Source organism: Primulina tabacum, chromosome 10 (genome assembly GCF_025594145.1).
Source record: "Primulina tabacum isolate GXHZ01 chromosome 10, ASM2559414v2, whole genome shotgun sequence".
Taxonomy (NCBI): Eukaryota; Viridiplantae; Streptophyta; class Magnoliopsida; order Lamiales; family Gesneriaceae; genus Primulina; species Primulina tabacum.
The window spans coordinates 31,749,547-31,893,725 of NC_134559.1; the positions used below are offsets into that span (position 1 = coordinate 31,749,547).

The 144,179-nt window shown below is 37.2% G+C and overlaps 4 protein-coding genes across 4 annotated transcripts; all 4 read left to right on the plus strand.

Annotated features, from left to right (window-relative positions):
* The first annotated feature begins 15,275 nt into the window (after positions 1-15,275).
* On the plus strand, positions 15,276-100,102 carry LOC142505032 (uncharacterized). Its single transcript, XM_075617857.1, has 7 exons — positions 15,276-15,429; positions 15,647-15,728; positions 15,938-16,100; positions 16,710-16,905; positions 29,685-30,382; positions 99,974-100,034; positions 100,098-100,102. Exons 1-7 carry the CDS (start codon positions 15,276-15,278, stop codon positions 100,100-100,102), a joined length of 1,359 nt encoding a protein of 452 aa, XP_075473972.1.
* An 11-nt stretch (positions 100,103-100,113) lies between these two features.
* On the plus strand, positions 100,114-102,378 carry LOC142505034 (uncharacterized). Its single transcript, XM_075617858.1, has 3 exons — positions 100,114-100,473; positions 100,594-101,545; positions 102,266-102,378. Exons 1-3 carry the CDS (start codon positions 100,114-100,116, stop codon positions 102,376-102,378), a joined length of 1,425 nt encoding a protein of 474 aa, XP_075473973.1.
* Positions 102,379-138,246: 35,868 nt separating this feature from the next.
* Positions 138,247-138,772, plus strand: LOC142505035 (uncharacterized). Its single transcript, XM_075617859.1, has 2 exons — positions 138,247-138,478; positions 138,558-138,772. The coding sequence occupies exons 1-2, from the start codon at positions 138,247-138,249 to the stop codon at positions 138,770-138,772; spliced, it is 447 nt and encodes a 148-aa protein (XP_075473974.1).
* A 516-nt stretch (positions 138,773-139,288) lies between these two features.
* On the plus strand, positions 139,289-139,861 carry LOC142505036 (uncharacterized). Its single transcript, XM_075617860.1, has one exon. The coding sequence runs from the start codon at positions 139,289-139,291 to the stop codon at positions 139,859-139,861; it is 573 nt and encodes a 190-aa protein (XP_075473975.1).
* Positions 139,862-144,179: the final 4,318 nt, after the last annotated feature.

Below are 144,179 nucleotides of genomic sequence, written 5' to 3' on the forward strand. Positions count from 1 at the left end.
GAGACAGCAGCACCATTGAGAATGAATATGAACTCAGAGGTTGACTTCGAGTCATCGATATCGCTTTGGAAGCTAGAGTCGGTATAGCCTTCTAATTTCAGTTCTCCACTCCCATAGACCAAGAACAACATATTGGTCCTTCTCAAATACTTGAGGATGTCTTTCACAGCTTTCCAGTGTGGAAGACCAGGGTTCGATTGATAACTACTCACTACACTTAGTGCGAAAGACACGTCAGGACGTGTAGATATAATCCCATACATGATGCTACCAAATGCATATGCATACGGAATGCGTGTCATCGCCACTAGCTCTGCATCAGTCTTGGGAGACATAGACTTGGATAGGGACACGGCATGACACATTGGTAGATATCCTCTCTTAGACTCATCCATCGAGAACCGCTTCACGATGGTACCAATGTAAGTGGACTGGGTGAGATCAAGCAATATTCTTGATCTATCTCTATATATCTGTATTCCCAATACAAAAGATGCTTCACCCAAGTCCTGCATCAATAACTTACTCGCTAACCATATTTTAGTTGATTTCAACATTCCTACATCATTTCCAATGAGTAGAATGTCATCAACATAAAGCACCAGGAATGTCACAGCACTTCCACTAACCTTCTTATACACACAGGGTTCCTCAGGATTCTTAGTAAAACCAAACTCTTTGATTGTACTATTGAATCTAAGGTTCCAACTCCTAAATGCCTGTTTTAGACAATAAATAGATATCTGAAGTTTGCATACCATATGCTCACTTCCGGTAGATGTAAACCCTTAAGGTTGAGACATGTAAATATCTTCCTTAATATCCCATTAGTAAAGGCTGTCTTGACATCCATCTGCCATATCTCATAGTCATACCATGCCGTTATGGCTAGCGATATCCTTATAGACTTAAACATTGCAACTGGAGAAAAATTTTCCTCAAAGTCAACTTCTTGTCTTTGAGTATATCCTTTTGCCACCAATCGCGCCTTAAAGGTCAATACCTTCCCATCCGCCCCAAGTTTTCTCTTGTAAATCCATTTACACCCTATGAGAACAATTCCCTCAGGTGGATCCACGAGATTCCACACTTGGTTCGAATGCATGGAATACATCTCAGATTACATAGCTTCAAGCCACTTGGATGAATCGGCATCAGATAACGCTTCCTTGAAGGTCCTTGGATCACATCCATGTTTAGGCTCATCATGGCCCTCTTCAAGAAGCAGACCATACTTCATAGGTGGTCTCGAGACTCTCTCGGATCTTCTAGGAGCTTGTATCTTCTCTCTTGGCTCTTCGGGTGTGGGTTCTTCAATTGTGGGTGTTTCTCGAACCTCTTCGAGTTCTATCATCTCCCCTTTTCTATCCAATAGAAATTTTTTTTCCAAAAAGGTTGCATTCCTAGAAACAAACACTTTTGTTTCTTTGAAATGATAGAAATAATATCCAACTGAATTCCTTGGATATCCCACAAAGTAACATAAAATGGATCGACTATCCAATTTATCTCCCACTACCTGCTTCACATAAGAAGGGCATCCCCATATTCTAAGATAAGAATATTTGGGAGGATTACCCATCCATATCTCATATGGCGTCTTATCAACTGCCTTTGAATTGATATTGTTCAACAACAGTGCCGCTGTATCAAGCGCATATCCCCAAAAGGATGGCGGCAACTCCGTGAACCCCATCATAGACCGAATCATGTCCATCAAAGTCCGGTTACAACGCTCCGAAACACCATTCAACTGTGGTGTAGCAGGCGGAGTCCACTGCGAGAGAATCCCATTCTCCCTCAGATACTCTTGGAACTGGGCACTCAAGTACTCACCATCTCGATCCGATCGAAGTGACTTGATGCTTCATCCCAACTGTTTCTCTACATCACTTCTGAATTCTTTGAACCTTTCAAAGGCTTAAGACTTGTATTTCATCACATACCCATACCTCGAAAAGTCATCGGTAAAGGTGATGAAGTAGGCATGCCCATGCTCAGTGGTGATGCTATGCGGACCGCACACATCGGTATGGATCAAATCCAATAACCCTTTGGCTCGCTCCACATGGCCCTTAAATGGAAATTGGGTCATCTTTCCTTTCAGACAGGATTTACAAGTTGTGAGAGAATTAATATCTGACATATCAAACATGCCCACTCCCACTAGCTTGTTCATCCTTATTAGGAAAATATGTCCTAATCGAGCATGCCATAATTGTGCTGAATTTAGAGTATCTTGTTTTCGCTTGTTTGTTGTTGTTATTACTTGGACATTGTTTAGTGGAATATCTTTCAATTTTAAGGTGTTGAGATCGTTTTCAAGTTCTCCAGTACCAATCAAACATTCATTCTTGTAAATGTTGCAAATACCTTTGCTAAATAAACAAGAATATCCATCTTTATCAAGCATAGAAATGGAAACAATGTTTTTAACCAAGTCAGGTACAAACAAAACATATCTTAAAATTAACTTAAAATAATTGTTTAATAATAAGCAAACTTCTCCTACGGCCTTTGCAGCAACTCTTGCTCCATTGCACATCCTCAAGAAGGTTTCACCTTCCCTAAGTCTCCTACTTCTTCCCATCACCTGCAAATCATTACAGAGATATGAGCCACAGCCGGTATCCAATACCCAAGAAGTAGAGTTAATTGAAATGTTTACTTCAATATAGAACATACCGTTTCCAGAACTCTTCTGGGCAAGATATTCTCTACAGTTACGCCTCCAATGTCCAGGCTTCTTGCAGTGATGACAGATGTCAACAGTCTTGTCAGCTTTAACTGGTGTAGCTGCCACAGCGGGACTCGGAGTTTGCCTCTTCAAGGGCACATTCTTGGGACATTGGAAAGAACGCTTCTTTCCTTTCCAGGTGGACCAGTCTTCGTACCTGATGAAGAGCCCACATAAAGAACCGACTTATCTTTCTTGATGGTGGAATCAAAAGTAACAAGCATGTTCACCAACTCCTAAAGGGTCGGCTCCAACTTGTTCATATTGAAATTCAGCACAAAAGGATCAAACGAGCTAGGCAGTGACAAGAGCAACATGTCGGTGGTCAACTCCGATGGCAACGTAAGATCCATGCCAACGAGCTTGTCTACGAGCCCAATCAACTTCAGGCCATGCTCATGGACCGAGGCCCCATCTCGCATGCGCAAAGTGATCAGCTCCTTGACGGTAGCATTTCTAAGAGTTCGAGTCTGCTCACCAAAGAGCTCCTTGAGATCCAAATGAATGTCAGCAACACTCTTTGCATCCTCAAAACGCCACTGCAGCTCATCATTCATAGAAGCCTGCATATAACACCTGGCTTTCAAGTCATGGTCACACCATTCCTTGTAAGTCTGTAATTCCTCAGGAGTGCAGTCAGTCGTAACCTCAACAGGGGGCGACTCAGTCAGTGTATATGCTATCCTTTTCAAATTCAAGACAATTTTTAAGTTTCTTAGCCAGTTGAGGTAATTAGGTCCGGTTAATACGTGTTTGTCGAGTATTGCAGATAGCGGATTGCGAATCTAAGACATTGTCAAAAATTGTAATGAAAAGTAAAACAGATAAATGTTAATGACTATTTTAAAATATTTAGTAAGATAAAAAGTATGGACTTTTACTTTATAAATTTTCGCTCCCATTTTTTTGATATTTTTCACTACCCTCTGGTGAAAACGGGATACTCCTTTCCTCAATAGGTACGTAAGGTCCAATTAGCAAATTATGATCCCGAATAATATCAGCCAATCATAATTCCTAAAAGGTAGTTTCCAATTGCATCACTATGCAACCCTCTGCGTAAACTTTTGTCTCACGTTTGATTAGGACCCAATAATATGACGTCGTTCATCTTTACGTGTCAAGCCTTAACCATCGATGTTGAACCTTAATGGACGGTCGCCAGGAGTTCCATCAATAATATGAGCCGAAATCATGAGAGTTCCACGTAGTTCACATCATCATGTCAATGGATGTCACAGCTTTTCGGTGTCCAGGGCCCTCCCAATAATATGAGCGGAGCCCCGAACACGGGTAGCGTTCATCATGCACCCATTGTCGATGGAATACATGGAAATTATAAACAACTTTATAATTCCCCTTTTCGGACTTGATATTAATTTTGAATCTTATTAAAAATGAGAGTTTTTAATTTTGAAAGGTTTCATCATTAATTTTATTTAAAAGCTCGCCATGTTTGATCTTATGTTTGCCGGATTCATGCAACTTTGTTATTGATAGGATCAATTAACGTATCAAGAGTATTTAGAAGGGGGGGTTGAATAAACACTCACAATTAAAACTGATCTTTTTGAATTTTGAGTTCAGTTTGGTGACAAACTGATTCTCGGAATCTTGTTGGTCAATGACAATCAGTTAAACTAAAGTAGTTGCGGAAAGTAACTGACTTAAAGATAGAATACAAAAATAAAATACACAAGGATTGTTTCTGGATGTTCGGAGATTTCAATTACTCCTACATCACCCCTTGTATCTCAAGGATGATTTCCACTAAAAGACTTTGATCGAATACAAGATTTGTACTGACCCACTTCAGTTTGGACTTATTACAGCTAAAAGCTGAAACTCTTAGTATTACAAAATGTTCTCAGTGCATAACTGATCTTAGCACTATCGAATTTAACGATTATTACAAAGTGCTAGTGAGCTCAAATTGTAGCCTTGACTGCTACGAATAAATCAAATAAGAGTGAGCTAAGATTTTGGCAGAATAACAGCAAGCTTTGAATGGATGATCTTCTTATTCTTCAGCTGTTCTTCTGTCATATTTATAAGCTTCCCTTCCAACGGTAACTTGAGATATATTTGAATCTTTGTATCCGTTGATTGCCACTTCATTATTTCTTGGGCATTGTTTGCTTCATTTATTGTAATGCGGCATCTTAACTGCTTTAGCTGAAATGCGTTGTTCTAAGTTGTATTGATTGAAGTGTGGCATTTCATATTCAGTTGCAGTCTTCTATGTCTCTTTGTTGGTTGAATGTTCTTTCCCGAGACATGTTCAGTTGAAGGATGCTTAGCTTAAAGCCATACGGCTGAATGTATCAACTGATCGGTTTCCAACTGATCAGTTTTCTTTATTAGATCAGCTGATTTCAGTTGTTAAGTCCAGTTGCTGAATATAATCGCGCATATCAGTTTGTCAAACTCCAGAATTTAGAGTCTGGTTTTCAACAATTTTCCCCTTTATGGTGTTTGACAAAACTTAGCAAATAATAATAACTGAATACTGAACTTTATGTGGATAAAATAAGATCTGAATTTCTTGAACTGATAGAGGTCTTGATTCAATAACAGCTGAATCTAATAATCTGATTAACTTCTTTTTAACAAGATGGTTTCTTCTGCTGTTTCTCAAGATGCTTTTTGATTCTTCCCCTTTTTTGTCAAACAAATCCATCTTCTCAGATAATCTTCGAACGTCAGTGGAAAGAATTTTGACATCTGAGGAGATACTTGAGACAGCAGATTGTAAAAGAGTCTGCAGCAATTCCATTTTATTAGAAACAGAAGTTTACAATCGCTCAACTTGTTTGATGATAATGTCTTGAGTGATGGAGAGACTCTCAGCCAAACCTCTGTTATTTTTCATCTCAAACACAGTTCGGGCAAGAGACTCCATGTTTGCTTGAATGGCTTTCAGTTTTGCTGAATCAAATTCAATTGAAGAATCCAATTTGACAGTATGAGACAATTGTGTGGATTGAATTTTCTTGATTTCAGTAATCATCTGCTGCATATTGTTCTGCATATTCTAGATTTCTTCAAGGACAAGATCCATTTCTGTGGATTGAAGAGGAGTTGACTGATCAAATGTTCTTGGTTCATGTGAGATTTGATCAAAGACCACCATGGTCCTATAAGATAGAATCGTTTCAGAAACAGTCTGTGCTGGAACATCAGTTTCAGTTACTACTACTTGGACTGGATGAGATGAGGATTGATGTTGATCAGCAATTGGGATTTCCTGCTGAATAAGATCTTCAGTGAGAGGGTCATGAACTAATACATCTATTTGATAGTCCTCTGATATTCGTGCTGGTTCATCAGTTGGAAGTTTTTCAGAAGAAATTAACAATGCCTCCATATTTTCAGCAATCTGTTGATTTGGTGATTGAGTAGGCACCACTGTTTGCTCCTTTAGTTGAGAAACAGCAGGCTGAACTGGTGCTTCTGTTGAGATAGGAACTTCTTGAGTGATTTGATCAGTTGAGTGATCAACTTCTTCAGAAATGGGTTCACTAATAATAGATTCTGTCACCACTGCTTAAATAATTTCATCAATGTTGACAAAATTCAACTCGGCTTCAAAGTACAGCTGATGTTCCACAACAGATGGTTATGGCACATCCTGAACTGTTTCTTCAGTTGTAACAATAGTTTGTTCTGAGGATGGCTCTTTCTGCTGAGAGGAGGGTTCTTCTTCTTCTTCTTCAAAGGCTTCCTCAGGAAGAACTAACTCCTGATCCATTTCCCACACTTTTATCTGAGCTTGCAAGCTAGTAAGATCTGTATCTAGCTGAGTGATCACAGCTCGATCATCATAAGCAGTTGGATTGGTGGGAATGTAGTTTGCCTTCAATTTCTCAAGCAGTTGAGGTAGCTTCTTAGCTCGAATTTGGTCAAAAAAATAGGTTTTCCTCTCCAAAGCTTGAACAATTGTGGCAGCTTTGACCATCTTGAGGACAATTGCTTCCAGTTTGATAAACTTGTTCAGCTGGGATTTCTTTTTCAGCTGCTTAGCAAAAATATGAGTTCTGTAAGCGGTCCAGGCATCATAGGATTGAAGTTTTGATGCTGCAAAATTATTAACCTGTTCCCAAACAAGGTCAATATGAGTTTGAATGGGATTGGATGGCCTGGGCTCTTCAATCAATTTGCCCTTGCCTTTTTCAGTACCGAGGATGTGTGGAATTTCAAATCCAGTACGAGTAGTATCCACCAGTTCTATAATCTTTATACCTTTGGGTCTGGCAGGTGCTAGAACAGCAGGACCATTGATATGGATTAGAGTAGCTTTGATCCTAACTGTTTCCTTTGTTGCACCAGCTGAGATTTCTGGTGGGATGATCTTCAGAGGAACTGCTTCGATAGGCTGTTGGGCATCCGAAGATTTCAGTATTTCAGTAGGAATAGATTCTACTGTGGTTGGTAATTTTGTCCTTTGTGTTCTTGGTTTCTTGGCAACTTTTGGAGAGGGCGTCTTCTCGGAATCGGATTCACTGATAATCAGTTTTCTTTTAACTGTCTTCAGTTGAGCCAATGTCTTGGCCTGTTTAACTGATTTGGGAGCAGCCTATTATGTCTCAATCTCCTTCTTGATCTTCACGAACTGATCAGGAGAGATATATAATTTAGTCTTGGGTGGCAGAACATTCTTCCCATTGAAAATTTTGAATTTAGATAATCACTCCGAATCATCAGCCACCAACTCTTTGACTTTCATCAAATAGCTCAGCAGCACTGCAAATCCTTTGGATTGCTTGGTGGAGGAAAACATATTCTTCAAGATACTAAAAATAAGTTGCTTCCAGTTGAATTTTCTTCCAGCCATAATAACCGTAATAGCTTGAAACTTTTCCAAAGTCAGGGCAGGATACGATCCTGCCTTAGCCAATAGCCTTTTGGCTACGATATCAGCCAGCAACTGAACCTCATGCTTCAGTTCCTTCTTAGGATATGATTTTTCGTCCATCAGCAGAGAGTGCAGTTTGCATTTCTTCAATATCTGATGCTTTAACATCAGCAAGGTGTACCAGTCCATCAGAAGGTAATGAAAAGATTTCTCCGAAAGAATCTTCAGAAATGGTCACCAATTGACCATTAATAGTGGAAATGATGCTTCTATCAGAGTTGATATATCCATTTGAGTAGAGGTCCTTGAGTTCTTTTGGGTAAATCTCATGCGAGTATTGCCCCAAGAATATCCTCAGCCCAGCTGATTCAAGCTTTAGAAATACATTTTTCACATCGACTTCTTCGACTGATAAAGCTGATTCAAAGTTGATAGCCATAGCGTTCAATATATGAGCAGGGATCTGATTTGCCATTGCTGAGAGTAAGGAAACCTGAAATTTTGCGAAATACAAGCTCTGAATGTATGAGTTTGCTCTGAGAGATGATGTACGCGTAAGAAAGAAAACTGAATTGAAGCGGGGAATTATTTATATGTATGTGACCGTTTAAATTCTAGACACGTGTCAGTCCATCAAAATTTTGAAAAAAAACGTGTGTACGTGTGCTGTAAGCGTGTGTACAATTTAGACGGTTCAAATGCTTCCAGGTTTTTTAAAATAAAATTCATCATTAGATAGCAGACAGTCACGTCACTTGATTTGAAATATAATATGGTTAATTAGTTAACTTATATGAAAAGATTAGTGAAATACCCAACTGAAGGATCAGTTGTAAGACTGTGTCCTTTCAGTTGAGAGTTTACTAACATTTGCCTTCTCAGTTAACCTCTTGAAACCATTATTCCCCCTTAATCGGTGCATAGAATAATTAAAGTGACGATATAAAATAAATTGAAAGGTCAGAAAGATTATCGTTTGCTGAAACGTTGACAGCCCTTCAGCTTCCATGATTTTCGTCTATAAATAGAAGTAACACGGTTAGTTTCAGTCATATTGGTGAAGATATTCAAGACAAAAAGAATGGCAGATACGAGTAGCTCGAGTGCTTCGCCGTTTGCTCTGGAGACCAGGAAGGCTGTTATAGAAGATGATGTCTTCTATAAGAGTCTTCACTACTGGGAAAAGTTACAGAAGCTTGAGTTCTTGTATAATACTGGAGAGGCTAGCACTCCTGAACTGGTGGCAGAGTTGAAAAGAGTGCGAGAGCACTTGAACATAGCTGTGTGGGTAGACATATTTAAGGATGGTCATATCTATCAGCTAATGCTTCGAAAGGAACTGAAAATCCTTAAGCGCATAGCTGTTTCTCAGAGCTTTGTCAAGACATCTACCGCACCTTTATCCACTTGGTTGAAATTGTGGATAATTGTTGTAGATGAAAAATATGATGATGTAATCCGTGCAAACGTTTATGGTTGAATGAATTATTTATATGAGCTTAATTTTTTTTTTCTCTTTCCTGCAAATGATAAATTTCATCAGTTGTTATATATGAATTGCGAACTTAAACAGATGAACTGATGAAAGAATAACTTATATAAGTTGACTATGAACTGAAATCAGTTAAGCATTAAGTAATAAATGACAAACTGATATCAGTTGATAATGAACAACTGATAAATAAGAAACCTTGGTAAATGAGAAAAACGCTTTGGTTTACTTGAGACTCTTTGGTTTCTTCAACATTTAATGTCATCTGTCTATAAATAAGACGAGAGAGATAAAATGTGAGACAATATCAGTTCAATATGTCGGATTCAAGTAATTCTGATGCATGCAGCAGTACGCATATTCAAGTTACTGAACAATTAAGTCCTTATTTAGAAGAGTTGATGAAAACGATGGAGGAATATGTCTTGACGAAAGTGATGTCAACATGGTTCAAAATTCATGATTTGCAGAGGATAAGTATTAGTGGTGCTGCTCCTTCTTGTGCTCAAGCAGCAACAGCAAGAAAATACATTGATCGTTTTGAAGTCAGGCATGCTACAGACCTGGTTGATGACAATGTTCTGTTACAAGCAACGCTATGGAAGGAATGGCATGTGATTGAGAAGATTTCTACAACTGAATCATTTTCAAGAATCCGAATTTATGAGTTGAAAATTGGATTACAGAATGGCAAGATTCAGTTGGTTCTAAGTTATCTTCTGTAAGATGGAATCGATTTTATTCTTAATAAAGTATCATTTTCAATTTGTTGTTGTGTTCTTATTTTCTGCAAATAATTTTATTAGTAAAACATCATCAATAATAATTTTAAGACAAGTCAATTAAACCAAAATATTGCGAAAGTTTGAAAACATAGTCTCGGGTAATGGTTTGGTGAAGATGACACCTGCTTGTTGCTCAGTTGAAATGAAATATACTCCAGTCTAATGTCCTTCTTCAAAGCATGATCTCAAATGAAGTGGTGCCTGACATCTATATGATTGGTCCTTGAGTGAAGAACTGGATTATAGGTGATGGCAATTGTGCTCGTATTGTCACAAAATATGGGCGATTCATTTGTAATTACTCCATAATCTCTCAGTTGTTGCTGGATCCAGATCAGTTGTGCACAACAACTACCGGCAGCAAGGTATTCTGCTTCAGTTGTTGAGGTAGCTATGGATGTCTGATTTTTGTTGAACGAAGAGATCAGTCTGTCTTCTAGAAACTGACAAGATCCACTTGTACTTTTACGATCAAGCTTACATCCTGCATAATCTGCATTTGAATATCCAACTAAATTGAAAGTAGAGTCTTTAGAATACCATAACCCAACATTTTGTGTACCCTTAAGATATTTCAAAATTATTTTAGCAACTGAGAAATGTGATTGCTTAGGATTTGTTTGAAATCTAGCACACATATAGACAGCAAATACAATATCAGGACGACTGGCAGTTAGGTACAACAATGAAACTATTAAACCTCGATATAATGTCGCTTCAACTGATATTCCCCCTTGATCAGTGTCCAATTTTACTGATGAGCTCATGGGAGTATTTGCAGCTGAACATGATTCCATGCCAAATTTCTTCAGCAGATCCTTTGTATATTTAGTTTGACTGATGAATATACCAGTCTCCAGTTGCTTCACTTGCAGTCCAAGAAAGAACGTCAGTTCACCCATCATGCTCATTTCAAACTTATCATGCATTAGCTTAGCAAACTTTTCGCATAATTTGGGATTAGTTGACCCGAATATGATATCATCAACATAAATTTGAACTAATAAAATGTGATCATTCTTAGCAAATTTGAACAAGGTCTTATCAACTGATCCAACAAAAAAATCATGATCAGTTAGAAATTTTGAAAGAGTTTTGTACCAAGCTCTGGGAGCTTGTTTAAGACCATATAGGGCTTTGTTCAAATGATATACATGATCAGGAAAGTTGTGATTGACAAAACCTGGAGGTTGTTCAACATATACTTCCTCTTGCAACTGGCCATCTAGGAATGCACTTTTTACATCCATTTGGTAGACTTTGAAGTTCTTGAATGAAGCATAGGTAAGGAATATTCTGATTGCCTCCAGTCTTGCAACTAGTGCATATGTTTCATCGTAATCAATTCCTTCCTCTTGCCTATATCCTTGTGCTACGAGTCTTGCTTTATTGCGCACAACTGAACCATCCTCGTTCAGTTTATTTATGTATACCCATTTTGTACCTATAATAGTTTTTGAAATTGGTCTTGGAACTAAGTTCCAGACATTGTTATAAGTGAACTGATTTAGTTCTTCTTGCATTGCATTTACCCAGTTAGGATCAGCAAGAGCTTCATCAGTTTTCTTCGGTTCTAGTTGTGAAACAAAAGCTGAATAGATAAATAAATTTAGCATTTGATTGCGAGTTCTTACTGGATCAAATGGATTTCCTATTACCAGTTCAGGTGGATGTGATTTTCTCCATCTGTACTCAGTATTTGTTGTATCAGCAATTTTTTCATTTGGTAACTGAACCTAGTTTTCAGTCTCAGTTGGTGCTTCGTCAACTGGTATTTGAATGTTATCATTATGCTCTAACAACTGATCATCAGCAACGACTTCCTGCACATCTAATTGGTCCAGTACTTCTGGTTCAGGTGTTTGAAGTATGTTTTGATTGCCATGACTTTCATTTTTGTCATCATCTTCCAAACTGATATCTGTAAATCGATCAACTAGCTCAACTTGATCAGTTGGCTTATCAGTTAGTTCAGTTTCATCGAAATCAACATGAGAAGATTCTTCAACATTTAGGGTTTTCTTGTTGAAGACTCTATAAGCTATACTAACTGATGAGTATCCAAGAAATATTTCTTCTACAGATTTAGCATCAAACGTTTTAAATAATTTTTACCATTATCAAGAATAAAATATTTGCAGCCGAATATTTTGAAATAAGTAATTATACTTTTTCTTCCATGCCAGATCTCATATGGTGTTTTCATATGATTTTTATTAATCATTGATCTGTTCTGAGTGTAACACACAATGTTTACTGCCTCTGCCCAAAATCTTTGAGAAATACCAGAATCAGTAAGCATCGTTCTAGCAGCTTCTTTAAGGGTTCGATTTCTCCTCTCAGCTACACCATTTTGCTGAGGAGTTCTGGCTGCTGAAAGCTCGTGCTTAATTCCAGCATTTTCTAGGAAATTTGAAAGAGTTTGATTGATGAATTCAGTTCCTCGATCAGATTTGCTTTGATCAATTCCAACTGATTTTTCATTTAAAAGTCTTTTTAAGAGCTTTATTAGTTGCGAAGCATTATGGTCTTTAGACTTGAGAAAAATAACCCAAGTAAATCTTGAAAAATCATCTACAACTACCACGGTGTATTTCATTTCCCCTAAGCTCATGACTGGTATAGGACCAAAGAGATCCAAGTGCAACAGTTCTAAGCATCGGGATGAAGATTTACAGCCCTTGTTTTTAAAAGATGATCGTACTTGTTTACCATACTGACATGCTGAGCAAAGTTTTTCTTTTGAAAAGTCTATTTTGGGCAAACCAGTTACAAGTTCATGTTTACTCAGATAGGCAATGGTTTTAAAGTTTAAATGATTTAGTCTCTTATGCCACAACCAGTTTTTAGATGATTTGGAAGCAATAAAAAAAAACCGGTGCATAAGTTTGATCATTTCAACTGACTTAATATGTGTTTCCACAACGTTTGCCAGTTAGTATGATTTCATTAGTTGAAGTTTTGACTGAACATGAGTTTTTGTCAAATTGTACTGAGAATCCACTGTCGCATAACTGACTGATGCTAATCAAGTTATACTTCAGGTTTTCTTGATAAACATAAAAATTGTACATTAATTAAATGTTTTATAATATAAATATATAGTTTTTGTTTTATTGAATGTTTAAATATTATATGTTTTATAATAAATTGTATAAAATATAAGTTGTTGTGTAATTACAAGTTTTTACTATTTTTTAAAGGTTCGATAAAACAAAAATAAACTTGGCGTTGCAAATGGGATTAAGATGATTCTTGGACCTGTAGAAAGTTGATGTTAATATCTACAATATTGGTGTCAAGCATGAGATAAAAATCCTCTCACAATTGGGATCAAATTAAGCAACAAATAAAGTTACCAAAGGAGTAACAGTTTTACCATGCTCTAGTATTTTGACCATATCTCTCAAATTACTTGGTCAAATGATTTGAAAAAAATACCACAACTAGACAACTCAATTATCCACATGTTTCTTTTTTTGTGAAGAAGCAAATTCCAAGAAGAAGATTTTCAAAAGTGATGTGTAATATAATATAATATCTTGGAACACCAATGAAGACTTTTGTGTAAAAAAATAATATTTTATTTGTGGTTGTCTCCCCAAATTTGGCTATAAATAGGGGTGCATTGTAATGTATTGAGATATCCCTCATTCTATGAACAAACCTTTGAGTTCATAATATTTCTCTCTATATTTTTCTTTTATTTCTTCATTTAAATATAATTAGCATGTTAATTTCATATTCAAAGTTTTACACTTTGAATAATGAATAGCTAACTTCCTAAAGTTGAGATGAAAAGGTGAAACTCTTGGCATGATAATAAGGTTACTAAAAGGTAAGAATCTATGTTTTATATTATTTAATCATTATTTATTGTTTATGTTATATTTATTTCTTTAAGCATTTTTATACCTTACTTATAAGTGGGAGTTTTGATTTATTGTTGCTATATGTTACATTAAATTCTTGGAACCATTTAAATGTTAGTTTGGTGTTACCAACCATTTAAAGTGGATGCCTTGATTTATTATATATGAATATATTATAATATTAAATTCTTGGAGCCATTTAAATGTTTGTTTGGTTTTACCAACCATTTTAAGTGGGAACCTTGATTTACTATATATAAATATATCATAATATTAATTTCTTGGTACCATTTAAATGTTAGTTTGGTTTTACCAACCATTTAAAGTTGGAACCTTGATTCAGTGTTTACAAATTTATATAGCACAATAAATACCTGACCACATTTATAAGTTTTGGTATATATTATATACTTATAAGATAATAATATATAACATAATATAAATATGATTATTTAATATATTAGAACCATTTTATTAAGTGGATTTCAATAATGTTCGTTAATGTTAACTTTATTAAAATACCAAGAGTGGATCCTTTAATCTCAACTACTTAAATTAAAATTTGAACAATTAAAATTTACCCATTAAAGATTCAAATAATTAAAATTAAAAAGAAACAAAAACAAAAACAAAACAAAAAGATATTGTAGTGGACATGTAATTACCTTAGCTTCCCTGTGGATACGATATTCGGACTCACCGAATTATACTACTTGTGGACAACCTACTCTTGGGAGTGCAACAATCAAAGTCGCAACAAGTTTTTGGCACCATTGCCGGGGAAGTATAGTTTAATTTCAAGTCTATTTAATTTTATTTATAGTTTATTTATTTGAATTTTTATTGCTTTTTTGTGTTTTTATTCTTTTGCATTTGCATTTGCATGAGCATTTGGTCACGTACACTTAGTGGTCGACTCATTCGAAATAACCCTTTATTTTTACAAAACATGGCGGAAGAACTCATCCAAGAAAATGAAGATGAAATTCAATCTCAACATGATCATGATAGACGAAGAACACTTAGAGATCACATGAATCCTACACGTACTAGTGCACCTTCATGTCTAGTTTTTCCCCCTGATGCATCTCATTTCAATTTTAAGCCTGGTATTATCCAACTTTTACCCAATTTTCATGGCTTAGATTCTGAAAATCCATACATGTATTTACGAGAGTTTGAAGAAGTGTGCAACACATATAATGATCTAAATTGTAGCATGAACACCATTCGACTTAAGCTTTTGCCTTTTTCTTTAAAAGATAAAGCTAAAACTTGGCTACAAAATCTTAGATCGGGATCCATTCGAACTTGGGATGAATTGCAACAACAATTTTTGAAAAAGTTTTTTCCATCTCATAGAACAAATTCTTTCAAAAGGCGAATCATCACTTTTACTCAAAAACAAGGAGAAACTTTTTATCAGTGTTGGGATAGATACAAAGAATTGCTTAATCTTTGTCCACATCATGGTTTTGAAATTTGGAGAGTTGTTTCTCAATTTTATGAAGGCTTAACACCTAAAGTTAGGCAAATGGTTGAATTAATGTGTAATGGAACATTTGAAGATAAAGATCCAAATGAGGCAATTGAGTATCTCGATTTATTAGCTGAAAATGCTCAAAATTGGGACACTATAGGTACAATCGAACCATCAAACAAGATTCAATCTCCTACATCTGGTGGAGGTATGTACACTCTCAAAGATGAACATGATCTTCAAGCTAGGTTTACCTCTTTGGCAAGAAAAGTTGAGGCACTTGAATTGAAAAAGAATGGTCAATTAAAATCTGTTCAAGAAATTGTGTGTCACATCTGTGATACAAGTGATCATTTTACAAAAGATTGTCCCACTTTGCCCTCTTTTAAAGAATGTCTCCATGAACAAGCCAATGTTTTGAACAATTTCAAAAGGCCAAATTTTGAACCATTTTCTCAAAATTACAATCCAGGTTGGCGAAATCATCCAAATTTTAGTTGGAGGAATGATAATGCTGCACAATTTTCACAACCACATTTCCAAAATCAACAAAATTTTCAAAATTATGCACCTTATGTTCCTCCACCTAAAAGAAATTTGGAAGATACATTGAATTATTTCATTGCAAAGCAAGAGTCTATCAATACTCAAACTGCTCAAACCATGACAGATTTGAAAGATACACTTGCTAAATTTGCATCTGCACTTAATGTTCATGAAAAAGGTAAATTTCCTTCACAACCTCTGCCTAATCCCAAGGATCATCATTCACAAACTGGAACTTCTGGAACTCGATCGATGGATCAGGTAAAATCTGTTATTACCCTTCGAAGTGGTAAGGTTGTGGAAAAATCCATTCTTGAACCTTGTGAAGATGATGATAAATCAAATCCAAAGGGTAAGGAAGTGGAACCCATAACTTGCGAAGAAGAGGTTCAACAGACAGTGTCACCACCATTCCCTCATGCATTGAAAAATACAAAAATATCAAATTTGAATTCTGATATATATGATATTTTTAAACAAGTAAAAGTTAATATTCCTTTATTAGATGCAATAAATCAGGTACCATCATATGCCAAATTTTTGAAAGACTTGTGCACTGTGAAAAGAAAATTGAATGTGAAAAAGAAAGCATTTTTAGCCGAACAAGTAGGTGCAATCATTAAAAATAATAATACTTTGAAATACAAAGACCCTGGTTGTCCTACTATTTCATGTATTATTGGAGAACGAAAGATTAAAAAAGCCTTGCTTGATCTTGGAGCTAGTGTGAATTTACTTCCATATTCAGTTTATCAAGAACTCAATCTAGGCGAGTTAAAATCAACTTCAGTAACACTTTTACTTGCCGATAGATCTGTTAAAGTGCCAAGAGGTATGATAGAAGACGTATTGGTCCAAGTTGATAACTTTGTATATCCTGTCGATTTCATAGTTTTAGATACACAACCGATCGAAGCTTGTAATGCAATTCCTGTAATTCTGGGTCGTCCATTTTTAGCAACTTCTAATGCCCTTATAAATTGCACGAATGGAATAATGAAGTTGTCATTTGGTAACATGACCTTGGAGCTCAATGTTTTTAATCTTTGTAAGCAACCACATGACAAAGGAGATGAAAGTGAAGATGAAAATCTTATTGAAACTCTTGTGGAAGAAAACATTCAAGAAGGGAGTATTCGTGATCAATTAGATATTTGTTCAATTGAAATTGTTAAAGAAAATATTGAAATTGATCTTGATGATTTTATCAGGTATCACTCGTTACCAGGATCAGAGAAAGAATTTGATGCAAAATATGAGAACAAAGACGAACCACCCATATTGGAGTTAAAACCCTTGCCAGAAGAATTGAAGTATGCATTTCTTGGAGAAGATGAAACATATCCGGTGGTAATTTCTTCCAAACTAGAAAGTGATCAAGAAGGTAAATTAGTTGATATGCTTAAAAGACATAAAAATGCAATTGGTTGGACACTAAAAGATCTCAAGGGCATTAATCCACTAATTTGCACACACAAAATTCATTTAGAAGAAAATGCTAAAACATCTCAACAACCACAAAGGAGATTAAATCCACACATGAAAGATGTTGTGAAAACTGAAGTTCTCAAACTACTTGATGTTGGGATTATCTACCCTATTTCTGATAGTAAGTGGGTAAGCCCAACACAAGTAGTTCCAAAAAAATCTGGCATCACAGTGATAAAAAATGAAAAAGGTGAATTGTTAACAAGTCGAGTCCCATCTAGTTGGCGGATGTGTATTGATTATACAAAATTAAATGACGCCACTAGAAAAGATCATTTTCCATTACCATTTTTGGATCAAATTTTAGAAAGAGTAGCAGGTCATCCATACTACTTTTTTCTTGATGGATATTCAGGTTATTATCAAATTCCCATTGCACTCGAAGATCAAGAAAAAACTACATTCACATGTCCTTTTGGAACATTTGCATTCAGAAGGATGCCATTTGGTTTATTCAATGCCCCAGCAACATTTCAAAGATGTATGCTAAGCATTTTTTGCGACATGGTTGAAAATTTTTTGGAAATTTTCAAGGATGATTTAACTGTCTTTGGGAATACATTTGATAATTGTCTTGAAAATTTGGAAAAATTTTTAAAAAGATGCGAGGAAAAAGGTCTTATTTTAAATTGGGAAAAATGTCATTACATGATTACTTCTGGAATTGTTTTGGGACATGCTGTAGAACCCGTAAATCAGTATACGTATAAGCCATGCATAATTCTAGATTTTTAAAATTTAATTGACTTCATTGCATGATTATTTTAAAGGCATTTCTTTAAAGTTAATTATTTTATTATTTCATGCAGTAGTTTGATTTTTCAGTTATTTCAGTGAGGCCGGACTGGAGTTGGAGCTTTGAGATAGAATCTAAGATTCGAGAAATATTTCCAGAAGTTAATTTAGCTAGCAAGTAAGTTCATTTAAGTTAAAAAGGATGTTTTGATGATTTAATTTAATTACTTGAGGTGATTAAGAAATAAGCTCATTTAAGTTACTTAATTAAGGGATTAATTCACTAAATTAATTAAGGATTAGTGAGGCTTTTAAGGGTTATAAATTTACTAGCTAGAAAACATTTTTTCCTTCCATTTATTATATGAATTTTCGGCCCCTTAGATGATTAAGCATTGATATGCCAACTCAACACCTTTGACCCTTTCTTTGTATTTAATTAGTAGGATAATTCTTTTATTTTTGGGAGCACCATTTAATTAATGATCAACCTTATCCTCACCTAGTCTAGATGGTAATTGATCGGTCACCTCACCCCAACATGCACCAACAAATCATTTGATATCAAACTAGAATTCAAAATTCAAAAGGTGAAGACTTGGTCTTGAGTTATCCCCTGTATCTTGCACCCACTTCCCTCACTCTCCTAACCATCATTCTCCCTCCCACATGACCAAAATTCAGAGCTTATAGAGTAGAAAAATCGTGACCCTCATAGCCTAGAACAAGAGTGAAAGTCGAGAGCAAGAAAAGAAAAGGAGAGAAGCGCTCCACCTCCTCCGCGCCGAGTCGTCGTATTCTTTTCGTTTTTATTTCAAACGAAAACTAAGGCATGTCTAGATTCTTTCAAACCTCAATCAAGTCCTATTATCAATTATTTTCATTGCATGATCATGATTTCTTTGGCCATAAACCGAAACACACCAAGAAATTTCAGAAAAATATAACATGCAGATTTTCGGTTTCCATGACAAGCTTCACGGGTTCTCTTGTTTTGACGTTTCAGGTGGATGGCTCGACTCCAGGCTCCCAAGGCGGCTCCTAGACATGTAATAGGATGCATTAGGACCATGTTGGTCCATTCATTCAGTCCCCATGCTTGCTGGAAAAACCGAAATCACAGCAAGCTCCCCATAGGTGCAGAGTTGTGTTCGAAAATTCAGTTTTGTTGTCCAAGGGTAAGGATCTGATCATGGCTGTCCTAGGGGCCTATAGCCCTGGTTGGATCACTCCCCTAGCATGTATAAGACGTGACTAAGTCGCCCTTTTGGTGGCTTGGTCCATGGCTCATCGGTTTTTACATAAAACATCAAGAACAGCCCCCTCCCCTCTCGGCCCTTTCGGTTTTGACAGCACATGTACTTCGAGTTGGTTGGTTTGGTGTGGATCTTGGTTGGCCTATGGTCCTTAGCCACGGTTCATACCATGCCCCTAGATGTCTAGATCGTGCCATGGTCAATCAAATGGCCACTGGAACGACACGAGACAGCAATCAAAACAAAACACTACACACGCACGCATGAGGGCCCTCGGTAAGAACTTTAGGGTGGTTTCTGGAATGAGGTGAATTGTGGCTTGCCTAGGGCCCTTAGCCATGGTTCAAATCATTCCTTGGGACGTTGTGGAGAGGCTTTGGTCGGTGGTTCAAGCCCCAATGGCCAAAAGTCTCGCAAACGACGCGATGCAAGCAAGGTTGCAGCTGCTGGAAATTTACAGCAAGTTGCTGTGTCGGTTCGGAAGCTCGTTTGAGTTCTTGGTTGGCTTTTAGCCTGTGGCCTTGGACTGGACAGTGCCTCATTGAGTTAGGAAGGTCATGTTTTTGACCGTTTGTGATTCGGATCATTTTTGAGGTCGTACGAGAATTTACGGTGCGATGTGCCAAATTGACTCTCGAAAGAGCGTTTCTTGTTTTGGCCTCCATTTCACCTAGATTTCGACCCTCATCATTTTAGGAGCATTAGTTCATAATTTTAAGCGTATTTTAATCATGACTATACGTCGGTTCAGTGTTGGTTTGGGTTGCTTCGGAGTCATGATTAAATACGAAGTCGGTAGACGTAATTGTCGCATTTTCAAACGTAAATTGCATGGTTGGTCAAGTTTAAGCTATTGCATATTTTTCATGACAGTTAGGTTGCAGCGAGCCAGGGGACGATCCAATCCAATCCAGTTGGTAAAATTACAGGATTTTTCATTATGCCAGTTAATTATATTACGTGCATGAAAAATAGAAAATACTTATTTTTGAGATTTATGCGATATGGCTTGTGGTCAATTCACTATTATGGGAGCATTATTTTATACGGTCACCAGTTACCGATCAGTTCAGTTTGGTACCACCCGGTCGCCAGTGACCGGCCAGCTCAGTTCAGTTTTATACTCCCCGGTAGCCAGTTACCGATCAGTTCAGTTCAGTGCAGAGGCCACAGGCGTAGACCATAGTCTCGACAGAAAATTTTTACCAGTTATTTCAGTACAGGGCTCCAAGGAGCAAACATTTTTACTATGATTTCAGTTCAGTTATGCACGTATTATAATTGCTCAGTACAAGTTATTTTCAGTATGCCTCATGACATGATATTTTATCCCATGCACATTTTACTTCAGTATTTACTCGTTACCTACGATATTTGCATGCTGAGTCTTTAGGCTCACTAGACTTGATTGTTGTAGGTACTGATGAGGCCAGGGCCGAGGGCGGGGACCAGTGAGCCAGCTTGGGTCGGCAGTAGTGGCACCCGAGGACCTCAGTTTCACTTGCCATTTTTTTATGCTCAGACATTTTATCAGCTGTTGAATATTTTTAAATTGTTATTTTCGGCAAACTTTATTTTCTTCCGCTGCTATATTTTTTTTAAAACATTGAACTTGATTCATCAGTTGATTTTATTGTTGAGGCACTCCATTTATTATAAAAGAATAATTTTTAATTTTCCGCAAATTTTCAAGCAAGGATTTTCGGGCCTCGACAGTTGGTATCAGAGCGGTGGTTCTGTATAGGGTTACACTACTACTGACCACGAGAAGCTCACAAAGCAACGCCTTCGGTCTGTAAGTTTTACAGTTCAGCATTTTATTTAAAGCATGAATTATTTTTTCAGCATGCTTCCATGAAATAATTTCGACCGGATTTTCAGCATTTCAGTGTTCATTTAAAATAAATTATGGAATTATGCATGTTAGTTACGTATGAGTTATGTTGGAACAGTATGCCCCCTAGACGTCAAGTAGGACGCCCGAGAGGTAGTGGCGAGCACCGTCGCGTGGACGATGACGATCAGAGACAAGAGAGGCAGACACCTCCTCCTCCTCCACCTCCACCACCGCCCCCACCTGACATGAGTGCCCAGATGCTAGCTGGGATGACGCAGTTCTTCGCACAGTTTGCGGGGAACAATGCTGTGGTGACTAGGCCGACAGGGCCAGAGGCTGTTTACGAGCGATTCATGAAGATGCGTCCAAAGGAGTTTTCTGGGACGTCTGACCCCATGATTGCCGAGGGATGGATCAAATCCCTCGAGGTTATCTTCGAGTTCATGGAGCTGGGAGACGCAGACCGAGTCCGTTGTGCCACCTATCTGTTCAGTGGAGATGCCCGCTTATGGTGGGAAGGAGCGTCAGTAGCCCTGACCTTGGCTACACTGTGATGGACACGCTTCACGGAGGTTTTCTACTCCAAATATTTTGCCGAGGAAGTGCGCACCAGGTTGACCACTGAGTTCATGAGCCTGAGACAAGGAGACATGACGGTTACGGAGTTCATCAGTAAGTTCGAGAGGGGCTGTCATTTTGTGCCCCTTATCGCGAATGATGCCAAAGCCAAGTTGATGCATTTCCTGGTGGGTCTACGGCCGATCTTGCGCCGGGATGTTAGGGTGTCTGACCCTGCTACTTATGAGATTGCTGTCTCCAAAGCCCTAGCCGCAGAGCAGGATCTGCGGGATATCGAGAGGGATCGCCAGGGCAAGCGCCCAGTCCAGGTACCACACCGCCCTCCTTCTCATCAGCATCAGCAGCAGAACAAGAGGTCTTTTCATGGACAGCCTAGAAACAGAGGCCAGCAGCAGCAGCAACAGCAGCGGGGACGCCCAGCCCCGAGGCCTTATGAGCTGCCAGTCTGTCCCAAGTGCTCACGCCGCCATCCTGGAGCATGTATGTCTGGCTCAGGAAAGTGTTTTAAGTGTGGCAGTCCAGACCACATGTTGCTGCAGTGCCCTCAGAGGAATCTGCCAACCCAAGGCAGAGTTTTTGCTCTCCATGCCGCGGAAACCAACCCGGAGACTATGTTGTTGACAGGTACCTTTAAACTTTAAGTTGTTATTTGAAATTCCGTGTTTTGGGAATAAGGATTAAGATTGAACTTAGAACTATGATAGGATTGCATGCTCTACTCAGTAGTATTTTGGAGATTTAAGTTAGAAGAACTTTGACCATTGCATGTCTATAAGTTTAGTTCTTGTAGCTACTGGATTCAACTTAGAGCTTCGCTCTTTCAGGGAGAATTTTTATATCTGGTTCCGCTACCAAGGCCTTGATAGATTCAGGGGCCACTCACTCGTTTATTTCGGAGGTCTTTGCAAACTTTCTCAAGATCCAGACCATTGGGCTAGATACAGCCTTCTCAGTAGTGTTGCCGTCAGGCGAGGAGATGGCAGCCACCAATGTTATCCGAGATATAGACCTTGAGCTACACGGTAATCTTGTTTATGCGGATCTGATCGTGTTACCGATGCCGGAATTTGACATTATCCTAGGGATGGACTGGCTATTGAGGAACAGAGTGTTGATAGACTTCCAGCGGAGATCTGTTCTTGTCCGACCGCCTGGAATGGAGCAGTTCTTATTTGAGCCGGACAGGTACTTTCCTTTACCGCGCATTATTCCTTATGTTCAGGCTAGGAAGCTCATGCATAGAGGGTGTCGGGCATTTCTAGCAACCTTTTTATCTGTCCCCGAGGAACCCAGCCAGTCAGCCTCAGATGTTCCGATTGTCAGAGATTTCTTAGACGTTTTTCCCGAAGACGTCTTTGGTATGCCACCCGAGAGAGAGGTGGAGTTTTCCATTGAGCTTATGCCAGGTACGGCTCCGATATCCAAAGCGCCGTACCGACTAGCACCGACAGAGATGGCAGAGCTTAAGAAGCAGATCCAGGAACTTCTCGACAAGGAGTTCATTCGCCCGAGCTTTTCTCCATGGGGCGCGCCAGTCTTATTTGTGAAAAAGAAGGATGGCTCTATGAGACTTTGTATTGACTATCGGGAGTTGAACAGGGTTATAGTGAAGAATAAATACCCACTTTCGAGGATTGAGGATCTGTTTGACCAGTTGCAGGGAGCTTCGATTTTCTCATAGATTGATCTGCGCTCTGGTTATCACCAGTTGAGGGTGAGAGATGCTGATGTTTCCAAGACTGCTTTTAGGACTCGTTATGGCCACTACGAGTTCCTTGTGATGCCGTTCGGACTGACGAATGCGCCAGCGATCTTCATGGATCTCATGAATCGCGTATTTCAGCCGTACCTCGATCAGTTTGTGATAGTGTTCATAGACGACATTTTCGTCTACTCCAAGAATCGGGAGGATCACAGCAGACATCTGACCACAGTGTTACAGACATTGCAGAAGCACAAATTATTCGCAAAGTTCAATAAATGCGAATTCTGGTTAGAGAAGGTGGCGTTCTTAGGCCACATTGTTTCCAGCAGTGGCATTGAGGTAGACCCAGTGAAAGTTGCAGCAGTCAGAGATTGGGTTGTGCCTCAGAATGCATCAGAGATCCGCAGTTTTCTTGGCTTAGCAGGATATTATCGGAAGTTCATTAAGGGATTCTCTTCGATTGCAGTTCCACTCACAGCACTGACCAAGAAAAATGTGAAATTTGTTTTGAGCGAGGAGTGTCAGAAGAGCTTCGATACTTTGAAGCAAGCTCTTACCTCAGCACCAGTTTTGGCCGTGCCGTCAGGGTCCGGTGAGTTTGTTCTGTATACCGATGCTTCGAAGCTCGGTCTTGGCGCAGTATTGATGCAGCATGGGAAGGTGATAGCTTATGCTTCTAGACAGTTGAAGACTCATGAGAAGAACTACCCTACCCATGATCTAGAGTTGGCCGCCGTAGTTTTTGCCTTGAAGATTTGGAGGCATTATCTGTATGGAGAGAAGTGCCAGATCTTTACCGACCACAAGAGCCTCAAGTATTTCTTTACGCAGAAGGAGCTGAACATGCGTCAGAGGCGTTGGTTGGAGCTTGTGAAAGACTATGATTGTGACATTAGCTACCACCCGGGTAAAGCTAATGTAGTTGCGGATGCATTGAGCAGAAAAGTCGCAGTGATGGCTCATTTGACGATTCAGAAACCTCTTCAGACTGAGATGCAGAGGTTTGATCTCGAGACTTATCCTCGAGGTTGAGTTCCTCGTCTATCTACCTTGACCATTTAGTCTTCCCTTATGGACCGTATTCGCAGTGGTCAGTCAGCAGATGAGCAATTGGCACAGTGGAAGAACAGAGATGAAGCCAAGGGTAGTGTCTTGTATTCAGTCAGTGATGGTATTGTGAGATACCGAGACAGGATATGGGTTCCTAGCAGTGATTCTATCCGAGCAGATATCTTATCAGAAGCCCATACGTCGCCGTACTCTATTCATCCAGGGAGTACGAAGATGTACAAGGATCTGCAGCTATTGTATTGGTGGCCTGGTATGGAGAAGGACATCAGACGTTTTGCTGTCCGAGTGTCTGACCTGCCAGTTAGTGAAGGCCGAGCATCAAAGACCAGTAGGTTTGCTCAAGCCTCTCCCTATTCCCGAGTGGAAGTGGGAGAATGTTACCATGGACTTTGTGACCGGATTGCCGAGGTCAGCCAGAGGATCGAATGCTATCTGGGTGATTGTAGATCGTCTTACCAAATTAGCGCACTTCTTGCCTGTTAAGACGACTTTCACCATGGTTCAGTATGCAGAGCTGTATATCCGAGAGATAGTCTGACTCCATGGTATTCCAGTTTCGATCATATCCAACAGAGATCCCAGATTTACTTCCTCATTTTGGAAGAGTTTGCATTCGACTTTGGGTACGAAGTTGCTGTTTAGCACAGCTTTCCATCCGCAGACAGATGGGCAGTCGGAGCGAGTTATTCCGATTTCGGAGGATCTTCTTCGCGCTTGCGTCATTGATTTCTCAGGGAGTTGGGAGTCGAACTTATCATTGGTTGAGTTCACCTATAACAACAGCTTCCAGTCGTCTATAGGTATGGCTCCGTATGAAGCACTGTATGGCCGCAAGTGCAGATCTCCTGTTCATTGGGATGAAGTAGGAGAGAGAGCAGAGTTGGGTCCAGAGATTGTTCAGCAGGCAGCAGATGTAGTAGTCAGGATCCGTGATAGGATGAGGACTGCTCAGAGCCGACAGAAGAGTTATGCCGACCAGCGGAGGAGAAATTTAGAGTTTGCAGTGGGCGATCATGTATTTGTGAAAGTGGCACCTATGAAGGGTGTCATGAGATTTGGGAAGAAAGGGAAGCTCAGTCCGAGATTCATTGGACCGTTTGAGATCCTCGACAGAGTTGGGATGCTAGCTCATCGTGTGGCTCTTCCGACGAATCTGGCCGGAGTACACAATGTCTTTCACGTCTCCATGCTGAGGAAGTACATGGCGAACCCTTCGCATGTGCTGAACTTTGAGCCGTTGCAACTTACTCCGAACCTGTCTTATGAGGAGAGACCAGTGCAGATCCTAGACCGGCAAGAGAAGAAACTTCGGAACAAGTTGGTTAAGCGAGTTAAAGTCAAATGGTTCAACCATTCAGTGGAGGAAGGGAGTCTGAGCCGGAGATGAGAGATCGATACCCCGAGTTATTCGGTGAGTTCTAATTTCGAGAACAAAATTTCTTTTAAGGGGGGAAGGATTGTAGAACCCGTAAATCAGTCTACGTATAAGCCATGCATAATTCTAGATTTTTAAAATTTAATTGACTTCATTGCATGATTATTTTAAAGGCATTTCTTTGAAGTTAATTATTTTATTATTTTATGCAGTAGTTTGATTTTTCAGTTATTTCAGTGAGGCCGGACTGGAGTTGGAGCTTTGAGATAGAATTTAAGATTCGAGAAATATTTCCAGAAGTTAATTTAGCTAGCAAGTAAGTTCTTTTAAGTTAAAAAGGATGTTTTGAGGATTTAATTTAATTACTTGAGGTGATTAAGAAATAAGCTCATTTAAGTTACTTAATTAAGGGATTAATTCACTAAATTAATTAAGGATTAGTGAGGCTTTTAAGGGTTATAAATTTACTAGCTAGAAAACATTTTTTCCTTCCATTTATTAGATGAATTTTCGGCCCCTTAGATGATTAAGCATTGATATGCCAACTCAACACCTTTGACCCTTTCTTTGTATTTAATTAGTAGGATAATTCTTTTATTTTTGGGAGCACCATTTAATTAATGATCAACCTTATCCTCACCTAGTCTAGATGGTAATTGATCGGTCACCTCACCCCAACATGCACCAACAAATCATTTGATATCAAACTAGAATTCAAAATTCAAAAGGTGAAGACTTGGTCTTGAGTTATCCCCTATATCTTGCACCCACTTCTCTCACTCTCCTAACCATCATTCTCCCTCCCCCATGACCAAAATTCAGAGCTTATAGAGTAGAAAAATCGTGACCCTCATAGCCTAGAACAAGAGTGAAAGTCGAGAGCAAGAAAAGAAAAGGAGAGAAGAGCTCCACCTCCTCCGCGCCGAGTCGTCGTATTCTTTTCGTTTTTATTTCAAACGAAAACTAAGGCATGTCTAGATTCTTTCAAACCTCAATCAAGTCCTATTATCAATTATTTTCATTGCATGATCATGATTTTTTTGGCCATAAACCGAAACACACCAAGAAATTTCAGAAAAATATAACATGCAGATTTTCGGTTTCCATGACAAGCTTCACGGGTTCTCTTGTTTTGACGTTTAAGGTGGATGGCTCGACTCCAGGCTCCCAAGGCTGCTCCAAGACATGTAATAGGATGCATTAGGACCATGTTGGTCCATTCATTCAGTCCCCATGCTTGCTGGAAAAACCGAAATCACAGCAAGCTCCCCATAGGTACAGAGTTGTGTTCGAAAATTCAATTTTGTTGTCCAAGGGTAAGGATCTGATCATGGCTGCCCTAGGGGCCTATAGCCCTGGTTGGATCACTCCCCTAGCATGTCTAAGACGTGACTAAGTCGTCCTTTTGGTGGCTTGGTCCATGGCTCATCGGTTTTTACGTTAAACATCAAGAACAGCCCCCTCCTCTCTCGGCCCCTTCGGTTTTGACAGCACATGTACTTCGAGTTGGTTGGTTTGGTGTGGATCTTGGTTGGCGTATGGTCCTTAGCCACGGTTCATACCATGCCCCTAGATGTCTAGATCCTACCATGGTCAATCAAATGGCCACTGGAACGACACGAGACAGCAATCAAAACAAAACACTACACACGCACGCATGAGGGCCCTCGGTAAGAACTTTCGGGTGGTTGCTGGAATGAGGCGAATTGTGGCTGGCCTAGGGCCCTTAGCCATGGTTCAAATCATTCCTTGGGACGTTTTGGAGAGGCTTTGGTCGGTGGTTTAAGCCCCAATGGCCAAAAGTCTCGCAAAAGACGCGATGCAAGCAAGGTTGCAGCTGCTGGAAATTTACAGCAAGTTGCTGTGTCGGTTCGGAAGCTCGTTTGAGTTCTTGGTTGGCTTTTAGCCTGTGGCCTTGGACTGGACAGTGAATCATTGAGTTAGGAAGGTCGTGTTTTTGACCGTTTGTGATTCGGATCATTATTAAGGTCGTACGAGAATTTACGGTGCGATGTGCCAAATTGACTCTCGAAAGAGCGTTTCTTTTTTTGGCCTCCATTTCACCTAGATTTCGACCCTCATCATTTTAGGAGCATTAGTTCATAATTTTAAGCGTATTTTAATCATGACAATACGTCGGTTCAGTGTTGGTTCGGGTTGGTTTGGAGTCATGATTAAATACGAAGTCGGTAGACGTAATTGTCGCATTTTCAAACGTAAATTGCATGGTTGGTCAAGTTTAAGCTATTGCATATTTTTCATGACAGTTAGGTTGCAGCGAGCCTGGGGACGATCTAATCCAATCCAGTTGGTAAAATTACAGGATTTTTCATTATGCCAGTTAATTATATTACGTGCATGAAAAATAGAAAATACTTATTTTTGAGATTTATGCGATATGGCTTGTGGTCAATTCACTATTATGGGAGCATTATTTTATACGGTCGCCAGTGACCGATCATTTCAGTTTGGTACCACCCGGTCACCAGTGACCGGCCAGCTCAGTTCAGTTTTATACTTCCCGGTAGCCAGTTACCGATCAGTTCAGTTCAGTGCAGAGGCCACAGGCGTAGACCATAGTCTCAACAGAAAATTTTTACCAGTTATTTCAGTACAGGGCTCCAAGGAGCAAACATTTTTACTATGATTTCAGTTCAGTTATGCACGTATTATAATTGCTCAGTACAAGTTATTTTCAGTATGCCTCATGACATGATATTTTATCCCATGCACATTTTACTTCAGTATTTACTCATTACCTACGATATTTGCATGCTGAGTCTTTAGGCTCACTAGACTTGATTGTTGTAGGTACTGATGAGGCCAGGGCCGAGGGCGGGGACCAGTGAGCCAGCTTGGGTCGGCATTAGTGGCACCCGAGGACCTCAGTTTCAGCACTTGCCATTTTTTTATGCTCAGACATTTTATCAGCTGTTGAATATTTTTAAATTGTTATTTTCGGCAAACTTTATTTTCTTCCGCTGCTATATTTTTTTTAAAACATTGAACTTAATTCATCAGTTGATTTTATGGTTGAGACACTCCATTTATTATAAAAGAAAAATTTTTAATTTTCCGCAAATTTTCAAGCAAGGATTTTCGGGCCTCGACACATGTCGTGTCATCGCATGGAATTGAAGTTGATAAAGCAAAAGTTGATGTCATTGCCAATTTACCCCCTCCAAAAACCATTAAAGAAATTCGCTCATTTTTGGGACATGCTGGATTTTATCGTAGGTTTATAAAGGACTTTAGTTTAATCTCTAAACCCATTTGTAACCTCTTAACAAAAGACACTGCATTTGAGTGGACTCAAGAATGTCAAAATGCTTTTGATAAAATTATTCGACATTTAACATCAGTTCCTATCATGCAACCTCCTGACTGGTCTTTAGCATTTGAAATCATGTGCGATGCGAGTGATTATGCAGTCGGTGCAGTACTGGGTCAAAGAAGAAACGGTAAGCCTTATGTGATATATTATGCAAGTAGAACTTTAAACAATGCTCAAATGAATTACTCCACAACTGAAAAAGAACTACTTGCTGTAATATTTACATTAGATAAATTTCGTTCTTATTTGATTGGATCAACGACTATTGTGTTTACTGATCATTCTGCTATTAGATATTTGTTGACCAAACAGGATGCAAAGCCACGACTGATACGATAGATTTGTTACTCCAAGAATTTGACATTGTGATCAAAGATAAAAAAGGAACCGAGAATGTTGTAGCCGATCATTTATCGAGACTAGTAACATGATCATCTTGTGAAATGACACCAATTAACGATAATTTTCCTGATGAACATCTATTTTCAGTTACTACTACACCTTGGTTTGCTAACATAGTAAATTTTCTTGTGACAGGAAAAATGCCACCGCAATGGAGTTCCCAAGATAAAAGAAAATTTTTGAATGAGGTAAAAAACTTTTATTGGGATGATCCGTATCTGTTCAAGTATTGTCCAGATCAAATTTTTCGACGTTGCATACCCGACAATGAGGTAAGTAGTGTCATTAAATTTTGTCATTCAGAAGCATGCAGAGGACATTTTTCTTCAAAGAAAACGGCTACAAAAATCTTGCAGTGTGGATTTTATTGGCCCACTTTGTTTAAAGACACCCACGAAATCTACAAGATCTGTGAAAATTGTCAAAAATTGGGTGCTATTTCAAAAAGAAACATGATGCCTTTGAATCCTATCATTGAAATTGAAATCTTTGACTGTTGGGGAATTGATTTTATGGGACCTTTTCCATCGTCGTTTGGATACTTGTATATTTTAGTTGCAGTTGATTATGTTTCCAAATGGATAGAGGCAATTCCATGTCGAAAAAATGATCATAAAATCGTCATCAAATTTTTAAAAGAAAATATTTTTAGTAGATTTAGAATTCCTCGAGCCATGATAAGTGATGGGGGAACTCACTTTGTTAATAAACCATTTGCTTCATTAATGAAAAAATATGGTATTACTCATAAAGTAACTACTCCTTATCATCCTCAAACAAATGAACAAGTTGAATTAGCTAATAGGGAGATAAAACAAATTTTGGAAAAAACTGTTAACTCAAATTGAAAAGATTGGTCTCTGCGACTTAATGATGCACTTTGGGCATATCGAACAGCTTTTAAAACATCATTGAATATGTCTACCTATAGGTTGGTTTATGGAAAACATTGTCATTTGCCTGTGGAATTGGAACATAAAGCTTATTGGGCGATCAAAACTTTAAATTCAAGCATGGATGATGCCAACAAATTGCGTAAATTGCAACTTAATGAACTTGATGAACTTAGAAATGACGCGTATGAGAATTCAAGGATTTATAAAGCAAAAATCAAATCATTTCATGATAAAACAATTCTTAGAAAATCTTTTGAGATTGGTAAAAAAGTTTTGCTTTATAATTCTCGACTTCACATATTCCCAGGAAAATTACGATAAAGATGGACAGGCCCATATGTTGTAAAGTATGTGTATACATATGGAGCTGTGGATATTGAAAATCCTTAAAATAGTGATATTTTTAAAGTAAATAGACAAAGGCTTAAACCATTTTTAGAAAATGAAATCTTTCAAGAAGAGTTTATTTCCCTTTCTGATCCTTGATTTTTTTTTTGTTGCATTTAAGTTTGTTTGTTTTTATTTCAGGATTTCTTAATATTTTTATTTTCCCGTTAAATGGCGGATAACGGTACTCCGTGACTCTCATAGTCGGTTAAATCAGTTTCCCACAATTGCTGATACAAAAATAAAAAAAAATAATTTCTTTTCTTTTCGAAAAGGATGAAATTCTCTCAAAAATTTGTAAATATTTTCCCTCTGTTTCTGAAAATGTTCTAAGAAAAATTTATGCAGAAAGGTGTGAAAGATTGAGATTTCTAATGCAAAATGGAATTCCAGAAGATATTCGTCTTGTAATAGAAGCTAAGGTCCGATTAGGAGGAGAAGTTCCACAATCATTGCTCATTCGGTATTTGCCTAGATTAGGAAAAAGCACTTATGCGAAAAAACGAAGGGCCAAAATTTTAGGGGTTTGTCATAAGTGTGCAAGATGGACTTGTGACAAACGATGTAGATCTTTGGGATGTGTTTCCAATAATAGAGAAGATAAAATTGGTTTCATTAAGAATGGGCTGAGTAAGGAGTCTTTAGATAACATCTTATTGACTCTTGAGACGCATTCTAGTGGACATGTGCATATTGAACTTCTCCGTTTATAGAAACAATTCCAAGATGAGCGTCATAGTCTTGGGAATCCGACTAAAAAAGACCCTGTTTGCCAATTTATAAGAAAATTGGATGGGAAGCATATCCTCGACTCATAGAAGGCGTTGAAGCCGTTTCTGGACGTAAAACCAGAGGAAAATTGTGAGCCACAATCACACTACTGTTTATATGCGTGTGTCATTATTTTTTTTACTATTTATTCTGTTTACAGCTGTGACCCATAGTTTTGTCATGATAACATATTACTCCTATAAAATCTCTCATCTTTCTCTCTATTTTCGCAGAAAAAAAAAAAGAAAGTAAAAACATGGCTGGATCCTCTGCACAAACATTGAAAAATATTTGTGTATTTTGTGGGTCGAGTCCTGGAAAAAATGAAGTGTTTGTAGAAGCAACGAATAATTTTGGAAAGATATTGGCTGAGAGAAAAATTCACTTGGTATATGGGGGAGGTAATATTGGGTTAATGGGATCTGTTTCAACATCTGCTCATCTTGGAGGTAGTCAGGTTTTGGGAATTATTCCTACAGCTTTAGCTGAAGGAAATATTACAGGTGTTACGATTGGGAAGGAATTAAAAGTTTCTTCTATGTATGAAAGAATCACTCAAATGATTGAAAATTCTAATGCTTTTATTGCACTACCAGGTGGTTTTGGTACATTAGAAGAAATTTTTCATACTGTTTCTTGGACACAACTTAATATCCATAATAAACTTGTGGGCTTGTTGAATATCAATAATTATTTTGACAGTTTATTGACATTTCTTGATAAAGCTGTGGAACAGAATTTCATTTCAGAAAATTCACGACGGATGCTCATCTGTGCTTCGACTGCCGACCAATTAATTGATGATTTGGAAGCTTTTGTTCATAAGCCTGATCCGATGATAACAAACATCAATTGGTCGCAATCAAGCAGTAAGAAAAGGAAGTTGGATCATTGATTCAAAAGTCGTGGATTGGTTTGCGTTTGTTTCAGTTTGTTATCTTCAATAAAATTCCAGGTGATATCTCTTTCATTACGTACTCTTTATTAATAGTTATTTTGACATTAGGGACAATGTCATATTCTGATTGGGGGGAGAACAAACTTATAAAAAAAATAAAATTTTAAAAAATAAAAAAATAAAAAAAAATAATATATATTATTTTAAAATAAAATCATGTTTATTGTTTGTATCTTAGTAATTTTTGCAAATATTGTCATACATTACATGTTTGAAATATTTAAATTAGAACATGCATTAATCTATTTAAGAATTTTTAAATTTTTATTTGAAAAAAAAAGTCAATTTTAATATTCTGATCAATATAAAAATATGATTTATGAAATCTTTTTGAGTGATTAACCATTGTGATAATATCAGGTATTAAAGTATATGGCCCAAGATATACCTTATAAGAGTGCCTATAATTTTAAACTCACACATATTTTGTGAGTGAGTGGAGAGGACTGAGAAAACAGCTTTCGAGTCTTTATTGATCATGAGAGAGACTATCTATTGTTAAGATCTTGAGTTCTTATTTTGAAGAAAAAAAAATGATATTTCCTGAAAAAAAAAGGGAGAAAAATACAAAAAGAAAGATATTGAATATCTATGTAATTTTTAAGTTATATGCTACGACCCATATATCTCTCATAAAAAAAAACAAAAAACAAAAAAGAGAGAGAAATTTATTGTACAAATTAAATAAATATGTGGTCAAGAAGCATAAACTTAGTCTGATTCCATGATGTTATGCAAAAATATATATATATATATATATATCAGGAAAAAATATATAATAAGAACAACTAGATTTTGAATCAATGGATTTTCTATCTTTTAATTAGTTTGGCTCGTTTGTCTGTCTGCATTCTGTAAACCATTTTTCTGAGCATTTATCTGTATTCCAACTCCATGAGAGAAATCGTTGCCATAAATTGAAACATTTATTAACCTGTGAGGATATGGAGTTGAGACTCTTACTAGAAATTTCTGAAGGTCGTGTACATTTAACTACCTGAAATAAGCTTTGAATTGATCATCTCAAATTATTTCATAAATTATAACTATGATTATCTTGATATAACTTTGACAGTTTTCAAATTTAATTTAAACACTTAGATAGTTTTGAGTACATTTCTATTTAAATTAATCAATATGTTTTGTATTGCTATTAACGCTTAAATTTCTAGGGACTAGCAATAAGCTGGTTGGGAGGTGTGATAAACATAAAAATTGTACATTAATTAAATGTTTTATAATATAAATATATAGTTTTTGTTTTATTAAATGTTTAAATATTATATGTTTTATAATAAATTGTATAAAATATAAGTTGTTGTGTAATTACAAGTTTTTACTATTTTTTAAAGGTTCGATAAAACAAGAATAAACTTGGTGTTTCAAATGGGATTAAGATGATTCTTGGACCTGTAGAAATTTGATGTTAATATCTACAATATTGGTGTCAAGCATGAGATAAAAATCCTCTCACAATTGGGATCATATTAAGCAACAAATAAAGATACCAAAGGAGTGGCAGTTTTACCATGCTCTAGTATTTTGACCATATCTCTCAAATTACTTGGTCAAATGATTTGAAAAAAATACCACAACTAGACAACTCAATTATCCACATGTTTCTTTTTATGTGAAGAAGCAAATTCCAAGAAGAAGATTTTCAAAAGTGATGTGTAATATAATATAATATCTTGGAACATCAATGAAGACTTTTGTGCAAAAAAATAATATTTTATTTGTGGTTGTCTCCCCAAATTTGGCTATAAATAGGGGTGCATTGTAATGTATTGAGATATCCCTCATTCTATGAACAAACCTTTGAGTTCATAATATTTCTCTCTATATTTTTCTTTTATTTCTTCATTTAAATATAATTAGCATGTTAATTTCATATTCAAAGTTTTACACTTTGAGTAATGAATAGCTAACTTCCTAAAGTTGAGATGAAAAGGTGAAACTCTTGGCATGATAATAAGGTTACTAAAAGGTAAGAATCTATGTTTTATATTATTTAATCATTATTTATTGTTTATGTTATATTTATTTCTTTAAGCATTTTTATACCCTACTTATAAGTGGGAGTTTTGATTTATTGTTGCTATATGTTACACTAAATTCTTGGAACCATTTAAATGTTAGTTTGGTGTTACCAACCATTTAAAGTGGATGCTTTGATTTATTATATATGAATATATTATAATATTTAATTCTTGTAACCATTTAAATGTTTGTTTGGTTTTACCAACCATTTAAAGTGGGAACCTTGATTTACTATATATAAATATATCATAATATTAATTTCTTGGTACCATTTAAATGTTAGTTTTGTTTTACCAACCATTTAAAGTGGGAACCTTGATTCAGTGTTTACAAATTTATATAGCACAATAAATACTTGACCGCATTTATAAGTTTTGGTATATATTATATACTTATAAGATAATAATATATAACATAATATAAATGTGATTATTTAATATATAGGAACAATTTTATTAAGTGGATTTCAATAATGTTCGTTAATGTTAACTTTATTAAAATACCAAGAGTGGATCCTTTAATCTCAACTACTTAAATTAAAATTTGAACAATTAAAATTTACCCATTAAAGATTCAAACAATTAAAATTAAAAAGAAACAAAAACAAAAACAAAACAAAAAGTCATTGTAGTGGACTTGTAATTACCTTAGCTTCCTTGTGGATACGATATTCGGACTCACCGAATTATACTACTTGTGGACAACCTGCTCTTGGGAGTGCAACAATCTAAGTCGCAACATTTCTACTAATAGAACATCTTTAAAAGTAAAGTTACCATGGCTAAGCTTACCCTTACCCACAGTTCTACCTTTGGAATTGTCCCCGAAACTGATGTTTGGACCACTGTATTTGATCAGTTGAGATAATGCACTTGCATCTCCTTTCATATGTCGCGAACATCCACTGTCCAAATACCATATTGAGTTCTTGTTTGTACCTGTTACCTGCAATCACACACATAGTATAACTTGGTACCCATATCTATTTGGGTCCTGAACTGATTAGTCCCTTAGGAACCCACACTTGGATTAGTCTAACAGACTTTCCAGTAGCTGTATTCCAAATGGTTTTTCTCGGCTTTTGTGTGCTTGGTGTGTAGTGTACAGATGATACAATATGTGTTTTAGCTTTATTCAACTGATTGTTTAGTCTATATCTCTTCTGAAATGGCTTGCAGTTATAGTAATTGAAATAGCTATTCGAAAAGTTCTTGTGAAACCTCTTTGACGACTGACTTTGTGAATCAGTTGAGAATTTTTTATTATAACCAATCCCATATCTTCTAGCCTTGTTCATATTCTCAGTAGGTTGCTCAATCAGTTTACTGGGCTCAATTTGTTCTTGTACCACTGTTGTTTTGACAAAATGAATGTATTTTCTTTTGTCTTTTTTAGCTTTGGTTGAGTATCATTTGAATACATTTCTCCTTGAGTGTTGAACCCTAAACCAGTTTTATCAGAAACCAATTTTTGTGAGTTCTGCATCTCATTCAGTGCAGTAGATGACTTTTTCCAAGACTGAATGAGCTCAGTCTGTTTTGAGTTTTCAAGAATCAACTTCAGGATTAATGAATGATTTTTGTTTCTCTCTGCTTTTAACGCAGAAATTTCCCTTTTTAGACTCAACCCATCAACTGATTCATCAGTTTTTGTTTTATTGTCTGTGGGATCAGTTTGCTTTGCTTTGATTTTTTCAAATGATGATGCAAGCTTTTGATACTCATTTACCATGTCATGTAGTGTTAGAATGAGTTCTTCTCGTGTGAAATCAGTTGAGCTGAAATCAAATACCTGTTGGCTAGATGATTCTTCTTCTGCATCATTAGCCATTAAGCACTTGACTTCCTCATCATCACTAGAGCTGCATGAGCTCTCTGGTTCTGACTCCTCACTGTCAGTTTTTGCCCATTTAGATTTGTTTTCTTCAGCTAAGAGTACCTCATGTTTCTTTCTGAAGGACTTCTTATCTTCCTTGGGTCTTCTTTTGTGTTCATATGATTTCTTTCTTCTATCAGTTAAGCCTTGACTGTCCTTCTTGGGTTTAGGACAATCAGCAATAAAGTGACCTGATTTGCCACAGTTGTAGCAGGCATTTGATTCATCTTTGGAGCTGTTCCTTTGGTATGGCTTCTGGAAGTTTCCTTGATTCTTTCTCATGAACCTTCCAAATTTTTTGATGAACAATGACATAGCATCACTTCTCAACTGATCAGCAGATTTCTCGACTGAACTGATTGGTTCTGTTCTGACAGCAGCTAGAGCGGTTGTGGCTGCAGGGGTAGATGGTTCTCCTTCTCTGATCCGCAGCTCTAATTGATAAGCCTTTAAATCAGCAAACAGATCATGAAATTCAATCTGGTTCAGATCTTTGGACTCCCTCATTGCCATGGTCTTGACATCCCATTCCTTGGGAAGACCTCTCATTACCTTCAGTGCAATCTCTTTGTTGGTATACACTTTTCCAATTGCACTTAACTCATTGATGATACTGCTTAATCTTTCATCATACTCGTGCATTGATTCTCCTACTTTCATTTTGATGTTATCAAACTTTTGAACAGCAACAGAAAGTTTATTTTCTTTGGTTTGATCATTTCCTTCATACAGCTGGATCAGCTTTTCCCAAATTTCTTTGGCTGTCTTACACATCTTTATATTGCTGAAGGTTACTTTGTCCAGTGTTTTGTACAGAATGTCTTTAGCCACATTATCAAGATTTGCTTTTCTTTTATCTTCAGTTGTCCATTCATCTCTGGGCTTTTCTATTCTTTGTGGTGCCCCTTCTGTTATGGCAACTGATGTATTTGTTTTTAGAATCTTCACGGGTCCATTAATTATGACATACCACATGTCATCATCTTGTGCAGCTAAATGACCCTGCAATGTGATTTTCCAATCATCAAATTCTACTCTGGAGAACATAGGAATTTTGTTGAATGAAGTCATGCTAGCAAGTTTATAGATCAAAAGTATTCAAGAACAAGATTCAACCGCTCTGATACCACTTGATAGGATCGATTAACGTATCAAGAGTGTTTAGAAGGGGGGGGGGGGTTGAATATACACTCACAATTAAAACTGATCTTTTCGAATTTTGAGTTCTGTTTGGTGACAAACTGATTCTCGGAATCTTGTTGGTCAATGACAATCAGTTAAACTAAAGTAGTTGTGGAAAGTAACTGACTGAAAGATAGAATACAAAAATAAAATACACAATGATTGTTTCTGGATGTTCGGAGATTTCAATTACTCCTACGTCACCCTTTCTATCTCAAGGTTAGGATTTCCACTAAAAGACTTTGATCGAATACAAGATTTGTACTGATACACTTCAGTTTGGACTTATCACTGCCAAAAACTGAAACTCTTAATATTACAAAATGTTCTCAGTGCGTAACTGATCTTAGCACTATCGAATTTAATGATTATTACAAAGTGCTAGTGAGCTCAAATTGTATCCTTGACTGCTACGAATAAATCTAATAAGAGTGAGCTAAGATTTTGGCAGAATAACAACAAGCTTTGAATGGAATGATCTTCTTATTCTTCAGCTGTTCTTCTGTCATATTTATAAGCTTCCCTTCCAACGGTAACTTGAGATATATTTGAATCTTTGTATCCGTTGATTGCCACTTCATTATTTCTTGGGCATTGTTTGCTTCATTTATTGTTATGCGGCGTCTTAACTGCTTTAGCCGAAATGTGTTGTTCTAAGCTGTATTGATTGAAGTGCGGCGTTTCATATTCAGTTGCAGTCTTCTATGTCTCTTTGTTTGTCGAATGTTCTTTCCTGAGACATGTTCAGTTGAAGGATGCTTAGCTTAAAAGCATACGGCTGAATGTATCAACTGATCGGTTTCCAACTGATCAGTTTTCTTTATTAGATCAGCTGATTTCAGTTGTTAAGTCCAGTTGCTGAATATAATCGCGCGTATCAGTTGGTTGATCAGTTTGTCAAACTCCAGAATTTAGAGTATGGTTTTCAACAGTTATTATCATAATAATAACGCCCATACTCATTATTTATAATATATCATGCATATATTATAAACAGTAAACAAAACAAGGATGATCAATCGCCCCAAAACTAGTGGCCCGTGTGAGCTAAACACGGGCCTAGGTCCAATCCTAGGGAAATGCATGGGATGCAAATGCAACTATTACATAAGCTTCCAATATTTACATGTCTTCGATCTTCATATTCATCAAGGTCACCATCTTCTAATCTTGATCTAACACTATACTAATATTTACAAATAAATATCCATGGCAAATAGGATACATCTCATGGGGTAGAAACGAGCCATAAACAAAGCCCACTTTAAATTTGATAATTATTACAATCATTCAACACAAAATATCCTAGCAAATTGGGCTTGGGCTTTTGATCATCATTCATGCATAATATCACATATCATACACCATGAATTAATTATCACAATAATCAATTGATCAAATATTATATATCTTGATCCAATCACTAACCGCCACGATTATAAACTAAATTAACAAAGTATACAACTCCTTTGTCTACTTTCTAATTAATTTATTTATAACCGAATTTTTTGTAAATCACCATTTACTATAAATAATTAAATTCCAACTTCAATTATTTATTTTATGAGATAATATATACAACTTTTGTTGATTTAAACTTAAGGGCCCAAAAAATCATTTTTCACCAAAAAAAAATTTGGCCCATTTAAATTCACAAATTGTGTTAGCCATCTAATGGCCCAACAACTTCAAGGCCCATGACTCTTTGATATTCCAAAACACTTTTGGAAACCCTAGTCGTCATCGCCGTCGCCGGAGCTCCATCGACGGATTCCGGCCAACAAAATTTTTTTTTAAATTTTTCGAAGGGGGCCGTTAGGGCAGCCCCTTGGGCTTCCCTTGCTGCCCGAAATGGGCAGCCACTCGGGCAGCCCGAGCTGCTCGAAATCGGCAGCAACATGCTGCTCAAAATTGCCCCCAAAACCGGCCTCGATTTTTATTGCAAAAATTATCTCATGCGGTTAAAATCGATCTCAATATAATATCATGAATATGCTACACAAAATAGTAGCCATAGCTCTGATACCACTTGAAAAGGATCGTTTTAAGATGTCCAAATGCGCAACGGAAGTTTCAAAAATTAATTTTCTTAGCAAAACCAAGCATCTCAACCACTATAGTGTGTAGCAAATACATAAAACACATATGACATTCATAGGGTGTTTTAGAAATTTTACCTATCAATCACAAATGATTGATGATAGCACCAACTTAGTTGTCAAACAACTAAGCTCTTGAATGGATGACTCAATCTACAAGCTTCCAATGAGCACTTCTTGCTCAAAATAAAGCCCACCATCAACAACCTAGTTCCCCTCTAATTTTACACTAGAAAAATTAGATGATTTTTCTTTTGAGAAGTGTTTTCTTTCCTCAAAAATTGAAGAAGAAAATTGAAGAAAAATGGGAGGAATATTTCGGCCAAGGGGAGGGGAGAAGAGAAGGAGGAAATTTTCTTGGTGTATGAAAAAGTGAAAAAATAGCATGTGCATGCCATGCCTTGTTTATTGAAAAAATTGCCTCCAACCTTTCATTCCCAAGCATGCAAATTATTTGGGCTTGTAACAATTACAAAGCTCATGGACTTAAATTTAAATGTCCCAAACAAATTTTATATCATTTAAACTTTACTTGATTTTACTCAAGCCCACTAGTTGAATAATTATTTTCGATTGGGCTCTACAAGGCCCAATGTTATTTAATTAATTCAACACTTGAATTAATTTAATTATTTGGACTCTACTAGGTCCACTAGTCTTTAATTAATTCAACACTTGAATTAATTTAATTTAGTCCATAATAATGTTTATTAAAATCACAATTTTCAAATACATTATTTATTTGGCCAACTTTTAATTTAGGAACACTTCCATAAATTAAATGTTATATTTCCCTCATAGAAGTCATACTTCTAATTTTTCCTTATGCTTATAAACTCCTTTATAAGCCGTTCAACACATTGAACTATTTTTCTTCTCAACGGGATCTAGTAATCTAGTACTTGTGTGGCCTTTAATGGTTCATTGATACAACTAGCAGTGGGTTCACATCTCCATGTGATTCAGGACTAAACATGTCCTTATATGAGCATATCCCAATTACTCAATTCTTACTTATCAACTCCTTAATAGTAAGAACGTCAAACTCAAGTCTGATAGTACCCAACCAATCATATTAAATGCCTAGCAACTTCGCTTACATGATTCCCTAGGTATCAAATGATAGTGCCTGCAATAACCATTCAATTATGGTTAGCGTACAGTACGATCTCTTCATCTCATATATCCTGACCGATTCGACAACTATTGGTATATCGAGAGCTGTCAAAGAATCGATACTATGTGTCATGTCGTAGTTGAATCGATGGTGTAATCTATGAAACCCCTTTCATAATTACCACCATACTCTGATCAGAGATTTCATACTACATATACATGTGATCACATAGGATTTTCATACCCGAAGGTAAGCGTTGAATCCCCTACTACAATGCATCAACTCCTATATGTTTCGACTAAACACCAAACCTTGCCACCTGATGACCCCATGAGAGTCGGTAAACAAGTCAAAGTGCAATGCTAGCATTTAGAGTCTCCATGTTGTCCCGGGTCATAAGGACTAATGGTGTACAACCATAAACTAGGACGTTTCCACTCGATAAGTGAGAACCACTTGGAAAGTCCTATATGGAGGGTTGTTCAGTGCACTCTACAAGAAGAACTTTCTGCATGTTCAGACATCACAATGTCCCCTACCAATGAAACATGGTACTCACATCGCAGATACTAGTCTTGAACTCGAGCGGCCTATATTCTTCTTTGCGGCGGCTGAATCGACTAGGAACTGTTTAGAATATACAGTATTCCAAATATGAGTTTCATGATACTCATCATATGAGCATCTCATATTCTTTCTACTATTTGTATATTCAAGGACTTTATCTATGCAACTAGTATAGGTATACAGATAAAGATGTGCCAAAACATTAATTTCAAATATTATTAAAATAAAGATTGTTTATACATAGAGTTTAAACATGAATCCTCGGCAAACACTTGGCTCGACGGGCACCTACTCTAACAAACCAGTTACTGGATCATGGTTACTCAGATAAACAATAGACTTAAAATTTAGGTGGTTCAACCTTTTATGTCATAACGAGTTCTTAGAAGATTTTGAAGCTATAAAACAAACTGGTGCATTAGGTTGATCAGTTCAACTGACTTTGTAAGTATTTCCACAACGATTGCTCGTTAAAATGATCTCATTAGTTGAGTTTCTAACTGAGAAAATGTGTATGTTGAACTGAACTGAGAAATTGTTGTCGCATAAATGACTGATGTTAATCAAGTTATACTTCAAATTCTCAACTAGTAGGACATCTTTGTTAATAAAGTTACCATGGATAAGCTTACCCTTACCCACAGTTTTATCTTTTGAGCTGTCTCCAAAACTGATTTTTGGACCAGTGTATTTGATCAGTTGAGATAGAAATTTGCATTCCTTGTCATATGTCCCGAGAATCCACTGTCTAGATACTAGATTGATTCCTTGTTTGTACCTGTTACCTGCAATCACACACAATGAATAATATTGGTACCCATATCTATTTGGGTCCTAAAATGATTAGTCTTTTAGGAACCCAGACTTGGATCAGTCTAACTGAATTTCCAGTTGTTGTGTTCCAAATGGTTTTTCCCGGCTTGTGTGTGCTTGGTGCGTTTTGTGCAGATGAGACAATATGTGCTTTAACCTTGTTGAACTGGTTGTTCAGTCGATATCTTTTCTGAACTGGCTTATAGTTATGGTGATTAGAATAACCATTTTGATAAATCAGGTGTTTATTGTTGAACCTTTTAGGTTGCCAGCTACACAAATCAGTTGAAGTTTTAGGGCTATAACCAATTCCATACCTTTTAGCCTTGCTCTTATTTTTAGTAGGCTGTTCAACTGGTCAACTCGACTCAGGTTGTTCTTGTACCACAACTTATTTGACAAAGTGAATGTATTTCCCTTTGCCCATGTTCAGTTTTGGCGGAGTATCACTGGTAGAAGTTTCATCATGATTGCTAAAACCTAAACCATTTTTATCGGTAAATGATTTTTGCATATCTTGCATTTCAGCTAGTGCAACTGACGATTTATTCCATGCCTGAATAAGCTCATTTTACTTTGAATTCTCAATCATTAACTGTTGAATCATAGATATCTTTCTTCTTTCAGCTTTCAGCTATGCAATCTCCCATTTAAGACTCAACTGTTCAACTGATTCATCAGTTTCAGTTTTATCGTCATTGGGATCAGTTTGCTTTGCTTTGGCCTTCTCAATTGAGAGAGCAAGCTTGTGATACTCATTGACCATGTCATGTAATGTAGAAATAAGTTCATCACGTGTAAAGTCAGTTGAACTAAAATCGAATATCTGCTCACTGGTTGATTCTAGTTCTGTGTCATCAGCCATCAGACTCTTGACTTCCTCATCATCACTGGAGCTGCCCTAGCTCTCTAGTTCTGATTCATCGCTGTCAGATTCAGCCCACTTGAATTTACTTTCTTCAGCTAGAAGAACATCGTGTTTCTTTCTGAATTATTTTTTATCTTCTTTGGTTCTTCTCCTGTGCTCATGAGATTTCTTTCCTTTCTCAGCTGATACTCGATTATCCTTCTTTGTCTTAAGACATTCATCAATCAAGTGTCCAGATTTGTCACAGTTGTAGCAAACATTTGGTTCTTCCTTAGTGTTATTTCTCTGATATTGTCTTTGAAAGGAGCCTTGATTTCTTCTCATGAATCTTCAAAATTTTTTGACAAATAATGACATTGTGTCATTGCTTAACTGATCAGCGGTTTTCTCAACTGAACCATTTGGTTCCAGTTTGACAGCACTAAGAGCTGTTGTAGCTGCTAATGTGGAAGGTTATCCTTATCTCGTTTGCAACTCGAACTCATCGGCCTTCAGATCAGCAAATAGATAATGTAATTCGACCTTATTCGGTTCTTTTGATTCTCTCATAGCCATTGTCTTAACATCCCACTCCTTGGGAAGACATCTAACAACTTTATGTGCAACTTCTTTATTTAAATACACCTTTCCAAGTGCATTGAGTTCGTTCATTATGCCAGTGATTCTTTCATCATATTCGTGCATAGATTCACCAATCTTCATTTTAATATTGCCGAATTTTTAAACAGCAACTGAAATTTTGTTTTCTTTGGTTTGCTTATTGCCTTCGCAGAGCTGAATCAACTTCTCCCAGATTTCTTTTGCACTTTTGCACATCTTTATTTTGCTGAAAGTGATTTTATCTAGCTTTTTGTACAAGATATTTTTGGCTACGTTGTCTAGATTGGCTTTTCTCTTATTCTCTGCTGTCCATTCTTCTCTTGGATTTTCAATGCGATGGGGTACACCATCAGTTATGGCAACAAAAATATTTGCTTTCAGTATTCTATCGGTCCGTTAATAATGACATACCACATGTCATCATCTTATGCAGATAGATGAGCCTGCATCCTAATCTTCCAGTCATTGAACTCTTCACTTGAGAACATAGGAATTTTGTTGAAGGATGACATGATGATCAGATTTTGTAGGTAGGAATAGTCAGGAACAAGATTCAACTGCCCTGATGCCACTTGACATGATTGATTGGTAGGTGAAAGTATGTTTAGAAGAGGGGTTGAACACTAGGTAATTATATCACCTTTCCGAATAATGAGTCAGTTTAGTGATAAACTGAACTCGAGAATCTTGTTATGTCAATATTTTCATTTAACTAATGAAAGTGCGAAAACAAACTGAATAACAGATAGAATATAACTGAAATTAAGAGACACGAGATATATGGATGTCGGAGATTTCAATCACTCCTATGTCACATCTTCTATCTAAAAGATATGATATTCACTAAAAGACTTTGATCAATACAAGACTTGTATAGACCCCCTTCAATTTTGGAATTAACAATGCTAAACTGAAACTCTTAGTTTCAATACAGTTTATCAGTTCTCAATTGATCTGAAACTACTTGGCACAACTGATCTCTTTAAGATCGAATAATACAACGATATATATATTTGTGCTTGTAAGCTCAATGTATAGCCCTTGAATGCTATGAATATATACGCTAAGTGTGAGCTTTTGAAAACTTTGAATATGAACAGAAAGCTTTGTGAGGATTTCAGCATAAAAACAACTTGGTTCTATATATCACTTGTTTTCTGAGCTGCTCTTCTCGGCTATTTATAGGATTTGCTTCCAACGGTAACAATAAGTGTGTTTCAATCTTTCTATCCGTTGTTTGCAACGTCAATATCCTTCTGACAGTCGTACACTTTAGCTTTGCTGATATGCGGCGTTCCCACTACATGTTACAGTATGCTTTTATACAGTTATCAGTTGATAGTTAAATTCCTTAACTGATGACGTGTCACACTATCTTATCAGTTTTGAAACGTCAACTACTCATTTTACTTAAAAAGTAATAGAAATTTTTTTTAAAAAAAAACCCTCACAAACATTTTGGCCGAACTCTTATACAAATCTATATAATATTTTGACACCATTTCTAAAATAAAACAACCAACTAATATTTGAAAAATCAAGGAAATAGTTTAAACATAAAACCAAACCTGAAAATCAATAATTTCAAAAGTATAGATCATACTAACCTCTCGAAAACTACTCAAAGCATAAATAAAAAGTCGTAAAATCCTTAACATAAATCATAAACATAAATCATAAGTGCGAAAAAATAGAAGTGCTAGTCCTCGGGTCATGTGCACTTTAGTCCAGCAAAGTCAACCATCAAGACCCTCATTATCATTATTATCATAATCACATGCATCGATCACATCTAGTGAGTCTAAAAACTCAACAACATATTCTTGATAACAAATAATAAGTATAAAAATCTCATGCAACTTTGAAAATACTTGTACGTAAAATAACATTTTCATGAAAATGCATAGACTTAAACATAAACATTTTTCTTTTTTTCATCATAAGCATATATGTTTTCCTTTTATTGAATTTGGATAGTTAATTGTAACTTTCGTATCAACATAAGGTCGATGGATCCATCTATCATGTAACCACAGTACTGAGCGGCGGGGACATCAGCGAGACTCTCACCCATCAACTAAACCTTGGCCTATCATCATCATATAGAAATATGATCGTCGAGTTCCCTCTGGGACTTTATCCCATAGACGGGCTCTCTCTAGAGCCTTCTCCCACGAATGGGCTCCCTCTGGGGCTTCTCCCATAAATAGGCTTTCTCTGAGCCTTTTCCCTCACGATATCCCCATTCATATCATCATATCATCATAATAGTCAAAATTACTTCACCTCCTCCAATGTTTAACATTTTCATCACTTTATAAAAATCAAGCATTTAACGTTTTTCTTTTAAACCAAGCATGCAACATATCTTTTAACGTTATCGTTTTACCATACAAATCCATAGACATTTAAATAAACATTTTAACATATTAAATCATAAAAATTCATAAACATTAAAAACCAAAAATTTAGCAGATTAAATAATAAACATTTTGACAAAAAAATCCACAAACATATAAAATTCCCTAAATATTTAAAATAATCATTTTAACATATATAAATTCATAAACAATTAAAATAATCATATTAACATATAAATTTCCTAAACGTTTAAAATAATCATATTATCATATAAAACATCATTCAGGACACTGCCATGACGGTTAATAATTTTCGGGTGTAAAATTACCATTTTACCCCTGACGTAAAAATTCACGTTTTTGATATTTTCTTAATTCCATCAACTCTACACCATCCCAAATAATTATTATAGCTTACATTAATTTTCTCATCATTTTATTTGGCTTAAATCGATGACTTTTAAATTAATTTTTAAATATAACATATTAATGCATTTTAATCTCGAATTAAACCAAACTTTAATATAAAATTCTCATATTAAAAATATAGACTTTTTATAATTATTTTCCCTAGTGAACCATGACTCGACCCCCGTGATCCGTATTTCGAATTTATAAACCATTAACACACCAAAACTGAACAAACCTTAACACCCTTGAGCCATGTTCGTTTTTTTTCTCGAGCCAAGCCCGAACCATGCATGACCGAACCCTGACCAGCCCCTCTAGGAAACCTCTTGGACCCTTAGAACCATTGGACTCAGCCCCAAGCTTGAAAATTGAAGCTCGCACTTCAGTACAAGCATGGCCGAGAAACCCACCTAGACTAGGACTCCATGTTTTCTTGCTTAGCCACTTGACCAACGAGCCAGCTATTGGACCAGCCCCTCATGCACCCTTATGGGACCCTAAGGACCTAATCTAGCCTAGCCCAAAGACCCCTGGCCGAGCAACTTCGTTCCTGCATGCTGCTGCAACCTGCGCAACTCCTAGATGGCTCTCAGGTGGAGTCCTAGCTTGCTAGGACTCTTCCCCAGCCCCTGGTCTCGAGTCCCAGCGTGGCTAGGACTCCTTCCCCGACCCAAACCGAGACCTAGCTGTGACCCAAGTTAGGCCATGAGACCAGGGGCTGGACTCCTTCCTTGACCCAAACCGAGACCCAGCTGTGACCCAAGCTAGGCCATGCATCAAATTAAATTTCTTTTGTATTTTATTAAATTGTTAAATTATCTATTTAATTTTAAAATGATTTTTAACAATTCGTGATTTATGATTGTCATTATTTTAAATTATTACATGTTTATTTGATGCACGTTAAAATTTTTTCTCGATTTTCATGTTTCAGGTGAATATTCGATGCGGAATCGAGGAAAGGAAACCGGCGAAGATTTAGGCGATTTTGAAATGTGGTATTTTAATTAAAGTCAAGAAAGTGGCATTTTAAAATAATTTATTAAGTTTTTAGGATTTTTAAAGTCTAATTTAATTTATTAAGTGATTTTAAGATTTTAAACTTTTAAGGTTTAAAACATGTGTATTTTAATTCAAATTTAGGGAAGCTATTATTTTAATGGGGAATTAATGTTTTATTTAGTATACTAATTGATTATTAATATTTTAATATCCTAATTAAACTCTTTAATGCCCTCTCCACTAACCCACTAACCCACACACACACACACACACGTTACCCTCACACACCCATACACATACACACTTGGCCTAGGCGCACACACACACATTTCATTGCATTCCATTTCATTTCTCTTGGAAAAGGCTAGGGCTCTAAGTTCTTTCAGCAGCCACCTTTTCATTTCTAAATTTCTGAAGATTCACATCTTTTTCGGGCAAGAAAACGTGAAGCAATCGTCTCCCGGTCATCTCCCGTGAACCACAACGTCGGTATTCGTTATTTTCGAGCGTTTAGACACAAAGGCATGTATATTCTTTCGTTTCGTATCGATCTTGTCATAGTAATTATTTTGATGTATATTGTATGAAAAACACGTGTGGGTTATGCAAAAGTTTGATAAAAAAATGTTTGAAATGATTTTGGATCAAAATTTTGGGTCTCAAAAATCGAGTCTGCATTCTTTTCGAATATTGTGAATTTTTGGTCAATTTTCTGGAAAAACTTTCAATATATAAAACCTATCACTTTTTGATACCTTCTATTTGACAGTAAATTCGTAATTTATCGACAACAAACGAGTAAGTTATGATCATTTTTGTGGGACTGCTCAAGCTGTAAATTTCTGTGTCACAAAATCCGTCACCCTTTGTTATTTCGAATTCTGCGAATTATAGGTTGATTTTCGGGAAATGTTTTCAACATATGATTCTTATTACTCTGTGTTATCTTCGATTTGATAGTAAATTGGTAATTTTTGATAAAAAACGAGAGATATATGATTTTTGTCGTAAACTCACTCAAGCTGTGAAATTTGTTCATGTTCTTCATGTTTTCTCAAGTTTTGGTTGCAGACTTCGTTGGGATCTCTTAAATCTTTGTTGCTTTGATTAGGACAGCATATCCAGAGCGTTCCAAAGAAGCCCTGGACGCTTTTTAAGTATGTTTGACGTGCAAAAGAAAATATTGTTATGTTTTTTAGATATGCTAAATGTTTTGTCACCAATTATGAATGGATTTGGAAGTCGGTGAACTTGGCCGAGGACCTCTCCACCCCAGTAAAGCATGATCAGGTTTAGATTAGGATTGGAAAGCGGTAAAGCATGACCAGGGACCAATCTACCCGGTAAAGCATGACCGGGGATCTCATGTATCTGGTAGTGGACATCCCTGCCAGCCCAGTATTGTGGTTTAGTCTGATCAGGCGTATTATGTTACGAGTCACTTGCTTTGAAATATATCTCTATGCAAAAAGATGTTATGCATGTTCAAGTATGTATGATGCAAGTATGTTTATGAAAATTTTTACGATATGATGGCACGTCTATGTTTATGTTATAAGTACGTTCAAGTTTCATTATGTATGTCCAACTTTAAAATGCATGTGGTTTTATTATGTATTACTTGTTATTCACAGTTTATACATGTTGAGTCTTTAAACTTACTAGACTTGATCGATGCAGGTGAGGACGAGTATTAGGAGACGAGAGGTGGGGACCAGTGAGCTGGCTCGGACTGCGCAAAGGCTAAACCCGAGGATCTCCTATGTTTTAAAAATTTATGCATGTTGATTCAAATACTCTGATTTTAATAAGTTTATTTTACGATGTTTAAACAAATACCTATTTTTGCAAACTTTGGTTGTAATTTTTTTTATTCAAAATATTTTAGATGAGTAGTTTATTTTATCGTTATTTGAAAGGTTATTATTTATTTAAGAAATTTTTATTTTTTCGCAAATTTCAAATAGTTCAAAAATACGGTACGTCACATCAAGTCTCCCTTGAACCTGATCCTAGACACCTATAGCGTGATGTTAGGTTCCAGCTTTTCTATTCCTAAGTGTTGCCTTTCCGTGTGTGTTCTAGGACCTTATAACTTGTGTAAAACAATCCCCTTTCAATTCCTAAACATGGCAGACCCTTAGGTACATGTAATTCATGATTTTTGGATCAAAACACATGCTTTAAAAATCACCCTAGATCCATATTCGAAAATATTTAAAAGCAACCCTTGATTTTCATGCAAAACATGTTTAAACAAATACTATGGTGTGATGGATAAGTAAAGAAAAGAGTATGGCGTGCCTTTGCGTGTAAAACGCATGAATTATCGTTGAAGATTTGAAGAACAACGACGAGGGGACGATGGCTTGAAAACCTCAAGAATAATCGATGCTTTTCCCTTCAAAACCCTTGAAAAATTTTCCAAACTCTTCCTTGTTCTTGATGGTGTGTGAGCCACGTGATTTTGGAGAGAAAAGAGTTTGAGTTTGTGTGTGCTAGGGTGGGGCGTGGGATGTTATGGGGTATGGGAAGGTTTTTTTTGTACTTTAAATAGTTAATTAAACACTAATCAAAGCCTTGGACCATTAACAAGGCTAATAAGGCCCTTAGTGCTTAATTAAAATATTTTGTTTAATAAAGTTTGTGAATTTATCAGCCGGGTTGTCAACACGCTCGTATTTTTGTTGAAAACCCAACACCGATAAAATTTACGTCCCGGCGTATAAAATCACCTCAAAACCCCTTATTTTAAAAAAAATTAACCAATAAAAATATTTTCTATTTTTCAGCCCTCGATATCCGTTCCTCGATCGCAACTCGAATAACCTTTAAAAATACATTTTAATGCAACCGTGTAAAAAAGTATATTTTAAACATGTCAATATGCACAACATAATTAATTATGAAATTAAACAATTAATTAAAATACACAATGAATTTAATATTTTGCATGCATGTGATTCTCGTCTACTTTGAAATTTTCGGGGCATTACAATCTTCCTCCCTTAAATTGAATTTCGTCCTCGAAATTCGCTTATTCTTGATAATAAAAATTTTAAACTTAATTCTAGAATGTCCTTACGTCTCCTTGATCTCAATTAAATTTACCTTCTAAATATTCGTTTACGAATCGCAAATTAAAACGACCCATTATGACTTAGTGTTATATTATTATAACCTCGAATTTCAACTTTTCTTAAAATTCTCAATAATTAAAATATGGATGGCCATACTTATCTTATAAATTTTTCATTATTTTATACCCAAAATGTTCATCAACTTATCATACTTCAACACTAAAATCTCAAACGCATCCGCTAACACTTAAATTTTTAAGCTTAGTATCGATTCTTTCTACAATACCCTTGATTAAAATTTTTATAATGTTATAACCCAAGATATTTCAAGGTTCTAAGTACTCTTTCAAGCCCAAATCAACAAAATTTCCTATTATTTAAAACATTCAATTATCGCTTATTGCTAAACTAGTCCCCAATTTCCTTAACAATTACAAAATTAATTTTTTATATCTCCAAAAATTATCCCATTGGTCCTTAATTTCGGAAATCCTACAATTAACCCATAAGTTTTTGGCATTCTTAATTTCCTTAAACAGGTTTCCCATAAAATTTCTCACATTTTAAACTTATTCATCCAAAAATCAATTCTCATAACCAATCTTACATTTTCATCAAAACCTAAAATCTCAATTTATACATTTTCTTACTTCTAAAATCGCTGCAATCCTCGAATATTTATTCCTTAGGTGTAATTCCCAGAAATAACTCAACTAGTACCCACAAGTCATCAGTATTTTCTTAGAAAAATCTACCTGTACCAAAAGCATTTAAGATATTCACGATTAGCTTATGACCCCAAAAGTAAAACATCAATACCAAGACCCCAAAATCAATATAGTCAAATCAACTTCAACTTTTCCTAACACCCAAATAACCAAATTCTTATACATGTCCAATTTCATTGCAAAGCCAGCATGCATGAAAATCATATAATTCCTTAATCCACATCGTAACTCGCATAAAAAACATAATGCATCTAATCTTTTAGCATAACAAAATTATGCAACCATGCAGGATAAAAATCATTTATCATGCAACCTAAAACATAAATGTTATTTAACTTCAAAACGTGTATGCACTTGTAGCTTAAACGTATAGATCATGTAAACATGTAGGTAACATCATATAAATAATATAAAGCATGTAAACTTATAGATTGAGGTTTGACGACTGAGCTTCCCGGCACTGATGGTGGAACAAATTTTTACAGAATCATTGCTCTGATACCAACTGAAACGTCCACTACTCGTTTTGCTTAAAAAGAACTAGAATTTTTTTTTTAAAAAAAACCCTCACAAGCATTTCGGCTGAACCCTTTATACAAATACATAAAATATTTTGACACCATTTCTAAAATAAAACTGCCTATTAATATTTGAAAAATTAAGGAAATAGTTTAAACATAAAACCAAACCTAAAAAGCAATAATTTGAAAAGTATAGCACATACTAAAATCTCTCAAAAACCACTCAAAGCATAAATAAAAAGTCATAAAATCTTTCACATAAATCATAAATGCGGAAAAATAGAAGCGCTGAGTCCAGCAAAGTCAACCATCAAGACCTCCATTATCATTATTATCATAATCACCTGTATCGATCACACCTATTGAGTCTAAAGACTCAACACAACATATTCTTGCTAACAAATAATACGTATAAAAATCTAATGCAACAATGAAAATACTTGTATGTATAATAAAATTTTCTTAAAGATGCATAGATTTAAACATAAACATTTTTCTTTTTTATCATAAGCATATACATTTTCCTTTTATTGAATTTGGATCGTTAATTGTAACTTTCGTATCATCATAAGGTCGATGGATCGATCAATCATGTAACCACAGTACTGGGCGGGACATCAGCAACACTCTTACCCGTCAACTGAGCTTTGGCCTATCATCATCAGCAAATGGAAATACGATCTTCGGGCTCCCTGTGGGGCCTTCTCCCATAGACGGGCTCTCTCTGGGGCCTTCTCCCACGAATGACCTCCATCTAGGCCTTCTCCCGTAAATGGGCTCCCTGTGAGGGCTTTTCCCTCACAATATCTCATTCATATCATCATAATAGTCACAATTACTTCATCCTCTCCAATGTTTCACATTTTAATCACTTCATAAAAATCATGCATTTAACGTTTTTCTTTTAAACCAAGCATGCAACATATCTTTGAATGTTATCGTTTCATCATAAAAATCCATAGACATTTAAAATAAACATTTTAACATATTATTTAAATCATAAAAATCCATAAACGTTTAAAATAACATTTTAACATATTAAATCATAAACATTTAAACTAAACATTTTGACATAAAAGTCCACAAACATATAAAATTCCCTAAACATTTAAATAATCAATTTAACATATAAAAATCCATAAAAAATTTAAATAATCATATTAACATATAAAATTCCATAAACATTTAAAATAATCATATTAGCATATAAAACAGCATTCAAGACACTGCCCTGACGTTTACTACTTTTCGGGTGTAAAATTATTGTTTTACCCCTAGACATAAAAATTCACGTTTTTGACCTTTTCTTAATTCTGTCGACTCTAAACTATCCCAAATAATTATTTAAGCTTACATTAATTTTTCCATCATTTTATTTGGCTTAAATCGATGACTTTTTAATTAAACTTTAAATATAACATATTCATGCGTTTTAATCCCGAATTAAACCAAACTTTAATATAAAATTATCATATTAAAAACTTAGACTTTTTATAATTATTCAGCACTCGTGAGCAATGACTCGACCCCCGTGAGCCATATTTCGAATTTATAAACCATTAACACACCAAAACCAAACCAACCTTAACACCCTTGGGCCATGTTCGTTTTTTTTCTTGAGCCAAGCCCGAACCATGCTGGACCGAACCCTGACCAGACCCTCTAGGAACCCTCCTGGACCCTTAGAACCATTGGACTCAGCCCCAAGCTTGAAAACCGAAGCCCCCACTTCAGTACAATCATGGCCGAGAAACGCACATAGACTAGGACTCCATGTTTTCTTGCTTAGCCACTTGACCAACGAGCCAACCCTTGAACCAGCCCCTCATGCACCTTTCTAGGACCCTATGGACCTAACCTTGCCCAATCCAAAGCCCTTGGCCGAGCAACTTCCTCCCTGAACGCTGCTGCAACCTGCGCAACTCCTAGATGGCTCTCGGGTGGAGTCCTATCTTGCTAGAACTCCTCCACAGCCCCTGGTATCGAGTCGTAGCGTGTCTAGGACTCCTTCCCTGACCCAAACCGAGACCCAGCTGTGACTCAAGCTAGGCCATGCATCAAGTCTCCCTTGAACCCGAGCCTAGACACCTAAAGCGTGATGTTCGGTTCCAGCTTTTCTATTCCTGCGTGTTGCCTTTTCGTGTGTGTTCTAGGACCTTATAACTTGTGTAAAACAATCCACTTTCAATTCCTAATCATGGCAGGCCCTTAGGTACATGTAATTCATGATTTTTGGATCAAAACACATGTTTAAAAATCACCCTAGATGCATATACGAAAATATTTAAAACCAACCCTTAATTTTCATGCAAAACATGTTTAAACAAATACTATATTGTGATGGATGAGAAAAGGAAAGAATATGGCGTGCCTTTGCGTGTAAAACACACGAATTATCGTTGACAATTTGAAGAACGACGACGATGGGACGATGGCTTGAAAACTTCAAGAATAATCGATGTTCTTCCCTTCAAAACCTTTGAAGAATTTTTGAAACTCTTCCTTTTTCTTGATTGTTTGTGTGTCGTGTGATTTTGGAGAGAAAAGAGTTTTAGTTTGTGTGTGCTAGGCTGGGGCGTGGGATGTTATGGGGTATGGGTAGGTTTTTTTTGTACTTTAAATAGTTAATTAAACACTAATCATAGCCTTGACCCATTAACAAGGTTAATTAAGTCTATTAGTGCTTAATTAAAATATTTTGTTTAATAAAGTTTGTGAATTTATTAGCTGGGTTGCCAATACGTTCGTAATTTTGTTGAAAACCCAACACCGATAAAATTTATGTCCCGACGTATAAAATCACCTGAAAACGTATTATTTTCAAAAATAAGAAAATCATGACCTTTAATTTAAATAATTAAAAACAATTAACCAATAAAAACATTTTCTACTTTTCAGCCATCGGTCTCCGTTCCTCGATCGCGACTCGAATAACCTTTAAAAATATATTTTAATGCAACCGTATAGAAAGGTATATTTTAAACATGTCAATATGCACAACATAATTAATTTATTCAATTAAACAATTAATTGAAATACACAAAGAATTTAAGATCTTGCATGCATGTGGTTCTCGTGGACTTTCAAATTTTTGGGGCGTTACAAGTTTGGCACAGCCGATAGAATTAGCTGTTAGCTCTCAACTGATAGCAGTAAGACTGATCAGTTCCAACTGATCATCCATTCAACTACACAATTCAGTTAACTTAGTTCAGTTTCCTTGCCTTCGCACTAATCTTCAGTTAGCAACTAACAGTTTAAATATATTTTGGATCAGTTCTAATCAGTCTTCTAGATCAGTTAGTTCAATATTTATTCTCTCTATTTGTCAAACTTCCGAAATTAAGTTTTCAACATATAACTTACCTTATTAGAGAGAGAGAAGGAATAAATCATTTCCCAAACCCATTCCCGTAACTCATCTTCATTTTCGTCACTTTCAGCACCTCCATCTTCGAGACGTCATAACTTTCCCGTCTGGCGTCAAACTCTCAAATGGTTTGAGGAGTTGTGTTCCTTACATGAATCGCTCTTTGGATGCTCGTTTCAGCCCCATTCGAGCCATGTTCGTGGATGCTTCTGTGTGAGTTTCTTGTTGGACCTCAGGTGATCTATTGCTTCGTTTTTCTTGATTCTTTGGAATATATCGAGCAAGGATTTCAAGCTTAACTTTTACCCTGATGTTCTTTCATTTTCCAGCTAGTTTTCAGTTTGGTGTTTTGTCGTGATTAGAGTTTTCCGGCGAGCTTCACCTTGAGAGCGCTAGCAACTAGAGTAAGCTTCGAATCTTGTGTTTTCCGGGTCCAAAAATTCCAGCTTTTGCTTCTTTTTTCGGTTTTTTATGTATTTTGCACTAAGAATCTCGACTTGTTGTTCAAAAAGAACTTGTAGAGCTATTAGTTAGCTTTCTATAGCCGCTGGAAAAATGGAATTCCATTTAGAAATGGATTTGTTACGATGTTTCTATCAATATGACCTCTGTGCAGTTGGAATTTGGAATTTTGGTTCAAATGAAATGCATTTTTTTTTTACATTCTTCTCGTTCCAAAATACTGAATTTCTATCTACACCATTCCTACTCTTTGAATTGAAACAAATCAGAATTCTCAATTTTCTACGACGGCTAAGCGATAAAATATTTTCATTGTAGATCTTTGAGTTATCTTTGAAATTGTACCACCATCGTTTAATTCTATCAAGAATGGAGAGAGTTATGCTCGTTTTACTGACACTGCTCAGTGGCTCAAATTTTGTCCGAAAACAGATTTGATATCTTGAGTTCAATGTAATGTTGGGTTCAAATGATTTGGAATTTGAATATGGTTTCAACTAAAAAACTTATAAAATTTAGTTTTCTTTCATTTCCAATTGGTGGATATTGATTTGAGTTAATATTGAGCGGCAAATGAATTTTATGCTCTTTAATGCCTAATCGGACATTTGAATAAATGTAGTTTTCATGATCGGCTTATTGTTGTTTTGTTTAGGCTGAGAATCTTGAAGTAAAGTCGATATTTAGATTTGTCAAGTTGGTATAGGTTTGTTACAGCTCAGTAACATACGACGGTAAAATATAAATCATGTTTTAATTGTCATTCTGTGTTGCACTGATCGTATCTATGACTTGTTGACTGTTGTAAGTCTTAAATGCCTTCGTTGTGGTATATGTGTATTTTGTGACATATTATTGGCATTTAGCATAGGGCAAACTGTTATGACATTCATGTTGAGCCCTATCGTTCTTGTTAGCGTTGTTGATATCTGTTGTTACTGGGGAACTATTGTTTATCTCGCAATTATTGTGTGGCTGATAGGCCTATACACATGAGATCGTAGATGTGATTGAACAATCCCGTGGTTAATGCAATCTTTATGAGCTGAGCATTGGGATTCTGTCATTTAGTTCATTCTATTGTGCCATCCTGTTGTATCGTATCTGAAATGTCCACTACTCATTTTCTTAAAAAGTACTAAAAAAAATTTCTAGAATAGTCTCGACAGATACACACACATGCATAGAAAATATTTGACACCAATTTTAAAATAAAACATACCAACTATATTTGAAAAATTCAAAAGAAAGAATTCAAAACATAAAATCGTCAAACGTTTTACCAAACCTAAACTTAGCAATATTTCAAAATAAGGCTAACTCTAACAACCTCTCAAAAACAATTCAAATCAATAATAAAAGTCGTAAATATCTTTAACGTAAACTTTAAATCTTAAGTGCGGAAAACTAGCACTGGTCCTCGGGTTATGTGCACCTTCAGTCCAGCAAGATCAACCATCAAGTCCCTCAACAACATCAACATCATGCTCATCTACATCGATAACACCTAGTGAGTCTATTGACTCAGCAAACCATAACCATAATAACGAGTAATACGTATACAATCACATGCAACAATAAAAATACTTTTACTTAACATAACATTTCATGAACATGCATAAACATAAACATTTTCCTTTTATCATAAACATATTTCATTTAATCATATACGTATACGTTTTCCTTTTCATTGAACTCATATCGTTAATTGTGACTTTCGTGTTAGATGAAGGTCGGTGGATCCATCTACGAGTAACCACAGTACTGGGAGGTGGGGACATCAGTGACACTCTCACCCATCAACTGAGTCTTGACCTTATATATAATCGTATTATCGTATCATCGTATTAGTCACAATTATTTTTTTCCTTAAAGATTTTATATTTTCTTCACTTTATAAAATTCATGTATAAAATAATCATTTTTCTTTTAAACCAAGCATGCAACATATCTTTTAGAGTTAACGTTTCATCATAAATTTCCATAAACATTTAAAATAATCATATCAACATATTTTACAGCATTCAGGTCACTGCCATGACGTTTACTATTTTTCAGGTGTAAAATGACTCTTTTACCACTAGACATAAAATTTCTCGATTTTTACTTTTTCTTACTTTCGTTGACACTAGACCATCTCAAATAATTATTTAAGCTTTAATAAATTTTCCGATATTTTTATTTAGCTTAAATTCAAGGCTTTTGATTTATTTCGTAATTATTAATTCCTACTAAGTTTTAAATCCCGAATTAATTTCAAACTTTAATATTAAATTCTCAAATTTTAAACATAGACTTTTAATACCTAACATACCCTCGTAAACCATTATTCGATCCCCGTAGACCCACTGTTCCAGCCTTAACCTTTTAACCCTAATATTCGAACCCTAACAAGGTACCCTCGAGCCATCTTGTGAATTCTTAGAGCCGAGCCCGAGCAAGCCCTTGCCCAGCCCATCTACGAACCCTCTTAAACCTTTTGGACTCGAACTAACCTACTGCAGACCCTGTATGACGCAACAGAAGCCCCGCAAGTTTCCTTCCTAGACTAGGAGTCTTTTACCCGACTAGGACTCCACCACCCGAGCCCCCACCAAGCCCAAACCCTCCTAGGACCATGAATAATCTCCTTAAAGTCCCCTTGGTCTAGTCCCCACGGCCCATGCACAGAAACGTGCATGCATCCTCCTCCTCACGCGGCCGCGGCTAGGAAGAGTCCTAGTCGTGCGCCTCTTCTCCCCCATCCTTTCCAGCTTCACATAGACCTTCTTGGCTCAAGACCAGGACCCTTACAAGCCCAGCCCTTCACCTTGAAAGAGCCCCACGCAGCCTCCCTTCCTAATACTCCAAATACGAACCCTTGAACCATACAAGCAATAATTTGGTGGCCCTTAAACCTAGTGGAAATCTCCTCTTAGGATGCTCCTAACATGGCAGCCCCTTCATGCTCACATATGTCAAGTTTTGGAATAAGAATCATGAATTAATCACATGGCTATGCATAAAAACGAAAATAATAATAAGTTGAACATGTTTATCAAGAAAAAACAATTCAAAACAATATTATGGTGTGATAGATGAGAAAAGAAAGGTTTATGGCGTGACTTTGCGTTTATTACGCTCGAAAACAAATTAGCGATGCGAAGAACGACGATGTAAAACTCCTAAGCTGAATTTCCTATGAAAACCGATGCTTTCCCTTGAAGAATTTGTGTGTGCTAGTGTTGAGGGGGAGGGGATAGTCCTTGTAAACTTTGAGGGGAAGGGGGCGTGTGGTTTGAAGTTTATGGGGAGGGTTTTAGGCTTACTTATTTGTTTTATTATCAAGAAAACTAGTCTAGGCCCAATAACATGGTTAATTAGGCCCACTAAGTCCATTAGTGCATATTTAAAATATTTCATTTAAGAAAGTTCCTAAAACTATTAGCCGAGTTGTCAAAAAGTTCATATTTTCGTAGAAAATCGAATACCGTTAAAAATTACGTCTCGTCATATAAAATCACCTCAAAACTCCTTATTTTTTAAAAAAATATCATAATACATCAACTTTATTTCAATTAATTGAAAATAATTATTTAATAAAATTATTTTCTATTTTTCAGCTCTCAGTCTCCGTTCCTCGATCGCATCTCGAATAACTATTAAAAATACAATTTTATGCATTCAAGTAGAAAACTACTTCATAACCAATATAAACATATAAAAATAATTAATTAAAGCAAACAAAATAATTTTGTTGAGGCCCGTATTTCGTATTTGAAAATTTGCGGAATAATTTAAAATTTTTCTCTTCAAATAAATAACATGCCTCATCCATAAATAAACTGATAAAAGATTTAATTTTTAAAGTAGCAGCGGAAGTAAATAATGTTTTAAAAACCACAAATTAAGATAATTCTTCAAAGTAAAAACTGAGTTTGAACAAAAATAGTAAATGAAAAACATGAGGTCCTCGGGTTCCTACTACTGCCGACCCAAGCTAGCTCACTAGTCCCCACCCTCGGTCCCGACCTCATCAGTACCTACAACAATCAAGTCTAGTTAGTCTAAAGACTCAGCATTCATATATCGTGAATAACAAGTAAATATATCATAAAATTCGGCGTAACGTAAAAATATCGTATCGTGAAACGTAACGTGAAAATCGTGTCATGAATAATTATAAATACGTGCATAACCGAAAATAGTACGTAAAAATGTTTGCTCGATAGAGCCCTGTCATAAAATAGCATATCATAATTTTCTGTTGAGATAATGTTCTACGCAAGTGGCCCATAACTTAACGTAACATAACATGCTCGTCTGATCAGAATAAACCACAGTATACTGGGCGGTAGAGATCATCACAGCCCTTGGACTGGATATCCGTAGCCATACATGAACATGAACCGGTCGGGAGTCACCGAGTGAAGTAATAATCCCATAAGGTGAATCCCATAAGCGTGAGATGGCCACAAGACATATCGCATATATCTCAAAAATAAACATTTTATATTTTTATGCACGTAATATAATTATAATCCTCTCTTTGCCAAATGAGTTGGATCGTTCCCAGGCTCGCTGCGACCTAATTCTAACATGAGAAACATGCAAATAACTTAACTTGACCAACACTTCAAAATCGAACTAAAAACGAGACTATTACGCCCAACAAACTTAGTATCTATCAATGACTTCGTACCATCCCGAACCAACATCAAACCATCATTTAGTCATGATTAAAATACGCCTAAAATACTGGAAAATAAATACCAAGGGTTGTAATACACGAAAATTGTGCAGGGAGGCCAAAATCATGAAACGCTCTTTCGAGAGTCACTTTGGCACATCGCACCGTAAATTCTCGTACGACCTCTAAACTTAACCAAATCACAAATGGCCAAAAACATGACCTTCCTAACTCAATGAGGTACTGTCCAGTCCAAGGCCATAGGCTAAAAGCCAACCAAGAACTCAAACTAGCCTCTGAACCGAAGCCCAAAGCTGCTGTCCAATAAAATACAGCAACAGCTCTTGTGCTGGCATCGCCTCGTTTACGAGGCTATTGACCATTGGGGCTTTAACCACCAACCAGAGCCTCTTTCCAACATCCTAAGGTATGGTTTCAACCATGTCTAAGGGCTCTAGGTCAACCACAATCCAAACCAACACCTACGACAAACCCAAGCTCCACCCGAGGACACGCATTGCACGCGTGGGATGTTTTGCTTGTTCTCGCCATCATGCATCATTCCAGTGGCCATATGATCAACCATGGCATAATATAGGCATCATGAGGTATTGTGTGAACCATGGCTAAGGGCTAGAAGCCAACCAAGATCCACTCAAACCTCAAAGAACCGAAGCCAACTCACACGAAAGGAAATGGAAAACCGAAGGGGCTGTTTGTGTTGTTTGTTTTAAAACCGATGGGACCATGAACCAAGCCATGAAAGGTCATCTTGGTCATGTCCTAGAAATACTAATAAAGTGTTCAAATCATAGTTAAAGGCCCTAGGCCAACCAAGATCCGAACCCTCGCCTTAGACAAACAAGAAGAGAAATCTAGACTCAACAATTGAAACTATGAGAGTTGCTGTCAAATCTCTTCCGTCAGCGTGTAGGGGCTGGTACCAATGTACTACCATGACTCTAACATGTCCTAGTACATGTCTAGATGCAGCCTTGCATGCCTGGAACCGAGCCAACCCCCTGAAATCGCAAAACAATACCAAACGTGAAGCATGAAGGTAGCCGAAAAATCTGTGCAGAATTTTGTGAAATGTTGCTGTCAAAATTTCGGTTTTCACCTTTAAATCATGTACATGTGATGTTTAAAAATTAGTATATGACTTGATTGAAGAGAAAGGAATAACATATACATGCCTGGAGTTTGATTTTTTCGAGAGAACAAACCAAAACGACGAAAGCGGCGCGGCGGAGACGGAGTTCCTTTTTCTTGTTTTCTCTCTTGTTCTTCTTGGTGGCTCACGACTTTTCCTACTGGTTTTCTTCTGAATTTTCGGTGGAGTGGAGGGGGAAATGGCTAGGGAAAAAAATGGGGAAGTTTACTAATTAAATGGGGTGGTAGAATGGCAATTCAATTCATTCCATCCTAGTTGCTAGTGAGATAAGGAATGAAGTGTGCTACCAAGGGATTAAGGGAGATTTGAAGGAGGTGTGGCCGATTTTATCATTCAAAAATGTGGTAGAAAAATTGCTTAATTATCAGTTGTTGATGATTAAATGTGAGGGGATTATCTACATAGAATGGATAAGGAAATGAATCAAAGGAAATGAGTTGTCAAACTTTTTAAATCCTACAAAGGTGATGGCCGAAAATCTTGATGAATAAATGGAGGAGAATATTTTTTAAATATTGAATTTTATCTCCTTAAAGTTTTAAACACTAATTATGTATTTTAGTCAAATAATAAATTTAATTTAGGGTGGTAATTATCTTGCATGCATGGATAATTCTTTAAATTAAATTACTAGCATGTTAAATTACAATTTCTTAAATAAAATAGGCCTAGATTAATTTATCTCAATTGGTCACACATTTTAATTTAGGCTTTTAATTAATTATTGGACATACAGGAACTTATTTACTACTTATCTCTAATTAATTAATTAAATCCCTAAACATATTTTTCATTAAAATAAATTATTCTTTATCTTAAATAAATTCTAGGAATATTTTCTTATCATTAAATTTTTACCTTAATACCCAACTCCAGTCCGACCTTGCTTATTTATCCGAAAAAATGAAACTAAACTACTGCATAAAATAACTCAACAAATTTAAAGAAAAGAATTTAAATCCTCATGCATAAAAAAAATCATTTTAATTTAAATAATAGTAATTATGCATGGCTTATGCGTAGTCTGATTTAACGGGTTCTACAACTCCCCCCTTGAAAGAAATTTCGTCCTCGAAATTAAAACTTACCGAATAACTCGGGATAACGACTCCTCATCTCTGGTTCAGACTCCCACGTAGCTTTCTCCTTTGAATGATTAAGCCATTTGACTTTCACTAGTTTCAGCAGTTTGTTCTGAAGCTTCTTCTCTTGTCTGTCTAAGATCTGCACTGATCTTTCTTCATAAGACAGGTTCAGAGTGAGCAGCAATGGTTCAAAATTCAGGACATGCCAAGGATGCGCCATATACTTCCTCAGCATAGAGACGTGGAACACATTGTGTACTCCGGCGAGATTCGGCGGAAGAGCAACACGATAAGCTAACGTCCCAACCCTGTCGAGGATCTCAAATGGTCCGATGAATCTTGGACTGAGCTTTCCTTTCTTCCCGAACCGCATTACACCTTTCATTAGTGCAACCTTCACAAAAACATGGTCGCCAACGGCAAACTCTAGATCTCTCCTCCTCTGATCCGCATAGCTCTTCTATCGACTCTGAGCAGTCCTCATCCTATCACGGATCTTGACTACTACATCGGCAGTCTGCTGAATAATCTCCGGACACAATTCTGATCTTTCCCTTACTTCATCCCAATGAACCGGTGATCTGCACTTACGACCATACAGCGCTTCATACGGAGCCATACCTATAGACGACTGAAAACTATTGTTATAGGTGAACTCTACCAATGGAAACTTTGACTCCCAACTCCCTGAGAAATCGATGACACATGCACGTAGAAGATCCTCCAAAATCTGGATAACTCTCTCTGATTGCCCATCTGTCTGAGGGTGGAAAGTTGTGCTAAACAACAACTTCGTACCCATAGCCCAATGCAAACTCTTCCAAAATAAGGAAGTGAATTTAGGATCTCGGTCAGATACTATAGAAACGGGAATACCATGAATTCTGACTATCTCTCGGATATACAACTCTGCATACTGAATCATGGTGAAAGTCGTCTTAATGGGCAAGAAGTGCGCTGATTTGGTAAGACGATCAACAATCACCCAGATAGCATTTGATCCTCTGACTGACTTCGTCAAACCGACAACGAAGTCCATGGTAACATTCTCCCACTTCCACTCAGGATTAGGAAGAGGCTTGAGTGTACCTGCTGGTCTCTGATGCTTCGCTTTCACTAGCTGACACGTCAGACACTCGGATACAAAACGTCTGATATCCTTCTTCATCCCAGGCCACCAATACAACAACTGCATGTCTTTGTACATCTTCGTACTCTCAGGATGAATAGAGTACGGCGACATGTGGGCCTTGGATAAAATATCTGCTCGAATGGAATCATTGCTAGGAACCCACATTCTGTCTCGATATCTCACAATACCGTCGTTAACTGTATACAAAATACTTCCCTTGGCCTCATCTCTCTGCTTCCACTCTGCCAACTGCTCATCTACTAACTGCCCACTGCGAATACGGTCTAGAAGAGAAGAATGAATCGTCAAAGTAGATAGACGGGAACTCTACCTCAAAGATAAATCTCTAGGCCAAACCTCTGCATCTCAAACTGAAGAGGTCTCGAAATCGCTAGATGAGCCATCACTGCGACTTTCCTGCTCAGTGCATCCGCAACTACATTAGCTTTGCCCGGGTGGTAGCTAATGTCACAGTCATAGTCCTTCACTAGCTCCAACCAACGCCTCTGACGCATATTCCGCTCTTTCTGCGTAAAGAAGTACTTGAGGCTCTTATGGTCGTTAAAGATCTGGCACTTCTCTCTGTGCAAATAATTCCTCCGAATCTTCAAGGCAAAAACTACGGCTGCCAACTCTAGATCGTGGGTAGGGTAGTTCTTCTCATGGATTTTCAACTGACGAGAAGCATACGCTATCACCTTCCCATGTTGCATCAACACTGCGCCTAAACCGAGCTTCAAAGCATCGGTATACAAAACAAAGTCTCCGGGCCCTGACAGCATGGCCAATACTGGTGCTGAGATAAGAGCTTGCTTCAAAGTATCGAAACTCTTTTGACACTCATCGCTCCACACAAATTTCGCATTCTTCTTCGTCAACGACGTGAGTGGAACTGCGATAGAGGAGAATCCCTGAATAAACTTCCGATAATACCCTGCTAGCCCAAGGAAACTACGGATCTCTGATGCATTCTGCGGCACAACCCAATCTCTGACTGCTGCAACTTTCGCCGGGTCTACCTCGATACCGCTGCTAGAAATGATGTGGCCTTAGAACGCCACCTTCTCTAACAAGAACTCGCACTTACTGAACTTTGCGAATAGCTTATGCTTCTGTAGGGTCTGCAAAACTGCGGTCAGATGTCTGCTGTGCTCCTCGTGATTCTTTGAGAAGACAAGAATGTCGTCTATGAATACTATCACAAACTGATCAAGATACGGATGAAATACGCGATTCATGAGATCCATGAAGATCATTAGCGCATTCGTCAAACCGAACGGCATCAAAAGGAACTCGAAGTGGCCGTAACAAGTCCTAAAAGCAGTATTGAGAACGTCGGCATCTTTCACCCTAAACTGGTGATAACCGGAACGCAGATCAATCTTTGAGAATACCGAAGCTCCCTGCAACTGATCAAATAAATATTCAATCCTCGGAATTGGGTATTTGTTCTTCACTGTAACCCTGTTCAATTCCCAGTAATCAATACAAAGCCTCATCAAACCATCCTTCTTCTTCACAAACAAGACTGGCGTGCCCCATGGCGAAAAACTCGAACGAATGAACTCCTTGTCGAGAAGTTCCTGAATCTGCTTCTTAAGTTCTCCCTTCTCTGTCAGTGCCAATCGGTACGGTGCTTTCGAGATTGGTATCGTACCTGGCATAAGCTCAATCAAAAACTCCACCTCTCGCTCAGGTGGCATACCAGAGACGTCCTAAGGAAAAACGTCTAGAAAATCTCTAACGATTGGGACATCGGAGGCTGACTGACTGGGTGCCTCGGGAACGGATACAAAATTCGCTAAAAACGCCCGACACCCTCTGTGTATGAGCTTCCTAGCCTGGAAACAAGGTATAATGCGAGGTAAAGGAAAGTACCTGTCTAGCTCGAATAAGAACTGCTCTCTCCCCTGCGGTCGGACTAGCACAGATCTCCGCTGGAAGTCAATCAAAATTTTGTTCCTTAACAGCCAGTCCATACCCAGAATGATGTCAAACTCTGGCATCGGCAATACGATAAGATCCGCATAAACAAGAATACCATGAAGCTCGAGGTCTATGTCTCGAATCACGTTAGTAGCTGCCAGCTCCTCTCCAGAAGACAACACTACTGAATATGCTACATCTAGCCCAATGGTCTTGATCTGGAGAAAATTCGCAAAGGTCTCCGAAATGAATGAATGAGTAGCCCCTGAATCTATCAAGGCATTCGTAGCTGAACCGGCTATAAAAATTCTCCCTGAAAGGTTTGAACATCAAGCTGAACCCAATAGATACAAGAACTAACTTATAGACATGCGAAGGTCAAAGTTCTTCTAACCTAAATTCCCGAAAGTAACACTGATTAGAGCATGCAATCCTATCATCAATTCTATGTTCAAAATTTTAACCCAAATCCCCGAAACAATAATTTTCAAATATAAACTTAAAGCTTTAAGATACTTTTCAAAAGCATAGTCTCCGGGTTCGTCTCCGCTGCATCAAGGGCAAAAACTCTGCCTTGGGTAGGCAGACTCCCCTGAGGGCAATTCTTCAGTAGGTGGTCAGGACTACCACACTTGTATCACTTCCCTAAGCCATACATACAAGCTCCAGCGTGATGGCGTGTGCACTTAGCACAGACTGGGTACTCAACGGCTCTCGAAACTGCTCGTCCCTGCGGCTGCTGCTGTCCTCTGTTCCTGGGTGGGCCGTGGAAAGGCCTCTTATTCTGATGCTGCTGCGGAGGAGGGCGGTGCGGTGCTTGGACTGGTCGTTTGCCCTGGCGGTCTCTCTCAATATCAATCAGATCCTGCTCTGTAGCTAGGACTCTGGGGACAGCGACGTCATAGGTAGTAGGGCAAGCCACCCTAACATCACGGTGCAAGATCGGCCGTAGACCATCCATAAATTGCCTCAACTTGGCTACAGCATCGTTCGCAATCAGGGGTACGAAATGGCAACCCCTCTCAAACTTAAGGATGAACTCCGTAACAGTAATGTCTCCCTGCCTCAGGGTCATAAACTCCCTGGTCAACCTGGAACGCACCTCGTCAGTAAAATAGCTGCTTTGACAACACTATGGCTTCTCCTTCATCAATCCCTCATCGCTGCTCCTTCCCACCATAAGCGGGCGTCTCCTCCAAACAGATAGGTCGCACAACAGACTCTGTCCTCATCTCCAAGCCCCATGAACTCGAAGATAACCTCGAGGGACTTAATCCAGCCCTCGGCAATCATGGGATCTGTCGTCCCTAAGAACTCCTTCGGTCTCATCTTCATGAACCGCTCATAGGTAGCCTCAGGCCCAGCCTGCCTGGCTACCCCAGTATTGTTCCCCGGAAACTGTGCGAAGAACTGCGTCATCCCGGCTAGCATCAGGGCGTTCATGTCCGGTGGAGGGGGTGGTGGTAAATCTCTCTCCTGCCTAAGGTCCTCACCGTCTTCATGACGATGCTCATCCTCTCTCATGCGCTCAGGAATGCGTCTAGGAGGCATACTGTTCCATACATAACCCATACGTAACTAACATGCATAATTTCTATTATTACTTTAAATTTAAATAAATACTGCATAATCATAATCTGAACATAAATCATTTTATGGAAACATGCTGTAAAAATATTTCATGCTTTAAACGAAATGCGTAAACGTAAAACTTACAGACCGAAGACGTGGCTTCATGAGCTTCTCGAGGTCAGTAGTAGTACAACCCTTTACAAGAACATAAGCTCTGATACCAACTGTCGATGCCCGTATCTCGTATTTGAAAATTTGCGGAATAATTTAAAATTTTTCTCTTTAAATAAATAACTTGCCTCATCCATAAATAAACTAATAAAAGATTTAATGTTTAAAGTAGCAGCGGAGGTAAATAATGTTTTCAAAACCACAACTTAAGATAATTCTTCAAAGTAAAAACTGAGTTTGAACAAAAATAGTAAATTATAAACATGAGGTCCTTGGGTTCCTACTACTACCGACCCATGCTAGCTCATTGGTCCCCGCCCTCAGTTCTGACCTCATCAGTACCTACAATAATCAAGTCTAGTGAGTCTAAAGACTCACCATGCATATATCGTGAATAACAAGTAAATATATCATAAAATTCGGCGTAACGTAAAAATATCGTATCGTGAAACGTAACGTGAAAATCGTGTCATGAATAATTATAAATACGTGCATAACTGAAAATAGTACGTAAAAATGTTTACTAGATAGAGCCCTGTCATAAAATAGCATATCATAATTTTCTGTTGAGATAATATTCTACACAAGTGGCCCATTACGTAACGTAACATAACATGCTCGTCTGATCAGAATAAACCATAGTATACTGGGCGGTAGAGATCATCACAGCCCTTGGACTGGATATCCGTACCCATACATGAACATGAACTGGTCGGGAGTCACCGGGTGAAGTAATAATCCCATAAGGTGAATCCCATAAGCGTGAGGTGGCCACAAGACATATCGCATATATCTCAAAAATAAACATTTTATATTTTTATGCACAGTAATATATTTATAATCCTGTCTTTACCAAATGGGTTGGATCGTTCCCAGGCTCGCTGCGACCTAATTCTAACATGAGAAACATGCAAATAACTTAACTTGACCAACACTTCAAAATCGAACTAAAAACGAGACTATTACGCCCAACAAACTTAGTTTCTAACCATGACTCCGTACCAACCCGAACCAACATCGAACCATCATTTAGTCATGATTAAAATACGCCTAAAATACTGGAAAATAAATACCAAGGGATGTAATACACGAAAATTGTGCATGGAGGCCAAAATCATGAAACGCTCTTTCGAGAGTCACTTTGGCACATCGCACCGTACATTCTCGTACGACATCTAAACTTAACCAAATCACGAACGGCCAAAAACATGACCTTCCTAACTCAATGAGGTACTGTCCAGTCCAAGACCATAGGCTAAAAACCAACCTCTGAACCGAACGAGCCTCTGAACCGAATCCCAAAGCTGCTGTCCAATAAAATACAGCAGAAACTCTTGTGCTTGCATCGCCTCGTTTACGAGGCTATTGGCCATTGTGGCTTGAACCCCCGACCAGAGCCTCTTCCCAACATCCTAAGGTATGGTTTGAACCATTGCTAAGGGCTCTAGGCCAGGCACAATCCAAGCCAACACCTACGACAAACCCAAGCTCCACCCGAGGACACGCATTGCACGCGTGGGATGTTTTGCTTGTTCTCGCCGTCATGTATCATTCCAGTGACCATATGATTGACCATGGTATTATCTAGGCATCATTAGGTATTGTGTGAACAATGGCTAAGGGCTAGAAGCCAACAAAGATCCACTCAAACCTCAAAGAACCGAAACCAACTCACACGAAAGCAAATGGAAAACCGAAGGGGCTGTTTGTGTTGTTTGTTTTAAAACCGATGGGACCATGAACCAAACCATGAAAGGTCATCTTGGTCATGTCCTAGACATACTAAGGAAGTGTTCAAACCATGGTTATAGGCCCTAGGCCAACCAAGATCCAAACCCTCGCCTTAGACAAACAAGAAGAGAAATCTAGACTCAACAATTGAAACTATGAGACTTGCTGTCAAATCTCTTCTGTCAGCGTGTAGGGGCTGGTACCAATGTACTACCATGACTCTAAAATGTCCTAGTACATGTCTAGATGCAGCCTTGCATGCCTGGAACCGAGCCAACCCCCTGAAATCGCAAAACAATACCAAACGTGAAGCATGAAGGTAGCCGAAAAATCTGTGCAGAATTTTGTGAAATGTTGCTGTCAAAATTTCGGTTTTCACCTTTAGATCATGTACATGTGATGTTTAAAAATCAGTATATGACTTGATTGAAGAGAAAGGAATAACATATACATGCCTGGAGTTTTATTTTTTCGAGAGAACAAACCAAAACGACGAAAGCGGCGCGGCGGAGACGGGGTTCCTTTTTCTTGTTTTCTCTCTTGTTCTTCTTGGTGGCTCACGACTTTTCCTACTGGTTTTCTTCTGAATTTTCGGTGGAGTGGAGGGGGAAATGGCTAGGGAAAAAAATGGGGAAGTTTACTAATTAAATGGGGTGGTAGAATGGCAATTCAATTCATTCCATCCTAGTTGCTAGTGAGATAAGGAATGAAGTGTGCTACCAAGGGATTAAGGGAGATTTGAGGGAGGTGTGGCCGATTTTATCATTCAAAAATGTGGTAGAAAAATTGCTTAATTATCAGTTGTTGATGATTAAATGTGAGGGGATTATCTACATAGAATGGATAAGGAAATGAATCAAAGGAAATGAGTTGTCAAACTTTTTAAATCCTACAAAGGTGGTGGCCGAAAATCTTGATGAATAAATGGAGGAGAATATTGTTTAAATATTGAATTTTATCTCTTTAAAGTTTTAAACACTAATTATGTATTTTAGTGAAATAGTAAATTTAATTTAGGATGGTAATTATCTTGCATGCATGGATAATTTTTTAAATTAAATTACTAGCATGTTAAATTACAATTTCTTAAATAAAATAGGCCTAGATTAATTTATCTCAATTGGTCACACATTTTAATTTAGGCTTTTAATTAATTATAAGATATAAAGGAACTTATTTACTACTTATCTCTAACTAATTAATTAAATCCCTAAACATTCTTTTCATTAAAATAAATTATTCTTCATCTTAAATAAATTCTAGGAATATTTTCTTATCATTAAATTTTTATCTGAATTCTCCGACTCCAGTCCGGCCTTGCTTATTTATCCGAAAAGATGAAAATAAACTACTGCATAAAATAACTCAACAAATTTAAAGAAAAGAATTTAAATCCTCATACATAAAAAAAATCATTTTAATTTAAATAATAGTAATTATGCATGGCTTCTATGTAGTCTGATTTAACGGGTTCTACAAATTTAATTAGTCATTTTCTATTTTTCCTAAATTTTCATGCAGTTGGATTACGTTGTCTTATTTTTTGACCTTACAAGTATCAACTGTATGGAGGCCGAGTCGGGCGTGTTATTCAGCACAGCCTGACATACCTCGCATACTTAGCAGGGCGGTTTAGCTGCATGATGATGTATCTTTCATGAGTTATTGCTCGAGCTTTATTCTAGTTGTTATCGCACCGTTTATTGGCTCCTGTTATCCCGATTATCATTGAGGCGTTCATGCATTGCATATTACATTTTATTATTTGATTTTGCATGATTAATGTTTATTGTTGCTATTTTTGAACTGTCTCATACCAGAATCCTAACCTTGGTTGTTTTCTAGGTGGGCTGCTGTGGTTGTAATTAAGTACCATGGTAGATCTCCCGAGTCATTTTGCAGCATTAGGCCGAGGTTCCGCCATTAGAGCTCAGGATTGATGTAAGGCCCGAGATTTTATATCGTGTTAAATTACGATTATTGATTTTAATCGAGACGATTAGGAGAGGGGCTAACCGAGACATGAATTGAGATCGCGTGGGAAAATTAATGCGCGAGGGCAGTAGCATCGGCGCACATGCGCGACCAGATGCGCGCTCATGCGCCAACCAGGCAGAAGAACTCGGGCATATGCGCGGAAGATGTCGCGCATATGCGCGAGCCTGTGCAAGCGAAGTCCAGAGGACCTCGCGCATACGCCTTGCACAGACTCGCGCATATGCGGAGAAATGAGTCGCGCATATGCGCGAGCTGCCAAGGCCGAGACCTGTAGGTCTCGCGCATATGCGCCAGTAATGTCGCGCATATGCGCGAGACATGCAGATTGAGGAGTCGCCACGTTTCTTTTGCATGAAACATATGTTATATATATATATATATATATATATATATATATATATAACAAACGTTAATTCTCAGAAGAAATCGAGGGAGAAGCTCGAGGAAAGGAAAAAAAGGTTCCAAATCGTATAATTTCGATTTTTACGAGATCCGCCCGTCTGATTTTGAATCCGACTTCAGTACTGAGTTCCTATCAACGCAGGCTACAACTGGACGTAAGTTTTGTTACGTTTAGATATGATTTGAAATTATGATGTTGTCAGAATTGAATAGGAATCAAATATGGTGTTTCTGATACAATGGATATCGTATAATCGAAGTCAGATTAAAGAACAGACTGGTTATGTAATTGTTATGATTTTTGGAATTGATTAATTGAGATTCGATATCAGATTTGTATTGTTTTGAAATTATGAGTTGCACCGATATTGATTATGAGTTCTGGTATTATATCTGTGGTGTTGGAATTGACGGGGTTATCGAGACTGTATTGTTATGCCGTCGAAACATCAGTTGATTGATATTGATCAGATTCGGTATTGATTGAGATGGTATTGTGGTATCATATGTCGATTGGCATTGATCAGATTATGTTTTGATTTGAGTATTAATCAGAACAGGTTTTGAACTGAGTTATATACCGATATTGTATCTATTCGATTGTCGTTATCAGATTGGGTATGGACAGAGTTGACTTCAATACTTCGTCTTCGTCGGACCGAAAAGATAAAGGTATAAATTAATGTTGAGTTGGGATTGCACAACTCGAGTGAGGTTTGGCTCGAGTTTCCCTAAATCACATACTTTATCTTATTGTATTTATTTGATTGATATACTTGTTCTCTTGATTGATAGATAGCAGGTATTAGACATGTATCTTGGGACAGAAGTGCCTGATAGTGGTGGGATCGCCACGGGCACATTGCACGATGTCACGAGATAGTGTATTGGCGATAGTGCCAAAGTCTGTCACCGGATGATTGGCTATCAATGTGGATAGAAATGTGGCTTCTTCTATTACTGGTGATCGGTACCGTATCGATGTGGATAGAATCGTAATTCTTCTATTACTGATGATCGATATCATATCAATGTGGATAGAATCGAAGTTTCTTCTATTACTTGTGATCGATACTATACCGATGTGGATAGAATCCGAGCTTCTTCTATTACTGGTGATCGATACCCTATCGACGTGTATAGAACTGGAGTCTTTACTATTACTGTTGGTCGATATGGGAATGCAAACTTCTAGAAACCGGGATCCCTAGACTAGAATTGAGTCTAGTCTTAAATGTGAAGTCATGAGTCTAATTGACAGTTATTTTGATTCATGTTGATTATGTTCCTGAATATGGTACATATTGATTTCTGTTCCTGATGATGGTACATGTTTAGAATATGATTTATTCTTGATATGGATTTATATTCTGATTTGAATACATGTTAGACATATCTGTTATATGCTTTTATATTGTTTTTATGATTGCATGTATACATGATTTATACTGAGAATGTAATTCTCACCGGAGTTATCCGGCTGTTGTCTTGTTTGTATGTGTGCATGGCAACAGGTGGGATATGATCAGGGTCAAGAAGAGAAAGAGGCTGGACTAGATAGCGTGGAGATCCGGGCTTCGAAGCAACTTATGATTCAGCACTGAGATATAGTTGAACCTAGTTGAATTCTTGTAGATAATACAAGATTTGTATATTTATGTTTAATATGTAATTTGAATTGAATTACATTACGTTTCCGCTTTGTATTTAAAAAAAAAATTTAGAACCTGTTTATTATAATTGTTTGAATTATTCCTAAAGATGATTAAGGAATGAATTAGCGTCTGGGTCCCCACAACAGGTGGTATCAGAGCATTAGGTTCCAGAACAATAGGTTCTAGAACTGTAGGTTCTTGAGATTGAGATAAAAGAGAGTGAGCGGGGTAGATTGAGTTTTCTTTCCTGCATGTGATTGCTAGCATGTGATTTACTTATAATGTTGACTTACATTGTGTATGCTAGCATGATATTATTTTTACTGTTTTTAAATAAATGTTACCTGAATACCTGAGTTGATTTGGTAATGTATTTGATTTGAAAATGAATCAGAACCAATTCTTGATCAGAAGGTAAGCTGATCAGGAAGGGACTGAGATTGATTTATCTCATGTGGTACTAACCTTTATGGTAATCAGATATCCCTCCAAGAAGAATTCGAGAATTGGGTAGTACTTCGACTGATCAGATGGATGAGACAGAAACTTTGATGGAAATACAGCTGAAGAAATTTCAGTCGTTTCAACCGCCGATTTTGAGGGGTACTGATATTTCCGAAGAGTGTGAGAATTGGTTAGATGATATAGAGATACTGTTTGATTCACTCGATTATCCAATCGAACAGAGAATTAAACTGGTGCCCAATCAGTTACAGGAGGTCGCTAGGAGTTGGTGGATTACAACCAAAAGAGTATTAGAACAGCGAGGTACGGTGATTACGTGGGAAGTCTTTAAAGCTGAATTTTATCGAAGATTCTTATCAGGATCGTACCGAGAGGACAAGAGAGCAGAGTTTGAGAATTTGAAACAGGGCCAACTGAATATTGAAGAATATGTTGCTAAATTCTCTACTTTACTGCGTTTTGTTCCTCAGATAGCTGGGAATGATGAAGCTGTAGCTGATCAGTTCATCAATGGATTAAATTCTGAGATAATTGCCTTGATAAAGGTAGAACGACCCCATCAGTTTGTTGATGCTTTGAATAAAGCAAAAAGAGCTGAAGCGAGTCTGATTAGACAACAAGAAAGGTTGTGTGCAATACAACCCCAGACACAACAATTTCCTCCCCGATTGGATAGTGGTAGTAAGAGTGGGAAGCAAGATTTGCTGAAAGCTCGAAAGAAACAGTTCAAGAAGTTAGGGAGCGGTTCATCTAGCTCCAGTGGTTCTAGCCCGAGTTATACTGGAGTTTATTGCACGACTTGCGGAGGGAGACATCCCATGGAGCAGTGCCACGGAGTGACTGGTAGGTGCAATATCTGTAAACAGCAAGGACACTTTGGTAAAGTCTGTCCACAGAAAGGTTCCCGAAGATTTCAAGGGGCAGAATCATCTGGTGGTAGTGATCGAGGAACAGACCTAGGACACACGTGATGATATAGTGGCAGGTAATAATCTTTTATGATTATGTTGCATATGTATTGATATATACTAATGCATTCCCTACGATCATCTTTGATTGAGTTGTATTGATATATGTTGTACTTGCTGGGTCTGTATTACTGTAGTATTGATCCTTTTACCTTTTGGGGAAAGGAATTAATATCAATGAATTCTGTGATATATTGTGTACTGCAGTAAAAAGAGAATGAGATTGAATTAGATTGTATTGTACTTGTGTTATCTGATTTTGATTACATTATTGATATTAATATACTAACAAGTACAGAACTATTATAGATTCTTGCCAGGAGATGGTGAGATTCGGACCTGAGATGGCCGATGAACGAATGATATACGGTAAGGATTCTCGATTTTGAATTCCTTGATATCCTAATTACGTATGATTCGATGATTATCGAAAAGAATGGAGTAATTCCTTATGTATTCAGTTGATTACTGAAGTTGAGCCTATCTGGAAATGATTTGTCAGTAGCAGGAGAGTTGCTATAGTCGTTCCAGATGAAATTCGGGTTTGTCTTATATCAGGGAAAGCGACTTCAGCCTTGATTTGATATCAGGTATGGATTTCATTTTAGACTTCTGTATAGAATGATCTTGATGGAATTGAAAGAATTGAAATGTCAGTTAGAAGATTTACTGCCTGAGAGTTAGAGTTACATCTGATTATGTGTTTCTTTGGGAAATACTTCAGTTCTGTGTATGGGTTGATAAATCCTGTGTTCCGAAGTGTTCTGATGACCTTATGCTCGTTTTATCTATGATATTTTGATATATTCGCAGCGTATGATTGATTGAATCGAACAGTTGAAATTTGTATTGAATATTCTGGGAACTGAGATTGTTGTATACATAATTGTTCGGCTATGAATCTAGATTGCAACAGATTGTATTCAGAGTCTAGGATATCTGAAGATAGTATACTGATTGATGACATGAACCATTGAGATTATATACAGTCAAGCCGGCTCAGAGCTAATGTTGAAAATTACAGCAGTTCCGAAGTTTGATCAGATTATTCAGAACTTGATTTCGATAGTCAGAACAGTGTGTCAATAAAAATATCAGGTAGGTAATGCTTTATTTTATATAATTAGCTGATTTGTTTGTGCCAGATATTTCGAATTTGAAATGACAGGTATTGTCAGAGGCACACAGTAGTAGATTCAGTATTATTCTGGTAACAGGAAATGTGTGATAACTCGAACGGACAGTCTTGATGGAAATAAACGAAATCAGTTATGTCAGAATTTATATTGAAATGTCTAAATCGCTGACAGATGAAGACAGGAAGATAGAAACGAGGAAATTGGTTATAAAGATTATCGATTCTTGAATAGAAATGGGGGTACATTTCTATGAATTTTGTGATGAAACTATCGAAAATCTTGCTATGACGGTGATATGATGTGATTACTATTGAACGATTGTTCAAATCTGCGGATGTTATATTGTACAGGATGACGTATAGATATGATCAGACGACTGAGAGGTATGTCAGAAAAGGCGTCAGATGGTATTGAATGTCAGAGTTAATTATATCATACCATGATTTTTGGTTGATTTTAAACTTTTGGAAGAATGTATAGCATGATTTTTATCTATGGATTATAGATTGACGGATAGTCGGAGCGAACTATCTAGATACTGGAGGATATCCAGGAACTGTAGTGCTGGATTTTAGCACTAGTGACCTGATGTCTTGTCACTTTATGAATTATTGTATAATGATAGCTATCAAACGAGTATTGAGATAGCTACAGACGAGACATTGTACAGTGAGTACTGAAGATTTCCGCTGAATGGGAATGATATTACGGTAATATTTGAGATTGAACTTGATAACAGCTGATGATATTGATTGGGTATGAGCTGTTGATTGGTATATACGGATGTTGAATAGCCAATATTTGCAATTAATTTTATCAGAATGGTTTGGTAGAATGAGTTGCTGAAGTAACCTCTAGTATACATTTCTTCCTTATCTGATTTGATTGCCTATGATTTCGAGGACGAAATCATATCTTAGAGGGGGAGAAATGTAAGGCCCAAGATTTTATATCGTGTTAAATTACGATTATTGATTTTAATCGAGACGATTAGGAGAGGGGCTAACCGAGACATGAATTGAGATCGCGTGGGAAAATTAATGTGCGAGGGCAGTAGCATCGGCGCACATGCGCGACCGGATGCGCGCACATGCGCCAACCAGGCAGAAGACCTCGCGCATATGCGCGGAAGATGTCGCGCATATGCGCGAGCCTGTGCAAGCGAAGTCCAGAGGACCTCGCGCATATGCGCAGAAATGAGTCGCGCATATGCGCGAGCTGCCAAGGCCGAGACCCGTAGGTCTCGCGCATATGCGCCAGTAATGTCGCGCATATGCGCGAGACATGCAGATTGAGGAGTCGCCACGTTTCTTTGGCATGCAACATATGTTATATATATATATATATAACAAATGTTAATTCTCAGAAGAAATCGAGGGAGAAGCTCGAGGAAAGGAAAAAAAGGTTCCAAATCGTAGAATTTCGATTTTTACGAGATCCGCCCGTCTGATTTTGAATCCGACTTCAATACTGAGTTCCTATAAACGCAGGCTACAACTGGACGTAAGTTTTGTTACGTTTAGATACGATTTGAAATTATGATGTTGTCAGAATTGAATAGGAATCATATATGGTGTTTCTGATACAATGGACATCGTATAATCGAAGTCAGATTAAAGAACAGTTGGTTATGTAATTGTTATGATTTTTGGAATTGATTAATTGAGATTCGATATCAGATTTGTATTGTTATTGAAATTATGAGTTGCACCGATATTGATTATGAGTTCTTGTATTATATCTGTGGTGTTGGAATTAACGGGGTTATCGAGACTGTATTGTTATGCCGTCGAAACATCAGTTGAATTATATTGATCAGATTCGGTATTGATTGAGATGGTATCGTGGTATCATATGTCGATTGGCATTGATCAGATTATGTTTTGATTTGAGTATTAATCAGAACAGGTTTTGAACTGAGTTATATACTGATATTGTATCTATTCGATTGTCGTTATCAGATTGGGTATGGACAGAGTTGACTTCAATACTTCGTCTTCGTCGGACCGAGAAGATAAAGGTATAAATTAATGTTGAGTTGGGATTGCACAACTCGAGTGAGGTTTGGCTCGAGTTTCCCTAAATCACATACTTTACCTTATTGAATTGATTTGATTGATATACTTGTTCTCTTGATTGATAGATAGCAGGTATTAGACGAGTATCTTGGGACAGAAGTGCCTGATAGTGGTGGGATCGCCACGGGCACATTGCACGATGTCACAAGATAGTGTATTGGCGATAGTGCCAAAGTCTGTCACCGGATGATTGGCTATCGATGTGGATAGAAATGTGGCTTCTTCTATTACTGGTGATTGCTACCGTATCGATGTGGATAGAATCGTAACTCTTCTATTACTGATGATCGATATCATATCGATGTGGATAGAATCGAAGTTTCTTCTATTACTTGTGATCGATACTATACCGATGTGGATAGAATCCGAGCTTCTTCTATTACTGGTGATCGATACCCTATCGACGTGGATAGAACTGGAGTCTTTTCTATTACTGTTGGTCGATATGAGAATGCTAACTTCTGGAAACCGGGATCCCTAGACTAGGATTGAGTCTAGTCTTAAATGTGAAGTCATGAGTCTAACTGACAGTTATATTGATTCATGTTGATTATGTTCCTGAATATGGTACATATTGATTTCTGTTCCTGATGATGGTACATGTTTAGAATAGGATTTATTCTTGATATGGATTTATATTCTGATTTGAATACATGTTAGACATATATGTTATATGCTTTTATATTGTTTTTATGATTGCATGTATACATGATTTATACTGAGAATGTAATTCTCACCGGAGTTATCCGGTTGTTGTCTTGTTTGTATGTGTGCATGGCAACAGGTGGGATATGATCAGGGTCAAGAAGAGAAAGAGGCTGGACTAGATAGCGTGGAGATCCGGGCTTCGAAGCAACTTAGGATTCAGCACTGAGATATAGTTGAACCTAGTTGAATTCTTGTAGATAATACAAGATTTGTATATTTATGTTTAATATGTAATTTGAATTGAATTACATTACGTTTCCGATTTGTATTTAAAAAAAAAATTTAGACCCTGTTTATTATAATTGTTTGAATTATTCCTAAAGACGATTAAGGAACGAATTAGCGTCCGGTTCCCCACAATTGAGTTTGGATTGCTTGGTTATGTTTACTGGAGTTTCCCAGTTAGTCTATATGTATATCTTGAAGTTTGTTTCAGTCTTGTGTTGTATTTTATTTGCCTGGGAGATGCCACGTGTATCTGTAGTGATATTTGGTTGTTTTTGTAATGTTCTAAGTCGACTCTGTCGTTGTTATGATCTTGTGAGTACTTGGTAAGCTTTAATTCCTACTTAGTCCTGGCCAGTGCGGTTATAGGTTGTTTGACTTCGGTTTTTGTTTTAAATGACTCTATTCGGAGTATATTTTGATATCAACTGCTGCTTGAGTTTTTCGGATGTCCTATTTGAAGGGAGGTCATGTCGAAATTTTTCTAGGCTGTGATGTCCATTTTAAAGTATTTTAAACCCTTTTTTCGCCGCTACTTTAAATCAAATAATTATTATTTGATAATTAATTATCATCAGAGTAAATGAACCTCACACATAATAACCCATAATGTTGTCAAGAAAACTCAATGAAGAGAGAACGTCGTGAAACCTTAAAAATCACTAATATGATGCTTTTTTAAAGCTATATAGCTTTCTAATCTTGTAATATTAAATATCCACCATCATTAAAGAAGAATTCTTGAAGTTATTTTATATATCCTTCTTCCTCTAGAGCATCTTTGAGAAATATTATTTTCACAACCATCTATTGCAAAATCTAAATCAAATGGGTTATTAATGTCATGCCCACATGAAGAGTATTTTCATAAATATATGAGTAAGTATTTTCATGTAGTAAATTCCTTTCTTTGTGTGAATTCCTTAGCAATGAGTCTAATCTATATTGTTCAATGTTTCCTAACGAGACTTTATTTGCGTTGAAAACTCATATCCAATTAAAAATAAGTGGACTTCATTACTTCCTATTGAATCCTTATCATTCATAACATTATACCAAAAAATTATATTTAATATGCTTATGGCTTGTGAAAACAATTCAGAATAATTTTTGGTTTAAGAATAAATAGTCATATTTTTCATATATACAGTATTATCAATTTTAATTGTTGATATCTTAATTACACTATATCTTCTTCATGTTGCATCAAAACTTTCCAATGAAGTTGGTCTGTGTCGTCAAACAAAATGCTCAATATATTGATGAGAATAAAGATCTGCAGGATCATGATCAACAATTTTTGGAATTTATATGAATAGTCACACAACACATTTTAATTCTAGGGATATTGTGAAAAGCAATCAATATATAACTTGTGTGGATGAATGAGCATAATAATTATCAATATTCTGAAGTTAATTGCTCACAATAATCAAGTCATTCTCAAAAAAATTTGCATCTCTTGATTCCACAAATCTTATTATTTGTAATGAATAGTAAAATATATATCCTTTAGACCTTTGATATATCCAATGAAATACTGGATTATCGATTCTTTCTTTAGACAAGCATACCCCAAAATATATTGTCCTAAACTTGGTTTACAACTTTCTCATAATTCAAATTTCTTTTTACGGACTATTTCATTTGAAATCATATATGCACAATCATCCTAAGAGTTTCAATTCACAATAACTTAAGAATTTTGGAGCCACTAACCATGTTCCAAACCACATCCATCCTCTAGTATATCTATCATAATACCTTTTACCCTATCTCATCTCACGACATTAATTTTCTACTTTCACCTTATATATTTTATCAAACATTCAATAATTTATAGATAAATTCATAACACATTTCATAATGCCAATATTTTCTTAAATATGCAATGTAAAATAATATATACTTTGTAAATTAATGGAAAAAAACCATCAAACAAAGCATCACTTTCAAAATATCAGATTTGTACAATAAACTAAATGATAAATCTGAAAAATTAAGAAATATCTACTTGAAACTGGTCTTGAAAAAAAAAATCAATTTTCTAAATAAATTTGGAATTTAAAATTATTTTTCTTCAACAATGCAAGTATTGACATGAGATACTTTAGTTTACTAAATAGATGATGCATAAATCACTTCTTAATGGCTTCTTTGAGTCTTTCAATTTGTTAGGATCAAGTGCTTACCACTAGGTCAAAAGTTGTAGTTGTTAGCCAAGGCACAATTTTATTTTCTTATACTTGTGGTAGCTTAGAGTGCACCTACTTGGTTGCTAATGGGTCTAGCTGTTAGGCCCGTGAGTTCGAGGAGGTGCGTCTCTATCTGCTGGTGTCATCTCATATCTCTTAGAGATCAGTCTTACCTTTTTTATACCGTCAGACTTGTCGCAGCACAGACAGTATTACACGTCAAGATCTGACGTCATTCTTTTACGACACACCAATCCAACCAGATCAAGCAGCCTCATGCAGCAACTTGACGCCTGAAAACTTCTTCAGAGATAACCCATCCCAGTTCTACTCCCACTCACGCACTCTTAACCCAACAGTTCTCCAACCCCAACAAGTATATAAATATGCTTCTTGGAAGACTTGAACCCATGACATCGTTTTGATACCAATTGTTAGGTTCAAGTGCTTATCACTAGGCCAAAAGATATAGTTATTAACTAATGAACAACTTTATTTCTTTATACTTGTGGTAGCGCAAAGTTCACTAATTTATATAATAATAGGTCAGGCTGTTACGCCCATGGGTTTGGGGAATGCATGTTTATCTGCCAGTGTTGTCTCATATCCATTAGAGATCAATATTATCCTTTCACTACCACTGACCCTATCCCCATCAGAGACAATTACCCGTTAAGATATGATGTTAATAATTTAATTCCCACCTAGCCAACCAGATCAAATGGCGTAACGTCAGCATCTTGACGCACAAAAACTTCCCTAGAGGTCACCCATCACATTACTACTCTCACTCATACACGCTTAATCCAGCACAATCCTTGCACAATATTTATAATATTGACCGTAGAATCATAATTAATTCACCAAATACTATATTAATATTAACCATATTGGATTATAACTAATGACCCACGCTAGCTCACGCGAGGAGTCCTTGCTCCACGGCACTCCTCCAAAGCTGCAACAAAAGAGTCTTAGCCATGCTAGAACTCTTCCTAGCCCTGACCCACATCCAGCACGGCCCCAACCCAAGCCCTAGCCGAGCCGTGAGCCCCCTTGCACAAGGCCGAGCCCTTAATCGAGCCATGAATGAAATTTGTCTTAGAAAAACCGTAGGACTAATTACCCTTGTTAAACCTCGGTTTCAGCATGTTAATTTCCTTCAATAATTCATATTTCGTTCATAGAACATCCTACGTTGGCAACGTACTCTTTGGATTTAAAATGTTTTTCATATAAGCGTAAAAACATCATATTTTTGAAAAATAAACGTTGTACCGTAAAAATATTCGAACACTTATTTTTTTCATGCATAAACAATTAAATCATGTATATTATGATTTTTATGATGTTCAAAAGGGTTTAGAAAACATGTCTTTGCGTTTATAACACTCAATAGACGATCGTTGGCGAGGGTGTGACGTTGGACTACGAAAACTCCTAGCTTCTCCTTATTCCTAATTCTAAAAAATTAGTGGGGTGTGTGTAAGGTATTTTTCAGCTGATGTAGGTTATTTGTGAGGTTTTGAAAGCCTAGGAGTCATATTTATAATTTTAATCAAATTATAATGGACCTGAGTTCTGGGCTTGCAAACTTAAAGAAAATTGGGCCTACTTAAAATAATTAAATTGGACCCAATAACACTTATTTAATTAAAGCACAAAATTTTATAAAATTAGTTTCCCAAAAATATTATTTTTGATCTTTTAAACCTCCTTATTTGCACAAAACTGGGTTCCCAGACTCGTAAAATAATTCTAACTCTAACATTTTTAGGAAAATCAAATCATTTTTAATAATATTAGGAAGCCTTGAAAATATTTAGTGAAAAATATTTACTATTGTCTTGGTCGTCACCGATTTTATTTCCCCTGCCTATTATCGACTATTTTGGTAAAATCCTTCAATTTCATGAAATCATGTCATATAATCATTTAATCATGTAATCATACCTTAAACATTCAATAAATATCATGCTAGCATTTAAAATCAATTAAACAAAAAAATTAAGCAATTAAAATAATTTGCATGCACGTGATTTACGTAGGTTTGGTTTTTCGGACGTTACAAATCTCCCTCCTTTAAATAAAATTTCGTCCTCGAAATTTGTCTTGTCTTGATAAGTGCAAAGCTTGGCTCCCCTAATCACTTAAAACTTAACCCTTTTAGCTTTAATCTTATTCTTCATTCCGGTCTTTAAAATCTCGAAAATTGTATTTCTAACCCAAAAATTCTCAATGCTGACTCCTAAATCCAGCTCAAGTAGGACATGCAACCTATTCTCCTCTAAGTTCTTTATTATTCCTGTCCATTTTCACTACCCAACATGCATTCAATATTTTACATGCAGCATGTAACTAACATTTATATCATGTATCATATAAGCATTTAAAAGAATTTTAACATATAAAATATAAAACAGTAAAACTCACATACTTGAGGCGTGACTTCTTGAGCTTCTCGAAGTTACAGTACACAAACCTATGGGGAAAATCTTGGCTTTGGTACCAACTGAAACGACCTCGAATTTTTTTCTTTAATCATAAACTCGAAAATACTAATTGACTTAACATATCCAACAATCATAATAATTTATCAATTTAAATCCTCTAAATCATCAACTAACCAAAATGTCCTAAATAGACCTTTAAAAAGATCAACTAACAATTAAATAAAGCATAAAAATATCTTTAATAAAATCATTAACAATAAATCTTTAAATATTTTATCTATCTAGCTTGTGCGGAACATAAATGGCTCTCGGGTGTGTAATGCTGCACTCGATCCACTCAATCGTCAGCAACTCCCATAATATCATAAAATATTGGATCATACAAACCTAGTGAGTTTAATGACTCAGCACGTTATAAACATGAGCAGAAAATAATACATATACAATCACAAGCATTAAAAATCATACTTTTATTTAAAATAATTTTTATCATAAAATAAATCATTTGAAACATAAATAAATCTATTAAAATAGCTTTAAGCATAAATAAATCATTTAAAATAAACTTTAAGCATAAATAAGTCATTTTAAAAATAGCATTCATATATCATAAAATCATTTTAATCGTAAAACTTTCAATCTTTTATCATTTTGGGTGAAATTTGATCCTTGAAATTGATTAGTTTTTATCCTTTGGTCGACTGATCAGTCTTCAGCTCCACATGGTCCATGAAGGTGGGCACTATGCTCCATCGTGTAAATATGATTGTTGGTCTCCCTCGGGGGCCTTCTCCAATAGACGGGCTCCTCTGGGGCCTTTTTCCAAAATATGGGTTCTCTCTAGGGCCTTCTCCCGTAAATGGGCTTTCTCTGGGGCCTTTTCCCTCATGACATCCCCACAGAAGCGCATATAATTTGTCACAGTCAATTCACATCTCTCAAAATATTTTTCATTTTCTTATAAAAGCATAAAATATCATTACTTTTCAAAAATAACATTTAAAAGTAAAAATTGCACAGTTTTACCATAAATCATAAAATCTCATATTTTCATAAAAATCACCATTTAAAATCATAAAATATCATTTAACATGCCTTATGATCCTTCGGGACGCTGCCAAGCTTTAACGTATTTTCCCAAGTGTAAAATTAACATTTTTCTCCTAGACGTAATATTTCTCGATTTTATCTTTTTCTTACTTTTATTGACATGGGCTTAACCCAAATAATTGTTTAAGATTAAATCTAATTTTTCATAATTTTATAATGCTTAAATATAGGCATTCTAATTAATTCTTTAATTACCGGTTCGTGATGTGCTTTGTAACGCCTCGAAAATTTAAAAGTCCACGCAAACCACATACATGTGAGTTATTAAATTCCTTTCTATTTTAATTAAAAGTTTTAATTGCATGGATTAATTATTTTTTGCATATTTGCATCTTTAAAATATATTTTTCTACACGGTTGCATTAAAATGTTTTTTTAAAGGTTATTCGAGTTACGATCGAAGAACGGAGACCGGTGGCTGAAAAATAGAAAATGTTTTTTATTAAATAATTTTTTTTATTATTTAAATTAAGGGTGATGTTTTTTCTTATTTTTGAAAATATGGAGTTTTGAGTTGATTTTATACGCCGAGACGTAATTTTTATCGGTGTTGGATTTTCAACAAAAATACAAATGTTTTGGAAACCCGGCTAATAAATTCACAAACTTATTTAAACAAAATAATTTTAATATTTTAATTAAGCACTAATGGACTTAATGGACCTAATTAACTTGTTAATGGACCTAAACTAGTAGTTAGTGTTTTAATTAACTATTTAGAAGCAAAAACCCACCCCATAACCAAACAATTCATACGCCTCCACCCTAGCCAACAAATTCAGAATTTCTTTCACTCCAAAAATTCCCACGGCACCCACAAGCACATCAAGGAGAGTTTGGTTTTTTCATGTAAATTCAAGCCATGATCGTTCTTCGCAATCATCAAGGTTTATTCGTACGTAAAATACGCAAAGACACGCCATATTCTTTCCTTCAATCATCTATCACACCATAATAATTATTTGAACATGTTTTGAATGAAAACAAATTGCACATCATGATATTTTCGTAACTACGCATATAAGTGTGTTAAACTCGTGTTTTGGTTCAAAAATCATGTTTAATTTGTGTTAAGGGGCTGCCATGGTTAGGGTATGGATTAAGGGCATTTTACACAAAGTTTAGGGTCCTAGAAACACACAAAATAAGCTGCAAACATGAAAAAGTAAGGTTGGAAACCGTAGGCATCAATTCAAAGAGGAAACCGTTAGTTTGTTGGGTTGTGCAAAGCCAAGGGGTTTGATCACTATGCATGGGGTCTTGGGGCTCAACCAGGTCAGGGTGTTGGGTCCTAAGGGACGTGGGTCAGCTAGGACCCCTCGCGCGCAGCCTTGGAGGAGTCCCATGGAGATGGGACTCCTCGCGCAATCTGTTCCAAGGGACAGCAGCCAAGGGGGCTTGCTGCTGGGGCTGGGTGGCTCAAGCTAGTTCCATCAGGATCCAGGGTCATGGGCAGGGGTCGGGCTAGGGGCTGGGTCGCTGCTGGCTCGAACCAAGAGTGAAAACCGTGAGTGAGCAAGAAGTCGCGCTGGTGGTGCTTCTGAATTCAGGAGCTTCGCTGCTAGGTTCTATGGAGTGGGCTAGTGTGGGCTGGGGCTGGGCGTGGTCCAGGGTCGGTTAGGGTCATGGTGGTTCGGTGGTGGCTCGGCTGGTAGAGCCTAGGCTAGCTAGGAGTCCTAAGATATGCTAGGAGACACTCACGCACACATGCAGAATATTGGGTCAAGTTCCAGCAGAGATTGTGCAACTTAGGCTTCCGTTCTATGGGATGGGCATGGTCAGTAGGGTCCTTAGGTGGGTTGGCTAGGGTTTGGCTCGAGGTGGCTTGGACGTGACTCGAGTAAATTAGGAGATGACTCGGTGTGTTCAATAAAGGGTCAAAAACAAAAATAATAAAGATAAAATTGAATCCATGAGTACACAGGTGTGGATCATGATTTGGAAGGGTAAAATAAATAATAAAAATGCTATGTTTAAAATTTGGGATCAAAATAATGAGTTTTGGAATTATTCGAGATTTAATAGCCGCACGAAACGCTAATTAAGGAATTAATGGAAATGCCTTGTTTTATGCTTTATAAAATTATGTAAATTTATATTTAAGCTCAAATAATTATTAAAAGTCTAAGTTTTTAATTTGGGAATTTTATATTTAGTTTTTGTTTAATTCAGGAATAAAACGCAAAAATTTATTATATTTAAAGATTTATTTAAAAGTCCTCGATTTATGCTAAATAAAAATACGAGAAAATTTATGTAAGCTTAAATAATTATTTGGGACATGTTAGAGTAAATTAAATTAAGAAAAAGACCAAAACGTGAAATTTTACGTCTAGAGGCAAAACAGTCATTTTACACCTAGAAATTATTAAATGTCATGGCAGTGTCTTGAATACTTTTTTATATTCTAATTTGATTATTTTAAATTTTTATTAATGTTTTTATCATTTAATATGCTAAAATATTTATTTTAAAATGATTATTGATTTTTATATGTTAAAATGTTATTTTAAATATTTATGATTTAATATGGAAAAAATGTGATTTTAAATGATATGATTTAATATATAAAAATGTTGGTTTTAAATGTTTATGGATTTTATGATTTAATATGTTATGATTTATTATTTTAAATGTCTATGGATTTTATGATGTAACGATAACGTTAAAAGACATGTTGCATGCTTGGTTTAAAAAGAAAAATGATATTTTATGCATGATTTTTATAAAGTGATGATAATATGAAACATTGAAGGAAGCGAAGTAATTGTGACTATTGAGGATATGATGATATGAATGGGGATAACGTGAGGCGAAATGGCCCCAGAGGGAGCCCATTTTCGGGAGAAGGCCCCAAAGGGAACCCTTGCATGGGAAAAGGCACCAAAGGGAGCCCGTCTATGAGAGAAGGCCCTCAAAGGAGCCTCGACGATCGTATTTCATTCGATGAGGATAAGCCAAGGCTCAATTGACGGGTGAGAGTGTCGCTGTTGTCCCCGCCGCCCTGTACTATGGTTACATGTAGATGGATCCATCGACTTTATGAGGATTAGGAAAGTCACAATTAACGATCTGAATTCAATAAAAAAGAAAAATGTTTATGATTATGATGAAAGGATTTATGTTATGAAATGATAAAAAAGGAAAATGTTGAGGTTTAAGTAATGCATGTTCATTTGAATATGTTTATGATGGATGATATGGAAATGTTTATGAAAATTTATGTTTAAATTTGATGCATCATTATAAAATTTTTTTTGTTTAAAGTTTATGAAAATGTTATTGTTTCAAGTTTATGCATCTTCATGAAACTGATATTTTAAATACAAGTATTTTCACTGTTGCATGTAATCTGTATATGTATTACTTGTTATCAAGAATATGATGTGTTGAGTCTTTAGACTCACTAGATGTGATTGATGCAGGTAATTATGATAATAATGTGAATGGAGGTCTTGATGGTTAACTTTGCTGGACTGAAGAGCACATAACCCGAGGACCAGTGTTTCTACTTTGCCGTACTTATGATTTACGTTTATGGTTTACGTCAAAAGATTTTCAAGACTATTTATTTATGCTTCTGAGAGGTTTTTGTCAGGTTATATTATGAGCTATACTTTTCAAATAATATTTATAGGTTTGGTAAAATATTTGACGATTTTACAATTCAAACTATTTTACTTGGATTTTTAAATGTTAGTTGGGTGATTTATTTTTAAAATGAGGTCAAAAAGATTTTATACAAATATGTATGGTTCGGCCCAATGCTAAGTGAGGTTTTAAAAAAAATTCTAGTAATTTTTAAGCAAAACGAATAACAGACGTTTCAGTTGGTATCAGAGCAATTGTTTTGTAAAGGGTTGTGCCACCATCAGTGCCGTGAAACTCAGTTGTCAAGCCTCAAATTTGTAAGTTTTAATTTTTTTATAAGATTTATATGTTGTTAACGGCATGACTACATGAATTATATGTTCACATCACATGTTTAATAGCTTTACGTTAATATATGATTTATATGATTTAGAATTTTTATACGTGATATGATATGAAATGAAAAATTATATGATTTCAACGTATGTTGGTTTGTGATGGAATTGGACTATGTTGATTTTTGGGTTTTAGTATTAACGTTCTACTTTTTGGGCCATAAGTTGATCATGAATATTATGAATGCTTTTGGGACACATAGATTTTTCTAAAAAAATACTGATGACTCATGGGTACTAGTTGAGTTAATGTTGGGAATTTCACCTAAGGAATAATGATTCGAGGATTTGTAACGACTTTGGGAGTATAAAAATGTATAAATTGAGATCTTAAGTTTTGATGAAAGGTAAAATTTGTCACGCCCCGTGTCCGAAGCGTCTGTGACATCTGGCATTGTTTAAAAATTACTTGGAAACAATTAAGCCTCGTATCGAAATGCCAAAAACCAGTCTTTTTCATAAATAAAACATTGTCTTTATATTGACAATAGAATAAAAATACATCAGAGTTGCAAATGCGAAAACTGAACAAAAGGAAAATAAAGTCTTGATTTCTTGTATCTTTCTTATCGACTACCATCCTCGGAAGGCATCTTGCTCTTCCTCATTCATTTGCTCCTCATTTTTATCTGAAATTTGTAAAGGGTGAGTGTTTTGAGAAACACTCAGCAAGTGGAGGTCGATCGATTTCCAATGATACATATAGAACTTAATCTTTAAAACATTTCTTTAACAAACTTTCAAATCTTATTACTTTTAACTCTTCATAACAGAAACGAAACAAATATGAGACAAAGGTTATCAGACGATTCAGAGCAGTTCAACAGATCAGAACAATTCAGAACTGAACAGATCGGAACAGACAGAACACTGTTACTCATCTCATTTCCATGGTCAAATTGTCCCCAATATGTTAGTCCTCTAAGGGGTGAGGCCAGAACTCGGTTTTATACCCACCGGTGGGGGCCAGACAGAACATGGTTTTATACCCACCAATGGGGGGCCAGAACAGAACATGGTTTTATACCCACCAATGGGGGCCAGGCAGAATCACAATTCTCGTCCCATTTCAAATTTGAATCTTAACAGTGCAACACATATTCAGAGTTTACCAGACAGAACGTATCAGAGTTTTCAGATATCAGAGTTTCAGACGGATTCAGCGGAATCAAAGAATTTCGAATAACAGACTGAACATATAATCGATCGAAATTTTAAACGGACAGACTTCATATTTTCGAAAATGGAGACACACAATCATGCATGTCATAATATATATTCAAGTTTAAAAATACAAACGAATATATAACAAAAGCCCACTTACCGATTCTCGTACAAAGTTCCTCTCGAAAATTGAGTAGCACTTCATCGTGACTTTAACAAATGTGATCTTCAATCGCGCGGCACTACGATTATTCCTTCGAGCAGACTGAGACACAATTTTAGCAGCACTTCGATGTAAATTTTGATCACCTGCACTGCAAGAATTTCCTCCTCTTCCTTGCTCTCCTTTGGCCGAAATTTGAGAGTGCTTTTTGGCGTGCTTTTCTTCCAACCTTGAGGTGGTATTTATAGGAGAAAGAAAGGCTTTCCACCTAGCCATTTGGCTGATTTCTTGGCCTCCAAAAATGGAGTAATGATGATCATAATGGTGGTCAAAGATATTCCAAGCACCAAGAGTCATTCCTTGCACCATAAATTTGTTCTAGCCTCTTAGCTCCTTCATTGGTTATCTCAATGGTCATTTCTTGCATACTAAGTTTGTCCAAACGTTTAACTCCTCCTTTAGCTCTCTTTTTGGCCTTTTTAGGACGATCATGGTTGAGCTTCTTTGAGCTGGAAGATCGAGCTCATTAGCTAGGGGTTTTCTCCCCAAGAATAAATTAACTTCCTTGAGCTGAGGGTTTTAGCTTTTGAGCTGAGGATTTCTTGTTCAAGAATCTTGGAGCTTCCTTGAGCTGAGGGTTTTAGCTTGTGAGCTGAGGGTTTCCTCTTCCGAGCGACGTACCCTCAATTCTCAAGGTTTTGCGTTGCCTCGGCTTCTTTTTGAGGTGCTTTGCTTCGAAAAATCCGGGTTCTCACAAAATTGGTTATAGGAATTGATTTTTGGGTGAATAAGTTTAAATTATCAAAATTTATGTTATGGGAAACCCGTAGAAAAGAATTAAGAATGCCAAAAACTTATGGGTTAACCGTAGGAATTTTGAAATTAAGGACCAATTTGGATAAATTTTCGAGGAAATTAAGAAATAATTTTACAATTATTAAGGAATTTGGGGACTATTTTAGCAATAAGTGAGAATTAAATGGGTTTAATGATCGGAATTTCTGATGATTTGGGCTTAAAAGAATGTTTAGAACTTTGAAATATCCTGAGTTATAACGTTATAAGAAACTTTAATCAAGGGTAGTGTAGGATGAATCGATATTAGGCTTGCAAATCTAAGCGTTAGTAGGTATGTTTGAGATTTTAATATTGAAATATGATAGGTCGATGAACATTTTGAGCATAAAATAAGGAAAGTAATATACGATAAGCGTGGTCATCCATCTTTTAATGTTGGAAATTGTAAGAAAAGTTGAAATTCGAGGTTATAATAGCACAACACTAAGTCGTTATGGGTCTTTTTTAGTTGCAATTCACAAATAAGGATTTAGAAGAAAATATTAATTGGGATCAAAGAAACGTAAGAACTTTCTAGAACTTAAGTTTTATCAGAGTAGCGCAGCGGAAGCGTGGATTTTTGGGATACTAAAACTAAGTCTAAACTTTTGATTATTAAGGATAAGGGAATTTTGAGGACGAAATTCAATTTAAGGAGGGAGATTATAATGCTCCGAAAATTTTAAAGTCCATGCAAACCACATGCATGCGAGTTATTAAATTCATTTGTATTTTAATTAAATGTTTTAATTGCATGGATTAATTATGTTGTGCATATTTGCATGTTTAAAATATATTTCTCTATATGGTTGCATTAAAATTTATTTTTAAAGTTTATTCGAGTTGCGATCGAGGAACGGAGACCGATGGCTGAAAAATAGAAAATATTTTTATTAATTAATTGTTTTTATTTATTTAAATTAAGGGTGATGTTTTTTCTTATTTTTAAAAATATGGGGTTTTTAGGTGATTTTATACGTCGCAACGTAATATTTATCGGTGTTGGATTGTCAACAAAAATACAAACGTTTTGGCAACCAGGCTAATAAATTCACAAACTTATTTAAACAAATTAATTTTTAATATATTTTAATTAAGCACTAATGATCTTAATGGAACTAATTAACTTGTTAATAGGCCTAAGCTATAGTTAGTGTTTTAATTAACTATTTAAAACCAAAAACCCACCCCATGACAAACAATTCACATGCCTCCACTCTAGCCAACAAATTCAGAATTTATTTCACTCAAAAAATTCCCACGGCACCCACAAGCACATCAAGGAGAGTTAGGTTTTGTCATGTAAATTCAAGCCATGATCGTTCGTCGTCGTTCTTCGCAATCGTCAACGTTTATTCGTGCATAAAATATGTAAAGGCACGCCATATTCTTTCCTTCAATCATCTATCACACCATAATATTTATTTGAACATTTTTTGATTGAAAACAAATTGCACATCATGATATTTTCGTAACTATGCATATGTGTGTGTTAAACTCTTGTGTTTTGGTTCAAAAATCATGTTTAATTTGTGTTAAGGGCCTGCCATGGTTAGAGTATGGATTAAGGGTGTTTTACACAAATTTTAGGGTCCTAGAAAGACACCAAATAATCTAAAAACATGAAAAATCAAGGCTCAAAACCGTAGGCATCAATTCAAAGAGGAAACCGTGAGTTTGTTGGATTGTGCAAAGACAAGGGGTTCGATCACTATCCATGGGGTCTTGGGGCTCCACCAGGTCAGGGTGTTTGGTCCTAAGGGACGTTGTTCAGGGTCTGGAAGGGTCCTAGCATGGCTAGGACCCCTCGCGTGCAGCCTTGGAGGAGTCCCATGGAGAAGGGACTCCTCGTGCGATCTGTTGCAAGGGACAACAGCCAAGGGGGCTTGCTGCTGGGGCTGGGTGGCTCAAGGTAAGTCCATCAGGGTCCAAGGGTCATGGTCAGGGGTCGAGCTAGGGGCTGGGTCGCTGCTGGCTCGAACCAAGAGTGGAACCCGTGAGTGAGCAAGAAGTCGTGCAGGTGGTGCTTTTGAATTCAGGAGCTTCGTTGCATGGTTCTAGTGAGTGGGCTGGTATGGGCTGGGGTTGGGCATGGTCCAGGGTTGGTTAGGGTCATGGTGGTTTGGTGGTGGCTCGGCTGGAAGAGCCTAGGCTAGCTAGCTAGGAGTCCTAAGATATGGTAGGAGACACTCACGCACACATGCAGATTATTGGGTCAAGTTCCAGCAGGGATTGTGCGACTTAGGGTTTGGCTATATGGGCTGGGCATGGTTAGTATGGTCCCTAGGTGGGTTGGCTAGGGTTTGGCTTGAGGTGGCTTGGGCGTGGCTCGAGTAAATTGGGAGATGATTCGGTGTGTTCAATAAAGGGTCAAAAACGAAAATAATAAAGCTTAAATTGAATCCAAGGGTCCACGGGTGCTGCTCATGATTTGAAAGGGTAGAATAAATAATAAAAATGCTATGTTTAAAATTTGGGATCAGAATAATGAGTTTTGAAATTATTCGAGATTTAATCGCCACACGTAACGCTAATTAAAGAATTAATGGAAACACCTAGTTATATGCTTTATAAAATTATGTAAAATTATATTTAAGCTCATATATTTATTAAAAGTCTAATTTTTTAATTTGGGAATTTTATATTAAAGTTTGGTTTAATTCGGGATTAAAACGCATTAATATGTTATATTTAAAGATTTATTTAAAAGTTCTCGATTTTAGCTAAATTAAAATACGAGAAAATTCTTGCAAGCGTAAATAATTATTTGGGACATGTTAGAAATAAATGAAATTAGGAAAAAGACAAAAACGTGAAATTTTATGTCGAGGGGCAAAACGGTCATTTTACACCTAGAAATTAGTAAATGTCATGGTAGTGTCCTGAATGTTGTTTTATATACTAATATGATTATTTTAAATGTTTATGAATGTTTTCATGATTTAATATACGAAAATGTTTATTTTAAATGATCATGGGATTTTATATGTTAAAATGTTATTTTAAATGTTTATGATTTAATATGGAAAAAATGTGATTTTAAATGTTATGATTTAATATGTTAAAATGTTGGTTTTAAATATTTATGCAATTTATAATTTAATATGTTATGATTTATTATTTTAAATGTCTATGGATTTTATGATGTAACGATAACGTTAAAAGACATGTTGCATGCTTGGTTTAAAAAGAAAATGATATTTTATGCATGATTTTTATAAAGTGATGATGATATGAAACATTGGAGGAGGTGAAGTAGTTGTGACTATTGAGGATATGATGATATAAATGGGGATAACGTGAGGGGAAAAGGCTCCAGAGGGAGCCCATTTTCGGGATAAGGCTCCAGAGGGAACCCATGCGTGAGAAAAGCCCCCAGAGGGAGCCCGTCTATGGGATAAGGCCTCCGAAAGAGCCCCGACAATCGTATTTCCATTCGATGAGGATATGCCAAGGCTCAGTTGACGGGTGAGAGTGTCGCTGATGTCCCCGCCGTCCAGTATTATGGTTACATGTAGATTGATTCATCGACTTTATGAGGATCAGGAAAATCACAATTAACGATCTGAATTCAATAAAAAGGATAAATGTTTATGCTCATGATGAAAGGATTTATTTTATGAAATGAGGAAAAAGGAAAATGTTGATGTTTAAGTTATGCATGTTCATATGAATATGTTTATGATGATATGAAAATGATTATGAAAATTTTATGAAAATGTTTATGTTTAAAGTTGATGCATCATTATGAAAATATTTTTGATTAAAGTTTATGCATCATGAAAATGTTTATGAAAATGTTATTGTTTCAAGTTTATGCATCTTCATGAAAATGATATTTTAAGTACAAGTATTTTCACTGTTGCCTGTGATCTGTATATGTATTACTTGTTATCAAAAATATGATGTGTTGAATCATTAGACGCACTAGGTGTGATTGATGCAGGTATTATGATAATAATGTGAATGGAGATCTTGATGGTTAACTTTGCTGGATTGAAGGTTCACATAACCCGATGACCATCGCTTCTACTTTTCCGCACTTATGATTTATATTTATGGTTTACGTTAAAAGATTTTCAAGACTATTTATTTATATTTTTGAGATATTTTTGAGAGGTTATAGTATGAGATACAATTTTCAAATAATGTTTATAGTTTGGGTTAAATATTTGACGATTTTACGATTCAAACTATTTTACTTGGATTTTTAAATGTTAGTTGGGTGATTTATTTTTAAAATGAGGTGAAAAATATTTTATACAAATATGTATGGTTCGGCCCAATGTTAAGTGAAGTTTGAAAAAAAATTTTCTAGTGGTTTTTAAGCAAAACGAATAGCAGACGTTTCATGCTTAATTCCCGAATAAATTCAAAACTTAATATTTCCATCCCAAACTTTAAACATAGACTTTTTAATATCTAAGCTATCCTTGTGAGCCATGAACCACACCCGTTGACCCATGATTCCAATTTTTATTCTTATTAATCAAAATATGACCCTTACTTGAACAACCCGGGCCATCTCCCTATTTATTCGAGCCACGGCCAAGCCACCTCGAGCCAAACCAGAGCCAACCCACCTAGGCACCCTCCTGACCAACCCCGACCCTTAAAACCAGCCTCTAAGTCGCGCACAAGCCCAGCCCCCGAGCCACAAGTTCTGCGTGCAAGCTTCGTTTGAATCCTAGGACTCCTAGCCAACTAGGACTGCCCTACCTGAGCCACCACCGAGACCACCTGACCCTAACGAAACCTGGACCATGCTTAGAGCAAGTCTAACCCAACCTACAACTTGAAACAGCCCTGCGAGCCACTTGCTCCATGAACAGCAGCCGCGTGAACCTTTTGCTTCTCATAATGTGGTCGAGCCAGCAGCGAACCCAGCCGCACCACCCCCTGGCCCTGCCCTTGACAAACTTCCTTAGACTCTACAGGACCCACCCTGAACCTCCCTGCCCTAGCCGCAAGCCCCCTCGGCTGCTGCCATCCCCCCTAGCTCACGCGAGGAGTCCTTGCTCCACAGGACTCCTCCAAACATTGGATTTAGAAAGTTTTTCATATAAGCGAAAAAACATCATATTTTAAAAAATAAACGTTCTACCGTAAAAATATTCAAACACCTATTTTTTTCATGCATAAACAATTAAATCATACATATTATGAGTTTTTATGGTGTTCAAAAGGTTTAGAAAACGTGCAATTGCGTTTATAACGCTCGAATAGACGGCGAGGGTGCGACGTTGGACGATCGGACGACGAAGACTCCTAGCTTCTCCTTCTTCCTAATTCTCGAAAATTAGTGGGGTGTGTGTAAGTTGTTTTTCGGCTGATGTAGGTGATTTGTGAGGTTTTGAAAGTCTAGGAGTCCTATTTATAATTCTAATCAACATGCTAATGAGCTTGGGTTTTGGGATTGCAAGCTTAAGGGCAATTGAGCCTACTTAAATAATTAAATTGGGTCAATAACTCTTATTTAAATCAAACACAAAATTTTATAAAATTATTCCCAAAAATAATATTTTTGATCTTTTAAAACTCCTTATTTGGCCAAAACCGGCTTCCTGGAAAAAATTGAGCTCGACTCGTAAAATAATTCTAACTTTAACATTTTTAGGAAAATTATATCATCTTTAATCATATTAGAAAGCCTTGAAAATATTTAGTGAAAAGTATTTACACTTGTCTTGGTCGTCTCCGGTCTCCTTTCCCCTACCTATTATCGACTATTCGGGTAAAATCCTTCAATTTCATGAAATCATGTCATATAATCATTTAATCATGCAATCATACCTTTAAGTATTTAATAAATATCAATCTAGAATTTAAAATCAATTAAATAAAACAATTAAGCAATTATAATAATTTGCATGCATGTTGTTTACGTAGGTTTGGTTGTTCATACGTTACATAGTCATTTCAGACTCTATCTCTCTTTAATAACATTTCACCCTCTGCTTAAACACATATGGTCAAAAACTCATATATTAACCATTTAACCTTTTGATTGTTTTAGAGGACCTTAAATAGGTCACAATGTTGATCGAGAGTTTCAAAATATTTTGAAGTAAAAACATCTCAAATTTCTCAACCTCAATAGTTTTAAACTGAGGTTTTATATCTTCTTATGTGCATGATAAGGTATTGCACTCAAATATTGGCGATATTTAAAAATGAAACTATATAACTAAGGTGCTTGTGATGTATTGACACTATTATATTGTTCGATTTAACCCATTATCCCAACAAAAATATTGATCTTAATTAAATTACATGAGAAACTATTAAATCTCTCTCATTTTTATAAAGAGTATCGCAATATTGACTGGTTTCATTTATGACAGGTGGTTCATATTCCTTAATAGTAAAATGAGTGTTCATTAAACAAAATTGAAGAATCACATTCGCTCTCACATCTTATAACTATAACCTTGAATATCGAGAATTTCACAATTAATATAAGAATAATTGTGGGGACCCGAACCTAATTCATCTTCTGGATTAAGTGGATTAATTAATTATTCTGGATCTATTTTTTTTTTTTAAATACATAAATGCGCAACATATGATAGTCAATATTCTATAAACATCAAAAGTAAAGTACAAGTCTTGTACAAATACATTTATCTCAAACTAGGATTCAACAACTATACATCAAGTGTTGAAAGCCAATTCTACTTCTAAGTCCGGATCTCCACGCTAATCTTGATCTCTCATACTCTTCTTTACCCTGATCATGTCCCACCTGTTGTCATGCACACATACAAACACAACAACAGTCGAATAACTCCGATGAGAATATACTTCCTAGTATAAACAACGTAAACATGCATTTCATATAAAAGCATATATAAAAGCATATATCAGTTATCAATAGAATGTATTAAATCTTAAAACATGAATCGATATAAAACTGTAAATCACACTCTGTGACTCTTAATCTCTGACTCGACTCTCATCTAGTCCAGGGATCCCGATTTGAATAAAAACGCAACAGTCTCCCACCTACTCTTCCCAGCTAGATGGTGGTACATTCTTATTCCCAGACATTGGCTATCCATATCGAATATATGCAATAGAAGTCGATCTACTCCTAAGCACATCGATATACACCAAAAGTCCAGTGATCTGGCACCTCTGCCAATGACTAGGCACATCTGCCCAAGACTCGTGACTTGGCACCTCTGCCAAAGACTCATCTCATAATGCATGCTTGACTATAAATCAATAGACTAAGCATATTAATCTCAGAAATTACAAATATATCAAAGCAATAACAAATAAGTATGTGGTTTTGGGAAACTCAAGTCGAATCTAACTCGAGCCGTATCTCCCGGTCAACATTGATTTATACCTATCTTTTCTCGGGGTTTGGTTTATCCTGTCTTTGAATCTTCAATACCAATTTTGAATGACATTCGAGAAGTACAATATCAATATACAACCCAACCAATACTAAATATAATCAGAACTCAATTTAATTCTGTTTCGACGGCATAACAGCACAATCTCGATATACCCAGTAATACAATATCAACAGATACCAATCATAACTCGTAATCAATCAACGAAACAATATGATATTCTCAAATCGGTATAATCTCAATCAAATTCAATCTGAAAATGATAACAATTTCATACGGTATCCGTTCTTCAATCTGATTTCGATTATACGATTACCACAATTTCAGGAGCACATAATATAAATCAAATCATGATTCCTTCAATATCATATTTTCAAATCATAGCGAAACATAAGAAAAATTACGTCCTTGTGAAGCCTTTGTCGAGAGGAACACAGAACTCAACTCAGATTGAAAATTGGATGTTCGAATCTTGTGCAAAGTTCAAATTTCAAAAATGAAAACTTGAAAACTCTCTGAAGCTTGTCTCGGTTTCTTTCTTCCAAATTCTGAAAACAATGAATATTTGTTTACATTTAACATGCATGTCAAGCCATGTGTCTTATTCTTTGCACTGCACGTCTCGCGCATATGCGCGACTTTCCTCCGCGCATATGCGCGAGACCTACTGGTCTCTGCGCATCAAAATCTTCTGATAGCGCATATGCGCGAGACCTACTGTCTCGGCACTTGTCAAGTTCACCAGCTCGCGCATATGCGCGCCCTCTTCTCGCGCATATTCGCGTGGTTCTCTGCCATGCTCGCGCATATGCGCGCCTCTTGGTTGCGCATATGCGCGAGGGGTTCTGTCCTCACACATATCTCATGTCTTCTTTTGTCTTTCCCGTCTTTTCCTTTCCGTCTATAATCACATCAATTATCAATTAATCATTTCAGATTACAATAATAAAATCTCGAGCATTACACTGTTGATATTGTATTGATGGGTATATCGAGATTGTGCTGTTATGCCGTCGAAACAGAATTAGATTGAGTTATGATTATATTCAGTATTGGTTGGGTTGTATATTGAAGTTGTACTTCTCGAATGTCATTCCAGATTGGTATTGAAGATTCAAAGACAGGATAAACCAAACTCCGAGAAAAGAAAGGTATAAATCAATGTTGACCGGGAGATACGACTCGAGTTAGATTCGACTTAAATTTCCCAAAACCACATACTTATTTGTTATTGCTTTGATATATTTGCAATTCCTGAGATTGATATGCTTAGTCTATTGATGTTATTATAGTCGGAAAGGATCAGATCGGGAAAGACAAAAGAAGACTTGAATTATGTGCGAGTACTGAACCCTCGTGCATATGCGCGACCGAGCAGGGCGCATATGCAAGCACGGTAGTACAGGTCAACTAATGAGGCTCAAATACAAAAATGAACCTGAATATATGCTATCATATGACATGGTTTAAAGATCATTGTTGTCACGACTTGATATATATGTTCTTTCGACGCATATTGATACGTACAAGTTCCAACTTATTGAGTTTTATAAACTCACGTAGCTCATGTATTACAGGATCAGGTAGTGAAGAGACGTAAGATGCCAGTTCGCCAATGGATGCTTGTGAAGTGCCTCACCTCGACAAGAACCGGGCTTTATTAATGTATAGCTTCTGCATATGTATATGAGAATATGTATATTTATAACAATATGGTGTATGGTTGTGTATGAAAATATGCTTGATGTTGTTGTATATATGGTATTGCCTGGGTTTTTTGTTTAAACAAAATGTAGGGACATCATGTCAAAATTTTTGTAAACCGTCAAATTGATGCCCCTTGTTTGGAATTGCTTCATTAATATAGATATGTCATTCAAACCCTATTTTGATTATGGTAATCATGTCAAGTATAGAGTAAGGGTATGACATTTTATATGGTATCAGAGCCCAAGGTTCTTCGAGAGGGAAGACACTGCACTTCATCCATACTTGGGGAACTCGGCAAGTAAGTATCTTTGAATCCCATAGTTTTTGCTAAGTTATGTGTTTCTACGTGACCTATATGTAGGTTAAGATAAAAGACCATGCCACCTAAACGCAAGGTACATGAAGGAGAGTCATCTAAGGGCAAGGCCCCAGCAGTAGAAGGCAAGGGCAGTGCACCACGACCTGTAGATGATTTTGCTCAACTGCTCCAACAACAAGCGAAAGTCCATGGGGAGCAGATACAACAATTATTTGAGATGAAACGGACTACTCATGAGCAGGCACACGCAGAAGCTATGATACCCAGACAAGGACCTGTTCAAACAGATGTGTATGATCGTTTTCGACGTCTGAATCCTCCGAAATTCATGGGAAGCACCGATCCAGCAGTAGCAAAAGAATGGATTAAATCATTGGAGTCCATCTTCTCCTACCTTCATATGGAGGATGCAAACAAAGTAACGTGTGCCATATTTTTATTAACAAAGCATGCAAGAATATGGTGGGAGAGTGCAAGGGTGGCATTACCTACGATACCATTGAAATGGGAAACTTTCAAAACCGTGTTTGACAACAAGTATTTTAGTAATGATGTACGAGCCAAGAAAGCCAGTGATTTCCTTAATCTGAAGCAAGGAACCATGTCAATGATTGAATACATACAACAATTCGAGGCTGGAGACCAATATTTACCATATATTGTACAAGATGACACCAGTAAGGGCGAACACTTCATGTGGGGACTTCGCTCTGAAATTAAAAGAGATGTACGAATGTCGAAAGTTGCTACATACGGGGAGATAGTGGAAAGAGCACTTATGGCAGAACAGGACGAACAAGACATTGACAGAGACAGGCAACAACGAAGGCAGCAGTACTTTCGGAAGAGCCAAAGAACTGGACAAGGAAAAAAGACCGATAACAGAGGTACTAGACCCGAGGAATCCTGTGGCAAAGGTCCCCCTCCACGTAAACAATACGACAGACCACCTTGTCCTAAATGTGGCAAACTTCACGGCGGGGAATGTATGCAAGGTTCCATTGTTCGTTATCGTTGTAAAAAGCCAGGGCATCTTGCTAGGAATTGTCCAGGGAGTTTTGAGAAAGTAAAGGGTCCCCTTTTCTCCATGACTAAAGAGGAAGTGGATGCGGATACATCTATGATCACTGGTATGTTCTTGATTTCTGGTATCACTGCTATTGTTTTACTAGGTTCACAAGCCACGCATTCTTTTATTTCGGAATTGTTTGTAACGAGACTGGGCATTACAGCAAGTACAACAGAGACACAACTCGCCATAGCCTTATCTTTCGGGCAAGAATTACAGACATATCAGATTGTGCGAGGGTGTCCAATATATGTCCAAGGCCATCAGATGTATGCTGAATTGATAGTTTTGAAAATGACCGATTTTGATGTGATATTGGGAATGGATTGGCTCTCGAAGTACATAGTTACTATTGATTGTGACATAAAAATGATCAATTTTGCACCAGTGGGGGCTGAACCATTCATAGTAGCAAGTGCAGGTATATCCTTACCTTTTCGGATAATCTCTTGTATGAAGGCTTGTAAATTACTACAGAAGGGGTGTCAAGGATATTTAGCATCTGAGTTAACTATTGATCCACCTGTTCGTGAATTAAAAGATACAGATGTTGTTTGTGAATTTCCAGAGGTATTTCCTGATGATGTAACAAGCTTACCCCCAGATAGAGAGATCGAATTTGTAATTGATGTTGTGGCAAGAACTCATCCGATCTCAAAAGCTCCTTATCGATTAGCTCCTACAGAAATGAAAGAATTGAAAGAACAGTTACAGGAGTTGCTTGATAAAGGGTTTATTAGACCGAGCTTTTCACCGTGGGATGCACCAGTTTTGTTTGTGAAGAAGAAAGACGGTACCCTTCGTCTGTGTATTGATTATAGGGAGTTGAACAAGGTGACAATCAAAAATAAATATCCACTCCCCAGAATTGATGATTTGTTTGATCAATTACAAGGAGCTGCCATCTTTTCGAAGATTGATTTACGATCAGGCTATCATCAACTAAAAGTGAAATCAGATGATATCTCAAAGACTGCCTTTCGAACCAGGTACGAGCATTATGAATTTCTTGTAATGCCATTTGGAGTAACAAATGCACCAGCTGCTTTCATGGATTTAATGAATAGAATTTTCAAGCCATTTCTAGACAAGTTCGTGATTGTGTTTATAGATGATATTCTCATCTACTCACGAACTGTAGAGGAGCATCGAGAACATCTGGAATTAGTTTTGCAAATAGCATTCTTGGGCCATATCATTTCAAAAGAAGGCATATCAGTGGATCCAAGCAAGATTGAAGCTGTTAATAACTAGCTACGACCTACCACTGTTACCCAGGTACGTAGTTTTCTTGGGTTAGCTGGTTATTACCGTCGGTTTATAGCGGGATTTTCTAAGATAGCATTGCCTTTGACTGCTTTAACACGAAAGAATGTGAAATTTGTATGGAACGAAGCATGTGATCACAATTTCCAAGAGTTAAAGGCAAAATTGACATCAGCACCAGTCCTTGCTATACCAGAAGGACCAGGAGATTTTGTGGTATACAGTGATGCTTCGAAACAAGGTTTAGGAGCAGTTTTAATGCAGCACGGGAAGGTGATCGCTTATGCCTCAAGACAATTGAAGGAATATGAAAAGAATTATCACACACATGATTTAGAACTGGCAGCAGTGGTATTTGCATTGAAATATGGCGTCATTATCTGTATGGCGAATGGAGTGAAATATATATGGACCATAAGAGTTTGAAATATTTATTCACACAAAAAGAATTGAATATGCGTCAACGACGTTGGTTGGAATTAAAGGAGGATTACGATTGTGTTATTCATTATCATCCAGGCAAAGCCAATGTTGTTGCAGATGCATTAATTCGAAAGTCCAGTTCTATTGCTGCAATGCAAGTACAAGAACAAATTTTATGGGATTTACAGAATATGAAAATTGATGTTATACCAAAGAGCACTGCAATTTAATTATCATCTCTCATGGTTCGACCAACACCTGCAGAAAAAATCAAGGCCGAACAAAATGCACATAATGAGTTACAACAACTCAAACAGAGAGATGAAGAAAAAGGAAATTTTAACTTTGAATTGAATAAGGAAGAAATATGGACATATCGAGGGAGATTGTGTGTGCCAAAGTAAGGAACGATCAGAACTGAAATTTTTATTGATGCTCATGCTACTCCCTATTCGATCCATCCAGGAGGCACAAAAATGTACCAGGATTTGAAACCATTATTTTGGTGGCCAATTATGAAAAAAGACATTGCTCAATTTGTTGCACAATGTCTAACTTATCAACATGTCAAGAATGAACATCAAAGACCAGTAGGACTTCTGAAACCATTGCCTATTCCTTAATGGAAATGGGAGCATATCACGATGGATTTCATTCTTGGTTTGCAAAGAACACAAAGAGGATTCAATGCTATATGGGTTATTGTGGATCGACTTACGAAATCAGCTCACTTTCTTCCGGTGAAGACCACATACACGATGAATCAATATGCTGAAGAATACATCAAAGAGATAATGAGACTTCATGGCATCCCAGTGTCCATTGTATCTGATAGAGATCCCAAATTTACGTCTGCATTTTTGAAGAGTTTAAATCATGCTATGGGAACTCGATTAGCATTTAGTACAGCATTCCACCCTCAAGCTGATGGACAATCAGAACGAGTGAATCAGATCTTAGAATATATGTTGAGGGCCTGTACTATTGACTTCCTAGGTAGTTGGGACAGTAAACTACCATTGGCTGAGTTTACATATAACAATAGCTACAAGTCAAGTATTGGAATGGAACCATATACTGCATTATATGGTAGAAAATGTCGCTCTCCGGTACATTGGGATGAAGTAGGAGAAAGAAAATTATTAGGCCCTGAATTGGTACAACAGACAGCCGAATTAGTAACCAAAATCAGAGAAAGAGTGCATACCGCCCAAAGCCGACACAAAAGCTATGCTGATGTGCGACGTCGTCGACTGGAATTTCAGGTTGGTGACCATGTATTTATAAAGATATCACCATTGAAGGGCATTTTACGTTTTGGTAAGAAGGGAAAATTGAGTCCAAGATATATCGGTCCATTTGAAATTTTAGAAAGAATAGGAGACAGGGCCTACCGAGTTGCTTTACCACCGAACTTGTCAAATGTTCATAACATTTTTCATGTTTCCTTGCTACGGAAATATTTGGCCAATCCTTCTCACGTTCTTCATTACAAACCATTGGAGCTTGCATCGAATCTCTCGTATGAAAAACGACCAGTCCAAATCCTCGATAGGAAATCAAAAGTGTTACGAGGCAAGGAAATACCCTTAGTAAAACTGTTATGGCGCAATCATGCAATTGAAGAAGCAACTTGGGTGCGAGAAGACGAGATTCAAAAGAGATATCCTGAACTATATGGTATGTAAAATTTCGAGGACGAAATTCTTTGAAGGAGGGGAGAATTGTAATGCCCGGTTACTCTTACAAATGATAATAATGTGTTTATGTCGTTTATTATGTAGTTATTTAGCTCATTAGATTTCACGTGATGATTGAGGTATAAATATTGAGATTGAAAATGATTTTTATATTGTTCATGGTGTATTGAGAATGAATATATGTCTAAATAGTGATGGTAAGATGCGTAGGTAGAAGTAGTGTAATGAAGTTGGTAGGAAATGAGATGAAAATATGGTAGTTCTTACGAGTTTTAGCATAATCATTTGAATATTGATCTAAATTGTGTGAGGTCATAACCATTAGAAATCTAAGATATAATGCTACAACTTTCATGTTTTGGATTTTGTCCAAATCATTGTGGAAGACAAGCCAAAAGCGCCCCGAAGTGTGTCGTGTGTATCGTTACTCCTACAATGACACATTTTAGTAGATTGCGCATAACGTTTTCCTCAGATCTCCAAATGACATTCAACCAATTGGAGATTCAAGCCAAGACATAGAGCTACAACTTTCATGTTTACCACTTTTTCAGATTATGAACGGAAGAGTCGTTTCTGGAGCGATCTTTGATTAAGCAGTGGGCAGAAGCAAAACATGTGGTGCCCGAGCGGTAAGATTTTACCGCCTGAGCGCCGGTGCATTACAAGTGCAGTATTTTTACAGAATGTTTGGCGCCCGAGCGGTAGAAAATGACCGCCCGAGTGCCGCCTTGCATAAGAAAAGATAAGCTTCTACTTTCTGAACCATTTCTTCAGTACCTTCCTTTCCTTAGCAGCAAGAACTCGAGGGAAACACAAGAAATTTTCCTCTAAGTGCTTTATTCTTTATACATGTAGAAGACCATATAGATATAGTGATTGGATTTTTGATATATTTGACAGTATAGGAGCGAGATACATCGTCTCAAACCAGTTTTCTTACGCTTGGACTGTAAGTTGGCATGTTCTTGAAGTAATACATGAGTAATATTATGATTTCAAATGCATTCCATTGATTATTGCTATATGTACATTGATATTATGCTTATTGATGAAAACATAGCACCATATTTCATTGTTATGTAATAAATATGAAAGGAACTCATGAATATTGAAGATGGGTGCTATGTCATGAATATGAACATGAATATGAAAGAAAAATGACTGATTTTACATGATATAGAGCTTGTTGACATCATGAGTGGTTTTTAAGTCCACCAAACCTATTGGCCAATATATGTTCATGGGGCGTGGGGTTGCCAAAGGTTGCTCCTTGACGTCCAACACAGTAGTAGCTATATAATAAAACAAGCACGGTAGTAGAGGTCAACTAATGAGGCTCAAATACAAAAATGAACATGAATATATGTGATCATATGACTTGGTTTAAAGATTCATTGTTTTCACGACTTGATATGTATGTTCTTTCGACGCATATTGATATGTACAAGTGCAAACTTATTGAGTTTTATAAACTCACGTAGCTCATGTATTAAAGGATTAGGTAGTGAAGAGATGTAGGATGCCGGTTCGCCAATGGATGCTTGTGACGTGCCTCACCTCGACAAGAACCGGGCTTTATTATTGTATAGCTTCCGCATATGTATTGTACTAAAATATGTCGGGGTTTGAACAGGTTTTACGACGTTTATGATGATACAAAGTATGCTTGTATATGAGAATATGTATATGTATAACAATATGGTGTATGGTTGTGTATGAAAATATGCTTGATGTTGTTGTATATATGGTATTGCTTGGGTTTTTGGTTTAAACAAAATGTAGGGACATCATGTCGAATTTTTTATAAACCGTCAAATTGATGCCCCTTGTTTGAAATTGCTTCATTAATACAGATATATCATTCAAACCCTATTTTGATTATGGTAATCATGTCAAGTATAGAGTAAGGGTATGACAGGCTCAATATGCAATGTAATGATGCAGATCAATATCATCATCTTGATATTATAAACTCATCTCAAGATAACAATCATCATCAAATCACAATAATTCATCGAACTATAGAATTTTCAATTTAAAATAAAAATGATACTTTTACCTCGTATGTTACCGACCGTAACATACCTTTCGAATATTACCAACAAGTGGTCAAAATATATGGTTGAGAAGTCTTGAACATCGCAGTCTACTCGATTCGATATCAAACAACTTAAAGTAAATAATCTTGAGCCAACCCAAGTCAATACTTCAACCGAATCTTCAATACATAAATCAAGAACTCGGATTATTTATCAACACAAAGCAATTTTCGTACAAAATTCATAATTAATTTGATACTACTTCAAATCAAGATCTGTAAATTGTATATGCAAGAAAACCCAATGCCCAACAATTCTTCTTCTCAAACCTTTGTCAAATAAAGTCATTTACTCAGCTGTTCATAATCTGAAACATACAACATAATTTTCAAAATTTTGCATCAGTACAAATCTGGCACAATTTAGTATTTGGAGCATAACTCCCTCAATACTCAATGAAATCAAGCCAATTTGGTATCATTTCAAATACAAAACAATTTTATATAACTTTCATTTAAACATCAAATTCAGAATCCCAACCGATTAATACTAGAATTCGAATAAACAGAAGACATGGACACAAACTCGGTATTCTAGACTAGGTTTAGTAAAGATAGCATATATCTTTCTGTGCTTCATGGAACTGAGTGATTCTTGAACCAAATCGAAGCTAACTTGATGTTCTACTAGTTTTATGCAGACAATAACATAAAAATCCAAATAAAACCATCCCATATACCCGAAATACAGTAGGCATAAAAACTGATCTTGCACAGAAACAATAACCATGCTCATATCTATTTTAAATTCAAACCAACACAAATACAACATCTCCAACATCTCAATATCTTAAATATCAACTTACATATCAATTCTAAATTTTGTTCCATTTCCAAACTTGCATAAAAATATAATATACTTACAACATCTTGAAGATCTTGAAGAGATGATCACAAATCTATCCTTATTTCAAAATTTCCTCGAGCAAATCTCCCTTAAATTGAAGAAGAAATGTAGAGATGGAAGGAGATGGATGAGGATGTGCGTGAAGGGAGAGGAAAATAAGTGGAGGATGAATGGTGGAAGTCAAAGTGTGTTTACATAGTCAATTTTTGCATCTGTAGCAATGCAGCGCTACTTTTCAGCGCCTCAACGCCAAATTTGTGCAACTTTGGCACCTAGGTGCTACTATTCGAGCGCCGCAACGCTTGAATAGAAACCGATGAACAATAATTTTTGTTTTCATTTTTTTTTTAGATTTGGGCATTACAATTCCTCCCCCTTAAAAATAGATTTCTTTCTCGAAATCAAATCATCAATTTCAAGTCTACGATGTAATGATCTATAATGAAAGTAAGACCGAGAATAAAAGCATAGTTCATTTGAATAACTCTTGATATTTATGTCTCATATTGTCTTTTAATTCACAATTTGTCTTCTCGACACCATGTCTGTTCCACTGTGCTTTAATCAACGGTATCAATTTATATCTGAGTTGCTTATCTTTTCTGTCTAGAATCTGAATCGGTCTCTCAATATAGCTCAAAGTTTGATCTAACTCAACCTCATCTGGTGGAAGTACTTGACAAGGATCTGGATGATATTTTCTCAACATGGACACATGAAAAACATCATGAACACCTGATAATGCAGGACGAAGAGCTAATCTATAAGCCAAATCACCAAAATGTTACAAAATATCATACGGACCTATGAATCTTGGTGATAATTTACCCTTATTTCCAAATCTAACTGTACAATGGAAAGGAGATATTTTCAGTAAAACTATGTCACCTTTCTCAAAAATCAATGGTTGCCTCCTGATGTCCGCATACTTAGCATGCCTATCATGAGCAGCTCGCATACGACTCTGAATCAATTTCACCTTCTCTGTCATATCTCTTATAATATCAGGTCCTATAATTGGTGCTTCAGAAAAATCGTCCCAATACAAAGGAGATCGAAACTTCCTGCCATATAGTGCTTCAAATGATGACATTCCAATGCTAACTTGATAACTGTTGTTATAAAAAAACTTGTCAAGTGGTAACGAATCCTGCCAACCAATACCAAAATCCATTACTACAGCTCTCAACATATCCTCTAATGTTTGAATAGTACGTTCTGACTGTCCGTCTGTTTGAGGATGATATGTTGTACTCAAATGCAAACGAGTACCAAGGGCCTCTTGTAAACTCTGCCAAAAATGAGAAAATAATCTGGGATCACGATCTGATATAATGGACTTAGGCACACCATGTAATCTCAAAACTTCTCTGATATACAATCTGGTAATATGATCATGCCTATATGTCATCTGATAATGAATGAAACATGAAGACTTCGGTAATCTATCAACGATAACCAAAATTGCATCGCAACCGCTCGACGACCTCGGTAATTTCGTGACAAAGTCCATGGTGATATGGTCCCACTTCCATTCTGGAACCTTAAGGCTGTGCAAAAGTCCTCTTGGTCGCTTCCTTTCTGCTTTCACTTGTTGACAATTCAAACAACGTGATACAAATTCTGCTATGTCAGATTTCATTCTTTTCCACCACAATTGTTTCTTCAAGTCATTGTACATCTTTTTACTTTCAGGGTGTACACTGAACTTACTACAATGAGCAGCAAGCAAAATCTGTATCCTCAACTCTGAAATATTAGGAACTACAATACGATCATTCACAAACAAAATACCCTCATTATTAACTTGAAATTCTGATCGATGTCCTGATCTGACTAGTTCAACTGATTTCTGAATGATTTGATCTAACCTTTGGGCCTCTCTAATTTTTACAAACAACTATGGCTCTGCCTGAATCATAAATACTCGTATAGATTTAGTATCTACCACAAAATCCAAACTAGAAAGACAACATTCTTCTATTAGATCAGATACATTGCTAGTGATCAAGGAGATATTGTATACTTTTCTGCTCAAAGCATCGGCTGCTGAATTAGACTTGCCTGGATAATATTTTATTTCGCAATCAAAGTCTTTCAACAAGTCTAACCAACGCCTCTGTCTCATGTTCATCTCCGCTTGTGAAAAGAGGTATTTCAAACTCTTATGATCAGTGAATATCTCAAATGTCTCCCCATACAAGTAGTGACTCCAAATCTTTAAGGCAAAAACCACTGCTGCTAGTTCCAATTCATGCACTGGGTATCTAGACTTATGTGGCTTCAACTGTCTTGAAGCACAGGCAACCACACGACCATGCTGAATTAATACACAACCCAGTCCTTGATGTGAAGCATCAATGTACACTGTAAATCCTCCTACACCTGATGGGATAGTCAGAACTGGCGCACTAGTCAATCTCTGCTTAAGTTCAACAAAACTAGCCTCACATGCCTGTGACCAAATAAATGGTGCTTTCTTTTGTGTCAGCTGGGTAATTGGCCTCGCAATCTGTGAGACTCTTTCAATAAATCTGCGATAATATCCTGCCAAACCCATAAAACTACGCACCTCAGGAACTGATGTCGGTCTAGACCAATTGATGACTGCCTCGACGTTACTCGGATCAAATGATATACCAGCACTTGAAATCACATGTCCAAGGAATACCACTCTATCCAACCAAAACTCGCATTTGGATAATTAACATACAACTTTTTAGTTCTCAAAATTTTCAAAACAACTCTCAAGTGCTCGGTATGCTCAAATTCAGATTTTGAATAAATAAGAATATCATCAATGAAGATTTTAACAAATTGATCTATATACCTTTGAAACACACGGTTCATCAAATCCATAAATACAGCAGGTGCATTGGTAAACCCAAAAAACATAAACAAAAATTCAAAATGCCGATACTTGGTACGAAAAGCAGTCTTAGACACATATGTCTCTCTAATTCTTAACTCATGATATCCGGATCTTCAATCAATCTTAGAATTTACTGAAGAACCTTGCAACTAGTGAAAGAGATCATCAATTCTTGGCAAATGATACTTATTCTTTACTGTGGCTTTATTCAACTGTCTATATTCGACACAAAGCCTCGTAGACCTGTCTTTCTTCTTCGCAAATAAAACCAGAGCACCCTAAGGTAAAGCACTTGGTCTTACATATCTTTTAGCCAATAGATCCTCAAGTTGTTTCTTTAGTTCCTTCAGTTCAATTGGCGCCATCTTATAAGGAGCTCTAGAAATAGGCTATGTACCTGGCATCAACTCAATGTTGAACTCAATCTCTCAGACTGGAGGAAATCCTGGAATTTAATCTGGAAATACATCTGAAATTCACTAACAATTGGAATATATGCCAATTTAGGTACTGACCTTGAAATATCAATTGCTAAAACCAAGAAACATTATGCTTCTTTCTGCAACAAACGAGTCATGGACAAAACAGATATCAAAGGAATCTTAGCTCGAGAACCCTTACCATAGAATGTCCAGTGATCTGTCATATCAGGCCTAAACTTAACAATCTTTTGAAAACAATCTACAGTAGCCTTGTATCTTATCAACATGTCAATACAAACTATGGAGTCAAAATCAGACATCTCCAACACAATGCAATCAAGCTCAATGACATTATCCTCATAACGAAATTCACAACCACTTCTCATTTTAGCTGGCATCATCACTTTGCCCAGTGGAGTAGAAATAGATAATGTAGATGATAATGGCATAGAATGCAATGTGACAAAGTGCTCAGCTATGAAAGTGTGTGATGCACTAGTATCCATCAAAACAAAAGAAAGATAACTTGAGAGAAGACAATTACCTGCAATGACATTATCTAGAGCATTATGTGCCTCATCCTCAGTGAGTGCAAAAACTCGAGCCTGCTGTCTATTTGGCTGTCCTACCCTGTGTCTACCACTCTGTTTGTTCTGATCTGACCGGTTTGACTGTTGATAGGAATGAAATGTAGGGGTCTGGCGGTTCTGGTGAGGTGTCTGTCTCGATTATCCCCAACTCTGAGATACATCACTGCCACGGTTATGACACACTCGAGCATAGTATCCCAACTGGTTACACAAGTGGCAGGCTCCCGAGACTCCTCTACACTGATCTGTATAATGTCTACCACCACACTGACCACAAGTCGGGCTTGAATAACCAATACTCTGAACTGAATCAGATTGTCTTGATCCACTAGATCAAGAGCCTTAGCAAAAGTATTAGGCCTTTCGTTATTTACCAAGGTAAAGATATCAGGGTTAAGACCATTTATGAAGTGATCGGCCTTAGCTTCTTCATCGGATGCTACATGAGGAGAAAATCTCAGTAAATTCGAGAACATAGCAACATAGTCCTCAACATTCAGATATCCCTGCTCTAAATTTGAAAACTTGGCTCCCTTATCTTTCCTGTAAGAGGTAGGAAAGAAAAGCTGATAAAATTCAGATTTAAAAATATCTCAGGTAACAATCGAACCTCGACCCTCTAAATCTTTCTTAGTAATAAGCCACCAATTCTTTGTGTAAGGTCCAAAATTAAGAAAACGTAATCCAACTGCATGCAATTCTGGGGGATATGAAAAATGGATAATTAAATAATTTTAATTGTTTAATTGATTATGTGGCATGTTTATATGATGTTTAAAAGTTTTTCTACTTACATTCATTAAAAGTGTAATTTTTAAGGATTATTAGAGTTGCGATCGAGGAACGGAGACCGAGGGCTGAAAAATGGAAAATAATTTTATTAAATAATTGTTTTTAATTATTTAACATATGATTGATTATTTTTCATATTTATGAAAATAAGGGGTTTTGAAGTGATTTTATACGCCAGGACCTAAATTTTATCGGTGTTGGTTTTTCAACAAAAATACGAACGTATTGGCAACCCGGCTAATAAATTCACCAACTTTTCTAAACAAAAATTATTTTTAATATTTTAATTAAGAACTAATAGGCCTAATTTACATTCTTAATGGGCCTAAGTCTTGTTAATGGTTTAATTAATATTTAGAGTGTTATCAAACCTTTCCCCACTCACAAAACACACGCCCCACTTTCCTAATCTCCCCAAACTCTCCTCTCAATATACATGACACACACACACACACCATATTTTGAAGAGAAAAAGTCGAAGTCTTCAAGGGTTTTCTAGCCAAGGATCTTTGTGTCGTCGTTCTTATATTGTCAACGAATAATCGTGCGTTTAAAACACAAAGGCACACCATACATCTCTTTTTTCAAATCTATCACATCATATTACTTGTGTCAATTGTGTTTGCGTGGAAAAGAGGACGACCTTGATTTATTTTTGATTTTATGCTTTAACATGTCAAAAACTCATGAATTTATGGTGCAAAACTTGCTAAATTATTGTATGAAGGGGCTGCCATGACATAGTATCAAGAAGGGACGTTGTCCACGAGTTTTAGGACCCTAGAATACACACCACATGCTGCCACACGAAGAAACAAAGGCTGGAAACCGAAATTTTGCACTAGGTTATCATAGGGGCTTGGTTGTGGGAAGTAAAGGACTTGGCTTGGTTTCGACTTAGGGCTAGGGCTCCGCCAGGGTCTGTGTGGGTCAAGGAAGGAGTCCTAGCCACGCTAGGACTCGAGTCAAGAGGGTTGGGGAGGAGTCTTAGCAGGCAAGGACTCCAACCCAAGCGCACTAGGGCTGCGCGCATGTTTTAGCTGCGCAGGGGAGGAGAGGCTCGGCTAGGGGGCTCGAGCTGGGCCAGGTCAAGGGGTTAGGGTCCTAGGAGGGTGCTTGAAGGGCTGTATCAAAGGCTGGCTCAGTAGGTTAGGTCCTAGGTGCGAAACAAGAGTCCTATGTCTACTAAGAGTTCTCGGCCGAGAGCTTTGTTTGTTGCCTGGCTTCGGTTTCGAGTTGTGGTACGAGTCTTAGGGGTCCTAGTGGTCCAGAGGGTTCATGAGAGTCTAGGGGAGGTGTGGTCCGAAGATGGCTCGGGGCGGCCCGAGCTTATGGGAATTTTAAACTAAATAAAATTATGGGAATTTTAATTTAGGCTTAAAAAATTATTTGGGACATGTTAGAATAAATAAAATTAAGAAAAAGTCAGAAACGTGAAATTTTACGTTTAGGGGTAAAACGGTAATTTTACGTCCAAAGATTAGTAAACGTCATGGCAGTGCCCTGAGTGCTGTTTTATATGCTAATATGATTATTTTAAATGTTTATGAATTTTTATACGTTTAATTATGGTTTTTAATTGTTTATGGATTGTTGTGATTATTTATTGAATTTTTGATGAAACGATAAAGTTAGAAGATATGTTGCATGCTTTTTTTTTAAAGAAAAATATATTAAATTCATGATTTTTATAAAGTGATGAAAACTTGAAATAATGGACGAGGTAAAGTAATTGTGACTATTGAGGATATGAGCATATGAATGAGGATATCGTGAGAGAAAAGGCCCAGAGGGGGCCCATTTATGAGAGAAGGCCCAGAGGGAGCCCGACGATCGTATTTCCATTCGATGAGGATAGGCCAAGGCTTAGTTGACGAGTGAGAGTGTCGCTCATATCCCCACCGCCCAGTACTGTGGTTACATGTAGATGGATCCATCGACTTTATGAGGAAAAGGAAAGTCACAATTTACAATCTCAATTCAATAAAAAGAGAAAAATGTATATGCTCATGATAAAAGGATTTACAATATGAAATGATAAAAAGGGAATGTTGAGGTTTAAGTTAGGCATGTCATGAAAATGTTATTTTTACGTAAAATTATTTTCTGTGGGGACCCAATACAAATGCGGAAACGTAAAGTAATCACTCTAATATAAATATCAACATAAAGTACAGATCATGTACAACATATGTTTATCGCAACTAGAGTTCAGCCACTACATCAAGTACTGAAAATCACTCTACTCTAAGTCCGGATCTCCACGCTAATCTTGAATCTCTCATTCTCTTCGTGACCCTGATCCTGTCCCACCTGTTGTCATGCACACATACAAACAAGACAACAGCCGGATAACTCCGGTGAGAAATACATCCCAGTATAAATAATGTAAACATGCAATCATATAAAACATATATAAAAGCATGAAACAGATATCAATAACATATATCAAATCTGAAAGACATGAATCGATATAAAACTGTAAATCAAACTCTGGACTCATCATCTCAGACTCGACTCATCTCTAATCTAGGGATCCCGATCTGAATAAGAACGCAACGTTCTCCCATCTACTTTACCCTAGCTAGATTGTGGTACGTTCTTAGTCCCAGACTTTGGCTGTCTATATCGAAGATCTGTAATAGGAGTCGGTCTTCTCCTCAGTATATCGATATATCCAAAAGTCCAGTGACTTAGCGGTTCTGCCATGACGATTCTGCCAAAGACTAGGCGGATCTGCCCAACTCTAACTCATGCTTTACTATAGATCAATAGACTAAGCATATCAATATAAAGAACTGCAAATATCAATGCAATAATCATTCAGCATGTGATTTTGGGAAACTCAAGTCTAATCTAACTCGAGTTGTGCAATCCCGAATCAACATTGATTTATACCTTTATCTCTTTCAATCTGACTCTGTCGAAGTCTCGAACTCAAATCTGTCAATACTCAATCTGACAATGACAATAACGAGGAATACAATATCAATACCCCACTCATTCAATACTGGATATAATCAGAACTTAATCAAATTCTGTTTCAACAGCATAACTGTACAATCTCAATATACCCAGCAATATAAATCAATCAGATATCAATTCCCACAACTTATAATCAATAACGACACAATTCTGATATCACATCTCAGTCAAATCAACTTTGAAATTCAAAACAATTCTATACGGTATCCGTTCTTCAATCCGGTTCCAATTATACGACGTCTAACATATCAAAAACATCATATATGAATCATATCTGATTCCTTCAATATCATAATTTCAGAACATAACAGAAATCAATGAAACTTACGTCCAGTTGAAGCCTGAGTCGATAGAAACTCAGTACTGAAGTCGGATTGAAAATCTAGCGGACGGATCGAAATATAAAGGCGTAAGGATTTTCTGTGAACTTCTCTTTTCCCCTTTCTTCGTTTCCTCTTTCTTTCCCTTTAATTCTGCAAGAAGGAAGTATATATATCCTCTTGCATGTTAAAGCAACGTGTCACATTTTTCTTCAATTCTGGTTGGCGCTCGGGCGGTCATAAATTTCCGCCCGGGCGCTTGCTCGGCTCTCGAGCGGTCAAAAACTACCGCCCGGGCGCCACATCTTCTGTCCGAAGCATATTTTGTTGAACATTGGCGCTCGGGCAGTCACTTTCTACCGCTCGGGCGCCAATAGTTCTGTCCAAAATTTGTACAATTCATATGCTTTGCCCAATCTGGTCTCGGAATGGCCCAGCTATAATCACATTAGTTCATAATCAATAATCTCAGATTAATAGAATCAAAATCTCGGGAATTACATTTTCACTGTTGCTTGTGGTTTTATACGTATTATTTGTTATCAAGATTATGCTGTGTTGAGTCTTTAGACTCACTAGGTGTAATGGATGCATGTGATTATGATGTTAATGTTACAGGAGGTCTTGATGGTGAACTTTGCTGGACTGTCAGTGCACATGACCCGAGGACCAGCGCTTCTACTTTTCCGCACTTATGATTTAAGTTTATGATTTATGTTAAAGATTTTTAAGACTATTTATTTATGCTTTTAAAGTGGTTTTTGAGAGGATGATGCTCTTAGAAATATTTGAAAAGATTATTTTTAGGTTTGGATAAACGTTTGACGATTTCATGTTTTGAGGTATTTCCTTTGATTTTAAAAAACTAGTTGGTGATTTTATTTTAAAATGGTGGAAAAAATATTTATATATATGTATATGTTTCGGCTGAATAGTATAGGTTTTTTTAAAAAATATTTCTATTACTTTTTAAGCAAAACGAATAACATACGTTTTAGTTGGTATCTGAGCAATTGTTCTGTAAATGGTTGTGCCACAATCAGTGCCGGAAAGCTCAGTCGTCAAGCCTCAATCTGTAAGTTTATATGCTTTATATGATTTATTATAATGTTACCTGCATGATTACATGAATAATATGTTTACGTTGCATGTTTAATATCTTTTTGGGAATATATGTTTTATATGTTTAAAATGGCTAAAATGAATAAGGATGTTGCATGATTAGAAAACTTAGATTTAAATGCATGTTGGTTACGGTAGAATTTGGAAAACATTCAGATACAATGCCTCTTAGACGCGCACCTCTTGATAGACAGACAGAGACCACCGAGGATCAGAATGTTAATGCACCCCTGCTTCCTAATGGGGATGCTGCTACTCAATCCTTAGAGGGGATGCCTCGTTTCTTCGAGCAGCAGTTATAACAGCAGCAGTTACAACAGTTACAGCAAGCACCTAGGCCACAACATGACGTGTATGATCAGTTACGGAGGCTAGGGCCTAAGGAATTTTTTGGCACCACCGATCCCTTTGCAGCTGAGGCTTGGATTCGTGCACTCGAGGTACACTTTCGTTATCTGAATATGGGTGATGCTGACCGTGTGAGATGTGCCACTTACTTGTTTAGGGATGATGCTTCTTTATGGTGGACTCTTACTTGGGCTAGATTTAAGGAGATATTTTACGAGAAATATATTACTGCTGATGTTAGAGGGCGACTGAAGAGAGAGTTTATGAGCCTCTGTCAGGGAGACTCGACTGTTGCTGAGTTTGTGAAGAAATTTGACAGGGGTTGTCACTTTATACCCCTTATTGCGAGGGATGCTGCGGAGAAGCATATACATTTAATGGATGGCCTACGACCCACCATACGAAATAATGTTACGATGATGCGTCCTTTGGATTATGCAACTGATACTACTTGTGCATTCCAGTCTGAGCAATCTTTGAGGGACATTGAGTTTGAGATGCAGTGCAAGAGGCAACAACACAAAAATAATGATCAGCCAAACAAGAAGTATATACGGGTCCTCCTAGACTTCAGGGGCCTCAAAAGCCCCAAGGTCAAGTCAAAAAGCAAGGACAACAAAGGCCACAAAACCCTGGAGCACCAAAGCCTGCCGAGAGGCAACCAGGCAAGGAGTGCAATCGCCCACATCTTAGCAAATGTGAATGGGGGACATTCAAATTTTTCTTTTGCAAGGAGGGTGTGCACAAGGCTGCTGATTGCCCGAAGAAAAAAGCATCTACTGTGGGACGAGCTTATGTCATGCATGCAGGAGAAGCGGTGGAGGAGCCAGACACTACAATCATCACGGGTTACCTAGTAATTTAACATTTTTATATTTCTTTTATTGCATGAAATGTTAAATTGGTTATTAGAATTGAATTGAGATCAAGTTTAACCTAGTGAAAATTAGGTTGCATTCCCTATATTAGTTTAAAATTAAGATATCATTTTAGAAATCATAGATGTGGAATTTATTTTGAGCCTTATTTTATGTAAAGGATGAAATAATTCTAAATAAAATGTTTTAGTGCCAAAATTAAAGAAAAATCATAATTAAGGGTTGTAAGGGGTTTCGAATTCTTGAAGGGTTCTAAGTTCAATTTTCGATAGTTTTAGGACTTAATTGAGATTTCTGAAAGTTAAGAGACTAAATTGCAAATATCCGAAATTTAAGGGGCTTTAATGCAATTATCGAATTTTTAAGGACTAATTTGACAATTTTCAAAATTTAAAGATAAAAAATGTGAAATTCGAAAATATAAGGGCCAAATTGCAAAAAATTTGAAAATTTGGGAGGCTAAAATGAAAATTTTGAAAAATTGAAGGGCTAAAATGAAATTTTTCAAGAAACACTTAAGTTCAACGCGTAATCTTCACAGAACTTTGGGAGAATAATGATAGAAATTCCTTAAGGTTCAACACGAAAATATTTAAAAGAAATTTTCGCCGCAGGGAAGATTATCATTCAAGGAGTAGCTACCTATGCACTGCTAGATTCGGGAGCTACACATTCCTTCATATCTGAATCCTTCATCAAGAGACTAGATATTATTCCTGAAGATATGCGTTTGGGTTTCAAAGTCTCTATTCCTTCCGGTGATCAAATGCTCACATCTAAAATTATCAAGAATTTGGAACTTCCTTTATTCAAAGATGTAGTTCGGGAAGATCTTATTGTGCTTCCTATGCCTGAATTCAATATCATACTTGGGATGGATTGGTTATCAGCGAATGGAGCTTCGATTGATTTTCGTAAGAGATCAGTGTCTATTCGACCACCAGGTGGTAAATCTTTTGTCTTTGAGTCGGTGAGAAACAAGCAAATGCCGCACGTTATCTCTTTTCTGCGTGCGAGGAAGATTATTAGACGTGGATGACAGGCTTTTCTAGCATGTGTCACTACCGCACATGGTCCTATCACTCAGAAATTGGAGGATGTTGACATTGTCAGAGACTTTCCAAGCGTCTGTCCCGAAGACGTTTCTGGCATTCCACCCGATCGTGAGGTGGAATTTTCTATTGAGTTAATGCCGGGCACAATACCTATATCTAAAGCACCTTATCATCTAGCACCCGCTGAAATGAAAGAATTAAAAGATCTAATCCAAGAGTTTATAGACAAGAGTTTTATTCACCCTAGTTATTCTCCATGGGGCGCACTGGTATTATTTGTGAAGAAGAAATATGGCAGTATGCGACTCTGTATCGATTATCGAGAACTGAATAGAGTCACTATCAAGAATAAATATCATCTACCAAGAATTAAGGATTTATTTGATCAGTTGCAAGGAGCATCAATATTTTCTAAAATTGATCTTTGTTCTGGGTACCATCAGTTGAAACTAAAAGAGTCGGATGTTCATAAAACAGTGTTTCGTAAAAGTTATGGGCACTATGAGTTTGTGGTCATGCCATTCGGTCTGACTAATGCGCAAGCGATCTTCATGGATCTCAGGAATCGCGTTGTTCAGCCGTATTTGGATCAGTTTATTATATTCTTCATTGATGATATATCGATCTATTCGAAGAAAAAAGAGGAAAATAGTCGCCATTTGAGGACAGCAATGCAAGTGCTACAAGACAGAAAGTTAAATGCAAAATTCAGCAAGTGCGAGTTTGGCTTTTATAGAGTGGCTTTCTTGGGCCACATCATTTCTAGTGATGGCGTTGAAGTTGATCCAAGTAAAGTCGAGGCAGTAAAAGAGTGGCCAGTACCCAAGAGTATTATCGAGATTTGCAGTTTCTTGGGACTAGCTAGCTATTATCGCAAGTTTATTCCGGGATTCTCATCTATAGCGGTACCCATGACCGCCTTGACAAAGAAAAATGCAAAGTTTGCATGGGGACCCGAGTGTCAAGACAGTTTTGATAAGTTAAAGCAAGCCTTGATTTTTCAGCGCCAGTGTTAGCTATGCCATCGGGGAAAGGAGAGTATATTCTATACACAGATGTTTCTAAACTTGGTTTGGGCACAGTTCTAATGCAAAATGACCGAGTTATAGCTTATGCATCGAGAGAGTTGAAAATTCACGAGAAAAACTACCCTACTCATGAACTTGAGCTTGCAACAATAGTTTTCGCATTGAAGATTTGGAGACATTACTTATATGGGAAGAAGTGCAAAATATTCACCGATCATAAAAGTTTGAAGTACTTCTTCACCCAAAAGGAATTGAATATGAGACAGTGTAGATGGCTTGAGCTAGTGAAAGACTATGATTGTGACATTAGCTACCATCGGGGAAAGGTTAATGTGGTGGCAGACGCATTAAGTCGTAAAACAGCAGTTATTACTCAATTATCTCTTCAAAGACCGCTGCTGTCCAAGATACAGTGGTTTGAGCTTACAGTTTATGCTAGTGGCGAGGCCCCTAATCTTGCCACATTATCAGTACAGTAGACTTTGAGAGATAGAATTCGTGAGGGACAATCTACTGATGAGCAATTGCAGAAATGGAGAGCTAGAGATGAAGCTAAGGGTCGGAAGTTATATTATGAAGTGGATGGTATAATTCGTTATCGAGATCGTTTATGGGTTCCTAGTGACAATTCTTTGAGAGATCTCATTATGAAAGAAGCTCATGACACACCATATTCCATTCATCCGGGAAGCACTAAAATGTGCAAAGATTTGCAGTTGTTATATTGGTGGTCAGGCATGAAGAGAGATATTCTGAAATTTGTATCCGAGAGTTTGACTTGTCAGCAAGTTAAAGCAAAGCATTAGAAGCCAGTGGGAAAACATAAGCCACTTCCTATTCCCGAGTGAAAATGGGAAAATATTACGATGGACTTTGTTGTGGGATTGCCGAAAACTATTAAGGGATTTAATGCTATATGGGTGATAGTGGATCGTCTTACAAAATCTGCGCATTTTCTACTTATCAAGACGACCTTCACCATGATTCAGTATGCAGAGTTATATATTCGAGAGACAGTTCGTCTACATGGGATTCCTGTATCTATTGTTCCTGACAGAGATCCGAGATTTACGTCATCTTTTTGGAAGAGTTTGCATGCAGCGATGGGGAACAAGTTATTATTCAATACATCATTCCATCCTCAAACCGATGGTCAGTCCGAAAGAGTTCTAGAAGATCTACTGCGAGCTTATGTTATTGATTTCCAAGGCAGTTGGGAACCAAAATTATCTCTTGTGGAGTTCACCTACAATAATAGCTATCAATCATCAGTTGGGATGGCTCCTTTTGAGGCACTTTATGGAAGAAAATGTAAATCTTCTATTCATTGGGACGAGGTTGGTGAAAGGAGAGAGAGTGGTCCGGATGTGATTGAAGAGACTACCGATCTTGTATTCAAAATTCGTGAGAGAATGAAGACTGCTCAAGGCCGACAAAAGAGTTATGCTGACAAGAGACGAAGAGATTTAGAGTTTGCAATGGGAGACCATGTATTTGTGAAAATAGCACCTATGAGAGGTGTTATGCATTTTGGCAAGAAAGGCACGCTTAGTCCAAGATTTATAGGTCCGTTTGAGATTTTGGAGATGATTAGGATACTAGCTTATAGAGTGGAATTGCTATCAATGCTTTCTGGAGTTCACAATGTGTTGCATATTTCTATGCTGCGAAAGTACATGTCGAATCCATCACATGTGCTAAATTATGAACCTCTACAACTTATTCCAAATATGACATATGAAGACAGACTTGTCCAAATCTTTGCAAGGCAAGGAAGAAGACTCCGAAACAAAGTCATTCCAATGGTCAATGTCAAGTGGCTGAATCACTCGGAAGAAGAAGCTACTTGGGAAACCGAGAGGGACTTGAGGAGTCACTATCCAGAGTTGTTCGGTAAGTTCTAATTTCGAGGAAAAAAATTTAATTTAGGGGGTGGAGGAATTGTAAGGTTCAAAAATAAGATGACGTAATCCAATTGCATGGAAATATAGGGGATATGAAAAATGGCTAATTAAATAATTTTAATTGTTGAATTGATTGTGTGGCATGTTTATATGATGTTTAGTAGTTTTTCTACTTACATGCATTAAAAATGTAATTTTTAAGGATTATTTGAGTGGCGATCGAAGAACGGAGATCGATGGCTGAAAAATGGAAAATAATTTTATTAAATAATTGTTTTTATTTATTTAAAATATGAGCGATTCTTTTTCATATTTTTGAAAATAAGGGGTTTTGAGGTGATTTTATACGCCGAGACGTAAATTTTATCGGTGTTGGTTTTTCAACAAAAATACGAACGTATTAGAAACCCTGCTAATAAATTAACAAAATTTTCTAAACAAAATTATTTTTAATATTTTAATTAAGCACTAATGAGCGTAATTTAAATACTTAATGTGCGTAAGTCTTGTTAATGGTTTAATTAATATATAAAGTGTTATCAAACACTTCCCCAATCACAAACCACATGCCCCACTCTCCTATTCCCAAATTCTCCTCTAAATATACACGACACACACACACACACACACACACACCATATTTTGAAGAGAAAAAGTCGAAGCATTCAAGGGTTTTCTAGCCAAGGATCTTCGTGTCGTCGTTCTTCTATCGTCAACGAATAATCGTGCGTTTAAAACGCAAAGGCACGCCATACATCTCCTTTTTAACATCTATCACATCATATTACTTGTGTAAATTGTGTTGCATGGAAAAGAGGATGGCTTTGATTTATTTTCGTTTTTATGCTTTAACATGTCAAAAACTCATGAATTTATGGTGCAAAACTTGCTAAATTATTGTTTGAAGGGGCTGCCATGACAGTGTATCAAGGAGGGACGTTTTCCAAGAGTTTTAGGACCCTAGAATACACACCACATGCTTCCACACGAAGGAACAAAGGCAGGAAACCAAAATTTTGCACTAGGTGATCATAGGGGCTCGGTTGTGGGAAGTAAAGGACTTGGTGTAATGCCCGAATTTGAAAAAAAAATGAAAAAAAAAGTTACTGCTCACAGTTACTATTCAAGCACTACGGCGCTAGAATAGTGGCGCCTAGGCGCTAGAGCTACGAAAATTTGGCGCTGAGGCGCTACAAATGCGAAAATTGATTTTTTAAGCTCACTTTGACTTCCAACATTCATCCTCATCCATCGAAACTTTTCTCTCCTCTCCATTTTTGAATTTATTCTTCAATCTATGGGAGATTTGTTCAAGAAAATTATGAAATGAAGTTAGATTTGTGATCTTCTCCGTCACGGGCTTCACGAGGATGTAAGTATTTCCTATTTTTATTCAAGTTTGGAAATGAGTTGAAGTTTAGAATTGATATTTGAGTTGATATTTGAAATATTAAAATATTGAAGACGTTGTATTTGAGTTGGTTTGAATTTAAAATGGCTATGAGCATTGTTTCTTGTTTCTGTGCAAGATTATTCTTTATGTCTACTGTATTTCTGGTATATGGAACGGTTCTGATTGGATTTTGATGTTATGGTCTTCATTAAACTTGTAGAACATCAAGTTAGCGTTGATTTGGTTCACGAATCACTGAATTCCATGAAGAATTGAAAGAGATATGCTATATTTACTAAACCTGGTCTAGAATCCCGAGTTTGTGTACATGCATTCTGTTTATTCGAATTTTGGGATTTATTGGTTGGGATTCTGAATTTGGTGTTCAAATGAAAGTTACAGAACATTGTCTTGTCTTCGAAATGATATCAAATGGGCTTTATTCCATTGAGTATTGAGGGAGTTATGCTCTAAATACTAAACTGTGCCAGATTTGTACGGATGCAGAAGTTTATGAAGAAGAATTGTTGGGATTTTAGTTTTCTTGCATATCCAATTTGCGGATCTTGTTTTGAATAAGTATTGAATTAATTATGAATTTTGTACAGAAATTGCTCTGTTTTGATAAATGATCCAAGTTCATGAGTTATAGTAGAATTCAGAGGTTCAAGACTTCTCAATTACACATTTCGATCTCTTTTTAGTAATATTTGAAAGGTATGTTACGGTCTGTAACATACAAGGTAAAATTTTCATTTTTATTTTAAATTGAAAATTCTATATCTCGATGAATAACTTGTGATTTGATGATGATTGTTGTCCGAGCATCTCTACTAAGTTGTGTAGCAAATACAAAAAACACCAAAATGTCATACATAGGGTGTTTAGAAATTTACCTATCAATCACAAGGATTGATGTTATGGCTCCAACTAAGGAGTAAACACCTTAGCTCTTGAATGGATGACAATCTACAAGCCTCCTATCTTCAAAATTAGGCTCACCACCAACTAGCTAGAACCCCTCTTTTTTTGCACAAAAAAAATAAGAGAATTTTTCGAAGAGAAGAGTAAGGATTCCTCTACAAAAATGAAGAGAAAAATTAAGGAGAATGTTGTTCAAATTTTAGGCTACTATTCATCTAAGGAGAGAAGGGGAAGCTTTTTCTTGGTTGTGTGAAAAGTTAAAGTAAGCATGTGCATACCATGCCTAGGATATTGAAAAAGTAGCTTCAAAACTCTTCACCTCTCTTGCATGCTTTTATATTTGGGATTGTAACAATTACAAGGCCCATGGACTTTTATTTAAATGTCTCACACATTTGAGTCCATTTAAACTTTACTTGATTTTACACAAGTCCACTAGTTTAATAATTATTTCTAATTGGGCTCTACTAGGCCCAATGTTGTTTAATTAATTCAACACTTGAATTAATTTAATTATTTGGACTCTACTAGGTCCACTAGTATTTAATTAATTCACTAATGGAATTAATTTAATTTATTCCATAATAATGTTTATGAAAATCACAATTTTCAAATACATTATTTGTTTGGCCAATTTTTAACTTAGAAATACTTCCTCAAATTAAAAGTTACATTCTCCTTATAGAAGTCATACTTCTATTTTATTTACGCATATAAACTCTTTTATAATCCGTTCAACACATTGAACTATTTTTCTTCTCAACGGGATCTAGAAAGCTTGCACTTGTGTGGCCCTTAATTGTTCATTGATACAACTAGCCGTGGGTTCACATCTCCATGTGATTCAGACTAAACATGTCCGTATACGAGCATACTTCAATTGCTCCATTCTTAATTATCAACTCCTTCATAACAAGAACGTCAGAACTCAAGTCTGATAGTACCCAACCAATCATGTTAAACGCCTAGCAGCATCACTTACATAATTCCATAGATATCAAATGATAATGCCTGCAAGAACCATTCTATTATGGTTAGCATACAGTACGGTCCCTTCATCTCATATATCCCGACCGATTCGACAACCATTGGTATATCGAGAGTTGTCAATGAATCGATACTATGTGTCATGTCGTAGTTGTATCGATGGTGTAATCTATGAAACCCCTTTCATAATTACCACCATACTCTAATCAAAGATTTCATACTACATATACATGTGATCACGTAGGATATCCATACCCGAAGGTAAGCGGTGAATCCCCGACTACAATGCATCGACTCCTATATGTTTCGACAAAATACCTAACCTTGCCACCTGATGACCCCATGAGAGTCGGTAACAAGTCAAAGTGCAATGCTAGCATATAGAGTCTCAATGTTGTCCCGGGTCATAAGGACTAATGGTGTACAACCATAAACTAGGACGTTTCCAGTCGATAAGTGAGAACCATTTGGAAAGTCCTTTATGGTGGGTTGTTCAGTGCACCCTACAAGGAGCACCTATCTGCATGTTTGGACATCACAATGTCCCCTACCAATGAAACATGGTACTCACATCGCAGATACTAGTCTCGAACTCAAGCGGCCTCTATCCTTCTTAGCGGCGGCTGAATCGACTAGGAACTGTTTAGAATATACAATATTCCAAATATGAGTTTCATGATACTCATCATATGAGCATCTCATATTCTTTCTACTATTTGTACATTCAAGGACTTTAGCTATGCAACTAGCATGGGTATACAGATAAAGATGTGCCAAAACAATAATTTCAGATATTATTAAAATAAAGACTGTTTATACATAGAGTTTCATTGTGAACATTCGGCCAACACTTGGCTCGACGTGCACCTACTCTAACAATCTCTCACTTGCACTAGAGACAACTACCCATATGCTTCAAACCCATCGATTCGCGATGCTTCTCAAATAATGGTCTATGTAAAGGCTTAGTTAGCGTACCAGCAACATTATCTGCGGAGCCGACTTTGTCGATCGACACTTCTCATCTTTCCGCAATCTCTCAGAGGATGTGGTACTTTCTCAATACATGTTTGGACTTCTGATGAGACCTTGGCTCCTTTGCTTGAGCAATGGCTCCCGTGTTGTCACAAAACACCGGGACAGGAGCAAATCCATTAGAAATGACGCCCAACTCTTGGACGAAATTTCTTATCCAAACAGCCTCCTTTGTTGCAGCTGATGCAGCAATGTATTCTGCCTCAGTTGTGGAATCCGCTGTACCGTCTTGCTTGGAACTTTTCCAAGAGACAACAGCACCATTCAGCATGAATATGAATCCAGAGGTTGACTTGGAGTCATCGATATCACTTTGGAAGCTAGAGTCGGTATAGCCTTTTCCAATTTCAGTTCTCCACCCCCATAGACCAAGAACAATTTATTGGTCCTTCTCAAATACTTGAGGATGTCTTTCACAGCTTTCCAATGTGAAAGACCAGGGTTCGATTGATATCTACTCACTACACTTAGTGCTAAAGCCACGTTAGGACGTGTAGATATCATCCCATACATGATGCTACAAATTGCAGATGCATACGAAATGCGTGTCATCGCCTCTATCTCTGCATCAGTCTTGGGAGACATAGACTTAGATAGGGACACGCCATGATACACTGGTAGATGTCCTCTCTTGGACTCATCCATAGAGAACCTCTTCACGATGGTATCAATGTATGTAGACTGGGTGAGGCCAAGCAATCTTCTTGATCTATCTCTATAGATCTGTATTCCCAATACAAAATATGCTTCACCCAAGTCCTGCATCGAGAACTTACTCGCTAACAATATTGTAGTTGATTGCAGCATTCTTACATCATTCCCAATGAGTAGAATGTCATCAACATAAAGCACCAAGAATATCACAGCACTCCCACTGACCTTCTTATACACGCAGGGTTCCTCAGGATTCTTAGTAAAACTAAACTCTTTGATTGTACTATCGAATCTAAGGTTCCAACTCCTAGATGCCTGCTTTAGACCATAAATAGATCTCTGAAGTTTGCATACCATATGCTCACTTCCGACAGATGTAAACCCTTCAGGTTGAGACATGTAAATCTCTTCCTTAATATCCCCATTAAGAAAGGCTGTCTTGACATCCATATGCCATATATCATAGTCATACCATGCAGCTATGGCTAGCAATATCCTTATGGACTTGAACATTGCAACTGGAGAAAAGGTTTCCTCAAAGTCAACTCCTTGTCTTTGAGTATATCCTTTTGCCACCAATCGCGCCATGAAGGTCAATACCTTCCCATCCGCCCCAAGTTTCCTCTTGTAAATCCATTTACACCCTATGGGAACAATTCCCTCAGGTGGATTCACGAGATTCCTCACTTGGTTCGAATGCATGGAATTCATCTCAGATTCCATTGCTTCAAGCCACTTGGATGAATCGGCATCAGATAACACTTCCTTGAAGGTCCTTGGATCACATCCATGTTTAGGCTCATCATGGCCCTCTTCAAGAAGCAGACCATACCTCATAGGTGGTCTTGAAACTCTCACGGATCTTCTAGGAGCTTGTATCTCCTCTCTTGGCTCTTCGGTTGTGGGTTCTATAATTGTGGGTGTCTCTCGAACCTCTTCGAGTTCTATCATCTCCCCTTTTCTATCCAATAGAAATTCCTTTTAAAAAAAGGTTGCATTCCTATAAACAAACACCTTTGTTTCTTGGGGATGATAGAAATAATATCCAACTGAATTCTTTGGATATCCCACATAGTAACATAAAATGGAACGACTATCCAATTTATCTCCCACTACCTGCTTCACATAAGCAGGGCACCCCCATATTCTAAGATAAGAATACTTGGGAGGCTTACCCATCCATATCTCATATGGTGTCTTATCAACTGTCTTTGAATGGACATTGTTCAACAACAGTGCCGCTGTCTCAAGCGCATATCCCCAAAAGGATGGCGGCAACTCCGTGAACCCCATCATAGACAGAACCATGTCCATCAAAGTCCGGTTACGGCGCTACGAAACGCCATTCAACTGTGGTGTTGCAGGTGGAGTCCACTGCGAGAGAATCTCATTCTCCCTAAGATACTCTTGGAACTCGGCACTCAAATACCCACCTCCTCGATCCGATCGAAGTGTCTTGATGCTTCATCCCAACTGTTTCTCTACTTCACTTCTGAATTCTTTGAACCTTTCAAAGGCTTCAGACTTGTATTTCATCAAATACACATACCCATACCTCGAAAAGTCATCGGTAAAGGTGATGAAGTAGGCATGTCCATGCTTAGTGGTGATGCTAAGCGCACCGCACACATCGGTATGGATCAAATCCAATAACCCTTTGGCTCGCTCCACATGGCCCTTAAAGGGAATTTTGGTCATCTTTCCTTTCAGACAGGATTCACAAGTCGTGATAGCATTAATATTAGACATATCAAACATGCCCACTTCCACTAGCTTGTTCATTATTCTTAGGGAAATATGTCCTAATCGAGCATGCCACAATTGTGCCGAATTTAGAGTATCTTGTTTTCGCTTGTTTGTTGTTGTTATTGCTTGAACATTGTTTAGTGGAATATCTTTGTATTTTAAGGTGTAGAGATCGTTTTCAAGTTCTCTAGTACCAATTAAACATTCATTCTTGTAAATGTTGCAGACACCTTTGCTAAATAAACAAGAAAATCCATCTTTATCAAGCATAGAAATGGAAATAATGTTTTTCACCAAATCTGGTACAAACAAAACATCTCTCAAAATCAACTTAAAATCATTGTTCAACAATAAGTAAACATCTCCTACGGCCTTGGCAGCAACTCTTGCTCCATTGCCCATCCTCAAGAAGGTCTCACCTTCCCGAAGCCTTATACTTCTTCCCATCACCTGCAAATCATTACAGAGATGTGAGCCACAGCCGGTATCCAATACCCAAGAAGTAGAGTTAATTGAAATGATTACTTCAATATAGAACATACCATTTCCAGAACTCTTCTGGGCAAGATATTCCCTGCAATTACGCCTCCAATGTCCAGGCTTCTTGCAGTGATGACAAATGTCAGCAGTCTTGTCAGCTTTAGCTGGTGTAGCTGCCACAATGGGACTCAGAGCTTGCCTCTTCAAGGGTACATTCTTCTTGGGACATTGGAAAGAACGTTTCTTTCCTTTCCCACGTGGATCGGTCTTCGTACCAGTTGAAGAACCCACATAAAGAACCGGCTTCTATTTCTTGATGGTGTACTCAAAGGTCACAAGCATGTTCACCAACTCCTCAAGGGTCGGCTCCATCTTGTTCATATTGAAATTCACCACAAAAGGATCAAACGAGCTAGGCAGTGACAAGAGCAACACGTCAGTGGTCAACTCCGAAGGCAACATCAGATCCATGCCAACGAGCTTGTCCACGAGCCCAATAATCTTCAGGCCATGCTCATGGACCAAGGCCCCATCTCGCATGCGCAAAGTGATCAGCTCCTTGACGGTAGCATGCTTAAGAGGTCGAGTCTGCTCAACAAAGTGCTCCTTGAGATGCAAATGAATGTCAGCAGCATTCTTTGCATCCTCAAAACGCCTCTGCAGCTCATCATTCATAGAAGCCTGCATATAACACCTGGCTTTCAAGTCATGGTCACACCAATCCTTGTAAGTCTGCAATTCCTCAGGAGTGCAGCTAGTCGGAGCCTCAACATGGGGCGACTCAATCAGTGTATATGCTATCCTTTCCGAATTCAAGACGATCTTTAGGTTTCTTAGTCAAGTGAGGTAATTAGGTCCGATTAATATGTGTTTTTCGAGTATTGCAGATAGCGGATTGCGAATCGAAGACATTGTCAAAAATTGTACTGAAAAGTAAAACAGATAATTGTTAATGACTATTTTAAAATATTTAGTAAGATATAAAGTATGGACTTTTACTTTATAAATTTTTGCTCCCACTGTATTGACATATTTCACTACCCTCTTGTGAAAACGGGAAACTCCTTTCCTCAGTAGGTACGCAAGGTCCAATTAGAGAATTATGATCCCGAATAATATCAGTTAATCACAATTCCTAAAAGGTAGTTTCCAATTGCATCACTATGCAACCCTCTACGTAAACTTTTGTCTCACGTTTGATTAGGACCCAATAATATGACGTCGTTCATCTTTACGTGTCAAGCCTTACCCATCGATGTTGAACCTTAATGGACGGTTGCCATGAGTTCCCTCAATAATTTGAGCCGAAATCATGGGAGTTCCACGTAGTTCACATCACCATGTCAATGGATGTCACAGCTTTCCGGTGTCCAAGGCCCCCCCAATAATATGAGCCGAGCCCCGAACACGGGTAGCGTTCATCATGCACCCATTGTCGATGGAAGACATGGAAATTATAAACAACTTTATAATTCTCCTTTTCGGGCTTGATATTAATTTTGAATCTTATTCAAAATGAGGGTTTTTAATTTTGAAATGTCTCATCATTAATTTTATTTAAAAACTCGCCATGTTTGATCGTATGTTTGCCGGATTCATGCAACTTTGTTATTATCATAATAATAACGCACATACTTATTATTTATAACATATCATGCATATATTATAAACAGTAAACAAAACAATGATCAATCACACCAAAACTAATGGCCCGTGTGAGCTAAACACGGGTCTAGGTCCAATACTAGGGAAATGCATGGGATGCAAATGCAACTATTACATTAGCCTCCAATATTTACATGTCTTTGATCATCATAATCATCAGGCCACCATCTTCCAATCTTGATCTTCCACTATACTAATATTTACAAATAAATATCCCTGGCAAATAGGGATACATCTCATGGGGTGGGAACGGGCCATAAACCAAGCCCACTTTAAATTTGATAAATATTACAATCATTCAACACAAAATATACTAGCATACACCTAGCAAATTGGTCTTGGGCTTTTGATCATCCTTCATGCATAATAGCACATATCATACACCATCAATTAATTATCACAATAATTAATTGATCCAATATTATATATCTTGATCCAATCACTAACCGCCACGATTATAAATTAAATTAACAAAGTATACAAACTCCTTTGTCTACTTTCAAATTAATTTATTTATAACCGAATTTCTTGTAAATCACAATTTACTATAAATAATTAAAGTCCAACTTCAATTATTTATTTCATGAGATAATATGTACAATTTTTGTGGATTTAAACTTAAGGGCCCAAAAAATCATTTTTCACCAAAAACATTTTGGCCCATTTAAATTTCACAAATTATGTTAGCCATCTAATGGCCTAACAACTTCAAGGCCCATGACACTTTGATATTCCAAAACACTTTTGGAAACTCTAGTCGTCATCGCCATCGCAAGAGCTCCGTCGCCGGATTCCGGCCTACTTAAAAAAAAAATTATTTAAAAACAAGGGGTTGTTCGGGCAGCCCCTTGGGCTGCCCTTGCTACCTAAAACGGGCTGCCCGAGCTGCCCGAAAGGGGCAGCAACTTGCTGCCCAAAAACACCCCACGACGGCCTCGATTTTTGTTGCAAAAAATCATCTCATGCGGTTAGAAATCGACATCAATATAATATTATGTATATGATACACAAAATAGTATCCTTAGCTCATGATATCACTTGAAAGGGGATCGATTAAGGTGCCCGAATGCGCAACGGAAGTTTCAAAATTATTTTTAAAGAAAAATCGAGCACCTCTACTAAGATGTGTAGCAAATACGAAAAACACCAAAATGTCATACATAGGTTGTTCAGAAATTTACCTATCAATCACAAGGATTGATGTTATGGCTCCAACTAAGGTATAAACACCTTAGCTCTTAAATGGATGACAATCTACAAGCCTCCTACCTTCAAAATTAGGCCCACCACCAACTAGCTAGAACCCCTCTTATTTTGCACTAAAAAAATAAGAGGATTTTTCAAAGAGAAGAGTAAGGATTCCTCTACAAAAATGAAGAGAAAAATTAAGGAGAATGTTGTTCAAATTTTCGGCCACTATTCATCTTAGGAGAGAAGGGGAAGCTTTTTCTTGGTTGTGTGAAAAATTAAAGTAAGCATGTGCATGCCATGCCTAGGATATTGAAAAAGTAGCTTCCCAACTCTTCACCTCCCTTGCATGATTTTCTATTTGGGATTGTAACATTTACAAGGCCCATGGACCTTTATTTAAATGTCTCACTCATTTGAGTCCATTTAAACTTTACTTGATTTTACTCAAGCCCACTAGTTTAATAATTATTTCTAATTGGGCTCTACTAGGCCCAATATTGTTTAATTAATCCAAAACTTGAATTAATTTAATTATTTGGACTCTACTAGGTCCACTAGTGTTTAATTAATTCAACACTTGAATTAATTTAATTTATTCCATAATAATGTTTATGAAAATCACAATTTTCAAATACATTATTTGTTTGGCCAATTTTTAACTTAGAAATACTTCCTCAAATTAAAAGTTACATTCTTCTTATAGAAGTCATACTTCTATTTTATTTACGCATATAAACTCTTTTATAATCCGTTCAACACATTGAACTATTTTTCTTCTCAACGGGATCTAGAAAGCTAGCACTTGTGTGGCCATCAATGGTTCATTGATACAACTAGCCGTAAGTTCACATCTCCATGTGATTCGGACTAAACATGTCCATATACGAGCATACCCCAATTGCTCCATTCTTAATTATCAACTCCTTCATAACAAGAACGTCAGAACTCAAGTCTGATAGTACCCAACAAATCAAGTTAGCAGCATCGCTTACATGATTCCCTAGGTATCAAATGATAGTGCCTGCAAGAACCATTCTATTATGGTTAGCGTACAGTACGGTCCCTTCCATCTAATATATCTCGACCGATTCGACAACCATTGGTATGTCGAGAGTTGTCAATGAATCGATACTATGTGTCATGTCGTAGTTGCATCGATGGTGTAATCTATGAAACCCTTTTCATAATTACCACCATACTCTGACCAGAGATTTCATACTACATATATATGTGATCACATAGAATATCCATACCCGAAGGTAAGCGGTGAATCCCCGACTACAATGCATCGACTCCTATATGTTTCGACAAAACACCCAACCTTGCCACCTGATGACCCCATGAGAGTCGGTAAACAAGTCAAAGTGCAATGCTAGCATATAGAGTCTCAATGTTGTCCCGGGTCATAAGGACTAATGGTGTACAACCATAATGTGAGGCCCAATACTTAAAATAAGCCCAGCCCATTTCTCATTTTTATTATAATTACCCCAACCCATTTGAGAAATCAGAATCGCTCAATTTCAGAAAGCTTTTCCCCCAGCTTTGCAACTCGTCTCTCCTCTCTTGGTTCTGTTTCAGTCGCGTAGCGCGACCGATGGTCGGAGAATAGTGCAGCAGCTTAGCAAACTTTCTTCCTCCATTCTATTAGCTTCCTTCTTGCCTTGTATCGGAAGGTTGCATGCTCGATCGGTCCTGTATTTCAGCACGGTGCGTGAGCTTCGATTCGGATTTAGGTAATCTTTTGGCTTCGAATTTTGGTTGTTCTTGGTGTATTAGTTTATAAAAGTGAAGAATTGAGCTTTTCCCCTAATTTCCAGCTAGGTTTCCGGCGTGAACAGTATTTCCGGCAACTTGTTCCGGCGAGCCACCTTTGCGAAATTACCGTTGTGCATTCTAGCCTCGAGTATTGAGGTATTAAGCTTGAATTCCAGATTTTGAAAGGTTATATAGGCTGCCCGGATTTCGAATTTTAACCGAAACGATTTATTTTTGTTTAGTCGTTTGGTATGCATTGTATTGAAATGTATAGCAAATTTATATTGTAGGTTTTATTGTTGGGCGAGTTCAGTCGATAATACTTAAGAATTTGCCGTGGTATTGTAAGTTGCAATTGAGGTACGTTCAAACCTATATCATTATGACGCTTATATTGGTGTGTAAGAATATTCGGTGAATGTTGTTTGCTATTATGTGCATTGAATGTTTCTTTTGTTGCATTCATGCATAAATTGTATTGGCATAACATATTGAGCCTTGACTCCTTTTACGGCTATTTATGTTGATTCTGTTGAGATTTATTAAGTCATCAGAGGGACGAGTGGGTTAGGATTAGCCACATTCCCAGATGACAGCTAGGGACGAGCGACTTAGCTACTCGCATTCCCGATGCTACGTGCATGGACGAGCGGCGATTTGATGCTGCATTCCTGTCACGGGTGGCCACTGTTACTGTTGATGATGCTATTCGTTTGGACTCCATTTGGTATCCGTTATTCCATTGTTACCAGTCATGCATCGTATAGCATTGCATTTACTTGATATTATTACATGTCCTTTATTTACGTCAAGATTTTACTGGTTTGTCGTACTGGGGTCCGACCCCTGTTTTCTTTTGATGTTGTGGTTGTTTTTGATGACATAGCAGGTCATTCCAGGGGTTTTGACGCGTCTGGTGGAGCGTCAGCGAGTGGTACCCAGTAGTCAGTCGGTTGGTGTCAGAGTTCCCAGATATTTATATATATATTATGCTGGTTTGATACATTTGCCAGGGAGATGCCCTGTGTAGCTGTATGGTTATGTTTTAATGTTGTTTGGATTTTATTTGTGGTATGTTGTGTCTAGTCCTGGCCAGTGCGGCTGTAGGATGTTGGTGTAGTTGATTGTGAAAATGAAGTTATTTTCGAGCGTATATTGTTATTGTTGTGTTTCGAAATTTTTGGGATGTCCTACTTACGGGGAGGTCATGCCGAAATTTCTGTAGGCCCTAATGAACGTTTTAAACTCGTTTTCGCTGTTTACACCATTTAATCCTTGTTGTGGGGTAATTAAATATCAATTAAGAGCACGGGCCCTGACTGTTTGGTATCAGAGCGTAACTGGGATACGCTCGAATTAGAGTCTAGGACACTCGAGTTTAGGCACAAATAAAATGATTGTGCATGCGTTCGATTATTTGCTCTTACTTGTTTCTATGTTTTGACTTAATTGTATCAGCATGACTAGAGCGTATAGTTGATTAAGTTGTCATTTAATTTAGAATTTCCTATTAGTTTAAGTTTATGCTCTTGTAATCAACCGATTATTTTGTTTCTGCCTGTGGATTAAATACTTGTGTCTTGTAGATGGCACCTGGTCGTAAGGGCAGAAAAGGAAAAGAAGTTGTTCAGGAATCTGAAGCTCCTAATGTTAGAGGACTTAACGAGACTGATTGGGGAAGACGAGGTCGTCGTCCTCGTGGTGAAGCACGAAATGCTGACGTTGAGCATGAAGTGGATCAGTTGACTAGAGGAATGGGTGAAATGGAACTAGTGATATCCCAATTTCAGAACATGCGTCCTCCTCGATTCTTTGGGAATGAAGATGGTGAGAAAGCTATAGCATGGTTAAAAAGTATGAAGCATTTGTTCAATATGTTGGAGTACACTCCTGACTTGCAGCTTAAGTTGGCTATTTGTCAATTAAAAGACCGAGCCCAGTTATGTTGGGAAACTACTGCGGAAGCTTTGAAAGAATCAGGTGAAAGAGTTACTTGGGATGTATTTTGCGCTCAGTTTGCTCGAGAGTATTCACCGCCTTCGTACTATTCGGCCAAGGAAGCTGAATTCAATAGATTGACTCAAGGTAATATGACTGTAGTGGAGTATGCCTCTCAATTTTCAGCGCTTCTTGCCTATGTTCCTCATGTTGCTAGCAGTGATCGGAACAAGCTATCGCATTTTATGCAAGGATTGAATCGAACCATTTGTACTTTAGTAGTCGCTGGAGCACCTGTTAATTATGCCGATGCCGTTGAGAAAGCCAAGAATGTGGAGGCGAGTTTACTTTTGGCAGAACCACAGTCAGTTCAACCAGGTTTTCCTCAGAGTTTCGGAGGTAATGTGTCGATGCCAGTGGGTGCACCATTATACCGTCCTTTACTGCCGTACCAGCCTACGCAGTCTTATCAACAACCAAAGCAGCAAAATTTTAAGGCCAAAGGAAAACAGTTCAAGAAACAGACTCGTAGTAGTTCTTCTAGTTCTGGCAGTCAGCGTGGAAGTTCAGTTGGGTCCCCAGGAAGAGTATTTTGTGATCATTGTGGTGGTAAGCATTTCAGCACTCAGTGTACGGGAGTTCACGGATCTTGTAATATTTGTGGGCATGTTGGACAATATGCTAGAGTATGTCCGAATGCAGTGAGACAACAATTTCAGCAACCTCAGTTTGGTCAGGATTTTAGAGGACAAGCAACTAGACCTTTTGTTCCGACTCAGTCTTTTCAGCAGTCTAGCTATCCTCAGCCTAGAGGTTCTGCACAGCCGCGTTTCCCAGGGCCACAGCAGGCTCGAGTTCATGCTTTAACCCAGGATCAAGTTCAAGATGCACCGGGTGGAGTTATCGCAGGTATCTCTCTTATTTTTTATCATCCCGCTCGTATACTGATAGACACAGGAGCATCTCATTCATTTGTATCTGTTGTATTTGTTGATGAGCATGAGATTGCTGCTACTCCGTTGATAGATACTGTGTCAGTCTCTACACCTGCTGGTGTATGTTTGATGTCTCATGAGATAATTCTGAATTGTGTTATTAGATTCGATGATAATATTATGATAACTAATCTCATCAAGCTGGATATGTCTGACTTCGACTGTATTATGGGAATGGATACTCTGTCTAATTATCGAGCTACCGTCGATTGTTTCCATGGAGTTGTCAGATTCAGACCGTATTATGGCAGTAAATGGAACTTTTACGGTAGTAGCAATCACGTATTCCATTAGTGTCAGCAATGGAGATGTTTAGAATCTTGTCGACAAGAAATGAAGGATTCATGATCTATGCAGTTGATGCGACACAGGGAAAAAGATTTGAAGTTTCTGATATTCCTGTTGTCAAGGAATTCCCTAATGTATTTCCCGATGAAATTCCTGGATTTCCACCCCAGAGGGAAATTGATTTTAGCATTGAGTTGGTGTCCGGGACAAATCCTATTTCGAGGGCACCATAACGTTTGGCTCCAGCGGAATTGAAAGAGCTCAAAGAACAATTACACGACTTACTAGAAAAAGGCTATATTAGACAAAGTATGTCACCTTGGGGAGCTCCGATATTGTTTGTCAAGAAGAAAGACGGAACGATGAGAATGTGCATTGATTTCAGGCAGTTGAACAAAGCTACTGTGAAGAATAAGTATCCCCGGCCGCGTATCGATGACTTGTTTGATCAGTTGCAAGGTACATCAGTGTATTCAAAGATCGATCTCCGTTCTGGCTACCATCAGCTTAGAGTTCGAGAGAAAGATGTTCCGATGACAGCATTTCGAACACGGTATGGGCATTATGAATTTCTAGTTATGCCTTTTGGATTGATTAATGCTCCTGCGGTTTTTATGTATTTGATGAATCATGTTTTTCGAGAATTTTTAGACAGATTTGTTATTGTCTTCATAGATGACATTCTGATTTATTCGAAAACAAAGAAGGAGCATCGAGAACATTTAATGTTGGTCCTCCAGACACTCAGAGCAGCGCAATTGTATGCAAAATTTTCTAAATGTGAATTCTGGCTGGACAGAGTTGTATTTCTGGGTCATGTTATATCAGCTCAAGGAGTATCAGTGGATCTTAGTAAAGTGGAAGCTGTTATCAATTGGCCAACACCGACGAATATATCCGATATTCGCAGTTTCTTGGGATTGGCTGGATACTATAGGCGTTTCATTGAAGGATTTTCTATTATAGCAAGGCCTATTACTCAATTAACGCAAAAAGATCGATGTTTTGTGTGGACTGATGAATGTGAGTCAAGTTTTCAGACTTTGAAGGAAAAGTTGACAATAGCTCCAGTGCTAGCTTTGCCATCAGGCTCAGGTGGATATATTTTTTGTTCAGATGCATCTCTAAATGGACTTGGATGTGTTCTAATGCAAAATGGGCGAGTGATTGCATATGCTTCTCGTCAGTTGAAGCCGCATGAAACCCGATATCCAGTTCATGACTTAGAGCTGGCTGCCATTGTGTTTGCATTGAAGTTATGGCGTCATTATCTGTACGGTGAGCAGTTTGTGATTTATTCGGATCACAAGAGCCTTAAATATCTTTTCTCACAGCCTGACTTGAACATGAGACAACGTCGATGGATGGAGTTACTTAAAGACTTTGATTGTGAGATTCAGTATCAACTAGGGCGAATGAATCTTGTTGCAGATGCTCTCAGCAGGAAAGTTCATAATGCTATGCTGACATCTTTGACTATCTCTAAAGTTCACGAGCACTTGGGAACTTCAGGATGGACTTATCAGATCAGTGGAGACTACTTCATAGTGTCATCTATTCAAGTTGAGCCACAGATTTTGTCCAAAATCAAAGCAGCACAGAAGACCGATCCGCATATTCATAGATTGAAAGAATTGTCTCGAACAGGTCAGACAGAAAAAGTTTAGTGTTGCTTCAGATGGCAGTCTGCGCTTTAATGGTAGACTTGTGGTTCCAAATTTGATAGGTCTGAAAGAAGCTATACTACGGGAAGCACATTGTAGTCGACACAGTATTCACCCAGGAATTCGAAAGATGTATCATACCTTGAGAGCTCATTATTGGTGGGAAGGTATGAAGAAAGATATTTCTCATTTTGCGGCTAAATGCTTAACGTGTCAACAAGTTAAAGCCGAGAGAATGAGACCTGGTGGAATGTTGCATAGTCTTGAAGTACCGTAGTGGATCTGGGAGCACATTGCTATGGATTTTGTGACTCATTTACCTCGTTCTAATCGGGGTTGTGATGCGATTTGGGTGATTGTCGATAGATTGTCTAAATCAGCTCATTTTATTCCCTATGATCGTACTTGTACTTACATGAAAATGGCGAAGCTGTACATTGATCATATAGTGAGATTGCATGGTGTGCCAGTAACCATAGTATCTGATCGTGATCCAAGGTTTGCTTCGAAGTTTTGGGGAAGTTTGCAATCAGCTTTGGGTTCAAAGTTGATTATGAGCACCGCCTATCACCCGCAGACAGATGGTCAGTCAGAAAGAACCATCCAGACTCTAGAGGATATGTTACGAGCAGTAGTGATGGATTTCAAAGGTGGTTGGCAAGGATCATTGTCTTTGGTTGAATTCTCTCACAATAATAGTTTTCAGGCAACAATCGGTATGGCACCATTTGAAGCTTTGTATGGAAGAAAGTGCAGATCGCCGATATGTTGGGAAGATGTAGGAGAAAGACAGATGTCAAGACCAGAATTTATTCAAGAGATGAAAGATAAAGTTGAATTGATCAGGAAAAGGATTAAAGCAGCCCAAGATCGTCAAGCCAGTTATGCTAATAAAAGGCATAGACCTTTAGAGTTCCAAGTGGGCGATTATGTTTTCTTGAAAGTATCACCATTCCGGGGTACCATGAGATTCGGACATAAAGGGAAGTTAGCTCCGCGTTATATTGGTCCGTATATGATTGTTGAAAGGATTGGCACATTGGCGTATCGTTTAGATTTGCCGCAGAGTTTGTCTTTGATACATAATGTGTTTCATGTATCTATGTTGCGGAAGTATGAGCCAGATCCGTCTCATATCTTGAATGTCGAGGATGTGGAGTTGGAGAGTTCCCTTAGCTATGTTGAACATCCAGTGCAAATTTTGGACCGTAAGGAAAGACAGCTCAGGAGCAAGACGATTCCATTGGTTTTGGTACAATGGAGTAGACATGGAAGAGAAGAATCTACATGGGAATTAGAGGCAAAGATGCGACAAGAATGGCCTCATTTGTTTGAGAATGTAATGAATTATGCGATGTATTCTTAATATCCTATGTATTATCAGATGTAATGTTTTGGATATCAATGTTGTGTTTGTTAGATTTCGAGGACGAAATCTTTGATTAGTAGGGGAGAATGTGAGGCCCAATAATTAAAATAAGCCCAGCCCATTTCCCATTTTTATTATAATAACCCCAACCCATTTGAGAAATCAGAATCGCTCAATTCCAGAAAGCTTTTCCCCCAGCTTTGCAACTCGTCGCTCCTCTCTTGGTTTTGTTTCAGTCGCGTAGCACCACCGATGGTCGGAGAATAGTGCAGCAGCTTAGCAAACTTTCTTCCTCAATTCTATTAGCTTCCTTCTTGCCTTGTATCGGAAGGTTGCATGCTCGATCGGTCCTGTTTTGCAGCACGGTGCGTGAGCTTCGATTCGGATTTAGGTAATCTTTTGGCTTCGAATTTTGGTTGTTCTTGGTGTATTAGTTTATAAAAGTGAAGAATTGAGCTTTTCCCCTAATTTCCAGCTAGGTTTCCGGCGTGAAAGTATTTCCGGCAACTTGTTCCGGCGAGCCACCTTTGCGAAATTACCGTTGTGCATTCTAGCCTCGAGTATTGAGGTATTAAGCTTGAATTCCAGATTTTGAAAGGTTATATAGGCTGCCCGGATTTCGAATTTTAACCGAGACGATTTATTTTGGTTTAGTCGTTTGGTATGCATTGTATTGAAGTGTATAGCGAATTTATATTGTAGGTTTTATTGTTGGGCGAGTTCAGTCGATAATCCTTAAGAATTTGCCGTGGTATTGTAAGTTGCAATTGAGGTACGTTCAAACCTATATCATTATGACGCTTATATTGGCGTGTAAGAATATTCGGTGAATGTTGTTTGCTATTATGTGCATTGAATGTTTCTTTTGTTGCATTCATGCATAAATTGTATTGGCATAACATATTGAGCCTTGACTCCTTTTACGGCTATTTATGTTGATTCTGTTGAGATTTATTGAGTCATCAGAGGGACAAGTGGGTTAGGATTAGCCACATTCCCAGATGACAGCTAGGGACGAGCGACTTAGCTACTCGCATTCCCGATGCTACGTGCATGGACAAGCGGCGATTTGATGCTGCATTCCTGGCACGGGTGGCCACTGTTACTGTTGATGATGCTATTTGTTTGGACTCCATTTGGTATCCGTTATTCCATTGTTACCATTCATGCATCGCATAGCATTGCATTTACTTGATATTATTACATGTCCTTTATTTACGTCATGATTTTACTGGTTTGTCGTACTGGGGTCCGACCCCTGTTTTATTTTGATGTTGTGGTTGTTTTTGATGACATAGCAGGTCATTCCAGGGGTTTTGACGCGTCTGGTGGAGCGTCAGCGAGTGGTACCCAGTAGTCAGTCGGTTGGTGTCAGAGTTCCCAGATATTTATATATATATTTTGCTGGTTTGATACAATTGCCAGGGAGAAGCCCTGTGTAGCTGTATGGTTATGTTTTAAGGTTGTTTGGATTTTATTTGTTGTATGTTGTGTCTAGTCCTGACCAGTGCGGCTGTAGGATGTTGGTGTGGTTGATTGTGAAACTGATGTTATTTTCGAGCGTATATTGTTATTGTTGTGTTTCAAAATTTTTGGGATGTCCTACTTACGGAGAGGTCATGCCGAAATTTCTGTAGGCCCTAATGAACGTTTTAAACTCGTTTTCGCTGTTTACACCATTTAATTCTTGTTGTGTGGTAATTAAATATCAATTAAGAGCACGGACCCTGACACATAAACTAGGACGTTTCCACTCAATAAGTGAGAACCATTTGGAAAGTCATTTTTGGAGGGTTATTCAGTGCACTCTACAAGGAGCACCTATCTGCATGTTTGGACATCACAATGTCCCCTACCAATGAAACATGGTACTCACATCGCAAATAATAGTCTCGAACTCGAGCGGCCTATATCCTTCTTAGCGGCGGCTGAATCGACTAGGAACTGTTTAGAATATACAGTATTCCAAATATGAGTTCATGATACTCATCATATGAGCATATCATATTTTTTCTACTATTTGTACATTCAAGGACTTTATCTATGCAACTAGCATGGGTATACAGATAAAGATGTGCCAAAACAATAATTTCAAATATTATTAAAACAAAGACTGTTTATACATAGAATTTGATTGTTAACATTCGGCCAACACTTGGCTCGACGTGCACCTACTCTAACAAAATGATGATATTGATTTGTATCATTAAATTGCATATTGTGCCACTTCTTGATTCAGATTTTATATGGCGGAGGTTGCCTTGATTTATTGATTTGTTTGACGTATGGGGCTATAGTTGAGTTGGCATAGTGTATACGGATGTCGCTGCTATGACCTGAACACTCTCTATAGGCGCACAATATTTTTGGGATTGTAGAACACAGCACCGCACCTCGAGCGGATGAGTCGGTGGATATTGCTGGGGGATTCTCTTTCCCTGGGTACCCTATGACCAAATGATTCACTTGATCTTGAGATTTATTGATAGCCCACAACTTCTGATCATGCATTGCATTATATTGCATCTTTATAAATTTATATGAACTATTTTGAAAATTAAATTCTCATATGTTATTGATTGTATCATACTGGATTTATACTCACCAGCACGTAGGCTACCTTTTGTTTTTATGTTCTTGAAGGTAGGTGAGGCGAGGCTTGGGATGCCAGAGTCCAGCTCTAGGCGAGGAGTTACGAGTTAGAGTGAGATTCTCGGGTCTTAGGAGCTATTTTATGATGTTGGGATTACTTTGGCTTACAAGTTTATTTTGGCATGTTGAAAATTATATTTCAAACATTTGAGACATTTAAATTATTTAGACAATGTTTATGTGGATTTATGAACCACAAATTATGTATTTTACTCAATCATTTGGTTTGTTATAATTACAATTATTAGTATTAGATGTCGGACCCGTGGCCCCACATTAGGTTGTATCAGAGCGTAAGATATTTGGGAACAAGGTAGATCGAGTTAGTTCGAATTGATTGATCATGTGATATATTTACTAGCATTTTCATTGTGCCATAATGTGAAATACATGATTATAATTGAGATATTATACTGTTGAGCTTTATTCGAGATTTTTGAGATTTATTGAGTCTCGAGAACCAGATATGGTCGATACAAGATTGAGATGATTATGATATTGTGATTTTATCTGTGTTTGATCTATTGTATATCAGACATGGCTACTCGAGGTAGAGGTCATGGTAGACCTAGACAGAACATACCAGTGGCACAAGATCAGGGCAGTGCTACTCATACTCAGATGCATATAACTCCGACTCCGGTGGAGATACTCTTAGTAAGATTTCAGTATTTACACCCACCAATGTTGAAGGGTACAGAAAATGCATTAGAGTGTGAGAACTGGTTGGTGAATATGGATCAGTTATTTGAATCTCTTGAGTATCCAGATGATTGTAGAATCAAATTAGTTGTTCATCAGTTATTAGATGTTGCTAAGAGTTGGTGGATCATGACAAAGAAAGCTTTAGAGTTTCGAGGTACGATTGTTACCTGGGATATTTTTAAATCTGAATTTTATCAGCGTTTCTTTCCTACCTCTTAAAGGAAAGATAGGGGAGCCGAGTTTGCAAATTTAAAGCAGGGAAATCTGAATGTTGAGGACTATGTCTCTAAGTTCTCAAATTTACTGAGATTTGCATCTCATGTAGCATCCGATTAAGAAGCTAAGTCCGATCACTTCATAAATGGTCTTAACCCTGATATCTTTACCTTGGTAAATAGTGGAAGGCCTAACAATTTTGCTGAGGCTCTTGATCGAGCAAAGGGAGCTGAAACCGGGATCATTAGACAGAGAGGTCCTCAATATTCGTAACGACCCCAACAGCCACAGTATCGACATCAATTCAGATAGGGTAATAGTGGCAACATAAGAGAGCAGTTTTGGGCTAGAGGCAAGCAATTTAAGAGGCATGGCAGTAATATATCGAGTTCTAGTGGATCGAGACAATCTGGTTCAGTTCAGAGCACTGGTTATTCAGGCTCAACTTGTGGTCAGTGTGGTGGTAGACATTATGCCGATCAGTGTAGAGGAGTCTCGGAAGCTTGCCACTTGTGTAACCAGGTGGGACACTATGCATAAGTGTGTCCTAACCGTGGCAGTGATATATCTCAGAGTGGGGGATCATCGAGACAGACATCTCACCAGAATCGTCAGACCCCTACAGTTCATTCCTATCAGTAGTCAAACCGGTCATCACAGAATAAACAGAGTGGTAGGCACAGGGTAGGACAGCCACCGAGACAGCAGGCTCTTGTTTTTGCACTCACTGAGGACGAGGAAC

Bases quoted from the DNA above. Each gene is read 5' to 3' on its own strand.
- LOC142505032 (XM_075617857.1), top strand. From the start codon at position 15,276: ATGGTTGAATTAATGTGTAATGGAACATTTGAAGATAAAGATCCAAAT. The intron at 15,729-15,937 runs GATAATGCTGCA...ACTTAATGTTCA, and splicing joins CAAATTTTAGTTGGAGGAAT to TGAAAAAGGTAAATTTCCTT. The intron at 16,101-16,709 runs GATAAATCAAAT...CCTGTAATTCTG, and splicing joins TTGAACCTTGTGAAGATGAT to GGTCGTCCATTTTTAGCAAC.
- LOC142505034 (XM_075617858.1), top strand. From the start codon at position 100,114: ATGCCACCTAAACGCAAGGTACATGAAGGAGAGTCATCTAAGGGCAAG. The intron at 100,474-100,593 runs GTAACGTGTGCC...TTTGACAACAAG, and splicing joins ATATGGAGGATGCAAACAAA to TATTTTAGTAATGATGTACG. The intron at 101,546-102,265 runs GTATATCCTTAC...CACGAACTGTAG, and splicing joins ATTCATAGTAGCAAGTGCAG to AGGAGCATCGAGAACATCTG.
- LOC142505035 (XM_075617859.1), top strand. From the start codon at position 138,247: ATGAATCTTGTTGCAGATGCTCTCAGCAGGAAAGTTCATAATGCTATG. The intron at 138,479-138,557 runs GTCAGACAGAAA...CAAATTTGATAG, and splicing joins GAAAGAATTGTCTCGAACAG to GTCTGAAAGAAGCTATACTA.
- LOC142505036 (XM_075617860.1), top strand. From the start codon at position 139,289: ATGTCAAGACCAGAATTTATTCAAGAGATGAAAGATAAAGTTGAATTG.